Below are 142,975 nucleotides of genomic sequence, written 5' to 3' on the forward strand. Positions count from 1 at the left end.
ATTCATACAGATTCAAAATGATGGGCTGATCCTTCTTGACAGAGAAAGGATTGACTCAAAGTAGACACAATACTTTCAGAAATGACCTTTGTGGGAAATTTGTTTTGCTTGACTGCATATTTATGACAAGGGTTTTGGTCCCCCCCCCCTTTTTTTTTTCTTTTTTCAGTGGTAGGAATAAAGGCTATCAGTAGGATCAAAGACACAGAGAATATCATTCCTAGGCTACATTCCTAACTTTTTTTTTTGAGGGGGGAAGGCAAGGTTATTGGGAGTAAGTGATTTGCCCAAAATCACACAACTTGTGTGTCAAACGTCTAAGGCCCTCCTGACTCTATTCACTGAACCACCTAGCTGCCCCTCACATTCCTGACTCTTCACAAACTTCCCTGGACCATAGAAATGTCTTCCCCCTAGAAGTTCATTCCATCCTTGGGATTCAAGCATTGGGAATACCCTTGGCTCCTGCAGACTTTCCCTCTGATTGGCTCCCAGGACCTCTAGGTATATTTCTGCAAAATGTATTTTGTACTTGGATTTGTACAGTTTCTGGGTGTATCTTGGTAAATACATTACTATATATTTTATAGCTTCAGTAGTTATTTTAAACAGCAATTTTCCAGCTCTTCCTGTTGGGCTTTGTTGGTAACAGCCAGGGATGCAAATGATTTGTATAGCTTATGTCCCACATCTTTGCCAAAGTTATTATTTAAATTAACTTTTGTTCATTCTTTAGTGTTTTCTAGGTAAATCATCATATCATCTACAAAAGTGATGGTTTTTTTTGTTTGTTTTTTTTTGCTTTTTGGAGGGGGGAAAGCAGGGCAATTGGGATTAAGTGACTTGCCTGTGGTCACAGGGTTTATAAGTGTTAAGTGTCTGAGGTTGGATTTGAACTCAGGGCCTCCTGACTCCAGGGCCAGTGCTCTATTCACTGCACCACCTAGCCACCCCAAAACTGATGATTTTGTATACTCTTTGCATGTTTGCTTTTTCAATTTCTTTTCTTGTCTTATTGTTATAGTATTATGTTAAATAATAATGTTCATAACGGGCATCTTTGCTTTACCCTGTCCTTGTTGGAAAGCCTTTTAATTTCTCCATTACATACACATATTATTTGCTCTTAGTTTTAAACAGATATCATTTAGCATATTAATGAAAACTACACTTATTCCTATGATTTCTAGAATTTTTAGGAGAAATGGTGTTGGATTTTGTCAAAAGACTTCAGTACCTATTAACATAATGTTATGCCAGCCATGTAACCTTGAGCAAGTTACTTAGCGCCAATTGCCCTCCAAAAGGCAAAAACAAAACAAAACAAAAAACATGTTATGGTTTCATAATATACCTTATTATTGTGGCTTATTATATTTCTTATATTCCTTATGTTGAACCAAACTTTCACTCATGGTATAAACACAATCTGATAATGGTGTTTAATATTTTTAATATGTTGTTGTAGCATTTTAGCTATTTTTTTTTGCCTCAATACTTAACAGGCATATTGGTGAATAGTTATCTTCTTCGTTGTCTCTCCCAGATTCAGATATTTAAAAAATATTTGTATCATAGAAAAACATTGGAGTTTTTTTATTATTGAAAAAAAACATTATGAAGTATGGGAATAATTATTCTATTACCATTCAATAATTGCCAGGGATTTAACAAATCTAATTTTTCTAAAGTTCCCAACAATATTTGTCAAATAATGAGTTTTTGCCCCAATAGATGGGATGTTTGGATTTATCAAATATTGTTATTGTGCTAAATTATTTCTGCATATTGTATACCTAATCTATTCCCTTGATCAACCTCTTTCTTCTCTATCCAATATCAAATTATTTTCATAATTACAGCTTTGTAGTATAGTTTGAGATCAAGTAATGCTAGTATTTTCCTTACTATTTTTTTTTTACATAGATTCCCTTGATATTTTTTACCTTTGCTCTAGATGAACTTATTTTTTCTAGCTTTTATTTAGGGGGGAGATCACAAGGAACTGGGAGATATTTTTAAAATTCATCAGTAAAACCTTTTTTTCTACTAACATAGCTAAACTTTATTTCCATGTTTATTACAGGTTTATCTTTGATGCAGAGTACATATTAAGATTGCTTTAATAAGAACCTCACCTTTTTTGTCCCTCAGGACATAGATATGGCATAGGAAAAGAAGAAAAACAGATTTTTTTGGCTTTAAGGTTTTTCCAAGTCTCCCTTTAAACATTATCAGCATTGAACTTCGGGTCTTTTATTGGGTTGCCAAAAACCATAAAGTCCTTTAAAAGACTTAAGGAAAGGGGTGACTAGGTATTGCAGTGAATAGAGCATGGCCCTGGAGTCAGGAGCCAAATCTGGCCTCAGACACTTAACACTTACTAGCCATGTGATCTTGGGCAAGTCACTTAACCCCAATTGCCCTGCTCTCCAAAAAAAGCAAAAAAAAAAAAAAAGATTTAAGGCAGTCAGTTATTAATTGAAAAAATTAGGAAACAAAAGTTTCCCCACATGTACTATAAAGTTTTGGATTTACTAATCTCTAAGGTCCCCTTCCAGCCCTGAGTTCTATGGTCTATGCTTAATACAATCTTCAAAAATGAAACAGAACCAAAGCTCTGTAAATGAAAATTATTTTATTGGTTTCCATCACTACATTACTGTTTTTGAGTACACAGTGTGATTCCTGATGATTTGAAATTCTGTTCTGGAAAAAAAGGATCTTTTCCCTATGGTTTCCAGTAAGTTGTCAAAGTGAATTTTTCATGACTAATCTTGGCTTCCCTGGACCACCTCAAAACAATGACAAATATGCCAAATTAAATAAGGGGAAAAATTATCAAAAAGAGGCATATGGAATGAGAAATAGAAAGAAATCTAAGAAGTAGTAGGTCATAGAAACATAAATATAGAGGTAAAATAATTCACCTAGTCCAGTTCTCATTTTTCGGATGAGAAAATTTATGAAGTGATGCAGATGCACTTTCCTACAAAAACAGAGATTGCATGAGAATAGAGTACATGTTGCCAAAGTAATTCACATCTGGAATTTCAGGACTAAGAGTTCAGTTCAGAGCATGGTGTCAGTGATCGATGAATTAACTTTGCTACTCCAAATTGGGATGCCTTTTTTTCAGAGACATAGACATAAAACTAAAAGGCACCTCAGAGGCAATTTAGTTAAATCTTTTTTTTTACAGGTGGGAAAACTGAAGACAATGGAGAGTAAGAGACATTCATTGTTTCTATTGTTCCATTGACAGATCATAATCTCTACAGCTTTCAAAGTTGTTTGTTTTTTAGAGTGTTGCTGTTATTGTATAAATTGTTCCTCTGATTCTGCTAGAGATTTCTAATAAGTTTACTAAAATCTGCAAATTTGTTCATCTTATAATATTGATGTTATGGCATAAATTAGGATTTTTTTGGTTCTGTTTATTTCACTATGCATTTGTTCACATATGCCTTTCCAAGTGTTTTTAAAAATCAGTTTCTTTATTTGTACATCAAAATATGACTCCATCACATAGTTTATTAAGTCATTAGTGAACTATCAATATATTTTATGCTGATCTCCACCTATCCTGCAATACATTGTCTGAATATTTCAAAATTAGACAAATTTCTCCCTGTTCCCAAAGTAAGGTAAAACATAATCATAATATAAAAAGGATCTTACATTGGGGTCAGGGACTGGGTTACCTTCTGAAGGATATCTCCAAGCAAATGTCATGGTCATGGTTATGCATATTCTGGAGTTTCTGCAGCCTCATCCGATACTGGATCAATAGTTAAAATATTTTTTTTCTTGGAGGAAAGGCCAATGGAAAATATAGGCCAGAGAGGCTCTGAAAAGGAGCTGGTGAATGTATAAATGTGGCATTTTCTGTCTACATCATAAAACACTATGTCTCCTGTCTCATAATCCAAAAAGATCCCTACTTTGTGGAGCTTCCTTGTTAAGGGAATGTTCACCCTAGGCATGGTGCAGACAACATACTTCTTTTTTCTTAGGCTCAAAAGCCAATATCCATTAGAAGAAGATGGTGAGACCTCTCCAGTTCTTTTTACAGAGTTCTTACAAAGACCAACATCCCAAGCAGAACTATTTCCCACTGTCACCTCCCAATAATGTCTCCCAGATGTGAAACTCTGAGCTGCTAGAACAGCACCACATAGATCAGGTCTCTCCACAGTACGGTATAACTTGTCCCGTGTATCTCTTCCTCTCATTGTTTTCATATTTTTGGACAAGATGATTCCAGAATAGGCAGTTTCTGGATCCAGGCTGATTTCCTCTAGAGAAACAGAAATATCAACAGTTATAAGGAGTTAGTATTATAAAAGTTCCCAACCAGAGGTCAATAAAAAGAGAATGGCTAAGGTCTTGATGGATACTGAAAAGGCACTGAGTAGAAATAACCCAACCCCTCATGTAACTTTAAGGACTCAGGATCATTGTCCATGCACAGCACTTTTTAGGAAGGTCACTGTAAACCTAAAGTGTCCCTGAAGGCTCAGAGGCCCATCAAGTAGCTGGAGATAGGTTCATATTCTTCCCCAAGATATTAATTAGATTCCATGGACTTTGGAGTTTTATTCATCTCCATAAAGGATTCTTTCTGTTAGCTAAAGATAGACTCACTAAGATTAGTCATCACAATAATGTTTTAGGATGCGAATTTCATGTGTTTTATTACTGCCAATATTCTCCAATTCTAGACAACCATTGCCTTCACTTTTGATAGCACTGTCTCGATGCTAGAAACGGGAGAATTGGAGTTGGGGTGGGGGAGTCTGGGACTACATTAAAAGACACCCCTCCCCCCACTAGAGAGAGAGAAAAATGAAGTTCAATTCTCTAAATTTCAGCCTCCTCGTCACGTGTCACTTGAGCAATCTGAAAGACTCAGCCACCTTCCTCATCTGGCATTTTGGCCAGATGCTTTCATTTTGGCACTCAAGATCCACTAGATTATTCCAACCCAAGATAACATACTTTAATCAGGACTATATCTAGTCTTATCTTTACCCTCCCCTATAACAACCTTTACATGCACATTCCCCTCTCTGACAAGGGAATCTGGGTTTTCAGTATAAAGAAAACTCCATTCCCTCATAAGAAAAAAAGGTCCATTTCATCCCATCTCCTTCAGATCCTCCCTCCTTCCCCTATCATTACATATTTTCTTACTAATTTTCAATTTTTTTTCTCTAATGACTGGTTACCTTATTCCTACAAACATATGTCCATGCTTCCTCCATTCTCAAAAAATCCTTATCTTCTTTCTCTGCTAGATTACATTCTGGATTTCTCTCCCCTTTTAGGGCTAAACTTCTTGTGAAGTCTGGCTACAATCACTTCACAATGCCTTTGCTTCCTTTATTCTTACTCTCTTCTTAGCTCTGAGGATCCAACTTCTAATCTCATCATTCAACTGATGCTACTCTTTCCAAAATTACCAACTGTTTCTTAACTTTGAAGAAGTATCCAAAGAATACTTCTACTCTCCTCATTTCTGACCTGTCTTTATCATTTGACACTGTGGATTACTCTCTTTTGTAAAATCCCTAATATCTAGTTTTTTTGTTACATTTCCCTTGTTCTCCTATTTGTCTGTCTACTCTTTATTCTCCTTTACTTGATCTTCATCCAGGTTGGTGTCTTCTACCCCTATGCACTCAAGATGTCTAGTGATACCGGCCTTCTTGAAGCACCTTATGCAGGGCACTCTATCTTCCAGCTCCAACCATTTTCATGGACTGTCTCCCATGCCTGAAATTCTCTCCATCCTCATCTCATTTCTTCCTCTTGGCTTCTCCAACTTCCCTTGAGTCTTACCTTTAATAATTTTTTTCTAATCTCCCTAGTGCCTTCACTTGGTTGATTATCTCCCATTTATCTTCTATGTATCTTTGTTCTTTGCACGGTGTCTCCTTTACTAAAATATAAGCTCCTTGAGAATAAGGACTATTTTTGCCTTTCTTTGTATCTGTAGTACTTAGCACAGTGCCCGACTATAAGGTGTTTAATAAATGGTGGTTTACTTGACTTATTAGCAAAGCTCAGAACTTCATAAAGAGGATATCTCTTGTCTATAGGGAGTTTCAATAAAAAAAGCAGAATAATATTCTGGGAGGGGTCTAGAGGATATATTACAAAATAGCATTTCATTCTTTGGAATAGCCTGGGAAGTTAAATGGGTTGGTATTTTAGATAACCAAGTAATCAGTGTCACACAGGCCACCACACTTACCACGGAATTTTCTCTTGATCACATCTCTCAGTTTCCAGTTCCTCATCACGTGAGGGGTGAGCAGTCTGAAGGATTGTACTACTGTCTCCAGTTGTTGAGTAGGCCGGAGAATCTTCAGACACTTCTTCTTGCACTTAGGACATCGAAATTTGGACTTTGAAGTCTTTATAATAAATTCATGGATACATCTTGCACAGAAATGATGACCACATTCTATAGATGTTGCACATGTTAAGATATTTAGGCATATGGGGCACTTCAGTTCTTCCCAAAGATTTGAAATGAGATATGAGGCCATAACTTTAAAAGAAAAAAAAACCAAAAGAAACATTGGTCATTTCATAATACTAACTTAATACAATATCATAGTCTCTAGTGAAATCCATTCCACTGGTATAGGTAAGACAAATATTTTTCTTAGTAAATCTGAATATAATCTTCACAGGAAAAAAATGATATTTAATGAAATAGAAGGCTTCTAGGTATTCCTGATGAAAAGACTAGAGTTGAATAGAAAATTTGGCATTCAAACACAAGACTCAAGAGAGACATAAAGGTCCTGAATTCAGTTTGTTCTTTAGTACTCTAGCAAAGGATTGCTGGAAGGTGTTAACCATGACAAACTTTAACATTCTTTTTTTTTTTTTAATTGGAGTTCCAAATCTCTTCTTTCTTCTCCTACCAGTTGTATAGGCAAGCAATATGATGCCCATTATACTTGTGAAGCTATGTAGAACATATTTCCATATTAGCCATGTTGCCAAAAAAAAGGCAAGAAAAAAGAAAATTTTAAAAAATGTTTTGATTTGCACTCAGAGTTCATCACTTTTCCTTTGGAGGAGGATAGTATTTTTCACATTGAGTCCTTTGTAATTGTCTTGCATCACTGTAATTATTAGAATAGCTAAATCTTTCAAAGTTGATCATTGTTACTATATTACTGTTACTGTGTACAATGTTCTCTTGGTTCTGCTCACTTTTTCATGTGAGTCCTCCCGGGTTTTTGTGAAATCATCCCCCTTGTCATTTCTTTTTTTTTTTTTTTAAGCAATTGGGGTTAAGTAACTTGCTCAAGGTTACACGGCCAGGTGTTTCTGGGTGGGTGCTAAGTGTCTGAGCCCGGGATTCGATCTCCAGGTGTTCTCAACACCGGAGCCGGTGCTCTTACTCCTGTGCTACCTGGCTGCGCCCCCCCCCCCCCTTGTCATTTCTTATAGCTCAGTAGTATTCCATCACAATTATATACCATAACTTGTTTAAGTCATTCCTCAATTGATAGGTATCCCTTCAATGTCCAATTCTTTGCCGCTACAGAAAGAGAAACTATAAATATTTTTGTACATATAAGTCTTTTCCCTTTTTCTCTGATTTCTTTGGGATAGAAAGCTAGTAGTGGTATTGCTGGGACAACTGCAAACTTACAGGTTCCTAGAAGTATCTCTGAAAACAGCTGCACAAAACCTCTAAAGCTTGGACAGCTCCAACCTGGGAGCAGAGCCCAACTGTAATATAAAATTAAAGGTCCAGAAATTAGAAGAGAAAAACAACAAAAAAAACCTGACCATAGAAAGTTAGTAAGGGGCGGCCACGTAGCGCAGCGAGTAAGAGCACCAGCTCCAGTGTCAGAATGACCTGGAGATCGAATCCCGGGCTCAGACACTTAGCACCCACCCAGAAACACCTGGCCGTGTAACCTTGACCAAGTTACTTAACCCTGATTGCTTTAAAAAAGAAAAAAAAAATAAAGTTAGTAGGGTGATAAACCTCAAAACCTCAAAAGAAAAATGTGAATTAGATAATCCCTGGCAGAGCTCGAAAAGGAGTTTAAGGTGGAAGGAGAAAACAGTGAGAAAAGGAGTGATGCAAAAAAAATCATGAAAAAAATTCAACAGCTTGCTAAAAGTAGGCACAACAAAAATATTGAAGAAAATAACACCTTTAAAAATAGATGAGGGGCAGCTAGGTGGTACAGTGAATAGAACAGCAGCCCTGGAGTCAGGAGGACCTGAGTCCAAATCAGGTCCTCAGGCATTTAGAACCCAACTGTGTGACCTTGGGCAAGTCACCTAACTCCAATTACCCTGCCTTTCCCCCCTCCAAAAAGACAACAAACAAACAACACACCATAATATTGGTGAAATTGAAAAAAGAGAGGCACAATAAAACAAGGTATTCCTGTATAGTGAAGTGGAGACAGTGCAGGAAGCCATGGGAAAGTCACTTATCCTTGATTTAAACCTCAGTTTTCCTTTCTTATGAAATGAGGGGATTGGAAATGATGACCTCTAGAGCCCTTTCCAGCTGTAAATCTAGGATCCTATGAGCTAGTCTGGTGACTTTGAAGGCAAAGTGTGGGGCTTGAGCAGAAGCCCTTTTGTTCTTAATTAAAAGGAATCTTTTCTCATTATTGAGATGCCCTTAAAATCTTTTTTTACCCCCCCCCCCCCCCCATACTGTCACAGAGCATCTCCTTGGATTCCCAAGTAAAAAGCCACTTACCTTCTAGTGTTCCCGGTTTGGACCTTCCCCAGTTCGGAGTTCCAGGTCAGTTTCCAAGAAAAGAAATGCTGCCCTGGTTTTTATCCAAGACCTTGAGTGGCCCCACCCTACTAAATTAACACCTTCTTAACTATCTGCTAATACACTCTCAAAAGAATGATTTCTCCTTTCATCTTTTTTAATCACATCTCTAAGCTGTGGGAGGTGTCTTTTCACTGCTTCTGGCAAACCTGTGAAGTCAAGCTAGGTAGCTTTCTCTGAATTTTTGAGTCAATGAAACCTATTTCAATTAAGAATGGTACTTGGAATTTAGCTTACAGAAGGGAAAAACCTAAATCTCTGTCCTCAGGGGAGCTTACTTCCCAATGGGGATTTATAAAATGGACACCTTTGTTTTTGTTGACACTTCTAGTTTAAGAATTCCCAGGCCTTAAAGCCTTTTCCTGGTCACCACTACACTAGACATTCCTCTATGAGTGTTTAAGGTCAAGTTTAAGGTCCCTGAGGGCAAGGATGAGTTTACTTTGTTTTCCCCTGCACTTAGCACAATCCTTACCAATCAGTAAGCACTTAATGTTTTTAATCATTCAATAATAAGGTCTTAGGTTCACACCTGAATTGTGATTTGAAGGAAGCTGTTGTTATTCTTCCTTCATTTAAAAAAAAATTTAATTAATTTTTAGGTTTCAACATTCACTTTTATAAGATTCTGAGTTCTAAATTCCACCCTTTCTCTACTTTCTGTTCCCCAAGACTGGAATGAAATCTGATACAGGCTCTACATGTATGATAACATTAAACATATTTCCACATTAGTCATATTGTGAAAGAAGAATCAGAACAAAAAGGGAAAACCACGAGAAAGAAACAAACAAAAGAAAACAGTCTGCTTCAATCTGTATTCAGACTCCATAGTTCTTCCTCTGGACATGGATAGCATTTTCCATTATGAGTCTTTTGGAGTTGTTTTAGATTATTGTATTGCTGAGAAAAACTGAGTCTGACAAAGTCGGTCATGGGACAGTTTTGCTGTTACTGTATACAGCGTTCTCTTGGTTCTGCTCTCTTCACTCAGCATTAGTTCATGCAAGTCTTTCTAGGCTTTTTGAATTTGGCCTGCTCACCATTTCTTATGGAACAATAATATTTCATTATGATCACATACCACAACTTGTTCAGTTATCTCCACAGACAAAGAAACTGAACAAGTTAACAACATGATGAATTAATAACAAACAAAACTAATTCCAAATCCCTAATTATTTTGCTTAGAACACCATCTTCTACCATCTTCCATGTTCCAGCAGGTTGAAAAACTAGATCTGGCCTTAGTACCCTGAGAGCATTTGAGAGACCACACACACACACACACACACACACACACACACACACACACAAACACATATTTACTTGAGGGGGGGAGGGGTGGTTGTAGGATTGATTTAATCCATGTCTTTTCAGGCCTGTTCCTCTACTCACTTTTCTTAATTAATTTCCACCTTCGTTATGCCTTAGGCAAATTAAGACCAAAATTATCATGTAAACACTTCCTAACATTTTGTGACATGAATTAGAAAGAAATGTTGCATTTTCTGGTTGTAGGAAATATTCATTCTAGAGTGTTGTAAAACTGTGTTCTTTTTGCTTATTCTTTTGTAGGAAGGTTCCTGTTCAAGTTGGACTAGTGTATGTCCAGAAGACAAAATTGTCCTGGATGTATCGGTGTTACTAGATCCATAAGAATTGTGCTTTGGGATCAGCTCAGAAATTTCTGTGCTGTTGCTGCAATCTCTGACAGATTCTCAGTTCCTGAGAATTGCGAAAGCAGAATTCACAGCTTGAGCAGCAGAAAAAATAGTTACAGTAGAAAAACTTGAATGTATGCTGCTCAGTCTCTTGATCTCAAAGATATGATGCATAGAAACAATTTATATAAAAGGGGAGAGAGGAGGCAGAAGATAGAGAGAAAAGTGTGAAGTACCTTAATCAAATCAATGGTAAAGAATAATGGGAAAATAACTCTTGTAATCTCTTAGGAAGTAGACAAGAGAATGGGTGAGGTTGGCAAAGGGAGGAACTGAAATCGAGAAAGAATTGGAGAAATCTCAATTCAGTGGTAGGGGTGGGTTCCACTGAAGAGCATTCCCTTGGGAGTAGTAATATAGGGGAGATTCAGACCTAACCAAGGGAATTGTAGGGATATGGTACATAGAGACAGTGGTGTATTTACTTCTGCGAGAGTAATATGCTTCCATGGATAATATCCTGCTTCAGGAAAAGGACAATCAGAGTTGCTGGGGACAGCTGATATCCAGCAGGGTGCTGGAGGGGTCATTTCATAGCAAAGACGGAAAGCAAATGGGAAAAGCAGATGGGAAGCAAAATGCTTGTGGGTGGGTAAGTAGAATTGGAGCACAGAATCAGAGACATAATAAAATTTCTCCTATGGGGCAAAGCTTCTATTCTCTCCCAAAGGAATTGATACTTTTTGAATGAGGGGCTAAAATGGAGTCATCTGGACTTGTTGGACTAGTTTGGATTGTTAGAAGGACGGGAAGAGTGATTCAGCAGTAAGGTATTCAAAAGATTCAAGGGCAATCTAGAAACACAGTCCTAGGTCAGGCTAGAATTCAAATGAACCATGTGTCCAAAAGGCCTGAGCTTGAACACTGAGTTCATAAGTCACTTATAAGATAAGCACAGTGAACAGATTTGAATCTTTTTTTTTTTTTGCCTTTTTGGGAGGGCAATTGGGGTTAAGTGACTTGCCCAAGGTCACATGGCTAGTTTTTGTGTTAAGTGTCTGAGGGTAGTTTTTGTGTTAAGTGTCTGAGTTGGGATCTGAACCCAGGTCCTCCTGATTCCAGGGCTGGTGCTCTATTCATTGTGCCACCTAGCTGCCCAGAATCTTTTTTTTTTTAATATTTAAGTTCTAGGGGCAGCTAGGTGTCGCAGTGAATAGAGTAGCAGCCCTGGAGTCAGGAGGACATGAGTTCAAATTTTATCTCAGACACTTGACACACTAGTTGTGTGACCTTGGGCAAGTCACTTAACCCCAATTGCCCTCCAAAAAAAAAGGCAAAATAAAACCAAATAGTTTTTGTGTTAAGTGTCTGAGGCCAGAATTGAACTCAGGTCCTCCTGACTCCTGGGCAGGTGTTCTATTCACTGCACCACCTAGCCACCCCTAACATTTGTTTTTTAAAATTCTGATTTCCAAATTTTCTCTTTTCTTTCTTCCTCTTTCCCCTCCTTGATAAGGAAAGCAATTTGATATAAATTGTGCAAGTGCAGTCATGCAAAACATATTTCCAGAATGACCATGTTGAAGGAGAAAAAAAAAACAGAGATTAAAAAAAAACAAAAGAAAAACAGTTTTTAAAAAGTATGCTTTGATCTGCTTTCAGATGGATGGGAAAACTATAGATCATTAGAACAGGAAGGACATTGGAGATTTTGAAACCCAACCCCCCACTTTTCTTCCTTGGATTCTGAACTCAAGAGGTTTAAGAGAACTGATTCTCTGTGCGATGTCTGGCAAGTATTGGTATACCCTGGAGATTTTGTGTTTGGAGCTCCAGGTCAGTTCCTTCTTTTCTCTTTTCTTTTTTAAATGATGCGATGCAAATTAAAATCAACTTGGCAGGAGAGAGGGACAAGTTGTTGGAGGAGGAGCAATGTTTGCAGGTCCTTCTGAGGGAAGAGGGGGCTGCAACATTGGGGGGGTATAAGAATTGGGAAATATACTCCTGGGTTTTGGCGGTATATACCTGGGGCTTGGGGGTGAACTCCTAGCACCTGAGGATGAACCCCACTTGCGGGGAGGTATACCTTGGGAGCTGGGAGGGTACCCCCTGGAAAAGTAGGGGTATAACCCAGGAATTGAGGAGTGTGCCCCAGGAACTACAGGGTGAATCCCAGGAGCAGGGTGACAAACTAGGCGTAGGAGGGAATATTTGATGAGGCCAAGCAAAGCTGGGGGAAGCAGGCCATTGGGAGGCATGAGTGGTAGAGGCATGCCACTTGGAGGTGAGAAGCAGGAGGCTTCTCCATCTTCAGATGGAACTGGAGAAAAAAACTACTTGGTTTCTCTCTTCCAGTGGGTCTAACACTTCTCCTCTGCCTGGTCAATCTCTCTCCTTGGTACCTTGAAAACAATGGTTTCATAGGACTCAGCTGCTGTCAAAAGATGCTGCCAGCATCTGTGTGGGGGGTTCAATCTTTTGCTCATGTGCAGACATGAACAGGTGGCATAGAATGATGCTTTCAGTGATTTTCGGATAGTCAGTCTGGAAGAGGAGGATCTGCTGGCCCATCTCTGTGTCCAGCCGCTTGGTCACTTTGCAGCCTGGACAACCAATTTTCACAAGCTTTCTCACTTCCACTTGGACTTTCTCTGGTGTGACTGGGCTGGAGCCTTCTTGGCCTCTTTAGCTACTCTCCAGCCAAATTTTATTTTGAGTATGCACTAAGTAGCTTCCCTCTCATTGTGAAGTTTTAAGCAGAGTTTGCATTCATAACAACCAAATGATTCTTCATAAAGTATGGATCTTTGCTGATGTCATAGTTTCAAGAACCATTTGTCAGAGGCATTCCTGTCTATCCCCACTGCTCCTGAGGATGAAGCCACCCCAACACTCCCAGTCTTGCCCTCAGGCCGATGTTGAAAATCCATGCTGATGGCCTTTGTACTTCAGTCACTGAGGAAAGATCCTCACAGAAAACACTGAAGTGGTCAGAGTCAGTGCCAGGACCCCTTCCACCAAGCCAGGAGTGCCACCACTGTTGTCTCCCCAGGTCTGGTTCCTAAAAAGATTCTGCCTGGGGTTCTTATTCAACACTTTGTGTAGGGGCAGCTAGGTGAATAGAGCACAGGCCCTTGGAATCAGGAGGACCTAAATTGAAATCCCACCTCAGGCACTTAACATGTATTAGTTGTGTGACCTTGGGCAAGTCACTTAATCCCAATTGCCCTGCCTTTCCCCCCCCAAAAAAAGAAAAAAAAACACTTTATGTAGCTCCACCCTGCTCAATTGATCCCATCTTAATTAGCTACTAGCTACTAACACTCCAAAAGAACACCTTGATACCATCTTTAAATGTGGGAGGTGATTCTGGTAAACCCATGAAGTCCCATAAGTCAGTTTTCTTTGAGACAATGAAGCCTGTCTTGCCCAACTGCCAGTCATCTCTCTGACCTACACATAGCCTGCTGTCACTCCACCCTCCAATCTAAATCTCCAGATACTCTGCCTAGGAGGATGTAAATCATTCATTGGAGCTCAGCATTCCTGGGGATCTAACAGCCCCCTCTTCACCCCACAACAAGTACCTCCTTCTCCTCTCCTCTCTTCTTTCTTCCCACTTCTAGATGAGGAAAGCGTAATTTCATCACACCGTTATTGTGGATGGACAGAGCAGGGCAACAGCCTGCACTGAAGGTCTCAAGGCCTAAGGCAAGCCCCTCAGTTCTAGTTTCCCTTTTTTTTTTAGGGTTTTTGTTTTTTTTCCCTTGGGGTTCTGAGAGCACAGAGAATACAGGATCATAATAATTTTCTTTTTTTTTTGAACTTTTGGATTTCTTTCAGAATTTTTTATGTAGAGCAGAATTTGCATAGTGCAAATTTGTATAATGCAAATTTATGTAATATGAGAACTGTCTATACTCAATTGGCAATCTGCCAGTGGTTTGTATGATGGTTTGACATAAAATTTAATTTAAAAAAACCACTTTTGTTAATGTGTGTTTCTATAATTATACATGTAATTTTAAGAACAAGGTAATTCCCCAATGTCAGTCATGATAACTGCCAGTCTTCTTGTTTATCTATTTGCAAAATTGAGATGGTTTAAAGAATTGTATTCATATTTCATTTTTATATTACATTTAGATTTTTCCAACTTTGTGAAAGATTTTTATAGCAAGAGCAAAACAGTGAAATAAAATTAATAAAACAGTGATGTTTTCTGAAATTACAATCAACACTTCTCAAATTCCCCCCATCACTTTTTTTTTTTAAATTAAGAGAAATCAATTTTCTCACTCTTATCCTCCACTGCATTGGATAAATTTTTATTGTAACAAATATGCATAATACAATTCTAATTCCCACAATGGTTGAATAAAAAAAGATGTATGTCTCATTCTATATCCTAAGTTTTCCATATCTTTATAATGAATAGTATCTCACCACCAGTCCTCTGGAATCACAGATAATCATTTTATTGATCATAGTACATTCAACTTTCAAAGTTGCTTTTTTCCTTCTTTACAGAATTTTAATTGTATAAATTCTTTCCCTGGTTCCATTCATTTCATTTAAAATCAGTTTATAAGAATCTAGAAAATTTTTCATTTTTATAATATTGATGTTAGGTAATAAACTATTTCTCTGATTCTGCTTACCACAGTCGGCATGGGTTCAAGCAAGTCTTTCCATTTCAAAAAAATTAATTTTTATTGATTTTTTCTGTTTCTTACGTGACCCATGTATAGTCCCACTCTCCCCTTACCTCTCCCCAACAGCCATCCCATTAAAAAATAGTGGTTTGTTTGGTTTTTAGGGAGAAAAAAAATCAGCATAATTAGTCAATAGATTGAGAAAGTCCCAAAACCTGTGTAGTACGTAATATCTGTGGACCTCCCCCTGCTGGTAAGTTATAGTTTCGGGATCTCTTTTCATATCTCTTCATTTGAGTCTCACTTAATCTTTATAATTTTATTATGTTTACTTTTGAGTCTTTGGTGGGTAATGCATTGTTCTTCCCATCCGTGCCTTTTGGAAACCAACTTCCTCATTCTTGAATTTTCTAAACTCATATAGTTTATTGAGCATATTCTGTGTCTCATCTGTGGATCATCAATATATTTTATGCTGACCTTCCCCTATTATGCAGTTCATTTCCTGAATATTACAAAATAAAACAAATTTCTCCCTGCTACAAAAATAAATAAAGTACATCATAATATAGTAGAAAAAAATTCATAAATAGAGGGCTGGGTCTGGGTTTCCCTTTTGGAGGAAGTATTAGGAAGTGTCATGAAGCAAGTATCATCATCATCATCATCATCATCATCATCCTCATCCTCATGCTCTGTGGTTTCTTCAGCCTCATCTGATATTGGGTCAATAGTTAGAATGTTTTCACTCTTGGAGTGGAGGCCAATGGAAAATACAGGCCAAAGAGGCTCTAAAAAGGAGCTGGTGAATGTATAGATGTGGCATCTATTGTCTACATCATAAAACACTATGTCTCCTGCCTCATAATCCAAAAAGATCCCTACTTTATAGAGTTTTCCTATTAAGGGAATTCTGGTCCTAGGTGTGGTACAGACTATATAGTTATTTTGTCTTTGACTCAAAAGCCAGTATCCAGTAGAAGAAGATGGTGTAACCTCTCCAATTCTTTTTACAGAGTTCTTACAAAGACCAATATCCCAAGCAGAACTGTTTTTCACCGTCACCTCCCAATAATGTCTTCCAGACACAAAGCTTCGAGTTGCTAGAACAGGACCACATAGATCAGATCTTTCCACAGCACAATGCAATTTCTTCCATGAATCTCTTTCTCTCATTGTTTTCATATCTGTGGATATGATGATTCCAGGATGGGCAGTTTCAGGATCCAGACTGATTTCCTCTAAAGAAACAGAGAAATATCAACAGTTTCAAGGAGTTAGTATATAAAAGTTCCCAACCAGAGGTCAATAAAAAGAGAATGGCTAAGGTCTTGAAGGATACTGAGAAGGCACTGAGTTCAAGAAACCCAACATCTCAGGTGACTTTAGGGACTCAGGGTCATTGTCCATGCACAGAACTACTTAGGGGGTCACTATAAGCCTAAAGTACCCCTGAAGGTTCAGAGGTTCAGCAAATAGTTGGAGGTGGTTCCATATTCTACCCCAAGAATTTAATTAGATTCCATGGAGTTTTAGCTGATGTTTTAGGGCATTCAGATTTCATCTCCATAAAGGGTTCTTTCTGTTGGTTAAAGATGGCATTACTGAAACTAGACGTCATAATAACAAGATATCTTAAGATGCAAATGGCACGAGTTTCACTACTGTCAATGTTCTGCAAGTCCAAACCAGTGCCTTCACTTTTGATAGCACTGTCTGTATTCTAAAAACCAGAGAACTGGAAGGGCATGGGAGGAAGGGTCTGGAACTACACTGAAAGAGATATTCCTCTCCCCACTGGAGAGAGAGGTGAAGAAATGAAATTCACTTCTCTAAATTTCAATTTATTTATCACATGTCACTTGAGCAATCTGAAAGACTCATCCACCTTCTTCTGGCATTTAGGCCAGATGATTTTGTTCTTAGACCCTCTAGCACTCAAGATCCATTGGACTATTCCAACCCAAGATAACTTTAATCAATACCATATCTAATCTTATCTTCACCCTTGTGGAATTGCATATTGACATCCCTCTTTGTTCTGTGTTATTTTCAATTTATTATGTAATAATGATCAATCTACTGTGTATTGTTTGGCCCCCTCATTATTTGAGTTTGAGCTCCCATTGCCCTGTAACTTCAGTTGCCTATTGTGAAATTTGAAAATTGATATTTCATGGTTAATTATTAATTGAGAATCATACCTAATCAGAATCAACATTTGTGAATCGAATTCAGACTTGACTGTATAGGCCCCGTTAGTAAAATTTGTAAATTTAATTTCCATATTCTTATAGGCTAAAGTCCAACCACAAAAATTCTAACCTGTGAGCTTTTGCTGATCATGAGGAGATGAGTCAATCTGGTGATAGATAGGATGTTTGTCCACCACAGGGCTTTTGAAAGGATGTTAATTAGGGGATGTAGGTCTACCTGGTGAGGATTTGATAAGCAGCACCAACCAATCAGGAGTTAAATACATCTGTACAGTCACTGTGTAAATACTATAAAAAACCTTGCTCTGTCATATTTATCCTTGACTACTGAGGAGTCTTGGATCCAATTTATTAGTACTTGGTAGCCATCCAACAAATTAATCATGCTTGGAACTTTGTGCTGCAGTTTCTCTTTGTCTCAATACTCTTCCCTATAAGAACCTCCACATGCATGTTCCTTTCCCCATCAAGGGAGTCTGATCTTGCAGTATAAATGCAATCTTATTTCTTTATAAGAGAAAAGATCCCATTCCATTCTATTTCCTCCAGCAGATTTCCTCCTCTAACATCTCCACTCTCACAGGAATATTCAATTTCTTTCAGTCTACTGACTGATTCCCTGATTCTTACAACATGTCCCTGTCTTCCCCATCCTCAAAAATTTCTCACTTGATCTTCCTTCCCTATTAGATGGCATTCTATATTTCTTTCCCCTTTTATGGCTAAACTCCTTCTGAAGTTTGGCTACAAATCAGTGCCTTCACTTCCTTTCCTCTCATTCTCTTCTTCATTCTCTGCAGTATGACTTCTGTCCTCATTGGTCAACTGGAACTGCTGTCTTCAAACGCAAACATTTCCCCTCTATTTTTATCTTTCCTGATCTCTGTGCGTCCTTTGACACTGTTGATTACCCTCTTCTCCTGGAGGATCTCTAACCTCCAGGAATTTGTTACATGATGCACTCTCCTTCTCCTACCTGTCCAACCACTCTTCCCATCTGTCCTGGGGCTCCCTCTATCCCTTCTCATAGCTATTTGCATATTTTCCCTGCTGGTGGTGAGTTCCTTGAGAGTAAGGACTGGTTTTTGCCTTTCTTTTCATTCCCAGCGCTTTACACTGCGCAAGACCTATAAAAGGTGCTTTGCAAATTGTTTTCTACTTGACTTGGAAAGGAAAGTCTTTTGTGGAGTCTTAATATGTAGTTTCCTCAGTAATGTGGATTCCTCAATAATGTGGACTCTTGAGGAGTCTCAATAAAGAAGCAGAAAAAAATTGCTGGCAGGGGTCTTGAAGTAGTACCTAAAAATACCACTTCCATCTCTGGGATAGCTTGAGATATCTTAGGGCAGGGGCAAGGGGGAGAGGAAGCTATTAATAGGTTATATTTTCAGATAACCAAACATAAAACCAACTTATTCACCAAGTTATCACTGTCACACAGGTCACTACTTACCACAGAATTTTGTTTTGATCACTTTTCTCTGATTCAGGCTCCTTTTCAAGTGAGACTGGAGCAATTTGAAGGACTGTGCTACTGTGGAGAGTTGATGATTGGGCCAGAGATTCTTGGTCATACAATCATGCCGGCACTCTGGACATGTAAAACTGTCCCCATGAGTTGAGTAAATATACTGGAGGATGCAATCTTTGCAGAAATTGTGGCCACATTCTATAGACACGGCAGATGTGAAGAAATCCAGGCAGATAGAGCATATCAACTCTTCTGAAATATTTGAAGTAAGATTTGAGGCCATGATTCTTAAAAAAAAAAAAAAGAGAGAGAAGAAAGAGGATTGGTTATTTCATAATATTAAGTGAATATAGTATCACAGTCTTTATTGAGCAAGACAAATCCATTCCATGGATACAGGTGAGAAAGACAAACCCTTTCTCAGAGGAACTGAAAATTTAGGGAAAGAAATTACTCCCTGAATGTGTATCACAAACAGGATCAGAATCAGGCAAAGTGGTTTATTTAATATAGTACTGGACATGGAGTCAAGAAGATCTGGTTCAACTAATGCATTATTGGTGGAGCTGTGAGCTGATTCAACCATTCTGGAGAACAATTTGGAATTGTGCTATAAAACTGTGCATAGCCTTTGACCCAGCAACACCACTTCTAGGGCTGTATCCCAAAGAGATCATTCAAGTGGGAGGAGGACCCATATGTACCAAAATATTTATAGTAGCTCCTTTTGTGGTGGCAAAGAATTGGAAATCAAGGGGATGCCCTTCAATTGGGGAATGGCCAAACAAGTTGCTGTATATAAATATAATGGAATACTCTTGTGCTATAAGAAATGAGGAGCAGACGGACTTCATAATAAACTAGAGAGACTTATATAAGCTGATGCTGAGTGAAGAGAGCAGAACCAGGAGAACTCTGTACACAATTACAGACACATCACATCTGTGATGACTGACTTTAATAAACTGGGCTCCTCTCAGCAACGCAAGGCTGTAAGACAACTCCAAAAGACTCATGATGGAAAGGGCTCTCCACATCCAGAGAAAGAACTACAGAGTCTGAATGCAGATGGAAGCAAACTACTTGCTCTCTCTTTCTCATTCATTCCATTGATTATAATCCTTCTTTACAACTTGTTTAATGTTTAATGTAGATATAGAACCTATACTGGATTGCATACCACCATGAGGGGGAGGGGGGAAGGAGGTGGAGAAAATTTGGAACACAAAAGCTTATGGAACTGAATTGTTGTAAACTAAAAGTAAGGAAGTAAATAAATAATAATTTTAAAAAGAAGATCTGGTTCAAATCCTGCCTCAGATACTTACCAGTCGTGTGTTCCTGGAAAAGTCAGTTAACCTTTCTAAGACTAAACTTCCCTCATCTGTAAAAGAGGGCTTGTATTTCATATTACGGGATACTTATTTCACATGGTTGTTGTGAAGATAAAATTAGATAATGTATGTAAAAGTATTTCCTCTACAGTACTTTTATTCTTGGCACAGAATGAATTAAAAATATACAATAATAATAAAAATAATACAAATAAATTATCTACTACTTAGCTGTACTGCCCTCTCTCAAAGTCTCTCCCATTCACCAGATATCCCCAGATAGTACACATTCGGCCTAGAGTCAGGAAGACTCTTCTTCCTGAATTCAAATCTGGCCTCAGATACTATTTTTCCCCACTGTTGGTTTTTTTTTTCTATTATATGCAAAGACAAATTTTGATATTCATTAAAAAAATGTTTTTGAGGGGGCGGCTAGGTCGTGCAGTGAATAGAGCACTGGCCCTGAAGTCAGGAGGACCTGAGTTCAAATCAGGTCTCAGACACTTAACACACACAAAAAACTAGCCATGTGACCTTGGGCAAGTCACTTGACCCCAATTGCCCTCCAAAAAGCAAAAAAAAAAATTTTTTTTGAGTTCCAAATTTTCCCCATTCCTCCCTTAACTACCCCTTCTGCAAGACAGCAAGCAGTTTCATATGAGTTATGTGTACAATCATGTAAAACATATTTCCATATTCACCATATTGTGAAAGAAAACACAAAAATGAGCTGGAGAAGAAGACAGCAAACTATTCCAGTATCTTTACCAAGAAAACCCCAAATGGGATTACAAAGAGTGGGACGGGACTGAAAGACTCAACAACAACCCCCAGGATATTCCAAGGCATCTCTCTGAATCCCTGTCCTTACCTGACAAAAGTGACATGACAATAATAACACTTTCCTAGAGCACATTAAGCTTTGCAAAACACATGAAATAGTACATGTATTTTGATCCACTAGAAACCTGAACACTTCCAGAAGTAACACTCACCTTTCTGATCCCTCTGCTTTGAGTCTTTCCCTGTGTTTGGAGCTCCCCTCTGTTTCCAAGAAGAAAGATTCTTCCCTGGTTCTTACCCAAGACCTTATATAGCTCCCCCTATTCAAACAGCCCCATCTTAATTACCTGTTAACCCACTCTCAAAAGAATATCTTGATTACATCTCTAAGCAGTGGGCGTTTCTCTTCACTGATTTTTGGCAAACCTGTACAATCCACTTAGGCAGTTTTCTTTGAGACTTTGAGACAATGAAACCTATTTCATAAAAGAATGGTGATTGGCACTGAGTATGCTGAAGAAAAAAACCAAAGTCCCTGCCCTCAGGGGAGCTTACATTCCCCTGGGGACATATAATATGGACACATACAAGTGAACACAAAATATATATACAAAGTTCTGCAAAGTAATGGAGGGAGGGGGGAAAGAGGGCGCTACCAACACAATGAATGCTAAACCTCTTCTTTACCTGGCCATTTTTTCTACCCCCTTGCCCAACTGCCAGTCCATCCCTCTGACCTACAGACTTCTGTCACTTCACTCTCCAATCCAAATCTCCAGATACCATGCCTAGGAAGATCTGAGCTCAACATTCCTGGAGACCAAGCAGCCTCCTCTTCACTTTGCAGTAAGTACCCTCTTTTCCTCTCCTCCACTTTTTTCCATCTCTAGATGAAAGAAGTGTGATTTAATCAACATCTCTATTGCCTCTGGAACTGTGCCACTCTGATAGTCTAAGCCAGCTCCCTGAGGGCTACTTATTGATTAAAAAAAAACCACAAACCGACATTGTCAACATTTTATTGTATTGTTATTTTATTCAATATTTTCCAATTACATCTTAATCTAGTTCCAGCACAGGAGTGTCATGGGTAGTGTGTTTGTCTCCTCTAGCCTAAGAGAATTCCTAGACCTTAAAGCCCTTTCCTGGCCACCACTATGCTAGGCTATTCCCCTATGAGTAAGTATGGGTCTCAAGTTTGAGGTCTCAGAGGGAAGGGACTAGCTCACTTTTGACTTGTTACCACCCTGCACTTAACAAGGTACTTAGCATTTAGGAAGTACTTAATCAAAGTTTTTCAGTCATTCAATAATGAGCATCTATTATGGACAATTTAAATGAATGGACAAATAAGGTAAAGAGAAGCTTTATGTGAGGATCAGTTGTAGAATTCAGGGTACCATTTCAACATCCAAGATCTTCTAAGAGATATCAACTAGCCTCTTCCTTTTTCTGACTTCCTTCAAGAATCAGGTCAAACTCTACCTTCTGCAGAATTTTCAGGACTCCATCTTTCCCTTCCTCCCTTCCCTCTGAAATGACCTTTGATCTGTACTGTATATATCTTAGTTATTTCTACAATGTCTCCTCCATTAGAATGTGACCTCTGTAAAATATTGTGAGGATGGTGTTTTTGTCCTTCTTTGTACCCCCAGCATTTAACACAGTAACTGGTATGTTTTTGTTGTTGCTGAGTCATTGCTGACTAGTTTTTTTTTTTTTTTCCGCTTTTTGGAAGGCAATTTCAGTTAAATGACTTGCCCAAAGTCACATGGCATCTGAGGCTGGATTTGAACTCAGGACCTCCTGACTCCAGGACCGGTGCTCTCTATTCACTGCATGTCTGACTCTTCATGACCCCCTCTGGGGTTTTCTTGGCAAAAACACTTGGTTTGCTGTTTCCTTCTCCAGCTCATTTTACAGATGAGGAACTGAGACAAATAGGGTTAAGTGACTTCTCTGGGGTCACACAGCTAGTAAGTGTCTCAGGCCAAATTTGAACTCATGATGGTGAGTCTTCCTTGACTCCAGACCTAGCATTCTATTCACTGTACAACCTAGCTGTTCTTCCCCACCTCCCAACCCCAATAAAATTGATATAATAGTCTCTTAATATTGGCTTGTTTACTGACTGATTGACAGAAGCAGAAATATCCAGGAAATCAAGAATACCTCCAGTCATTCTGATAAGTAATTTGGAACTTATTCCCAAATTTTAGTCCTAAAGTTACTAAATTCATTGACCCACTTATAATGAGGCCTATACCCCTAAGAAATTAAAGATAAAGGGAAAGAATCCATTATACCAAAATATTTATAACAGTTCTTTTCATGGTAGGAAAAAAACAAACCCTGGAAACTAAGAGGATTCCTACCTGTTGCAGAATGATTAGCCACCTTGGGGTATATGAATGTAATGGAGTATTATTATAAATTTAAAAAGACAAAGTGGGCAATTTCAGAGTAAAATGTCAAGGCCTTTATGATCTGATGCAGAGTGAGGTGAACAGAATTTGGAGAACAATTTACATGTGACAGTAACATTATAAAGGAAAAACAAGTTTGCAAGATTTAGAACCTAAGGACTGAAGGTGAATCATACCGCCCTCTCAAGCCAGAGAAGTTACTGACTTAAAAAAAAAACAACACATGGACATGACCAATAGAAGTATTTGTTTTATTACATTATGCATATTTAGGTTTAAAAAATTGTTCGGGGGGGGGCAATGGGAGAGACACAATAAAAACTTGTAAAAATAAATTTTTTTTAATTTTAAAAAAGAAAAAAATTATATAGTTCCTTTGAGGTAACTAGTATGGAAATTTCAAGCAAAATCTCAATTTTTCTTTACAAAACAGGCAATCAAGGACACACTTTGTGCATCTGTTACTTCATTTCAATTCAGTTAATTAAAAAAAAAACATATGTATTAAATATTAACCATGTATGAAGTACTGGAAACACAAAAACAAAAAGTATATAGTCCCTGGCTTCAAGGGTCTTACATTTTATTGGGATAAACAGTTTTCTTGAGAAGACATTAGGGAGAAGAGGAGGATTTTACTAGAGAGTTTTGGTTTTCAAACTTGGTCATCTCAAAAGTTTTAGAAAGAAATAGCAGTCCTATTCAGACTGGAAACACCCATCCTCCCTTAATATCCTCACTCCAAACCTACACCTTTCTATTGTGTGTTTGCATGAGCCTTAGATTTTTGAAGGGGGAAGGCTGGGCAACTGGAGTTAAGTGACTTGGCCAAGGTCACACAACTTAAAAGTGTTAAGTGTCTTGAAGTCTGGGTGTGAACTCAGGTCCTCCTGACGCTAGGGCTGGTGCTCTATTCACTGCACCACCTAGCTGCCCCACCAACTTGTACTTTCTAAAGAAAAATCTCTACTTCCAGAGTTAACTTTACAGAACTCCAAGAGTCTTTTTTTTAAACTCTCACTAGGCCATCTCAGCCCAAGTCCATTGTCTATGTCAATCATCAAACTCTCCTGACCCCTCTATATGCCAATAGATTATCAAAGTCTGAAAGGGGTAGACTTTATAAGGTATTCCACTCCCTATTAACTTCCACTTATATCCTATAAATTCAGTCACTCAGAGTTTCAAAAGGAGCATGCCTTTGATCGTTTCTGTTACTTGTCCCTTCCATCTTGTATTTTCATCAAGATAATGCCCTTTGACTTGGAATGATAGAATAAAAGTGAATCACAGGACATCAAAACCCAAATCAGAAAATGGAAAGAGAGCCACAAGCTGCTTTTGTTGTACCTAAGTGTGATAGTAATGGAATGTGGAGATTCCCCTGTATTGGGCTTGGTTTTCAAATTGATTGTATTAAATTGATTGTATTAAAACCCAGAGCTTGTTAATCCCACCTGTGGGATGGACTTTTTGATGTGAAAAGAAAGTCCTGAACTGGGAGGAGCTGGTGACGTAGATTTGGAGAGACACTAGAGAGAGGCGGAAGATCTTTTTGGAAGCAGCACCTCGTGGAGAGAGAGAGACTAAGAGAATTGCTGGTGGCCGCTTTGAATTGCCCTGGACTTTTGAGACCTGACCCCTGAGCTGCCAAGGACTGAGGAGACATGGCTGTTTTGCTGGTACTTTGTCTGTCTGTTTTGATGTTATTTTGCCAGATTTGTCCACTGGTGAAAGACTGTCCTTTTGTTGAAGAAGTCCTGGAACCTGGCTGTTCGCTAAGAAGCCCTGAGACTGTCCTGCAGACAGAGAGTGAATACTGTCCACTGGTGAGGGACAGTACTGTTGTTGCAGGGGTCTGGAGACTGTCCTGCAGACAGAGTGAATACTGTCCACTGGTGAGGGACAATGCTGTTGTTGCAGGGGTCTGGGAGCCTTTCTGTTGGTTCAGAAGCCCTGAAGAAGGATTTTCTTGTTGTATGTTTACAGAAATCCTGGGAGAGGGCTTTGCTAATGTGTTCAGGGGTTCTAGGACTGTTCTACAGACAGAGGACGAATTCATGAAGGGACTGGCAATGTATCTTATGGCCTTGCTAAGCCTTGTCTCCCCAGGAACTAAGATTGCTGAGAACTTGCCTCATGTCAATATGAAGAAAAGACCTCCATTTGGGTATTAAGTGCTGTGTTTAAACTTGATGTAACTCTGGGGTAGATTCAATTGTGATCCAGGGGTGGGGAACTTTTGACCTTATGTTTGGAAACTAATCTACATTTGAGAAGAGGGGCTTTGTGGTGGACTTAATTAAGGTATAGCCTAGGGGTGGAGAAGTATTTAGAACAGAGACTTTGTAATTGATTGAATGATTGGAAGATCCTGGGGTGGGGTAGTACTTGGAGATTATTTAATCACACTTAGTAAATGCTGTATTTGGAATGATGTCATGTTTTGATCTTCTCTGTTCTTGGTTTGTCACTAAATAAAATAGAGAGCACCTATGCTGGTATTTTGAACCTGGGAAGTTGCCTTCTTTTGGCATTACATTACACTAAGTCACCAGGCCTGGATGAAGAGTATCCCAGGCTACTGAAAGGAGATGGGATGGGGGCTGTAGGATTGAAAGAAGACAAATATCCCAAATCCCTCCCCAAGAAAAGAGGGCAAAGTGTGCAATCTAGAGCGGTGAGCTTAGCTTTGATTCTTCCAATTATTAAAGGGATGATTTGTGAGTATTTAGAAAGTGAGGTGGTGATCACTAAGGGCCAGAATACCTTCAACAAATAATCAACTAATAAACATTATTAAGCATTATGTTCCAGGCACTGCTCTATATTCTTTATCAGGAAATGGTTACCAGACTGTAGATGAGTGCTGCGGACTTAGGGTACCTTAATTTCAACAAAACACCTGAACAACTCTCATTTTATTCTTCAAGACAATATGTATTGATATAATCTAGATGGTAGCAAGATTAGGTGGATTTAAAATTGGTTTAAGGACCATACTTAAAGGGTACTAATCTAAATTAACATCAACTTTGAAAAAGTTCTTTAGTGTTGAGGTTCAAGGATCTATCTGTGATCTGGTGCTAGTTACAATTTTTGTTAATAGCTTGGATAAAGATGGCATGTGGCCAACATTCTTTTCATCTCCCATACTTCCACTATCCTTGGTAACCAAAGTCCAAAAATAGGATGCTTCCTCCCCACTCCCTCCAATTCCCTAGGCTGAATAATCAAAGACTGATGACTAACTATGCCTCACTGCATAGATTCTCCACCAGGAATACAAGGTGTGGGGGGGGGGGAGGAAAAGGGCAGGGAGGGAGGAGGAAAATAATAAGCCTTTATCAAGGACCCACTAAATTCTAAACACTTTACAAATACAATCTTGTTTGCTCCTCACATCAGCACCTGAGAATCTAGGAACCTGAATTTAAAAGTAATTTACCAGTGTCTGAGGTCAAATTTGAACTCAGGTGAGGAAAACCCCAAATGGGGTCAGAAAGGGTCTGAGAGGACTGAAAAAAGGCCGAATAGCTGTTCCTGACTTCAGGTCTAGTACTCTACCCATTCACCACGTAGATGTCTCTGGCTCAAGAGGCCAGAAGCAGAAAGATACAAAGGAACGATCTGGACTGAATTCCCCTGATACCATTCCCATGATCCCTACGAAGAGAAATGTGACCTTTCTTTCAACTACGCAGTTAGTTGCCGACTCATACATACATTGGTGCTTTGCTTAACCACGAGAATCAATTGTTTCATACTCTCCAGATTTCAAGTAGTTTTTTGTATCAGAGGCAAAATGGGTACTTATTATTCACTTACAGAGAGCCCCATTTACCCAGTGATCCCATCCACAAGGTGGAGCCCTTGGCCCTGAAGTAGCTTGTTACTAAAAAAGCCTATGTGTAACTGTCCACTGTCGGATGGACTGCCCTCAGCGATCCAGATTCAGAGAAATGTCTATCTTTGGAGACAACTTCCCAAGAAACTGATTCCTAGCGGAGGAGATTGTTCTATGGAGCAGGGCTCCTTTCCTACAGATCCTGTAGGGATTCTTCCCCTTGGAGGTGCCCAGTTCCTTTTACCAATCTCCCTGTGGTTATACCTACCTTCGCTCTGCTTTGCTAGCCCGATTCTTTCCCTTCCCCTAACTCTATTACTTAATAATTCTTAGTTCTTCCCTCTTGTTGAGATCTCCATTAAAATGTAAAATTCACCAGGAAAAACAATTCCAGCTTTACGTAATAGTGTTTTAACAGGAACAAGAAGCAGCCCCCTTTATGTGAATGGGGGATTAGCTCAAATGGTAGAGCGCTCGCTTAGCATGCGAGAGGTAACGGGATCGATGCCCGTATCCTCCACGAGGATTTTGTACACAGGAGTTTCAGGGAGGTATTTGCCCTAAATGTGTCTGGAAAGGAAATAATACAGGACTTTTATCACCTTCCAACACCAAAAGATGAAAAAATTGGCCTACAACTAACTGTGAATCAAGCCACGACTTTCCTGATCGCTTTACCCGGCGGCGTCTGCTGAAGATATATCTTATTCACCCTAGGGCCGAGTCCGTCCGGAATTTAGGAGGAACTAGACAAAGCCGGGAGACAAGACACACTAAGACTATCTAATTCTCCAACTTGAGTTTTTTTTTTCTACTGTTCTAGGGAGACACTAAGACTGTGTATCTAATTCTCGAACTTGAGCTTTTTTCTACTGTTCTAGGGATCCGGGGTCAGCACTTTCACTTTCAATCCCAGTCAAAGAAATTGGACTTCTCTGAACACGCTCCGCTCTTTTCTGCCTCTGGAGTGGCTGTGGGAGTTCCTTTGGTAGCTGACTCCTTGTCCGCAAGTCCGAAGGGAGGGGAGTAAGACAGACTTACTCTACTCCGCCCGCCCCGCCCCCCCCCCCCCTCCCCCCCAGTTTCTTCACTTGGAAAAAGACAAGTTCTCTCCTCAGCAAAATAGCTCAAGGTACGAAATGGTGGAAACCCCTATTTGCCTCAGTTCCTCATCTGTTAAAAAAAAAGTGTGTGTGTGAGACACACACACACACACATTGGAGAAAGAAATGACAAACCATTTCAGTATCTTTGTCTCCCCCCCCAAAAAAATACCCCCCCCCCAACCCATAAATTTGTCCATGGAGTCACGAACAATCGGACAGGACTCAACAACAATAGGGGATGGAGTGAAGTGGGGTGGGGTGAGAAAAGGACCAGCGCGTAGTCCAGAGACGTTTGTCTCAATCGAATTCCAGTCTCCCACGTCACGGAGAAAGTCCCAAGCCCAGCTCAGACTTCTTAGTTTGGAGAAGAATAAAGCGCACAAGAGAGTCTTTTTCACTTCCCCCGGAGTATCCCAAGGCATAGACTGACACTGTTTGTAATTCACCGGGAGTCTGAGACCAAGAATGCCCTGCAGGGTTCTTCAGCTTCGCTATTAGTCTCTAAAATAATTTTGGCTCTAAATCGCTAATCCTGTGATCCCAACCATTCCTCAGGACCCTCCAGTTTATGGTGGGGACCATGTAGCTTTCTCTTACCTCGATCAGGGAAACTTAAAAAAACACACACACACACACACAACTAAAAGCTTTGTCTTGAGGGCTTCTTAGGCTGTTTTTATTTGGACATATAGTTAGATTGTTTAAACCCACCCACTGACATTTTATCTCTAGGGAAATTCACCTAATGCTCCACGACCTTGGGTGACACACAGAAGGTTCCCAATCCCTTTTCTTTTGGACATTTTCTTTACAATTTACAATCCAATTTCTATTCAACAGTATGTTCAAACATCCTCAACAAATGCGAATCTTCCCAGATAATCTGGAACAGGAGCCACATTCGTAGAAAGTTGTGAGTGGGAAGAGAGAGGCTTCTCACCTAAACTATCTCTTTGGCTGAGGTGAGAGTGGAGGAGGGAATGCGTTGGGTGGGTAGATGGGTGGCTGCCAACTTTTGTTCTTCAGCTATAACCTGCTTTCTCCTAAGACTTTCTCCAGCACAGAGGAGGACTGGGAGGTAGTCTGAAAAAAGTTATAAAAAATTCTGGTCTCCATATCTAGGTTGATTCCATTTTTTGTCTCCGTAGAAGATCCTGGATGCATATCACCCCAGGAAAATTTCTGCCCCTCTTCTACTACAAGATCCTCTAATAGTAAAAGCCAATCAAAAGTCTCTTCTCTCTAGTCTTGAGTCTAGTCTCTATTCAATTGGCTACAGGACTAATCCTCCTGGCCCCAGGTTATATGTAAGAATTATTGGGAGAGGGGGGTGGTCAGGTGGCTCAGCAAGTAAGAGCACTGACTCCAGTGTTGGGATGACCTGGAGATCGAATCCCGGGCTCAGACACCACACCCAGAAATAACTGGCTGTGTAACCTTGAACAAGTTACTTAACTTTGCATGGAAAAAAAAAAAGAATTATTGCGAGAATTGATTGGAATGGGGTGGAAAAATTGTTTTTATTCTTCTGAAGATTAGAGGTGACAGAGCATCTGTTAAGTAGCAGGCAGAGAGCATGGGATAAATGTATTCAAACCCTAAATTGGCTTCTTTACCATATTATACCCAATACAATCCCATTTTCTTATTGCTCCAATAGTTCTTCCATAACAGAACATGAAAATGGGGAAGGGGAGAAGGGATCACCCAAACACATTCTGCAGAATTAGAATTGGACTCTGCCGAAGCCAGAGGCCAAAATTCTATCTCAAAAAGAAGTGAGCTCTTGAGGGGAAGGGCTGTCTTTGGCCTTTCATTGTCTCCAGCCCTTAGCACAGTATCCAACACATTATAAGCTCTTCATTAAATGTTCCGTGACTCGAGGACAAAAAGAAAAATATTGACTCTACTACTTCTTGTTTGATCTTGAACAGGTCCCTTTAATTCTCTGGGCCTCAGTTTCCTCATCCATAAAATGAGGGAATCTCCTACCTTTAAATATAATCCTAATTGATGGGTTACATATTATTCTATTGACTACAGGTTAACTATAAGATATATTTCGTGATAAATACTTGGTGGGGGAAGGCAAAACAAAGTGAAGTTTCAGCAGACAAGGGGGCAGAGAGAGTGGCAATTTTAGAGTTTTGTTGTAAAAAAAAAATCTTTTGTCCTAAATATAGAAATCCAACTAGAGAAGAGTGAAATAGAAGATATCATAAGCATAGAGAAAAACATGTGAGAAGCCAACAACCTCACGTCTCCTATCTCTCCTCTTTTCCTTCCTGCTTCATTTCCCCTGCTGTTACCTCTTGGTCATTTATCTTTTTGTCCCATCCCTACTGAATAACCCTATACCAGCTTTCCAAACCTTCCCCAGAACCATTCTTCATGGAAGTTATATATCAGAAAAGTCCACTTTCTGTTTTTTATACAATAGCCCATTTTCTGTTTTTTATACAATATTTTCTTGGTGCTCTCTTTTTTCATGTTGTCACTTCTCAATGACTCTCACACACATAGAATTCTCCCTTGGAATAAAATAAGAGTCAAGCAGAACAAATAAATCAATTCATACCATGTCTGAAAGTGTCTGTTTCATGACATACATTTTCTCTGCTGAAAGATGCAGAAGGTTTACTTCACCTTCAGGCCATTCAGTGTTAATTTTGTTTACTGCATTAGAGTTTAGAATTCTTTCAATGTTGTCCTTTTTTGTTACTTTGTCATAGTGACAGGTCAATTGTTCCCCTGAATTTCTTCCTTCTTTATTGGTTTATACACTCTTTCTCAATGCTTCTCTCAATTCTTCATGATCATGTTCTTGACGTTCATTGATAATCTATTATATTACATCACAACTTGTTTCCCATTCCCTAATCCCTAGACACAGACTTTTCTTTCCATTCTTTCCTCCTAGAAATACCCTATAAACTTCCTCTTTCTTTCTCATATGTTTTCTTTGGGACCCAATTTGGTCATTATAATTCCACAACATTCAATTTCAATTGTTTCATGGCTCTTCCTTATATTTACATTGTTGTAGTCATTATTTTCCTGTTGCCTCTATTTATGTCACTCTGCACCACCTCATTCATTCTGAACAACTTCCTCGGTGAAATATTTAGTGGATTGTCCTTCGCCTTATCTTGGTAAACATTTCTCCCCAATAAATTGAAAGAAATCAGAGATGACATTTTGGTAAAAATTACAATGAAAGGGTCTTGGGAAGGATGTTGAATGACAGTGATGGGATCTCCAAATATTTCCACCAGCTAAATAGTAGGTTGAAGACAAAATTCCATAGCGAGGAATTCAAACTCCTACATTAAGGTTTTAAAAAAAAAATCAATTGTACAGCTATAGAATAGGGTAGACATAACTAGAAGTAGTTTACGTGAAATATTGTCCAAGAAATCCATACTCTTTAGAATCCAGTCCTTCATCCTGTCCCGAAATCAGTTGTACTTCCGGCCGATCATTTGCTGCACCTTGCTCAGGATACCTGAAAGCTTTGGTCAGAGAGAGGAAGACCTATTTTATAACTCCACCACCAGCCGCTACAGCCACCCGGAGCTGAGAAAATGCCCTTTTCTCCTTAGTTTGCTGAAGTGTGGGACTAGTTGATCTGTTGGCTGGTTTTGCGGAATCTCTTCTCCTCACTTGCTATTTTCCCCTGTTACAAAAAGGAAGGCTCGCTGGACACGGTTAGGATACACTTCACGTGAAAATGAAACGAGTGAAAACAAAGCATAGCAATTTTCCTCAGAAAAGTGGCTGCCAGGTGCCTACATTTTCTGTTCATATGCAGTGGCTGGATTAAAGTCGTGCATTTCCCTGGATGACCATATTGTTTGGGTCTCCCCAGTGCACTGACATTTTTCACTCATTCACAGGACAACTTGAGTCGAATTACAGTATTCGGAGTTCCGAGCTCCAGATTTACCGCAAGACACAACACTCACATTTTCACTTGGAAATTCTTTCAAGTTAGAATAGAGTTTGCATAGCCCTTGGAGGACAAATGCTTGAAAAGGTGTAAGAGAGGGGCCGAAATAGCTCAGTTGGGAGAGCGTTAGACTGAAGATCTAAAGGTCCCTGGTTCGATCCCGGGTTTCGGCAACTTTAGTAGAGTTCTTTTTCCATTTTGATGTCGATTCATCCTCTTACACACTGTTGTGAGTTCCCGCACTACTCGAAGTATTTCAGAGAGGCTGGAGAGCTTCTACTCTGTTCCCGAGGACTTAACGTGTAGAAGGTCGTTGTAGGAAAGTGTGTGAAATTGTTCGTGGGCAGGATCTCTAGTGAAAATCTAAGTGCCACCCCTCCACCCGAGACTCTTAGAACAGTAACTCTGGGCCTGGTCCTTTTAAGTCCACGAGGTTATATTTGATCCCAAGAATCCTTGTCTCCTGTGTTTCACCCAGCACCTAACCTTCCCTCCCCTGATCACCAGTACACCTGCCGACACCATCTTACTCCTTTCTCCAGGAACCCTTGAAGTTGTTGGAAGATTGGGAACTGTCATCTGCCTCCCCCTCAGCTTTCCAATCAATCAGTCAACATTTATTAAACGCCTACTAAGTACCAAGCTCTGTGCTAAGTGCTGGGGATATAGAAAGAGGCAAAAGACAGTCCCTTCCCTCAAGGAACTTACAATCTAGTGGGGGAGACAACATGAAAACAAATATATACAAAGCAAGTTGTATGCAGGAGAAACAGAAATAATTGATAGTGGGGAGCCATTGGAATTAAGAGGGGTTGGAGAAGACTTCCTGTAGGGTTTTAATTGGGATTTAGAGGAAAACTGGGGAGATCAGTAGTCTGAGTCTAAGGGAGAGGGAACCATTTAGCATCTTAGACATTCAGAAAAATTGCCTGGAGTAGAGAGTGCCTTGTTCATGGAACAGCCAGGAGGTCATCGTCACTGGATGGAAGTTCAGTTGAGGAGTAAGGCTTAAGAAGACTGGAAAGGTAAGACCAGGCTAAGTAACAAAGGGCTTTGAATGCCATCCTATTTTATAAGCAATAGGAAACCACTGGAATTTATAGAGTAACATTATCCGGGACTTGAGCTTCAAGAAAAATTTGGAAAATGGATTGGAGTGGGGAAATATGAGGCAGGCAGACCCTTTAGAAGGTTACTGCAATAATCCAGGTATGAGGTGATGAGGGCCTGGTCTACAATGGCAGCTATGTCAGAGGAGAGAAGGGGGAATAAAAAAGAGGTGTTGCAGAGGTGAAACCCGCAGGTCTTGGCAACTGAGTGGACATATTAACAAAAGGTAAGTGAGGAGTCCGGGATGGCTCATAGGTTCCCATCAAGAGGTAGAGTGCCTGTCACCTGTGCAAGTAGAGAAGGGTTTATATTTGAAAGATGTTGTGAAGGTTAAAAACAAGATTTAGCAAATAAGTGATTATTCGGGATGAGTGAGAAGTTAAGGAGGACAGCCAAGTTGCAAACTTGAGTGACTGGAAGGATGATGGTGCCTTTTGAAGCCTCTAGCCAAAGAAAGCATGAGATTCTGGGATTGATTCAGATAACTTTCCTCCCGATTTCCCTTGGACTGTGAAGGTAGAGAGATCAGCTTTCTTTCTCCTGGCCTCTAGCCCAGCCCTAACTTATTACCAGTTCCATGGTCAAGAAATTTCCGTGCCCAACCTTATGTGATAGTAATGGCATTTAAAGATTCCCCTGTATTGGCTTGGTTTTCAAATTGATTGTGTTAAAACCCAGAGCTTGTTAATCCCACCTGTGGGATGGACTTGTTGATGTGAAAAGAAAGTCCTGAACTGGGAGGAGCTGGTGACGTAGACTTGGAGAGACAAGAGAGAGGCAGAAGAACTTTTTTTTTTCCACCCCTCCAGGATCCTTGGCCTTACAATCTCAATCTAAATGGCCAGAAATCCTGGAACAAATAGAGGCACTATGCTTTGTACTCCTTTTCGACTATGCCATAATGTACTGTAATGCCAAGGAAAGGCAACTTCCCAAGGTTCAAAATACCAGCATAGGTGCTCTCCATTTTATTCAGTGACCAACCAAGAACAGAGAAGATCAAAACATGACATCATTCAAAATACAGCATTTACTAAGTGTGATTAAATAATCTCCAAGTACTACCCCATCCCAGGACCTTCCAATCATTCAATCAATTACAAAGTCCCTGTTCTAAATACTTCTCCACCCCCAGGCTATACCTTTATTTGTCAATCACAGAGCACAAAAAGGTCAAAAGTTCCCCACCCCTGGATCTCAATTGAATCTACCCCAGAGTTACATCAAGTTTAAACACAGCACTTAATACCCAAATGGAGGTCTTTTCTTCATCTTGACATGAGGCAAGTTCTCAGCAATCTTAGTTCCTGGGGAGACAAGGCTTAGCAAGGCCACAAGATACGTTGCCAGTCCCTTCATTAATTCATCCTCTGTCTGTAGAACAGTCCTAGAACCCCTGAAAACATTAGCAAAGCCCTCTCCCAGGATTTCTGTAAACATACAACAAGAAAATCCTTCTTCAGGGCTTCTGAACCAACAGAAAGGTTCCCAGACCCCTGCGACAACAGCACTGTCCTTCACCAGTGGACAGCATTCATTCTGTCTGCAGGACAGTCTCCAGACACCTGCAACAACAGCACTGTCCTTCACCAGTGGACAGTATTCACTCTCTGTCTGCAGGACAGTCTCAGGGCTTCTTAGCGAACAGCCAGGTTCCAGGACTTCTTCAACAAAAGGACAGTCTTTCACCAGTGGACAAATCTGGCAAAACAACATCAAAATAGACAGACAAAGTACCAGCAAAACAGCCATGTCTCCTCAGTCCTTGGCAGTTCAGGGGTCAGGTCTCAAAAGTCCAGGGCAATTCAAAGCGGCCACCAGCAATTCTCTTAGTCTCTCTCTCTCCACGAGGTGCTGCTTCCAAAAAAAAGTTCTTCTGCCTCTCTCTTGTCTCTCCAAATCTATGTCACCAGCTCCTCCCAGTTCAGGACTTTCTTTTCACATCAACAAGTCCATCCCACAGGTGGGATTAACAAGCTCTGGGTTTTAACACAATCAATTTGAAAACCAAGCCAATACAGGGGAATCTTTAAATGCCATTACTATCACACCTTATCTTTCCATGGTTCCTTTGGAGCACTAGGGACTATTGTGGCTGGTAATTACCCCATTCATAAGCTACTGACACTTCTTTCCCAGCTAGGGGGAGGCTCTTGCTTATTTAGTCATTTCTCTATCCCTTCTCCCATATCCCACCCCAGTTTAATGCTAGGAAGCCAGAGGATTCCAGGGAGTCTAGACCCCAGAAAGTCAGTATTCCCAAGGACTGAGCCTATATTTCTAGCCTCCAGCCTGGAAGTCCCTCCTCTTATTGCAGCTTCCCTGCCCAGATAAAAAGAAAAATCTGAGACCTTTAAGTTAGACTGATGAGTAATAATTTAGAGAAATGTAATGAAAGCCACTCTGAACATACACTCCACACTCATTAGACTGGTTGGCAAAGATTATAAACTCAAAAAATGACAGTTGTTAGAGGGCTTCAAGGAAACAGGCACACTAATATACAGTTAATGAAGTTGTGAATTGGTCTATCCATTCTGGAAATCAATTTGGAACCATGCCTGACTCCCCCCCCCCCCCAAATTATAAAACTATACCTACCCATTTTTGGCCCAGCTGCTAGGCTATACTTTCAAAGAGATAAAAGAAAGAAGAAAATTACCCTTATGTACTGAAATTAAGAGCAGCTCTTTTTTTTTATTAGTGGCAAAGAACCAGAGACTTAAAAGGTGCCTCTCTACTATGGAATTACTAAGCAAATAATTATATGTGGATGTTACTGCAATTTCCTTTACTGGCTCATTTTACACTTGAGGAAACTGAGGCAAACAGGGTTAAGTGACTTGCCTAGGGTCTTATAGCTAGTAAGTGTCTGAGGTCAAATTTGAACTCAGACCCTTCTGATTCCAGGGCTGGTGCTCTATCTATTGAAGCACCTAGCTGCTCTATAAATGCTTACATGGAAAATTTAACAACCAGCTGGTTCTCTAGGTCATTTGAGCTGATCTGGCACATAAGAAATCACAAAAGGAATGGTTTCAGAGAAACCTAGGAAGACTCCTAAGTACTGAATCAAAGTAAATTGAGTAGAACCAGGAGAACAATTTATACAATGACAACACTGTAAAAAATATTTAAAATATTTTAAAATAAAAAATTCTGATCAATATATTAACCAACTACTGATTCTAGGACCAGTGAGGAAGCTATCCACATCGTGATAAAGAGATGATGGCTCAAGATGTAGAATGAGACATACATTTTTTGGACATAGACAATGTTGGAATTAACTTTGCTTGATTATGCATATTTGGTACAAAAGTTTGCTTGTTTTTTTTTCTTTTTCAACTGGGAAGAGAAAAAATAAATGTTCATAGTAACAGAAAATACAAGTTAAAATGAAACTAAAAGTTTAAAAAAAATCCCACAGCTAGCATGGAAATTTATTCTGCTTAACTATGTATATTTGTCACAAGGACTCTTTTTATTTGGGGAGGGAGTGGGAGGACAAGGGAAGAAAGGGATATGTGGCAAGGAAAAGAAAAGAAAGAAGAGAAAAAAGGAAAGAAAATGGGTCATTAAAGCATCATTTTTTAGTAAAAAAAAAAAAAAGAACAAAAGGAAGGGGGAGGGAAAGCCCAGACAATCAGGACTGCTTTGAAAGCTAATGGTCAATTATAGACTTTAAAAGGAAAGTAAGGTGTATGTAATAATTTTTTATATACAATATTCTGTGCTCTAATATATATATATATATATACACATATGAAAATGCTCATTCTATGAGGTTTCAAGTTCAGAATAAAAATTTATTTTAAAAAACAAGTAAAGAAATCATTTGGTCAGAGTTGGTGAAAAGGACACTAAGATATTTAGATTAATCATTCATAGAGAGTCAACATTTGGATAGCAGAAACAAGGCCATCATTAAAGTCAGAATAGACCAGGGTTAAAGTCCCAACTCTGATAAAGCTGGCTGTGATTATCAGACTAAATTCTGAGGTTAAGCACATTATTGAAGCTCAGAGGTTTGTGAGCTATGATTTTGGAAGTGCAAACTCACAATGTACCTAATTTAGGGTCTTCTGGGAACCCAAACCATGAGTTCAATTTTGGATACCCTAGAGGAAGTGTTTTCTATAGAAAAAAAAATGTAGCATAGCCTATCAGATGTGGTTTGGGAAGGTGTGAGTTCAAATTCTGTCTCCAACATTTTCTAGCTGTGACACTGAACATGTCACTGAACCTCTTTGTGCCTGGGTTTCTTCAAATGTAACATTAGAAGGTTAGATTCTATGCCTTCTAAAGCCCCTCCCACTTATAAATCTATGATTCTAGAATATGGAGGAAAAAAAATGAAAAATCCGACCTCAGTTTGGTTCAGTTCCCTTTAGATTCTGTGGTGGTAGAACAGTAGTGGAGAAGGTGGAGGATGTTAAGAAACAGAGCTTTTAAAAACATCTACAAACATGAACATAAATTGTGCTCTGAGTGAGATCCTTGTCTGCTAGCATAGTACGACATACTATTAGTAGAACTGGTATTAGTATGCAATTAAAACAATGCATGCCCAAATTTACCAACTGCTTACCTCCAAGATGCAGAAGATGACTATTTTTTAGAACAGAAGCTTAGTCTGGTTCTATTGTTAAAGGTTAGGTGGTTCTGCTCAGCCTTCTTCTCTGGCATAGGTCAGAGGGCCCTGAGGGCCCAAAGAGGATTCTGACATCTTCCATTTATGGTGAGGAACTAAAAATTCCACCTTGAAGATGCCATAGTGCGATCAGCCAACACAATGAAGGATACATCATTTAGCTGGAATCTTATTTTGCCTAATTCTTACATAAAGTCCCAGATACCAAGTCCACTTCGAGCCCCTTCTCTAGACTAGTGGGAGAGCTACAGAAGAGGAGATGGGAAAGGGGAAATTCTCTCTGCCATTGTTTATTGGTGCCTTCTCTCCAACTTATTGTCTTATAGTTTCCCAAAACAAGGGTTCAGGAACTTACCCAGGGCCACAAACACTATGTATCAGAGGTAAGATTTGAATCCAGGTCTCTGTAAGAGAAGCTTTCTATCCACTTTTCTATGTTACTTGAATATTCTTATAGCAATCGTTAAACAAAAGGCAAAAATTCCTGCAGCATGGGGTGGCTAGGTGGCACAGTGAATAGAGCATCAGCCCTTGAGTCAGGAAGACCTGAGTTCAAATGTGACCTTAGACACTTAACACAAAAACTAACCATGTGACCTTGGGCAAGTCACTTAATCCCAATTGCCCTCAAAAAAGCAAAATATATATATATATATATATATATATATTCCTACAGCAAAATAAATATAAGTACAAAGTTTAAGTTAATATTTTTTTTTATTTGCTCACACAGAATCATAGCAATGCCAGTATCTGCATATCCTTAAAGAAGTATCTTCCCTAGGCCAATTACTCCTTTGACCCTTCTAAGGAATTCCCCTTTTCAACTGGGTCAAAGGTGAACTCAAGAGATGCCTTTTTACTCATGGATTAGTCAAAAGCATTCTTTTACTAGTTTGATCACCACAAACAAGACAAATTCTCTTAGTTTTAGGAAATCAAGGCCACTTTCTGACCTAGACTCAAAATTGATCTGATCTTTCATTCAAGTGAGACCAAGGATTTTAGACCAAGACACTGACATGTCATAATTTATTTTTAAAACATGTCTTCAAATTTCCTAAGTGAAAAAATGGGCCTTAGTAGATGTATTCCCACATTTTTCTCCCCTCATAATCTTTGACTTTCTCTGTAGCAGTTTGCCATCCCCTATTTTTCCAAATACCCAAAGACAGTCCTTGGAATAGGAAATTCCCATGTAAATTAGAGCCAAAGCTTTAGAATAAAATGTACCATGTTTCCCCAATAATAAGACACTGTCTTATTAATTTTTTGGACAGAAAAACACCAGAGGGCTTATTTTCAGGGGAGGGCTTATTTTAATGAACATTGACAGCAATTTTAATAAATAGGTAAATGTGAACCAAAAAAAATGTACCTTTATTCAATAAGCAAATCACTGGGGAAGAACAGGATGACTCGGTCACTGCTGCAACTCTGATTGGATGCAGCTCAGGAGCGAGTTTCATGGGGGGGGGGGGGAGAACGGTGCATACAGAGGGTACCGTAATGTAGCGCAGGGGATCACCTTCACTACAATAGCAATCTCAATAGGGCTTATTTTCGTGGGAGGGCTTATTTTAGAGGAATCTTACACAGTAAGGGGAGGGCTTATTTTCGGGATAGGTCTTATTATCGGGGAAACACGGTGAGTAGTGAAATGAGTAAAACCCAGAAAAAAATATATGCAGTAACAAGAATATTGTAAAGAAAAACAGCTTTCAAAGACAAGAATTTTGATCAATTGAGTGGTCAAAGGATATGAATAGGCAGTTTTCAGAAGAAATCACAACTATCAATAATTTTATGAAAAAGTACTCTATCAAAATCATTAGAGAAACTTAAATTAAAACAACTGAAGTACCACTTCTTACTCATCAGATTGGCTACCATGATAGAAAAGGAAAATGACAAATGCTAGAGGGCATGTAGAAAAATAGATACCCCAATGAAGTTTTGGTAGAGGTGTGAACTGGTCCAACCATTCTGGACAACATTTTGGAACTATGCCCAAAAAGCTATAAAACTGTGTATGCCTTTGACTCAGCAGTACTTCTACCAGGTCTACCCCAAAGACATTTAAAAAAGCAGGTGTAGGGAGGGGGAGGGGGGAATGGACCTATATAGGTACAAAAGTATTTTTATTTAGCTCTTTTTGTTGTGGCAAAGAATTGGAAACTGAGGGCAAGCCTATTGATTGAGAATGGCTGAAAAAGTTGTATGGTATGATCATGATGGGATACTATTTTGCTGTAACAAATGATAAGCAAGATGGTTTCAGAAAAGCCTGGGAAGAGCTTATGTGAAGTGAGCAGAACTAGGGGAACATTGTACACAGTAATAGCACTATGATAAGGATAATCCACTGTGAAAGGTCCACCTACTGCGCTTAATATAATGATTCACAGTTCCAAAGAACTTATGATGAAAAAATGCTATCCACATCCAGAATGAGAACTGATGGACTCTGAGTGCAGACTGAAGCATATTTTTCTTTTCTTTATTTTTCTTGCTATATTTATTTGCAATGAGGGTAATGTGGAAATGTTTTTCATGAACTTAAAATGGGCGTCATATTTCTTGCCTTTTTAATGGGTAGTGGAGGTGGTGGAGGGAGGGAGAAAATTGGGAACTGAAAATTTAAAAAATGTTTTTTAAAGAATTCTGATCAGTGCAATGACCTTAGTTGAAACACTGTGCTGAAACATGCTAACCACCTCCTGACAGCGAGGTGATGAACTTAAAAATTCAGAATGTGGTACTTTAATATGTGGTTAATAGGGGGTGGGGAGGGGGATTTGTCTTGCTTCATTATGTATATTTAATATAAAGGTTTTCTTTTTTTCAGTCAGCACAAGATGTGTATGGGGGGGGCGGGGAGAGGGGAAAGGAGAGAAGCGGGGAAGAGAGAAAAGACACTTGTTGAAAACAATGCAAATTGCCCAGGTGTCACTTTCCAATCTTCCCGCTACTTCCAGTTAGGTTGAGGAAAATGAGATGACACTTTCTTTTTTGAAGGGGAATCGGGGTTAAGTGGCTTGCTAAGTGTCTGAGTCCAAATTTGAACTCGTGTCCTCCTGCCTCCAGGGCTAGTGCTCTATTCACTGCGCCATCTAGCCGGCCCGAAGACACTTTTTCTAGAGTGTGAAAGTGGGGAAAGTTGGAGCGGCTAGAAGTGCAATGGGACACTCAGTGGTCGATTTCTAAAACTCAGAGATTCTGTGTATATCCAAAACAACACGCGGAAACTCAATGCCGAAACCCGGGATCGAACCAGGGACCTTTAGATCTTCAGTCTAACGCTCTCCCAACTGAGCTATTTCGGCTCCATTAGAGATGATGAAAAACACTTAAAAGACTTACTTCTCAAATATGTCTAGATTACAATGGCATTTCACAGGTAAAGAATTCATAAAAGGAATTAATCCGAGGGCAGAGAAACCAGTAGCGAAGACTCTGATCTGGAGGAATGTTCCTCAGGAGCTGTCTTTGGTCCTATTCTGTTCAACATGTCGGACGTAGTTTGACAAGATGACGTGTTTGTACCGCACATGACTTTCAAAATTTCAAATAAGAGAAATCTAAGAGGGATAGTTAACGTGTCAGATGGCAAAGTTATTGTTTCCAAAGAGGAGTTGGAACCTTGATCTTCATCTAAAAATATGAACTTTATGTAAAGTTTTACTTTTAGGTTAAAAAAAAAATGGGACCGGAGAGTCAGGAATACCTGAGTCCAAATGTGAACTCAAAACACCAGCTGAGACTCTAGGTAAGTCACTTAAACTATTTCCTGCCTCAGTTTCGACATCTGTAAAATGAAGGTAACAATATCTACATCCCAGAATTGTTGTGAGGAGAAAATGAGATGTTCTGTGTTAACCTTAAAGCACAGTATACATTTTGCCTATTAGGAAGGGAATAAGCATTTATTAAGTGTTTACTATATGCCAGTTTTCAAAGGTCTATTTTTTTATCACATACTTTTAAAAGTCCAATTTGCCATTTTAAAACCACTTTAGAGTTATCAGGTATAGGACAATTGCATTCAGTTAGAGAAATAATAATGTAGTGCTTAGCATATGCAAGTCACTGTGTTAAGCACGTTGCAATCATTATATCATTTTGATCTCACAACTCTGGGAGGTAGGTACCATAATTATTTTCCTATTTGCGAATCAGGACACTGGCAAACAGAGATAAGACAACTTGCCTAAGGTTACACAGCTAATAATGTTTTGCCACTGGAACATAGAAGTGTGGGCTCACCAAGGGTAGAGGCTAGCTGGCTCCCCCACCTTATACTGACTCACTAGGTGCTGCCAGAAGCATCCAGAGCCTTCCAGACAGCAGTTAGGCAGGGCCTGCTGAGGGCTGGAATGGATCTGGACACTGGGCTTTGAGGGAGTGGGAAGGGAGTGCAGCAGAGAGCACTGCCTAGGGGCTGAGGTGACTGGTGCCAGGACTCTCCCATTGGTGGTAGTTCCTGGTGGCAGGGCAAAGGAAAAGCTGATTGTGGGGTCTAACATCCCCCCCCCCAACTCCAGGTGCTTCTGGGGCTGGGGCCACTTGCAGCTGCTGGGGCAGGGTGGGCATGATGTCCTAGAGGGATGGGCTGCAGGATGCCCAGGGGCACAGAACTATTGGGGCCACTGCCAGTGGGGGACTCCCACTGCAGCTACCACCCCCTCCCTCCACCAGGTGAAGCAGAACATAATTAAAGTTTTCCCACAATTTTGCAGCTTTCTCTTTCCTAAATCTGATCTGAGATTAGAGGGGTTAGCAGAAAGACATGGGATGTAATTGTTTTATTAGCAATCCCCACAACTGAAATACACTCCAGGGGAAGGAAGTGAGGAAGGCAGAAGGGTTTATTGAATATCCCACTCTTTGTGCCACCCCTATCCTCACTTGCCCTCCCCAGAGCTGGGCCACATTGAGTAATTGGGGTTGTTGGGAGGGTACCTCAATACTTTCTGGGGTGCTTTCCCTTTTAACAGTATCTACTCTAGCCTTCATTCTACATTGTCTTCCAGTGATCAGGTTTCTTACAGTAAAAAAAAAAAGACTCCTAGGTTTCATCTCTTATTGATTAAAGAGACCATACTTACCTTCCCTAATGGTGCAGAAGGAACTTGGGGACTAGTTTCATCCTCTTCTATTAGCTACAATCTCAAGGGGGAACCTGATGTCAGAATGTTGCCAATCAGAAATAGCTTATTTTGTTAAGAGACAGGCAGGTGAAGATTTTTAACAAAATAACATAAAAACTGAAAAGTAAAGGAAGGGTTAACAAGAGGTTGCTATAAAGTGCAAACCATTTATCTATTTTTTTCTTTCACTCTCAGCTCTGGGATTACTTCCAACTAGCTTTCCTTCATTGCCCTAGAGCAATGAAGCTGTCAATCTTTCCAACTATTTTTTTTAAACCTTTATAAGATTTAGTCTCTATTTTTCCTTAAAACAAATTATACAGAGTGGTATCCCATATGTTTCAGAAGGGAATGAGTTCCTAGAATTAATCCGAAGTCTCAGGAGTTCTCTCTTGTGATCTTAAAATGACTAATTTACAAACTTCTCAATGATTAATCTCCAAACCTCCAGAATCTACTAAGATGTTTTTAGTGGTTCTACAACTTTGATTATCTAGCTTTACTTCTGTAATTTCAACTTGGCCAAATGTTTCAATGATGGGGTGGGGGGGAGAAGTATTTTACAGATTTTTGTCTCTTTTCTTTTTGGAGGGGAGAAAGCAGGGCAATTGGGGTTAAGTGACTTGCCCAAGGTCACACAGTTAGTGAGTGTTAAGTGTCTGAGGCTGGATTTAACTCTATTCACTGCACCACTTAGCCAACTCCCCTTTCTCTTTTCTTATAGCCTAATCTCCCACAGAAAACCTAAAGTGGGAGTTAGTTCTTCTTACTGGTACAACTGCTTCAGCTATGAAAGCTCATTAATCTTTCCCAGTGTTCTTTTTTCTGGCTACAGCCTTTAGAATATTTGTGCCTGGATTAATTTTAAATCTTTTAAGGTAACAGAATCTAGCTGACAGTACAAACATGACACAGACATTTTACAAACACACAGACCCAGGCAAAATGACAAGATAGAAACAGAACTGGTTAGGCAGAGGCACACAAGTTTTCAAAGTGTTCAGTTAGTCATGCAGTTGAAATTTTACAGAGACTCACAGAGATATCAAGTAACAGACACATGAAGTTTAGAGAGGATATTCTTACCAGAGGGACCAGAGATAAACTGGGTGGGGGTGGGGGGAACCTTGGAGCTTTCCTCACAAAGAAAGGGGAGCTCAATCAAGGGTGAGCCCAGGGTTGGAGCCAGGAAAAAAGAGCAGAGGACTCACCAGATGAGGTGGAGTTGGACTCCAGAGAAATAAATCTCCAATGGTACCTGGTCCTCTTTTATTGGTACCAGAAAGTCCACTTGGCCCAGTTTTGTCCAATCCCACTTCTGACACCAGTTAATGTCAACTAGAGAGGAACCAACCTCTAATTTTTTTTAAGCAATTGGGGTTAAGTAACTTGCTCAAGGTTACACAGACAGTTATTTTTTTGTGTGGGTGCCCAGTATCTGAGGCTGGAACCAGAACCAATCCCAGGTCTCCCAATTCTGGAGCCAGTGCTCTTACTCACTGCACCACCTGGCTGCCCCCAGAAGTTTAATTTCAAAGTGAGGGAATTCTTGCAAGCAGAAGTCCTCCTCAGGAGGAGGGCTTCATATGCTAGGGCAATACTTTATATACATAAATGGACTGAACCAAAACTTAATCATTCTTGACCTTTCCTGTGACAGGCTCATTCATGAACAATGCAGATGTTCCTGGGTCTTGAGGGAACAGTATCCCACTTGATTATTTCACAGACACAAACAGAACCAGAGTTATTATGGAGTGTAGTACCTGGCTCAGTTCACTTAGCTGTTACAAGAAGCAGGGATTGTGAGCATGTCCAAAAGTGTGATGGATAACTTTCACATCCCTGGAAAACAGAGAGAGTTCCAAATAAGCAGTTATTGATTAATACAAAACATAAATCCCTCAGCCAACACCTGGTGCTGGTCAAAACTGGTTACTTTGCCAGAGGGTGAGAACATCCACAGTGCAAAGGATTGTTGTTATGCCAAGCTCAGGGCACCTTTAATAAATACAAGATAATTCTAATAAATATTATTTAGAAGTGAGAAAGTAGATTTATGGGTTGTATGAATTGGTCACTGATGAAGTTTTTTCACATCTGTTTCTTTTTCCCCTTTCTTTTGGAATGTCTCCAATTTTGAAATGTCTTGGAAAAATCTATTCCTGAGAGTCCTTAAAATTTTGTTTCTAGGATACCTATTTGTACTTAGTCAGATAAGGAGCCTCTTCCTAAATTTAAATTCCTGATGCCCTCCTTCCATTTTTGTTTACATATGCTCTCTGGAGATTTACGGTAGTTACTTAGGTCATTTGCCAATGTCTTTTAAAAATTTGCTTTTCTCTTTTCTGGTCTCCATCTTCACTGCAGTAGAAGCAGGACTAGCATGTCCAAATTGCTATCATGCAACTGTTTGTCCCACGGGCAGGTTCTGCACACCCTTAAGGTTATGAGGAAGGAGACCATTGCCCAGATCAAGGCCCATGTAGCATCCCTGGAGGGCATCACACACCCCCCCCCCCCAGGACCAGGTCCTGCTTCTAGGGCACTCCCTGCTGGAGGATGAAGCCATCTTGGTGGAGCCCCTGTCCATCCTGGAAGTGGCTGGCTGGATGCTAGGAGGTAAAGTCCATGGCTTTCTGGCCTGAGCTGGAAAAGTGAGGGGTCACACTCCCAAGGTGGACAAGCAGGAGAAGAAGAAGAAGCCTGGGTGGGCTAAGAAGAAGATGCAGTACAACTGACTCTTTGTCAATGTAGTTGACAAAGTTGACCTTTGGCCCCAATGCCAACTCCTAATCCCCTGGTACTTTCTGTCTGTCCCCAAATAAAACCTCTACAACTCTAAAAAAATGCTTTTCTATGTTTTGTGAGGTAATGCTGCTCAAAGGCACCCATCATCCACCACTGTGTTTTGCAAATGGGCTTACACATTATCTGTAAGCAACCTTCACCATATTACCAACAATGAACTGCATTGTAGAAGTAGTATAGAAGAAACACTAAGGACATGAATGACTGGAGGGGTGGGGGGGGGCAGTGGGCCATTCACTTAGGGAGAGAATAACAGAAAAACAGTCCTGCTATAGTCACCAAAGGGCTGCAGTGGTCGAAGGGATGGGTGAAGGTCAAGAAACAGCTCTGATGGAAAGATTTAAAACCTGAAAATGCACTTGTTGCTTAAACAAAGCTATGGGGACTGTTTTTCAGTTTCTTCTACTTTCCATTCTTTCTACACATCTCACTGGAGTTGATTATTGGTTATCTGGCACTAAGGATGACTTCTAGTGGGTGTGTGGGTGGGTGGAGTTTGCAATAAGCTCAGGGGGAAATAGCCACATACAAAAAGAAAGATAAACAAAAAGAATTTTCGCTACTTCCGAGAGATAGGGAACTAGTTTCTGAATCAGGAAGACTGGGTCTCAAGACCCACCATTGACAAATACTGGCAGTTTGGTCTTGGGCAAGTCATTAAACCTCTGAATCCTCCCAGGAACCTCTTCAAGACTGAAAGTTACAGAACAGATACCAGCATGAATTGTCAGAAGAATTTTCTTCCCTAGGAGCTTCCTTTAATTAATGAAATTACAAGTGTGACCAAAGAAATAAAAACTAATCAACAAAATGAACTTTTCTCCTAATAAAAGAAATTTTACTCTAAGTATTAACAGGATTTTTACTGAGCCAGTCTCTAAAGTGAGAATGTTCAGTGCAGCACAAAGCAGGCCTTGAGATGGGCATGCTATTTAAATGTAAAATTTAATTTAACTAATTAAATCAAGTAATTTAATTAATCAATTTCAGAAAAAGAAATATTCTCTTAGATGAAGTGAAAGTACAGGTTATATACTTAAATCACAGCTGGGGAAGGTGGATTACAAACAATCATTCAGTGGTTTCCCCAGAAAACCTGAAGTCTCTGGAGTCAAGTCTTTGGGAGTTGTGACCACCTCCCCCCCTAAAAGTACAGAACCAGAGTTCTGTGACAGGAACAGGTTCTACAGTCTTTGATTCGATTCACTCCAGGTATTTGTGTATAAAGATGCCAGTGATTGTGAACCTTGTTAAGGTTTGATTGATCAGTTCAAGCTTCATTGTGAGTCTGACTCACAAGCTGGAAAAGGTAATTCTGCAAAATCTAATCTATTAGTATATTCATTATTATTCTAAAAATCAGAATTCCCTCCACATAAGAAAGTACACTCCAATTCAACCCTTTTCTTAAAAAGACAGTTCTGGGAAGGGGTTTCAGACCTAAAGTCTTAGTAGAGTTATGTTAGTTGGTATGGCAGTGGCAAAAGAACTATAGGAGGGGGCAGGGGAAGCTGTGTGTGTGTGTGTGTGTGTGTGTGTGTGTGTGAGGGGAGGAGGAATTGCAGCAAGAAGGAAAAATAGATATTCTGGGACTTGACTTTACTCATCTTGTTTGTTATGCTAGGAATTTCCTTTAACTATTCTACAGTTGAATGCCTGCCAGTTTCTTATAGATCACCTCAAAACCATGTTCTCCATGAAGCTTTCTTTAATCATTCCTCATTATCTGACCTTTCCACTTCAGATCTCAAGTAACAGTGTTTTGCACACACACACACACACACACACACACACACACGCCCTTATTCACTTATCATGTAATAGTGTGTATTGTAGATAACATTGCATGTCCTACTCCAATAAAATGTCCAATTGTATTAAGAAAGATGTCAGAACTGCACATGTATAATCAGTGTCAGATTGTTTGTCTTCTCAAGGTGGGGGGAGGCAGAATTTGCAACTCAATTAAAAAAATGTTAAAGATTGTTTTTATATGTAATTTGAGATGCACACACATGCATATATTTTTTTTTCCAAAAAGGAAGGAAGGAAAGATGTCAGTAATAAATAAAAGGCCATGTGATGAATATAAATAGCAGTATCAATTTGGAAAAGAAAAGGCCAACTTGGGGCTGAAACTCATGCCTCTTGTCTATTGTCTTGGAGGTATACCAGTTGAACTATCAAAGTTTTTGGCTCTCTGAGGCTTCAACTGCTGCTTATCTCAACAATCCAGGCTACTATAGAACTATGCTCCCACTCCTAACATATCTAAAGTCATAGCCATTTCCAATCCATTCTCACTGAGGCATTTTGTCAATAACAAAGGAGCCTGAGTGATAACAGTGCCCTAGCCTCTTGTGCGCAGGATCAGTTTCTTTAATGATACACACATGTTTGAAAACTATGTGTATAAATTAATACAAAATGATGGGGTATCAGCAGCTGTGGCAGTTCAGGAAAGGCTTTATCAAGAAGGTGAGCTTTCTCTTGAAGGAAAACAAGGATTCCAAGAAACAGTGAAGGGGGAGAGTATTATTGGCATGAATGATGAGCAGCGAAAAGTATCCACAAAGTTGCTGGTTCTGGTGTCACCTGGATTGCTTTTCTTTTAGTTTCTTTTAAATTAAAAATAATTGCTGCCATTTTTTGTCTTTTATCTTAGCATCCCAGTCATTTGACCCCAAATGACTGCCTCCAAAATGCCTCCTTCCTCCTGACAAAGAACAATCAAGAAAAAATATAATGTATAGAATATTCTGTTCTATTAGTACCCCACTTCTCTGCCATAAATAAGACAACTCGTTATCTCTTTGTCAAGATCTTCATTTCACTCCCTCTGACTCTGACTTAGGGTACATATCGATAAGATTGTGTTTTGGATTTGACCTTAGCGAAAGCACTTTTCTTGTGTTAGAATTAATTTTGCAAACAATTGTGGGTTTTTGGGTTTTTTTTTGCTTTGTTTTTCCCAGGAAAGACTCTTGGAGTCGGGGTGGGTTTAGCAAACCTGGTTCAGGCCTTTTGAGCTTCGATCTCTTCCCTACGTCCCTTCCCCCTTCCCCCTTCCCCCTTCTTTCCTCCTCAGAACTGAGACTGTAGGACAGCTGTAGGTGGAGGGTCCCTTAGCATTTTATACACAGGTCTGGATAATTCCGATTTCTTCACATTAAGAACGAACAAGAGAATCGCGGCTGTGTTCAGGAAAAGATGCCGACTCCAGTTAGTCAGACTGGAAATAGTTTCGATTATGGGAGCTAAGTGTTAATTCACCTTGTACTGGAGTATCTCTCCCCACCCAGGGCTTTATATTGGTGGACCTACACTGGTCCCCATGATCATCGATCTTTTCTTCTTTTCTTTACCTTACCCAATAAACAAACGGTTTCTGGAAGGGGTGAAGGGGTCCCTGGGAGGCCTGTGGATTCCTCCCTTCGGCTCTCAAGCTTCCAGGGAACCGGAACCCCTCAAAAATGTCGATAGATTTCTAGGATGACTACAGGATTGCCTCTTCAGCTTGGACTCCTAGGGGGGGGTCAAACTACCCAAAGACCAGGTTTTCTCTATAATGAGAAATATTCTGGATCCGGGTCTCAAAAAGAAATAATTATTAGAAAGCTCTTTAAAAAAAACCTTAAAAGCACTATGTGAATGTCAGCGGTTATTCTTGCTCACTCTTCTCTGGACGTGGAAGAGTGGAGTAAGGGTCTGTTTCATTCTATTCCAGACACATTACGAAGCTTTCCAACCCCATCCTCTCCACCACGTCCACTCCTGAGACTGGAACATTAGGAGGCGGAAACAGTTAGCAAAACGAAACTGGAGGATGCGGGCATCGATCCCGCTACCTCTCGCATGCTAAGCGAGCGCTCTACCATTTGAGCTAATCCCCCACGCTGCTTTTACTTTTATTTTGGCTCCTTCGAAGGTGTTGATGGGCTGTAATACAGTCGATTCTATTTAATTTTAACTTTCAAGGAAGAACACGCTAAGTAAAAGAGGAAAAAATAAAAGACAGCCAAGTAGGGGAGTTGAGAAAGTCAGAGAACAGATTGCAGGCTATTAGAAGAGCTCTGGGGAAAGGGCTAACGGACAAAGGGGGCAGCCAGGGGCAGGCTTGGAAAGGATTTCTCTAGAGGGTGGCGCGGCCGGTCTCCTCCACTGAGAATCCGCTACCCTGGTTTTGCTCTCCAAAGATCAGATTCCTTATAGTGTCCGGATCCGGGAGGCCAGGCCTCACTCTCCAATCTGAGGAACATGTGTGCGTGGAAGATACAGGGTGGGTATTTGCAGAGAAAATTATCCAAGCCCATTCATTGATACAGAGTGACTGAAGAAGCCTAGGACACGCTATCAACTCACATATTCTAGGGGTAGGTGAGGGAGAGGCAGATAACAAAGATTCCCTTTAAATCCTTAGTACCACACCCTTCTCTAAATGGGACTCCCAGTACCAGCGATCATGGAGTCAGGAAACTGAACAATAGCATGAAATTAGATACCCATAATTCTGCCTCAGTGTTCTACTTAAAGAAGCCATAGTATGTAGTTGGTGGCATAATGGAAGAATATGATTGCACACACTAAGATCCCAGTTTCTACAAGTGGTTAGCCAGTTGAAGTATATTGGAAATGTTCTTTCTCTCCTCTTAAAGAAGTCACTTGGATGATTACTTCTGGATTTCCAAATAGCTAACTGTACAGTACTTGTTCCCAGCTTTGCCTTCACCTTTACTTTGATATTTGACCCTGAATTCCCTGTTCGGAGGATTTAGTAAGAATGAGCAGGAGGAACTTTAAAATAAGGTTGAGGGAGGGAAGCTCTCACAGTCTGTCAGAACACCGTTTGGTGTTGGACTTCAGTCCTTTCTATAGTGTATTGGTTACCTTCGAAAAGAATCAGGCGAAAAAGAGAGACCAGAAGATCAGGGTAAGGCAGATCAGGCAAGGGCAGGGCAGTCAGAAAAACTCCAAAGTGCATAGATGTAGTTTTTCCCCCTTTGAGATTCTCTGTTTAAAGAAGAAAAGTAGGAACTTTCTGACTCTTACTTCCTTTTCTTCAGTATTGACCTTAGTGTTACTCAATTCAATAATGTAAGATCCTTTGAGAATCTTGTTTTATTGTCTTGGTTTTCAAGAACTGGTGATCCTCCATCACTCCCAACATTTGCGTCTTCTTCAACACCAGCGCCACTCACTGAATGATGGTAGAGTGAGGCAGGAAATCATAAGGACTTAGTCCACTCCAAATTCATTGTTATTTAGCCTTATCTGGGTTCTCATGGATGTATGCCCATTCATCCTAAGTTCCCTCACCTTCTCTCTTGCACCCCTGTCTCCACACTCAATCATCCTGTCCTTTTCTCCATTGTCAGAGGATAAGATAGACAATCATTTTTCTTGCATGGCTAATCCTATGTCCTTGATCTTCCTTCATGACTCTTTTTCTGATCCTACCATCCCTCTCCTCAAATTTCCTTCTAGCTGTTAGTCTGGACACATTTACTCACATCACTTTCTACCTTTAATAATATTGATCAACATAAGAAAATAAACCTAGAGGTGGACCTCCAGCACAAGTAGGCCACTCCTTTCAGATGAATGTATTATGGGAAGCCATGGACAAGAGAGTTCTACAGGATACAAAAGTATGGGGGATTTTTGATCTGCCCATTTGGTAGGTGGATCTACAAGGATGAGTTCCCATATCCACTGAAGTCTAATAATAAGCATGTATGTTGTATACCTCCTAGAAGACCAAACTTCTTTGCAAGTACTATGTCATTTTTTAATAAATGTTTTCTCCACATATAATCACAGTACCTTGCACATAGTAGCTACTAAGAAAGTATTTTTTGAATGAAAGAAAGGAGGGAAAGAGCAAATGCCATATGAGCTTAAGATCCTCTTGTCCAGGAAGTTCTTGTTCAGAACCTACCACAAAAGCAATTTATCTAATTCCCCTTAGTGGCTCAATGGTTTCCTCAGTCCTATCAACCTCAGTTTTTCTTTTTCCTCTTCCCAGGCCTGATCTGAAATAGGACTTGGTCCTCTGGGAAAGAGAGAGACACTGCAGGCATCCCATCCACCATCTCAAGTTTTCATGGGATTGTTTGAGGCATGCAGTTCTGGAGCAGGCCTTTTATCACAGCCTAAAGTGTTGAAAGGAAACCACTGTGGTGCTCAAATTGAAAAACCAATGGAAGTTACACTCAAGAGGACTCAAGCTTCCTCTTCCAGGTACAGACTCCAAGGAGGTCGAGAATAAAAGGATAGGAAAATATTTATAGCAGCACTTTTTGTTGTAGCAAATAATTGAAAGTAAATTAGATGCCCATTGATTAGGGAATGGCCGAATAAATCATGGCATGCGAATTTAATGAAATATTACTATGCTATAAGAAAACAATGACTATGATAAATACAGGGAGAGAGGAGAACATATATAGACTGGTACAAAGTGAAATAAACAGAACTAGCAAAATAATATACAAAATGACTTCAACAATGTAAATGAAAAAATAGCAACAACAAAACAATTACAACTTAATGCTGTGAAATCAGTTACTTTTTTCTCTTTTTTATTATTGTTTATAAGGGATGGTTGAGAAGCAAAGAGGTATATATTGTGAAATGTAGGTGATATAAAAGCAGAAGACATTAATTTTAGGAAGAAGAAATGTTCTTAGAAAGAAATGAAAAGTCAGTGAAGGTTCATAAGACCAAATAATGAAACATATCTCTTCCCTTATAGCAGAAAGAATAGGACTAATAAGGCTTAAGACTGCATATACATCATCAATACTATCACATTATTGGATTTCCTTTTCTTGCTTATTTGTTTTCTTTACCAATAGCAAGGTTAAGTATAGATAAGGGGGGTGGTGAAGACCATGATATAAAGACAACAGGCATAATAAAGCATTTTTAGGAAAAAGAAAAAAGAAACCTGCAAAACTGGGACAAGTGAGCAAACTAGGGTTACTGTCCACAAGACCTGGGCTCCTAAGACATCACTGGGATAAGAATGAGGGAAGTTCTGCTGAATGGTGAAGTTCAACTCATTTTTTTTTAATCAATTAGAAATAGGAAAGTGATGTCAGACAAGGTCAGGATGAGGGAAATCTAGGATTTCTAGTTGAGTGATGAGCTGGAGTTCCTAGAAAGGGGATAAGAATGAGAAAGAAGTGGAAAGGAAGTTGTCTTTATGTCCCTAGCCTAAAGCACCAGAACTGAAGTGGTTTGAGGAGGTTCAGGGACCCCTCAAGAACCGGAGAGTAGGAAAGGGTTGTCTGGAATGAATTCATTCACTACTGGAAACCAAGGGAAGGGGGTTTTATTGTTTGTTTGGGTTTTTTTTTTAGCTTTTTGGAGGAGGGAGGGCAGGGCAATTGAGGTTAAGTGACTTGCCCAAGGTCACTAAGTGGGAATCAATACATGATAATTCTGTGGTTATAAGACAATCCTGTTTTTACAAGGGAAATTCTACAGAGGTCAGCTTGTTCTTGTAACAAGGAAAGATAATTTGTTTTACTGGGACCCACTAATGAGTAATTGCTAGGCATAGTGTCCTTGGGTTGAGGAGAAAACTGTCAGGGATAGTGTTTTGAAGCTAGGAAAAAATATGATCTTGAGATTGGGGTCCAAGCACAAACACCCCAAATACCCCATCAGAACCAGTCATATCTCACAGTTTCTGATCTCTGTCCAAGGTTCTATGTTTGAATAAAATTGAGAAAGGAAGAATACTTGACGTGGTCACAAGAGGCAAGAGACAGGATTTGGGAATGCCAGGAGACACATTTTTCTACTGTAACTTCTCTGATTTTCTAGGACTTAAGTTATGGCACTGTCCCTACAACTTCCCAAAGACTGTTGAAGTAGAGCACCATCTTCTTGAAGTTTTACTATGCTATTCATGTTCCTGGGATCAGTGAAACTATGAGGCCTGGAGAAAGCAGTGTACTTTACTAGAAGCTTCTATCACTCTGTTCTGCACCCAGGGAGAAATAGAGCTTGACTACTTCTAAACAAGACTCTAAAAGAATTAAATGGAGTTGCACATGAAGCCTCTCAACCTTCCCCAATCTTATTTCAACCATTGGGGCATTCAAGAATTTCAGCCAGTTCTTCCCCTGTCTTAACTCCCCCCTCCCTCCCCTGAAGATCCAGGTTCTGAGATCAGAAGTAAAAATGAATGGGGGGGGGGAAAGGGGGGAAGGTCCAGAGTTGACATACTTGACTGCAACAGGAGATCCTTTAAAGTTCTTTGAAGATTGTCTGTTAAACAGCTGCTCTGGGTCAGACCCTTCTTTCTCTCTTTTATTTAAGAATGTCTTTATTTTATTTTTTCTCAATTACATTTAAGAACAAATTTTAACATTCATTTAAAAAAATAATTTTTGAGTTCCTATTTCTCTCTCTTCTTTCCTCTTCTCCCCTCCCCCTTCCTTGAGAAGGCAAGCGTTTTGATTTAGATTAAATATGTGCAGTCAAGCAAAACATATTTCCTTATTAGTCACATTGCAAAAAAAGAACACTGACCAAAAAAAAGTATGCTTCAATCTTCATTCAGACTCTGCTAGTTCTTCTCTGGAGTGGGTACCATTTTTCATCACAGGTCTTTCAGAATTGTCTTGAATCTTTGCATTGCTAAGATTAGCTAAATTATTCACATCTTATTGTTGTTCCCGTGTACAATGTTCTCTTGACTCTGCTCACTTCACTTTGCATCAGTCCATATGTGTCTTCCTAGTTTTTTTTAAATCGTCCTGCTTGTTATTTCTTATAGTATAATAGCATTCCATCACAATCATATACCACAACTTATTCTCCAATTGATGGGCATCCCTTCAATTTCCAATTCTTAGCAACTACAAAAAGAGCTGCTGTAAAAGTGTATATAGGATCTTTTCTTTCTTCTTTGATCTCTTTAGTAAACAGACTTATTGGTGGTATTGCTAGATCAAAGGATATGCAGTTTTATTCCCCCTTTGGGAATAGTTTCAAATTGCTCTCCAGAATGGTTGGATCAGTTCATAACTCCACCAAGAGTGCATTACTGTCACAGTTTTTCCACATTCCCACCAATTTTGTTGTTTTCTTTTTCTGTGGTATTAGCTAATTCAATAGGTGTGGGGTGGTTAGACCAGGCCTTTCGGTACTCAACAGTACCCCACTTCTTCCCACACGAGAGAGAAAAAGGGTGGGGGGGGGCAACCGAGTCTGGAAGGAATCTTCCTTGTAATTTCCTCTCCTGGAACACAAACAATATCATGCACCTTTCCAGTCCTAGCCCTGTTGGGTCTTTGGAGTTAAACGAAATGTGGCCCTTAAGACCTAAGCAGGAAACCTTAAGAAAAAGCTGGGAAAGAAATTGTCCCTACTGGACCAACTTCTTATGAGAGAGAATCACAAATTTTTCCTCTCCATTCGGACTGGGCCTTCTCTCACCTACTATCCATGGGAGATCAATATGTAGAGAAAGCGACTGATGTCACTACTTAGCTGACCATCCTTTCTACCTAAAGTACCAAGGTCAGCTGGGAGCTCATTGAATTTCAAGAAGCTAGTTTGTGTAACGGAAAGGACTTCAGTTTGGATGGGATCACTTTTTTGTAAAGTAAACTTGAATTGAGATATAAACTGGGAATAGTTTTTATACGATCTAAGGAAAAACGTCCCTGGGTGGGCTCGAACCACCAACCTTTCGGTTAACAGCCGAACGCGCTAACCGATTGCGCCACAGAGACGGCTGCTTTGCAGGTTTTGGAGAATCCTCTATATCCTACATAAAGCGTGGCTCGCTTCCTGGTTATGTAATGTTTATTATATATTACAGAATGTAGGCGTTTGCAGAAGTGCAGGAGGGTAATTTAGTTATATATAAACAGCACTGTATAAATTCAAGGCCCCAAGCAAAGGCGAAACGGACTGGGATTCTCTGCTTCACTCTTCTCCCACAAAAGAAGAAGGTCGTCCTCATTCACACTCCCCGACATGCCCTCACTTGGGTTTTAGCACATGCTAACTCTGGGTGCGGAAGGCTTTACCTCTCAGTTCTACTGGAAACTCTAAAACTATAAATTATAGCAATAAAACTGCACGTAAGTTGCAGATGTACATTGGTTTACAACATCTACTTACACTGAAGAAATCACAGGTCTAGACCAAAAACGTTAAACTCTGTTAGAAAGAGGGGTAGTCGGGGCAGGATGGGGGAGGGCATACTTGTAGATACCAGGAAAATTGCTATCCAGAGTAATCATAATGGGGGCGGGGCGGCGGGGGTCATGTAAGGCTTCGGGAGGTGGCACTTGGAGCAAACCTTGGAGTCAGGGAAGAGAGGAGGGGAGCGGATCAGAGGCGCTGGGATGGGAGTGGGGAAGAAATAGACAGCTTGAGCAGCTAAAACACCGAGGCGGGAGACGGAATGTCGAATTCAGAGAGCAGCTGAATGTTCCCCCGGCAGGAACGTAGGAGCTATGAGGAGTGATATGAAAGAAAGCTGGAAAAATAGAGAACATTGTGGAGGAACTCAATGTCCGTTTTCGTCTTCTAGGCACTGACGAGGCAACTCTTCCATTTTATAGGGGGACAAACTGAGGCCCAGAGAAGGGCTTGATTCCCTTCGATACCCATTCATTGAATTCGTGCTAGGAGCTCTCCGTGCTAGACGAACCCCTGTGCTAAAGGAGGGATGACCCGTGCATGATTTAGAGGTCAGTCCCAGGCCCTCCCGGAATTCCAAAGGGTATTTGGCATTTTCCCAGATTTTTTTTTTTCTTTTGCGGGAGAGGCTCGAAGACTTTGGGAGAAGTAATGGATCTTGACCCACTTGAAACAGAGCTAGCTCCAGGGTAGGGAATTTACGGGGTCTTCGTGGGTGGGCATCTCAAGGACGTAAAAAAATGAGATAGCTTAGGCTCGGGTCTAAGCGTTGAAGGGAAAGAACAGGCGGAGGGTTGGATCGCGTCTGGTGGGGAGGGAACAAAGAGGATTTTAACTTATGCTTCAACGAATGTTCCTTCAGCGGCCTTTTGAGGTTGTGGTCTCTACATAAATGGCGAACATTCGCTCTTCACGCCCTTAGACTCGCAGTGTGATTTCCAGCCCAGCTGAGAGGGGTGACGAAGTGCTTCATTATGCGTTTCGTTTATTTTTCCTCATTGGAAATACCTTCCCGCGTCCATCTCTTCACTGATAAGCACCCCAAGAATTGCGTGATCTCGAAAATACTTCCTAAGGATTGAAGTATTTTGTTTAATTCTTTTCTCTTTACTTCCACCATCTATAGAGGAATACAGAGTTAAAGGGGTTGCGACCACAACCTGAGCAAAGAAGAGAAATGCGGAGAAAGACAAAAACAGTAACGACCACGAAGGGACTCGAACCCTCAATCTTCTGATCCGGAATCAGACGCCTTATCCATTAGGCCACGCGGCCTCTTACGTAGGCTGTCTTCTGCTTTCCCTATAGAAAAGAAGAAGGGCGGAGCATTGCTCCCACTCTTAATTCTACCAGTAGTTTTCTGTATCTACGGATGTCACCCATAACATCGGAGCCCAAGCTCGGGAAAAAACCCTTTTGGAAAACTGGAAGGAGTAAGACTCAGGCTGGGAGCTAGGAATCTAGGTCTGTACCTGGATTCCTTCGTCTTGAAAGGGCCAAGAGCGAAGTGGCCAGTACTCGGTCGCAGCCAACCGCCGTCACCGAGTCAAGAAGCCCGAGGCCATGAGACGCTCAACTGCTGGGATCTGCAGCCCCACCACCCGGCTCTCCCACAGAATGGAACCAAATTTCTCAGTGGGAAGGTGGAAAAGACCCCACAATATAGGGCCAGGCTCGGGAGCGGCATCTCAGCGGAAGGACACAGTTTGTGAGGGGACCGAGATGCTGATCGGCAGCTATTCTATGTCCTAGGTTCCACCAAATGGCTCGTAACGCTAACTACATATAGCTAGAGGGAGATTCTAGCATGCTAGGGTGAAGGTGTTTACACTCCATCTTTTGACTCCGAGTCTTTTCTCTGGCTGTGCGGCATGCCTGGGATTCCCTCCCTACTCGTCTCAGTCTCCTGGCTTTTCTGGCTTCCTTCAAAACCTAGGTAAAATCCTAGTGCCTTCCCTCTACTGATTATCTCCTATTTATCCTTCATAAGCTTATTTGTACAGTTGTTTGCTTGTGGTCTCCCTTTCCTTCAAGGGAGCGACTGTTTGTGCTTTCTTTGGACAGTGCCAGGCAAATAGTAGCCGTTTAATAAATGGTTGCTAATTGACTTGTTGAACAGCTTCACTATAGATATGGCTGGAGTGGGAGGATGCTGGTTTATTAGGATGAAAGTGGTCAGAGTTCTAGTTTATACCAGTTAGATGACAGAGATGGGGAAACTGTGGCTTCAAGGCCACATGCGGCCCTTCTAGGCCCTTGGGTGCGGCCTTTTGACTGAGTCCAAGTTTTATGGAACAAATCCTTTTGTTGAACGGATTTGTTTTTCCGAAGTTTGAATACAGTCGAAGGGCCGCATTTGAGGATCTAGAGGGCCATGTGTGGCCTCCAGGCTGCAGGTTTCCTACCCTTGATAGCATTTTCCTAATGTGGACCTAAGGTGGATTCCCACCTCATCTGTAGGAATGGTGCTTTACCGGTATGGACTCTGAAATGCAGTTACCAAGTTTCCAGCTTTTTGGTTTAGCTTCTACCACTTCTGGGGTAATTCGCTTCAGTCTCTTGCTCGGAACCGAAAGGAGCAAAGGGGACTAGGCCGGGCCCATATGCCAAAAAGCAGCAGCGTCCTACATCCAGATGTCAGCTCCCCGAGAAAACTTGGTTCTATGCAGGCTGGGAATTCAGTCGAGGAGACTCAAACCTGCCCAGCTCTCTTTTCTCCAAACCCTGGGCCTTAGGGCCACGTGCAGATAGCACAGATTCTGAATCTACTACTTTGTTTTCCAGTTGGGAAATTGAGGTGTGGAAAAGGTGAAAAACCAACAGATTTCTGGTTCAATGGAAACCTATCAACAGATCAGAACCAGCTTATTTACTCTTATAAACTTCAGTTAAAACATTGCTTTTTAACCCTTTTTGTGTCATGAATCCCTTGGCAATCTAGTGAAGCCTATGGCCCCCTTCTCAGAAAAAAAAAAGTTCTTAAATGCATAAAAGAAAACAATAGTATTACAAAGTAAACCAATTATATTAAAATATGATCAAATGCATATTTTAAAAAACAATTTCACAGCCCCCCCCCTCCCATTAAGAACTCCTTAGTTAAAAAGGAAGGCAGCCCAAAATCTACCTACTTGACCCTGAATGAGATCTGAGACCAAATCTAGGGTGGATCAGACTATCTTGAAAAGTGGAAATATTCAAGTATAAACTGGATTACGGAAGATGTATATAGGATTCCTGTTCAAGATGTGGGTTGGGACAATTTCTGAGGTCCCTTCCACTCAAATTCTATGATGCTAATTCCAACCTTGGTTATTCAGTAGGGCTGTATTCTTGGGTAAGTCTCTTGCCCTCTTATCACAGAGGAGCAGAGGTGGTCATGGGTTCTTGAAGGCTATTCATCCTGCATACAAACCTTTCCAAGTCCAAGCTAGAAAGGCTTCCAGGGCCTTCTTGGCAAAGGGTTTTGCCTTCAGAGGAGCCTCAGTTAAGTTTGGAGAAACTAGAGACAGAAAGTTCCCCAAGTGATTTTTTTTTTTGAGCCACAGTAATTCCTAAAGACTAAGGCATGAAGGTATTTACCCACAATGATGGATCAAAGATCCTTGAAATAGGGATGAGGCATTCATTTCTGTTGTGCTATATGCCTCCCGAAGTTGTTCTAAGAATTAATGAAATAATTGAAATACTGTATTCAAAAGAGGACTTGGGAATCAGATAGACTTGTGTCCAAATTATGCCATTTAACTTCCAAGTTCCTTTATTTTCCTCATTTGTAAAATGGGAATGATTATAGCATCTATGTCACAGGGTTGTTTTAAGGCTTAAAGGAGATGATATATGTGTTATCTCACCACCGGAGCTGGTTTGGTGGTTTCCAGAAGGGACAATAGGCAGTGATGAAAAATGATTCCTGTCTGATGGAGATAAATCTGAGAGAGAAGCTGAGAGTGAAGTAGAAAAAGCAAGAATTTTGAAGGGCAGATCACACACACACATACACACACACACACACACACACACTGGTCCTTCATTTTCAGCACTTGCACACCAAGGGACTAAGAGTGCAATACTCAAGTAAGATTGTTCTGATCCAGATTGAGCTAAGATTTCATCCCTCTCCTAGATAACAGAGAACCCTTTACTCTTGTGTATTCTGTCACTTGAACTAATCTGTGTGGTTTCCCGTTTTACTATTTGCTTTCATAAGTATGTTTACTTTCTATCCTCACTGTCTAAGCTGACTGTTATTCCCCAGACCTCAGTGGGAGGAGAACTATCTCCTCTTCTCCCTCCAGCAACTAGCAAAGTAAGCCCCTTGAAACTAAGAATTGTCTATTTCATTTCTTTATATCCCTGTTTATTAGCACTGGGCCTGGCACATAAGGTGCTTAATAAATGTTTATTATGTCATGACTGAAATTAAGATAAAATGAGAGACAAAAGTCCAAGTATGATCAATTTATTAGTTAGGCTCAATGGATAGAGCATCAGGTCTGGAGTCAGGAAGACCTGAGTTCAAATATGGCCTCAGATATTTACCAGCTGTATGACCTGGGCAAGTCATTTAATCTCTGTTTGCCTTAATCTGCTGGAGAAGGAAATGGCAAACCGCTCCAGTATCTTTGCCAAGAAAACCCCAGGGCCAGTATTGTTTATCTTGAAGAACTTTGAGAGGGAATGCCTTGTCACCCATAAAAGTCCATGAGATAGCACAGAAAGGAAGTTAGGAGGGCAGGGAAGAGGGGAAGACATACAGGCATACCTTCTTTTATTGTGCTTAACTTTATTGCACGTCATAGATACTGTGTTTTTTTCCAGATTGAAGGTTTGTGGCAACCCTGTTTCAAGTCTATTGGTGAGGGCACCATTCTTCCAACAACAAACACATGCTGACAATTGTGTCTCTGTGTCACATTTTAGTAATTTTTTCAATATTTCACACTTTTTCATTGTTATATCTATTATGATGATTCATAATCAGAAATGTTTGATGTTACTATTGTAATTGTTGGGGGGCACCACAAACCATGCCCATTTAAGACTGAGGACTTAAGCACAATGTTGTGTGTGTTCTGACTGCCCCACTAACCAGCCATTTGCCCATCTCTCTCACTCTCCTCAGGCCTCCCTATTCCCTGAGACACAACAATATCGAAATTAGGCCAATTAATAACTCTACAATGGCTTCTAAGTATTCAAGTGAAAGGAAAAGCCAACCAGCTTTGGAAATTCCATTGTTGCCTTATTTTAAGAAAGTGCCACAGCCAGCCCAACATTTAGCAACCACCACCTTGTTCAATCAGCAGTTATCAACATCGAGGCAAGACCTTCCACCAGGAAAAAAAAAAAATCATGACACTGAAGGCTCGGATAATGGTTAGCATTTTTCAAAGTTATAAATAGTTTTGAATTAAGATATGTACTTTTTTAAAAAGGCAATGCTATTGCATGCTTAATAGACTCCAGCATAGTGTAAAAATAACTTTTCTATGCACTGGAAAAGCAAAAGATTCGTGTGACTAACTTTATTGGGATATTTGCCTTCTTGCAGTGATCTGGAACTGAACCCACAATATCACCAAGGTTTGGTTGTATTTAAAAGCTCTCCCAGCTCTTGGTGATATTAAGCAGGGACTTATTCTCACTGACTTTTTTAAATTATGTTTTTAGTGGGAGATAAAGAGGAAAACTTCAAGATTCTTTCTTTCTCTCTGCCTTTATATCCCTGGTCAGGTTGGAAATTGCAAAGATAAAGACAGGCCCACACAGCAAAACTCTACATAGAGATGAAGGTTAAGGAGAGCTTCTGCGGTAGCTCCCATGTTGAGCAAGTGCAGATTTTTGCTTCCAAAATGAGGGGGTTAGGTTAGATGAGGGAAGCTCGGTTGCACAATGGATAGAGTACCAGACCTGAAGTCAGGAAGACCTGAGTTCAAATGTGAACTCAGACTAGCTATGTGACCCTGGGCAAGTCACTTAACCCTGTTTGCCTCAGTTTCCTCATCTGTAAAATTAGCTGGAGAAGGAAATCGCAAACCACTCCAATATCTCTGCCAAGATAACTCCAAATGGGGTCACAAAGAGACAGACATGATTGAAATGGCTCAACAAGGTTCTAATTCTAGAACATCTTAGGAAAAAAAATAAAAGCTATATTTAGGGGGCTTGATTCTTACCATATCCTAGGCAACCCATATTGTCAATGCTAAGACTATAGGAGCAGTGTAGCACACACCAGAGAATTCATACCACAGAGATTGATGGACAGCTGGAGGGAATACGGAAAATGTTTTGGTTACTGTTTAGATCCAGTTACACAACAAATAAAACACAGGAGATTCTTATTAGGTCCCAGAGTATACTATATGCTTTAATCCAATGGTGTGAAACTATACAAACTACTCTAGGAGGATGCCCAGGACCCAAATATTGATCTAGTTTTCAAATGCATTACCAATGTTTTGTTGTACTTTTGTTAAGTATTTCTCAAGTATATTTTAATCTAATTCATAGGCCACATTCTTGACATCTCCGCTTTCACTGACCTACTATTACAGGTCTTACTATCCATCAGAAAACCCACATTGGCTTTATTTACATTAAGGCGAGAGGGAGAGAAGAACTTCCAACAGTTAGACTAGGAAGTGGAACAGACTGTCTCAGGAGGCCATGGGCTCCCCAGGCAAAGGCTGAATGGCCATTTATTCAGCATATTATAGAGGGTATTCTTCAAGTACCGGTTGGCACCAGACGGCCTCCAGCTCAGGGAGTCTCTGACATCAGTAGCTTGAGTGTTAGAAGTTTCAGTCAGAATATGAAAGAATTTAGGTGGGTTAGAGGCTGTCTCAGAGGCTCAAAACAGAATTGGAGCTGTGGTAGGAAAACTGTATTTTGACTCTGAGCAGAGGGGAATAAAATTATTACAGATAACGTCTGTTTTGTGAATGTTTGCCAAAATACGTTAATCCAACCTAATGAGCATTTATTAAACACCCACTGTGTGCAAGGCACATGTCTCAGGTACATATTTTGTCTTTAGATTATAATGTTCTTTGTAACATAGAGGGGGCCTTTCTTGCTTTATGTCTAGTAATTAATATACTGTAACCAGTTTGCAAATAAGCAATATTTTATCAGTAGTAGTAAGAACTTTATTTCTATAGCATTTTAGGGCTCACATCTACTATCTCAGGTAATGTTTCACAACAACCTGCTCAGATAGGTAAGGTTAATATTAATTATGCCCATTTTACAGCTGCAAAAACCAGGGCTTTAAAATGTGAAGCATTTGCCTAAGTTGGCAAAGCCTAGAGCAGAACTCAGGTATTCATGATTTTAAGTTCAGCACTCTTTAGCATTATATCCATATTGTCTAGAAATTTTCCCAGTGCAAAAAAAAAAAAAAAAGTCTTTCTCTTCCACCTTACAAAAATAGTCCCTTTGCCCTAGGCATGGGTTCATTGACAATTGAAAAATTGACTCCATAGAGGAAAAGGGTAAAATCAACCCAAAGATAGAGACAGGATCAGGATCTGTATCACAGCTTCTACTTCCTAATATCTTCTAAGATGTGTTAATATTGATTTCCATCCCTGAGGGAATTCACAGTGGAACCGGTAGAAATTGCAGTGTATTCCCTAATGTCTAGAGTCAGCACTATAAAGGAGGTCGAGGTTGGGAGTAAATTCCTTGAGCCTCTACCAGTTTGAAACAAAACTGAAAGTTTGAAAAGTTCGCTACCCACCTCCTGCCAGAGAGGTAATGCTCTTAAAAATGTAAAATGAGACAAACATTTTTGGACATGCCAGTGTGAGAATGTGTTTGTTATATATTTATTAAAATATACTTATAACATATCTTATAAGGGTTTTCTTTTTTAATTGTTCAATGAAGGTGGAAAGGAGAGATAAATGTTTGTAAAGGGGTGGCTAGGTAGCAGAGTGAATAGACACCAACCCTGGAGTCAGGAGGACATGAGTTCAAATCCAGCCTCAGACACTTAACACTTACTAGCCATGTGACCTTGGGCAAGTCACTTAACCACAATTGCCCTGCCCCCCCCCCCCCAAATGCTTGTAAAAGCAAATATAAGAGGCAGCTAGGTGGCATAGTGAATTGAGCACTGGCCCTGGAGTCAGGAGGACCTGAGTTCAAATCCAGCCTCAGACACTTGACACACTTACTAGCTGTGTGACTGTGGACAAATCACTTAACTCCAATTGCCTTGCCCTTCCCCCTCCAAAACAACAACAACAAATATATTAAAAAGATTGAAGGGGAAAAAAGTATTTATTAAGCACCTACTATGTGCTAGGCATTGGGGATAAAAAAAAAACAGACAAAAAAGTTGTGAAAATTGAGGGATGGGACCTTAGAAGGTTCAGATACACTGTCTCACTTTCAAACTCTCAGACCTTTAGACATAATCTTTTTCTCAGAGAGCTCCTGATCTCCAAGTTCATCTTTCGTATTTCATCACAGTCTGGACCAAGCACATCCATCTCACACAGCTGCCTGTTTACCTGCAAAAATTCGATTAGATGTAGGGTTCTCTGCAGGGCTTGGAGTCTGTTGGAGTTAAGCTCCCCAAGTTGGGGCTCTCTGAGACAATGAGATTATCATGTTTAAATGGGAGGGCGTGCATGTAAGACATTGGACAAATGAGAAAAGGGGTTCAGCTGCCCTTTGGTCACTCACTTCAGTCAGAAGCTCCAAAAGGTCCTGGTGAGGGTCAGCTGTGATAACTTGCACAAGAGTCTGGATAAAGTCTGAGCCATTCTCATCTCGGTACGCCACATAGCCTAAAGGGCAATAGACACCAATCGATTTTCCTTCTCATTTAGTGGGAGGGTAGAAAGAGAGAGTTCAGGAGAACAGGGGACTTGGGATCCAGTAGAGGAGTGAGGCATAGCACAGAGAATAAGGATTTCTTATAGGACCATAATTTTTAAAATGTAGCCAAATCAGCAGGTCTTGATTCTTTGATCAACCTGAAGACTGGTTGGTTTCAGAGTAGGCACAGTACCTAATTCCAAGAAAATGTGTCTTTACTTATTCTGAAGTAGGAGTTTTTGGTTCTCCTTGGGGCAGACCAGAAAGCTCTGGTATTGAAGCTTTTTTTTTTTTAAAGGAATGTAATTATTAATAACTTGCTTGTCAATAATTGACTCCTGGGAGAGGAATCTAAATTCTCTTCCTATTGCCCATAGGTTTTTTGTCTATTTTTTTCAGTTGTGATTTCCCTCATACCTTCTGCAGCTGAATAGACTCTCAGGATATCCACTTGGTCTGGGTTCTTAGGAAAGTCCTCCCTGGAGGAGACGTCTAGGGCAAATCAGAAAATATTAGTCACTGTAGAAAAAAATAATTACTACTACCCCCATCCTCTACCTCAAAGCAATCCCATAAAGGAACTCACAAATTATCAAGAAAGCAAAAGACATTTCAGTCCTAGTTTTCACAGAGCTTATTAACTCTACCATTCTTCCCAAATCTCCATGGCAATGGTTAGCTTTCTTATGCACATCAAAGACTTTTCTCCTGATTTTCTGCTACCCCCATCTCTAGCCCCTTTCTCTTAGTCTTTTCTCCTGTCTCCCCATTCCCTGCCCAGTTTCCTAAATGAAGGGCAAACTCTACCCTTCCATTGCAATGTAGACATTGCATGGTCCTTTTTCATTCCAGAGCCTGTCTCTTCAAAGATAAAGTAGTAGGAAGGTGAGGAATCCACCCAGTTCCTCTTGAATTTCTAAGATCATGGGATTTACAGCTAGAAGGGACCTTAAACATTATCTAGTCCAGTCTCCTCATTTTGCAGATGAGGAAAGTGAAGCCCAGAGAGGAAGTGATTTGCCCAAAATCATAGAAGTAATACCGTGTTTCCCCGATAATAAGACACTGTCTTATTAATTTTTTTGGACAGAAAAACACCAGAGGGCTTATTTTCAGGGGAGGGCTTATTTTAATGAACATTGACAGCAATTTTAATAAACAGGTAAATGTGAACAAAAAAATGTACCTTTATTCAATAAGCAAATCACTGAGGAAGAACAGGATGATGCGCTCACTGCTGCAGCTCTGATTGGATGCAGCTCGGAGCGCGGCGTGCGTTTCACGGGGGGGGGGGTGCATACAGAGGGTACCGTAATGTAGCGTGTAGCGCAGGGGATCACCTTCACTACAGTAGCAATCTCAATAGGGCTTATTTTCGGGGGAGGGCTTATTTTAGAGGAATCTTACACAGTAAGGGGAGGGCTTATTTTTGGGATAGGTCTTATTATTGGGGAAACACGGTAAGTAGCAAAGTTTGAATTTAAACCCAGGTCTACTGACTCCAAATCTACTCTACTACCCTACCTTACCCAAGTTCTATTCTTCCATACTACCACCAGGTTGATTTTTTTGGGGTATCTCTTAGCATTTTCAGTCTTCAGGGTTGAGGACTTTGACTCTAATTGGAGACATTGGTTCTGTCCTTGTCAGATGGAACAGATAGAGGATTCAGAGGAACCTAGAGAAAATTAAGGAAAAGAACTGGAAACTATGATTTGTGTGAAATCTAAAAGGAGGACTGGTGAAAAGCAAATATTATCCTGATTTTCTAAAAAGGGAAGAAAATAATCAGCAAACTATAGGTTAGTCTCTGTACTCTGCCCTGATCAGACAACATCTGCATTATTATGTTTAGTTCTGATGGGGTGCTTGGGATCTATGTTTGTAAAATCTATTTGTAAACTCAATTTGTAACATTAGTAATGATGGGGTGCTTGGGATCTGTATTTGTAACATCAGTCTGCAAAACTTTGTAACATCAGTGTGTAAAACCAGTCTGTAAAATCACATTTCCCTTTCCTAGCCTCAAACTCTGCCCCTCCCCGCTATCTGCACTCTGCCTAGGCAACAACTTGTGACTCCTTTGTCCTTGCTTAATCTAGCCCTATTGCAGTTGCCTCATGTCTCCTCCTGATGCTTTTCACCATCATCTCCAAGTTAAACTCCTCAAACTTTTATCTATGCACTGAAGTCACAAGTTAGCCTTGGTTTCCTTACATCCATCCTGTCGACCCTGACAATGACAGCCCTACCCTTTAAAAGTAAAAGCCTGTGCCCCCTTTCACTTTCAAAAGTCCCCTAAGGACTCTTGCTTCTGTAAAAGCTAAAAATAAACTTCTACAACTCTCACTCCAATTAAGCCTGAGACTATTGAATTCTTTTTTTTTTTTTTAAAGCAATTGGGGTTAAGTAACTTGCTCAAGGTTACACAGCCAGTTATTTCTGGGTGTGGTGCTAAGTATCTGAGCTCGAATTCAATCCCCCAGGTCATCCTGACACTGGGGCCAGAGCTCTTACTTGCTGAGCCACCTGGCCACCCAGACTATTAAATTCTTTCCAGACTGAATCGCAGGTTTTGGTCTTAGATAAGATCAGAGTTACTGCTGAACCTAATAGCCCACCCTCATCAGTTCTAGGTAACACAACTTAAGGACAGAGGATGGCAACTAGGATGGTGAAGAGCCTTGTATACATGTCATGGGATTAGTTGGAGGAACTTCAAAGATTTAATATGGAAAAGAGAAAACTCATGGGGAACATGGTAGCTTTCTTGAAGTATTTGAAGCACTATCATATGAAAGGGTTTTCTTTGCCCCAACGAGGAGAATCAGGGGTGCAATGGGAAGGAGTTTTTTTTTTGTTTTAAAGAGCAAATTTAGGCTTGATGACAGCAAAGACTTCTTAACAATTAGAGCTGTGGAATGGTCTGCCTCAGGAGTTGGTGGATTCCCCCTCACTTAAAGCAGAGGTTGGATAAGCATTTGTCAAGTAGATTGCAATGGGAATTCCTCAGAGATTTGTCAGTTTTGTTATAATGGGAAGTAAGTTAGATGGCCACTGAGGTCTTTTCCCACTCTAAAATTTTCCAATTCTATGAATTCTGATATATTAGAAGAGGCAGCAAAGGACAGCAGATAAAGACCTTGGACTTGGAGTCTCCAAATCTGAATTCACGTCCTATCTCTCTCTACCAAGTCTCTGCATTTTAGCTGCTCTGATACCTTGGGCAAATCCCTTCACCTCTCTGATCCTCAGCTTCCTCATCTGTAAAATATAGATAGTAAGACTTTGTAAGACACATGAAGTTACTGTGAGGATAAAATAAAAAATATTATGTAAAGCTTTTCTTAAACATGATAATTATATTTTATTCAAATAACACTATGTCTACTATATGCAGGACTCTGTTCTAAGGAAGAAGGGATAAAAAGGAGGCAAAAATGGAAAGCAGACCATAGATTTAGAGGTAGAAGAGACCCTGCCTTCAATGACCTAGTGGGCTAGCCTCAGCCTTACCCTCAGGCTCTTAGAGAGTGGGGGAGGGGTGAGATTTACACACACATTTGAATACATTGGGAATGGAAGAGGTTCCCAAGACAGACAGTGAGTGTAGTGATAGGTGAGGACTGAGGACAGCTCACCCTTAGGAGATGGGAGGAAGAAGGACAACTAATGAAGCAGACCAAGACTGGATGACCTCAGAGACCCCTTAAAGATCTAAAAACCCTTCAAAGATGAAGGAATCACCTACCTGGCATGTTAGCATAAACCTGAAGGATGTCTGCATGAGAGGGGATGGTTGAAGGGCTCTGTAGCAAATGCTGTAGCCAGCGTCCCAGCCAGGGCAATGTTCTAGGTCTCACGCCTGGGTCTCTGTTACCTGACAACCCATAGAAAGAGGGTAGATATGAGTATCATCATTTTGTGAGTGAGGGAGTTTGGGCTCAAGGTAATAGAGTGACCTGCCCCAGGCCATTCAGGTAATAAATATCAGGACTAGAATTGTTCCCTGGCCATGCAAGAAAGCATTTGCAAAGAATAAATAACCCATGGTCTTTGGCTTCAAATCCTGCGTTCTTTTCTCTACCTCCACAGGAAAACACATGAGGTAAGTTGTATCTACCAAGAGATAACATAAAAATACAAGACTATCTTTGCTTTTAAGGAACATATGGTTTCGAGAGGGAGTAAAAACTTGCACATATACAGTTATTAGAAAACAATAGAGTGTGTGCCCATGGATGATGCCAGAGGGGTACACAATAGAGAGTTCACTTTGGACTAGAGTGATCTGGGGAGGCCTGATAGACCAGCTGGGCTGAGAATCACCATCAGACAAAAGAGAGGACATGAAGCCAAGAGCTAGGCTGGGAGAGGAGAACCGAGGGTTGGAAGATGAATGACTACCTGAGTTCCAAAGTTACAAGAGAGCTGAGTCTCCTACTCACCCCCACGGCATCCCTGCAGCAGAAAAATTTTGGCCTTGCCCTGCAGGACCTGACAAGTGCTCAGCTCCCTCACCATCTCTTCTACTTCCACCATCTGTCCATCGGCTCCCAGAAGCCGCCCCTGAGGTTCTCCATGGGCCATAAGGGCTATGAGAGCACAGCTCACAGTGGTCCTACAAGCATCCAGATGCTCCCGGAAATGAACCAATGCCTTTCGAAAATCCTGAGGGTAAGGAGAAGAGTTCCAATGTACCCCAAAAGCAGGGGATCTTTTTCATGAGGAGAATCCATATTTTCCTTGGACCTCTGTCATATTTCTCACACACACACACACACACACACATACCAGTGCTGACCTTCACCTCTCTGACCCTAGCTGAAGCCTGATGGTAGGTTCCCCACCCCTGATAGACTAATCAGCCCCAGAAGTCTCTTCCAATTTTGAATTCTCTGCTTCTTTTGTTTAACCATTATCCATCCTGCTGCACACTCATTGAAAACTGAAAAGTGACTATTCATCAAGAAATACCCTTCCATAGACCCAGTGACTTCTTCTGTAATATTCCATCCACTAGTTCTTGGCATCCAGCTCAAGTCAAAAAACATCTACTAAGTACCTACTACCATGTTTCCCCGATAATAAGACCTATCCCAAAAATAAGCCTTCCCCTTACTGTGTAAGATTCCTCTAAAATAAGCCCTCCCCCGAAAATAAGCCCTATTGAGATTGCTACTGTAGTGAAGGTGATCTCCTGCGCTACACGCTACATTACGGTACCCTCTGTATGCACCGTTCCCCCCTTCTCCACCCCCCCGTGAAATGCACACCGCGCTCCAAGCTGCATCCAATCAGAGCTGCAGCAGTGAGCGCGTCATCCTGTTCTTCCCCAGTGATTTGCTTGCTGGCGCCATTGAGAGCAGTGCCGCGGAGGAGAGCTGAGGCAGGACAACATAAAAACCTGGTATGTAAGCGGAAGTGAGGGGGCATGATGGAGGATAAAAAGGGCATGATGGAGGAAAAAAGAAGAACTCAGGGGGCATGATGGAGTGAAAAGAAGGACTGATGGTCATAATTTTATTATTCTGTCTGTTTTGACCCCCAGACATGAGTACAAAAAGGAAGAGCTATACTGTTGAGTATAAGAAAGCAATTGTAGAGGAGTCACATGGCAAGAATCTTGCAGTTTTCTGTAAAGAAAAACTTTTGGATCTTTGAATGGTCAGAAAATGGAGAGCAGATTATAATAACCTCAATCAACAGGTGGATGAGGGAAAAGGGAAAAAGCGCAGGTCTGGATCAGGGCGGCAGCCCTTATATCCTGACTTGGAGATCCTCATTGGTGAATGGATTGCTGACAGGAGAGCAAAGGCCTTGGTTGTGCGCAGGGCTGATATTCAAGCATTTGCCCTTTCAATGGCACCAGAGTTTGAAATGGTCTCAGAAGGATTCAAAGCATCACAACACTGGTTGGACGGTTTCCTTCAACGGTATGAACTGTCCCTAAGAAGATCAACAACACTGTTTAAGCTGGAAGATGCTGAAGTTATTAAACGTGCACTTGCATTCAAGTCCTTTATTGATAGGATCGACATTTCCAAGTACCAAACCTGCAATATGATTGCTATGGATGAAACTGCAGTGTTTATGGGACAAGGATCTCAAACAACAATTCCTCACAGGGGTGCCACGTCAATCTACATTCCCACCACTGGCTATGAAAGTGCACGGGTCACCTGTGTTTTGGCAATTCGTTTGGATGGAAAGAAAGCCACACCTCTAATCATCAGTAAGGGCAAGAAAGATAAGATTGAACGTGTATCTGGCATTTACGTTCTTGAAACCGAAAAAGCCTGGTGTACACAAGCCGTTATAAGAAAGTGGGTTGATTTAATGCTGCCAGTTGTTATGCGAGGTAACCAAAGAGGTCTGATAGTCTGGGATTCAGCCAGCACTCACCGCGCTAAAGAAATGAAGAACTTCCTTGCAGAGAGAAGAATAAATCAAGTAATGATTCCTCTGCAGGAATGACTGCCTATCTCCAGACCCTTGATATTGCAATAAACAAGCCATTCAGGGACCATTTGCGCATGGAAGTCAATGACTACATTGAAAATAGAATGGAAAGAAATCAGCGTGGAAACTTTGTGAAGCCCTGTCTGCAAGAAGTCGTGACTTGGGTGAAGAAGTCATGGGATAAAATTACTGACAGCTGTGTCACCAAGGCACTACGAGCAGGTTACCTGGACAAGACATATTCATTTAAAGAGAGCTATATTGCTGGACATGACAGATTGGGTCCACTTCTTCTGAAGGAAATGGAGGCACAAGACATCCAGGACGGAATTCAGGGTATGGACACTTATGACGATGTTGTTGAAGAAGATGACATGATCATTATTGAATAAAGGTACATTTTTTTGTTCACATTTACCTGTTTATTAAAATTGCTGTCAATGTTCATTAAAATAAGCCCTCCCCTGAAAATAAGCCCTCTGGTGTTTTTCTGTCCAAAAAAATTAATAAGACAGTGTCTTATTATCGGGGAAACACGGTATGTGCCAGATACTGTGCTACAGGCTGGAGAAAGTTAAAAAAAAAAACCCAACAACAGGGCAGGACAGTCACTTCAATGAAGGATCTCACTACCTAATGGGAGAGCCAATACGCAAATAACTATGTACAAGATAGATCAGAGATAATCAACAGAGGGAAAGTACTAGCACCAAGGGGTGTGGGGATATGGAAAGGCTTCTTGCAGAATGTGGGATTTTAATTGGTACTTGAGGGGAGGCAAGAGGCAGAGATGAGGAGGGAAAACATTCCAGGCATGGAAGACACTCAGTGAAAATAGCTCCCTAATTGCCTTGGAAGTGGAAGGGAATCTGGATTCCAAAACTAGAAGTTTTGGAAGAAGAATAAGGAGAAAAGACTTGGCAAAGAAAACACTTTCATATGACAGTCCTTCAAATACTTCAAGAAAGCCATCGCGTTCCCCAGGAGTTTGCTCATTTCTAATCTCATGACATGAACACAAAGCTCTTCACCATCCTAGCTGCCATCCTCTGTCACTTTTTACTTTATCATTGTTCCTAGAACTGAACTTAATAACCCAGATGCTGTCTGAGCAGGACAGAGTACAGAGACTAACCTGTAGCTTGCTAATTGTTTTCCTCCCTTTTTAAAAAGTCAGGACAATATCTGCTTCCTTTTTTTTTTAATTACTATTTCCTTCCTGCTTTCTTAGAGGGGATGGGTGTTTTGTGAATCATGTTTTCTGGGAAAAACTGGACACCAGGAAATTTGGATGGCCAGTGAGGGGAAGAGCAAATAGGAGAGCAGCTTAGAAATGAAAATGTGGAAGATCTGGCCATTAACGAAAGGGGAAAGGGTTAGCTGCTATTGCAGCAGGAGGAATAGAGAAGGACCTTAGACCTTAGATACAAAGAGTACAGGATCATAAGATCATTAATTTAGATCTGGAAAGGACTTTAAATATCATCAGGTTTAAACCTTTTATTTTACGAATGAGAAAAATTAGACCAAAAATAGTGATTTTTCTGAGAGCACATAGATCATAAGCTACACAGCTAAGATGTGAACAGTGGAGTCAGCCAACAAGGGATGTCAGAATTTCCCATATACCTGGGCCTTCATGAAGCACTGGGTCAGTCTAGCCCACTCTGTGCCTACCTCTATCCCTCTCCTCTCTTCATTCCCCCCACCCCCTTTGCACCCCTTCCAGTACCTCACCTGGGCAGTGGGGTTCCTCTTCAGAATGCTTTTAAAACCCAGGGTCTGGAACAGCCTCTTCAGGGCTTTAAGGTCCTGTCCAGCCCCAGGGCGGTCCCGTGTGACACATAAGACGAGGGCCACCTTTTCCCCAGACATGTCATATACCTCTTGAGGGGTGGGGTTGAGCTGGGGGAGCAAAAAGGGGAGAGAAGAAACTTGATTTGGTGGGGGTGAGTGGTTGGAGCGGAAGGAGATGTCTAAGCTCAGACTCAACCCTAAGTTCTTGTTTCCCTGTTCTCCTAACTCTTTTCTCCCCCTTCTCTCTCTGGACTCTTTCCTCTTCATTTTCTCTAGGTCCCTGCTCACTTTGACCTGGGCTTTTCTCCATACAGACCCCCAGCAGCACCTTCTCTTCCTTCCCCCTCAGGTCTCTCTTCTCTTCCTGCCCCTATTGACAACATATCTGATCCCCTCTTACCTCCAGTTCCTGTGACCTTGTTCTTCCAAGGTACAGTGCACCCCGAAGGGAGCTGTGGAAGACGGGGCACCTGTACCCTATGGTAGGCATCTCTTGAGTTACCTTGCCAATGACCTGATAGGAGGAGGAAGGGCAATCAGCCAAAAGGAACCTGAAGGAGCTAGGGATTTAGCCTGGAGAAGAGATGTCTTAGGGGAAACGTGAAGAGCAGACTAGTTCTGCCTCGCCTGAGAGGGCAGAAATAGGGCTGCTGAGTTGGAAATACTGGAAGGTATATTTGAACTCTGTGAGAACTTTGTAACAATCAGAGCTGCCAGAAATGGCATGAGCTACCTTGGTAAGTGGGGAGCTTGAAGGCAATGAAAATCTTCAGACAGAAGATTATAAAAGTACCTGCTTAAGACAGCAGCTGGACAGATGACCTCTGACATACTATGGAACTTGCTCGTGATGGGGTGGGGGGGAACTGTAGCAGGTTTCAGGGGCTGGCTCCCAGACCCCCTCAAAACTTAAAGAATGGCCTAAAGATGCAGGCAATGATAGGGCTGAGGGCTGTGGGGCAGCATACTTTGGGCTCAAGGACCCTGGGAAGAAGAGCAGGGTTCTTTCATCAATCTTACTTTTAATTACAAATACAGTAACTATAAAAATGGGGAAAGTGGGGGGAAATCTGAGGAGGAGGTGACTCAGCAAACATACCACTAGAAAGAATCTCAAGATCTGAGTTCCAGTACAAACCTCATCACTAACAACGCCTTTTATGATCTGATGTCTCTACCTTTCCCATCTTTTCTCCTAAGTGGCACTGTGGATAGTGCACCAGGCCTGGAGTAAGGAAGAGCCAAGTTCAAATCCAGCTTCAGATACTTACTAGCTGTGTGACCCTAGGCAAGTCTCTTAACCTCAGTTTTCTCAAATGTAAGATGGGTATAATAATAGCACCTGCCCCCAACCCCCAGAGCTGTTGTGAGGATCAAATGAGATATTTGTAAAGCACCTGGAACACTGTAGGTGTTTAATGCTTGCTTAGGGCAGGTAGATGGTACAGTGGATAGAGAGCTGGGCCATGGAGTCAGGAAGACCTGAGTTCAAATCTGGCCTCAGATATTTACCAGCTGTGTGACCCTGGGCAAGTCACTTAACCCTGTTTGCCTCAGTTTCCTCATCTATAAAATGAGCTGAAGGAAATGGCAAACCACTCCAGTCACTCTGCCAAGAAAACACCAAATGGGGTCACAAAGAGTTCTGTTTCCTTCCTTTCCATTACTCCCCATCATGTACTCTGTTTCAGCCAAACTGAAAATTTACTTTTCTAAATCCTAATCGCGCACCTGTACCAAGTTGTTCCCTCCATCTGCAATGCTTTCCTTTTTTTTCTTTCCTATCAGATCCCTCTCATGCCCCGCCCTGCCCCAATCTCATGGGCCTGTGTGGCTCTCATTTCCTAGTTGTGTGATAGAGATATTGAGTCTCTGGTCCTCAGTTTCTTCACCTGTAAAATGAGGATAACTCATGCACCGCATAACTCACATTGCAAGGTAATCAGTAAGCCTTGGAGGACTATTCATGATTTACATGCCTTTTATGGCCAATACCTCATTAAGTCAGCTATTGCTCAGTATCATAGAGCTGGAAGGGACCTTTGAGACCATCTAGCTCAACTCTCTTATTCATACAGAGGAAGATTAAACCACTTCCCCAAGATAGTGGCAGAGCCAGGATCTGGACTTAAGCACCAGGCTGCCTGAGCTACTCCTATTGCCTCCATCTTCTTGCATGTCTCTCAGCTTTGGCTGCCATGGCTGTGTCTGAAGTAAGTCCCTTCCCTGTCTAGACTCGCTTGTTTCCTTTAGATGGAATAGTTGACCTTTAAGCTCCTTCCTAATCGATGCTGAATAAGCAGTGCTGGATAAAGTATCATCAAAGAATTCAGAGCTGGGACTTAAGAGATTGGCTCGAATTTATTTACAAACTGTTTTTACCACAATTCGTTTATACCAATCACAGATGAAGAAACTGAGGTTCAGGAAAAGTCAAGTCACACAGCTGGGAGTTAAAATTCCAAGCCAGGCCTCTTCACTGACTCCAAGCCTCTTTCCACTAAACTATCTTTCACATACGAACTCTGTGTGTATACATGTATGTATATGTGTATATGTTATATACACATCTATGTGTAAAATCTGCTGAGGGAATATATATCTGAGAAATGGGACAGATAAGGTGACCTGAGCTGTGGGCCCCAGAGGTCATGGTAGGACCCTCCCACCCATTAAGATGAAGGGGTAGGACAGAGGGGCCTCCCACTGCTAAGCCAGTCCAGACCTGGGTGAGCACCTCCAGCAGGTGCCAGTGGGGAGAATGCCTGGAGAGGTCTGTCAGGATGGGAAGAAAAGCATCGGATTCCAAGTCAGCTGAAGACAAGAAGGGAAAGGCAGGGTCAATTCAGAGAGAGACACTGGGACACAAGTGCATCCGGGAAGATAGTGAGTGCAGATGTCTCCAGCACCCCTGTTGCTGTCCTCCCCAAACCCAGGTGCCCATGCTGGCTCTCACTCACCGTTAGGGCTGCCCAGCAACAGAAACACCTTGGCTTTGCCCCACAGGGCTTGGCAGAGGTTCAGCTCTCCAATCAGCTCCTTCTCTTGTACCTCCCTCCCATCTGGCCCCAGCAGCCACCCTCCACATCCGCTGTGAGCTATGAGGATGACCAATGCGCAGCTGATGGGGCTCCTGTGGGCATCCAGAAGCTCTCGGAAACGAGCCAGTTCTTTCTGGAAAGACTGGAAGAGCAACAGGCCAGATTGCTTGAGCTTTGGGGGCGGACTTGGGATCTCAGAGGGATGCAGAAGCCATTGAGAAAATCACTCACCTGGGCGTTGGCCACTCTTCTAAGGTAGTTCTTAAAACCGAGTGCTCGGGACATAGCCCCCAGAGCAGCAATTGCCCTATCCTCTCCAGTTTGCCCTCCCAAGGCACAAAGGGTCAGGGCCATTCGGGCCCCAGATATGTCATACTCCCCCTGGGAAGACAAATGCAGAGATGGGGAGGGAGTGAGGGGAAAGGAGTCTCTCCTCCTAGAGTCAGGAGCCCAGAAGGGAAATGGGGTCAAGGCTCAGCTATTGAGTGGGGGAAAGAGCCTAACATCAGGGTGAAGTCATTATGTTTGCCTCACCTACCTTCCTATTCAGGCAGTCCCTAGTCTCTGCCTTTTCCACTGCTATCTGCAAAGAGCTTGCCACCAGGAAGGCCATGAGCAGGATTACTGTCCCTCTGCCTCTTGGACTCTTCTCTGGCTCTCCCCCACTGGGCTCTCACTTCCAAGTTCTGTCATCACTGGGTCTTGCACCTTGTAACTGAATTTATGACTACCCAAGAGCTGGACTCTGCCCTCATCTTTGAGATTTGAATGGGGAGCTAATTTCCTGATTCCCCAATAATTCAACTCACTGCCCTGGTCCTCATCTTTAGACACCGCTCCCTTTACAGGAATGAGACAGGCTGTCTGCCAGGACCTGGCTCTTCTCCTGGACCTTCAATGACTTTGCCTAAGGCCAATCCTGTCCTTGGGTTATACTTAGCCCCTGCCTTCCTCTTCCCTGATCTGGTTACACTTTAAAGTCACATTTCTGTTGAACTTCACACTCCTAGCAAGAGGAGGGGGCATTATACTGTTATATTGCCCTATAGGTAAATGTAAGATGTGCCTTTCCATCTGATTGGCAGTTGAGACTTCCTATACCTTAAGAATGTGGTTAAAAGCATTTCTTAACATTTCTAGACATTTCTTAACTGTCTTTCCAACACTTAACACAGTAAATACTTAATAAATGCTTTCTCATTCATTCCTTTATTATCCTTGTTTCACCTATAACCATTCTGAGAATCCCTGGGCTCAGTGACCCAAATACTAGACTCAGCTCTGCTACTAATCTTGACCTTGGGCAAGCTTTCTTTTTTTTTTGCAGGGAAATTGGGGTCAAGTGACTTGCCCAAGATCACATGTGTCTGAGCCCAGATTTGAATTTAGGAACTCCTGACTCCAGGGCCGGTGCTCTATTCAATGCACCACCCAGCTGCCCCCAAGCTTTCTCTTCTCTGGACTTAACTCAGTGATGGGGCTAAGGGATTGATAGTACCTGATGACTCTTTATAGTGTTTAAGGTTTGCAAACCATTTTCTATATTTTATGCACATCTGATCCTCATAAACTACCCTCAAAGGTAGGTATTACACAGATACCATAGCTGAGAAAACCTCAGCAGTTAAATGAGTTGGCAGTGATTATAAAGCTAGAACTTGTTGGTAGTGGGATTCAAATCCAGATCATAGGTCCTGGTTCCAAGTTGAGTAGGATTTATAGTATATCACACAGCCTTCTGTAAGGCTCCATCTACACCTAACACGAATGTTCTCTGGTCTCTACCAATGGTGACATTATGAACTCTCAAGAAGGAAGGGCCTCAGAGGACAATCTAGTTCATTTGATGCCTCTAGAGAACATACCTTCCAGGGAGTTATCTAGCAGACTTTACTAGAAGCCCTCAAGTGAGAAGGAATGTACCACCTCTAGAACCAGCCCTTTATACTTCTGATAGCACCGACTGTGGTAGGAAGTTTTCCTATTCTGCCTTCTGGGATAAAGCAGTACAAGCTGGGGCCCTTTTCTATATGACAACTCTTCAAATATTTGTAGACAGTTATTTCCTTGCTAAGTCTTTTATTTTCACAACAACCATCCTAGTTTGATGTTTTTGTTTTTTTCAACCAACCTCATGGTCCTTTAACATCCTGGTTGCTCTCCCAGGTTATCAATGCCCCCCCCCATACAATGTGGTGGCCAAAATTGTACCAACACTCTACATGTGGTCTGACAGAAGCAGTGGGACTATTACCTTCTTAGTTCTAGCCACAATGTTCATATTGAATCTGCAAAATAGGTTAACACATCCAGATTGCAAACAAAGAGTTATCTAAATGCTTGCCCCATCTTGTTCTTGGTGAAATTGCTATTTAAAAATCAATGGAAGATTTTACATAGATAATCATCAAATGCATGTAATTAGGTTTGGTCCAACGTTTTAGCCCTTCAATAGCTTTTAAAATACTGTCCCCCAAAATGTCAGCTATCCCTTGCCTCAGCTTTCTGTTGCCTGAAAATTTGACAAGCACGTCACCTATGTCTTTATCTAAGTCACTGGTAAAAATGTTAAAAAGTCCAGGGCCAACCACAGATCCCTGGGGCACTGTCCTAGAAACTAGTGTCCAAGTTGGCATTAAGCCCCTACTGAAGTCTAGAGAGATATTTCCTACCCCAGGTCACAGGGGATAATTGGCAGAGATCACCTATGTAAAGTGACTCCTAGTTGGTTTTCACAAGGGTTGGGATTACAGTAGGCTCCCCAGGGGTCAGCCTTCAGCTTCTGCCATTAACAAAGATAGGGATCTTGGGGCCTATCCAAGTCATTTCATTTCTTTCCCTTTCCTTATATTCAAGAAGTATACCCCTCTCCCAGTACAGGTAGATGGGCATTTGCAGTGTCCAAAATTTTTATGAGCCACAACCCTTATCCCAGTCCTCCCATTCCCCTGCCTCCCCACCCCTCCTGCCCTTTACGCCTCACTTCTCTAATAACAGGATAGCTAATCATTGAATGTCAGACCTGGAAGGACTCTTATAAAAATAAAATCTCATCTAACCCTCTCATTTTACAGATGGAAAAATGCCAGAGAGGGGACAGGAATTATTTCAGATCATGTAGCTAGTAAGCAACAGGAAGGATTTGAAAAATGAATCTAATATTCCTACAATCTCAGGCTAGTGAGATTTTGGGATTATCAACTGGAGTGTACTTTCTTTCCCCTCTATAGATCATGGGTTACTCTGCTAGAGTCCTGATAGACTCTCAATCACTTGGCAAGGATGTGAGGAACTTAGGGAGGATACAAAGAAATAAGGGCAGAAAGGACAGGGAGGCAGAAGTTCTCTGGATATGTGAAAGAGAAGAGAAGGTTAAAAGTTCCAGCTGTCTTCTAGGCTGGGGCAGGATTTAAGTAAGATAAGAAGTTGAAGACAATGGTCATTGGGAGCTCAGGCACAGGTAGGAGAGATAGAGAACATGTACAAGATATTCTTTGTAGCCTCCAAAAGAGAATGTGTAAGAACTGCCTTCTTCAACCTCTTTCAAAGATCAAGAGGCCTAAAATCCCCACTGGAGTCCTTCTTAAACCCCAGATGAGGCTCCACCTAGAGCCTACTTCAGTACTCAAGACTCTAGAGATGCAGGGACATTCAATACGCTGCTGCTGTATGAAGAAAAAAAGTTCTAAAAGAAGCAAGTGAGACTGGGGCAGAATCAGGGAGTAAAAGGGGAGGAGGCAGGGGCGGCTAGGTGGCACAGTGAATAGAGCATTGGCCCTGGAGTCAGGAGGACCTGAGTTCAAATTTGGCCTCAGACACTTGACACACTTACTAGCCGTGTGACTTTGGGCAAATCACTTAACCCCAACTGCCCTCCAAAAAAGGGAAAGAGTCTGAGAAAGAACACCCACTCCATCACCCCATACTCAAATACTTTCCATAGATTATTTCACCCACCATTCCCTTCCCTTCTTCCCATTTCCAGAAGTTACAGATCAACAAGGACAGGAGGATTAGTACTAAAGGGAGTGATGGTAGCTTCAACAGTGTTGTCATCACCCAAGAGAGGCACAGCTGCACCCTGCTGGAGAGTGGCCGGTTCCTTTGTCTGTGGAGTTATCAGGGTGGAAGAAGATAAAAGCATTGTTATGGCCAGAAACCTTTAGTTTAATAGGTCCATTGGTGTAATGTGCAAGTGTGCAAAGTATGGGTGGGTAAGGGATTTGTCTCAACTTCCCTGCATTTCACTGCATGCCCTTATCCCTTCAAACTAGGAAACATTCCCAAACTCCAGAAACATTAAGTGAAAATGAGAGAGGAAGATGGGAAGGAACACAGAACAAAGAAAAGAGAAGGGAAAAATAAATTTTAAAAGTAGTAAAATTATTTTCTTGGTTTTGAGGAATATGGATGGATGCATATGTTCTGCAAGTTTCTGAAGATGAAGAAATAGAAGTGCCTCTAGTTTCTTGTGACAGTTAAGTTCTTTGTTTGGCTGATGTTAATATTCGCTGTAGGTGGGAAGAACATAACTATTAGAGAAATGAAGGATGAGGAGATCTTCATGGTATCTTGAGGGGCAAGAAAGACCTTCAGTTAGAAAGGGGAATTTCCAGATATTCTGTAGGGTGCTCAGGTGGGCCATCATCAATGCTGGGTGGTCAAAGTAATCTTTTGTGGCTTTCCTTCAGAATCTCCTCTCCACCTGGAGGGTCCCCCTCCATGGAGAGAGCCGTGATCATCCCACCGACTGTGCCATCTTTACATGAAGGCTCTGGTGGGCGATGAGGTGTGCCCGCTGCTTGAAGCTCTTGTCACATTCGCTGCAGCCAAAGGGACGTTCACCAGTGTGCACTCGGCGGTGGTCTAGAAGGTAGGAGCGGAGAGAGAAGCTCTTGCCACATTCTGTGCACTCATAAGGCTTCTCACCTGTGTGGATACGCTGGTGGTCAGTGAGGTATGCACTTCGGCTGAAGCTTTTGCCACACTCGGTACAGGTGAAAGGTTTCTCACCTGTGTGGACACCCTGGTGGCGAACAAGGTCTGAGGAGCTGCGGAAACTCTTCTCACATTCCTGGCACTTGTGGGGCTTCTCACCTGTGTGTGTACGCTGGTGCCGTGACAGGTCTGAGCCCCAGCGGAAGCGTTTTCCACACTGCTGGCAGCTGTGGGGTTTCTCAGCTGCCAAGTCTCGGAACTGTCTCCGGCGTGTGGGAGGGCGTCCTCTCTTCACCCCTGCCGGGCGCTCTTGCCCCAGCTCTGGGTCAGGCTGATTCTCATTTTCCCAGACTTCCCCTTCCTCAGTGCTCCAGGGCACATCACCTCCAGATCTGCCAGGCAGTGGCTCTACTTCTTTCAAACCAGCCTGGTAGGAAGCTTTCTCATTCTGGCTCTTGATCCCCAAACCTGGGTGGAAAAATATATCATCAGGCATCTCATCTGACATTTTTAAAATACCTAACTTTAAGAAGAAGTGAGAGACTAAGCCTACCTATCAAACCATGCCAGGGCAAGTGACTGCAGAAGAGACCATCTTGACTGCTCCTATCTGCTTTATGACCAGTGTGAAGTTTCCTCCACAACAAGGAAGCACTCACCCTCTTGCATCATACCTACCCACCCTGCTAATGAAATCTGGAAAACCATCTGGAAAACTACATGGGCAAAAGGAAGCAGATGAAGACCCTATGGGAATTTATCTGTCTAAAAGGTCAGCCACAGTCATACTTCCTTTGCCACAGGCTAAACTGGGAAGAATCACCACCTTAAGTGACACAGGGATCAACAGCCTATAGAGCTCAGAGAACTGAACATATGAGAGACTCAACCATGGATGAAAACTCGTTCTTACCCAGAGAGACATTGCGGAAGTTCTCCCGTTTTATGTCCCAGAAGAGGTCCCTTTGAGCAGGATCCAGACACCCCCATTCTTCCCGAGAGAGATAAAAGGGCACATCTCCAAATGACACTGGTCCCTGAAACAGTGGGACAGTCTGGCTCAGTGCAAACTGACCTCACGGAAATCTCACCCCTCAGGTCTGAATCTACAGGGCTGGGATGTGACAAGGTCAAAAGACCAAGAACAACTGAATTTTAGATACTGCTCTGAGCCACGCAAAGAGTTTTACAAACACATCTAATTTGATTCTCATGACAACCTGTGAGAAATACTCTCCACATTTTAGAGATGAAGAAAATGAAGCTCAGAAAAGAAGAATCTTGTCCATGACCACTTAACTCATATGCACCTGAGGGTCTCTCCTGACTCCACACCCAGTGCTTATACTACTACACTATGCTGTGAAGGGAGGGGAACAAATCTGAATACAATGAAGTGGTATCCCAACCTATGAGGACAAACTCTGGATTATGAAGAGAAGAACAGCCTCTGTCTCTGGGCCCTTTCTTACTCTGCTCCTTTCCTTAACTTGCCCTTTTCTCAACTTCTTTGCCTGCTGAATTCCTACTCATCCTTTAACTTTTTGTGTGTCATAGAATCTTTGGGCAGTCTGGAAAAGTCTATGGAGCCCTAATCAGAATGTTTTTAAATGCACAAAATAAAATAGAGAGGAAATCATTAAATTAAAATAGTCATCAAAATATTTTTTAAAGAAACTCAAGCTAATGGACCCCGGTGAAGAACCCTCACTATAGTCTTCCCCTCTTCATTGATGACTCCAAAATCTGTCTATTCCTGTTCTCTCTCTAAGTCCAACCTATCTCCATCTGCCCATACAAGATCTCTGCCTGATTTCAAACATGTTCAAAATTCAACCTATTGTTTTCCTCATAAAATGTATTCTTCCTTCTGACTTCACTACTTCTGTCAATAATAACATGATTCACCCAGTCTTCTATATTGGAAATCTTAGTTTTTGAAGTCTCCCATTTCCTTAGCTATTATTTATAGTCAATTACTGATAAAGATTTACTGATTCTACCTCTGAAATACGTCTCACCTCTGCCTCCTTTCTATTCCCATTTCCATGACGCTAGAACTAATAAAGTAACTTCCTAACAGGTCTTCCTATCTCTAGGTTCTTTTTGTGCTAACTGATCCTTCTTACCAATGCCAGAGTTATTTCCCTTAGGCAAAGATCTGCTCAAAACCCCTTCAATGGTTCTTAACTGCCACCCAATAATTAAAAAAAAAAAGCTTCAATCAGGCATTTAGAGATCTTTGAAATCTTCTACCACCGTATATTTACACTTTATATTTCATGTTATTCTCCCCCAGTCATGCTCCAGTCAAACTAAACTCTTTGTTGGAAGCTCTTTATCTGCTAAATTTCCTATCTATTCTTTATTTTTAGAAAATATTTTATTTTTTCCCCGATTACATGTAAAAATAATTTTAAACATTCATTGTTAGGTTTTGAGTTCCAAATTTTATCCCTTCCTCCCTCCCTGAGATGGAAAGCAATCTGATATAGATTACACATGTGTAATCATGTAGAACATTTCCATATTAGTCATTTAGTGGGGGGAAAAAAAACAAGAAAAAAAGAGAGAGAGAAAGAAAGACACAGAGAGAAAGTATACTTCAGTCTGTATTCAGACACCATCAGTTCTCTGGAGATGGATAGCATTTTTTATCATGAGTCCTTTGGAATTGTCTTGGATCATTATATTGCCAAGAATAGCTAAGTCATTCACAGTTGTTCATCATACAATATAGCTGTCATTGTGTCCTATGTTCTGGTTCTGCTCACTTTACTCTGTGTAAATTCATGTAAATCTTTCAATTTTTCTGAAGTTATCCTGCTTGTCATTTCTTATGATATAATAATATTCCATTACAATTGTATATCACAACTGGTTCAGTCATTCCCCAATTGATGGGCATGCCCTCAATTTCCAATTATTAGTCAATACAAAAAGAGCTGCTGTAAATATGTTGTACAAATAGGTTCTTTTCCCTTTTTTAAAAAAAAAGTATCTTCTGGATATAGACCTAGTAGTGGTATTGCTGGGTCAAAGGGTATGCAGTTTTATAGCCCTTTGGGCATAGTTCCAAATTGCTCTCTAGAATGGCTGGACCAATTCACAACACCACTGTCAGTGCACTGGTGTCTCTGTTTTCCCATATCCCCTCCAACATTTACTAATTTCCTATTTTGTCATATTAGCCAATCTGATAGGTGTGAGGTGGTACCTCAGCGTTGTTTTACCTTGCATTTCTCTAATCCATAGGGATTTAGAACATTTTTTTCCATAGATAAATAGAAGTAGATGGCTTTGATAACTTTATAGCTATATATAACTTTGATATACTATACCTATCTATCTTTGTATACTATATTTGATATATTATACACTATAGATAGTTTTGATTTCTTTGTCTGAAAACTGCCTGTTCATATTCTTTGACCACTTATCAATTGGGGAATGACTTGATTCTTATAAATTTGACTCACTTCTCTATATAGTTGAAAAATGAGACCTTTATCAGAGATACTTGCTGTGAAATTTTCCCCCCAGTTTTCTTTTTCCTTTCTAATTTTGGTTGCATTGATTTTGTTTGTGAAAAAAATCTTAGTGTAATCAAAATTATCTATTTCACTTTTTGCAATATTCTCTATATCTTGTTTGGTCCTAAATTCTTCCCTTATCCATAGAACTGACAGGTAAACTATTCCATGCTCCAATTTGCTTATGGTATCACCTTTTATGTCTAAATCATGTACCTATTTTCACCTTATCTTGGTAAATGGTGTAAGATGTTGGTCTATACCTAGTTTCTGCCACACTGTTTTCTAGTTTTTGCCCCAAAAGTTTGGATCTTTGGGTTTATCAAATACTAAATTACTATGATCATTTACTACAATGTATTGTGTACCTAATCTATTCAACTGATCCACCACTCTTATTTCTTAGCCACTACTAGATTGTTTTAATGATTACTGCTTCGTAACACAGTTTGAGATCTGGTATAGCTAGGCCACCTTCCTTCACATTTTTTCCCACTGATTCTTGGTTCTTCCAGATGATTTTTTTTAACTTTTTCTATCTCTATAAAATAATTTTTTGGTAGTCTGACTTGGTATGGCACTGAATAAATAGATTAATTTAGGTAGAATTGTTGTTTTTATTATAATGGCCCAGCCTACCCATGAACAATTAACATTTTTCCCATTCTTTAGATCTGACTTTATTTGTATTAGTTTTGTAATTGTGTTCATATAGTTCCTGGGTTTATCTTGGCAGGTAGACTCCCAAGTACTTTATACTGTCTATAGTTCTATGAAAGGGAATTTCTCTTTCTATCTCTTGCTGCTTGACTTTGCTAGTAATATACAAAAATGTTGATTATTTATGTAGGTTTATTTTATATCCTGCAACTTTACTAAAGTTGTTAATTATTTCAAGTAGCTCAGTTGATTCTCTAGGATTCTCTAAGTATACCATCATATCTTCTGCAAAGAATGATGGTTTTGTTTTCTCATTGTCTATTCTAATTCCTTCAATTTCTTTTTTTCCCCCTCTTAACTCTATAGCTAGCATTTCTAGTAAAATATTGAATAATAATGGTGATAAGAGGCATCCTTGCTTCACCCCCCATCTTACTGGGAAGCCTTCTAACTTATCCCCATTATAGATAATGCTTGCTGGTGGTCTTAGATAAATATTATTTATCATTTTAAGGAAAGTTCCATTTATTCCTATGTTCTCTAGTGTTTTCAGTAGGAATAGGTATGGCTTTTTAACAAAGGTTTTTTCTGTATCTATTGAGATAATCATGATTTCTGTTGGTTTTATTGTTGATATGGTCAATTATGCTGATAGTTTTCTTAATACTGAACGAGCCCTGAATTCCTGGCATACATCCCACCTGGCCATAGGGTAATTGCTGTAATCTCCTTGCTACTATTTTACTTAAATTTTTAGCATCAATATTCATTAGGAAAATTGGCCTATAGTTTTCTTTCTCTGTTTTCACTCTTCTTGGTTTAGGTATCAACACCATATTTGTGGCATGAAAGGAATTTGGTAGGACTTCTTCACATATTTTCCCAAATAGATTACGTAGTATTGGGATACTTTAAATGTTTGGTAGGATTCACTTGTGAATCCATCTGGCCCTGAGGATTTTTTCTTAGGGAGTTCATTGATGGCTTGTTCAATTTCTTTCCCTAAGATGGGCTTCTTTAGGTATTCTATTTCTTCTTCTGTTAATTTTGGCAATTTACATTTATGTAACTATTCATCCATTTTACTTAGGTTGTCAGATTTATTGGCATATAATTGGGCAAAATAGCTCCTAATAATTGTTTTAATTTCTTCTTCACTGGTGGTGAATTTACCCCTTTCATTTTTTATACTAGTAATTTGGTTTTCTTCTTTCTTTTCTTTAAATCAAATTAACCAATGGTTTATCTATTTTAGTGGGCTTTTTTTTAACACAAAACCAGATTCTAGTTTTACTTAATTTGTTTTTTACTTTTAATTTTATTAATCTTTCCTTTGATTTTCAGGACTTTCAATTTGGTGATTTTAAATTTATTCTTTTGCTAGTTTTTTTTAGTGACATGCCCAATTCATTGATTTGCTCATTCTCTATTTTCCTGATGTAAATATTTAGGGATATAAAATTTCCCCTAAATACTGCTTTGGATGCATCTCATAGATTTTGCTATGTTGTCTCCTTGCTATCATTGTCTTTAATGATCCTACCTATTTTTTTTTTTTTTGTGCTTTTTTGGATGGCAATTGGGGTGACTTGCCCAAAGTCACATGGCTAGTAAGTGGTCAAGTGTCTGAGGCCGGGTTTGAACTCAGGTCCTTCTGACTCTAGGGCTGGTGCTCTATTCACTGCGCCACCTACCTGCCCCGATCCTACCTATTTTTTAAAGCTAAATTCAAGAGCTGGAGCTAAAGAGGAAGTTAGATGTGAATTTCTCACCTTATGACCCATCCTCATTGCAATCATGAAACACCTATGTTTGATACCTGTCTATTGAAAGAGGTGAATTTGAGCCAGAATACTGCAGTAGAGCTAAACAGAGGGTTTTTTTAAGGTTCTCCATCAGCTAACAGAAACTAGAGCGGTCAGCCCCAAGCAATTTATGAGGTCATTTGAGCACATAATCAGGGAATTATTATGTTACAGTGTAGAAGATGTCACTACAGGGCAGATTGTTGCTACAACTACCCTGGTAACAGAACATAAACCCACTCATTCATGTGCAGAGACAAAAGAGTAGAAGATGTCATTCTAAATAATGAATGTAGAAGAAAGCAACTGGGAAAACTGTTACCAACTCTTAATTTGCTAAGTAAAAAAATTGAACTGTTACAAAATTACCCTGAGTGTTTTCCACAAAAAAATGTTTGTTTCTATAAAAAGTCTAGATATACTGTATATGAAGACAACTGCATGTATCCCATGTTTCGAAAGTAACAATAACCAGAATTATTTTAAGAATGTAAACAAAGAAGCTTATTGCTACTAGATTATTCTTTTGGAAAATTAAAGTATTTTATTCCTACAAAAACAGTGACACTGCCCCTTTCCCTCCCTGACAAAAATACTGGACAAATATTTTAGTCCATACATTTAGCATATTATTAGATGACTGATTTGGATTGGTGAAGCATGCTGTGATATTAGACTACAGATGCATGTTATGAAGGGGATGACTTTTAATTAAAGGAGTTTTTTTTGTATTATATTTTTCTGAAGCTATGTTTTACTTCTTTGTAGTCAAAGTACAAAATATATTTTTACTATCTGTACTTCTTATTCAAAAGAACTAGAGTGTGTAAGAGAATACGCTGCAGTATACAAAACTTCTTTGACAATTAGTTTCTTTAGTTATAATCAAATACACTGACAAGGAGTTAATTGCAGACTGACTTCTTAATATTAAATAAACTAGCCATTGTAACTTACTAAATACAAAGATATTTTGGGGAACCAATAATAATATTGGCAAATATAAGATTATGGCTTTATAAAAGCCTTCCACTTGAAGTTTAAAATAAAAAAAAAAACTAAACTCAAACGCCACCTCCTCCATGAAATGTACCCTCATTACCTAATTCGGCAATCACCTCTCTCCCCCTTGTACTTCTTTGACTGCTGTTGCTGTTGTTATTATTAGTAGTTTTTATCATATCCTATTCTTACTAAATTATAATCTTCATGATAGTGGGTGCAATGTCTTAAACTTTGTATCTCTCTGAATACCTAGAAAAATGCTCTGTACTCAACCGGCATTTCAAAGTCAAGGGCTATTCTCAGAACATAAGACTAATGTCATATCATATCAGCCTGCCAAAGTCCATAACTCACATGGATTCCCGAGGAAAAGAAAGCATCCACCATCTCTCTGGTGCTCCCCTCCTTTAGAAGGGCAGGAAGCCGGGAAGCAGGTTGAGCTGCAGACAAAAAATGAAACCATTAGGGAAAACTAGATCAAGTCTGGAACTACAGTCCTCTCCAGGGCTCACACCCTTCCTCTCTAGCACTTGGAGCTCAGTGGAGTCCATGAATGGCCCCCACACCCACATCATCAGTAATATGGCACAGAGAATTAATAGAATACTGACTCTATATTTAGAAGCATTAAAATAACTACATTCAGTCCTTTTTTGACCCTAAAGGACTGATTGATCATGTTGCCTTCATCCAGAGGCCAGGAAAAAAAGTCTCTCCCTCATTCAATCTGTCCTAAAAGCCCTTCTCCCCTGCTCAAATTTTCTCAATTCATCTCTACAGCTCCTTTCCTACAAGGATGGAGACTGACTTACAGACATGGCTCCTCTGTTCCTGGGATTCTGTTCCTGGGTTTCGGCTCCATGCCCCTTCCTCTTGAGATATCCCTTTGGCCTGGGTCTCCCCCTGCACCAGTGAGAGCCCTGAGGACCCCCGCACTCCTCCCTGAGTCTCCGTCTCCTCTGAGGGCTCTTCCTGTCCATGTACAACATATATGCCCATCAGTGCAAGGTCCAGGGTCAGGGAGTCTAAGTTAAAATCCCCAAAATAAAACACAGGGTACACCCATCAGGGATACAAGAAAAGGGAGAAGAAACAAATCATCTGCTTCCTGGCAGCATAAAACAATGTGAAATGACATGTTATACTCCCAGTGAACCCCACAGTTAGAAACCAAGCAAAAAAGCACCAGGTAGAACTAGAGTCAGCCCCAGCATCTTAGAGCCAAAAGGAACCTTAAAGGCTAAAACTAGTCTAACCATTTGGCCTCTGCAAACAGCTTCTCTGCAGTTTCCCCAACAGGTACTCAAACCAAGCTCTGCTTGAAGTTCTACAGTAACAGAATTGCCCAAGGGAATGTATTTCATTCCTGGACATCTCTAATGATTGCAAAGCTCTTCCTTTTACTGAGGTCAGGTCTGCCTCTTTTAAGCTCTGCTCTTGGTTCAAGTTCTGCCTAATAGGGGCAAACAAAACAATGCTAATCCTTCTTCCACATGAGAGCTCTTCAGATATTTGAAAACATCAATGTCTTCTCTTATTGTCAAGAGGTGTTATGACATTTTTGTCAATGATCCTTACTAAGTAACAACATATTGTAAGGAAAGAGCATTAGAAAAGAGTTACAGCACCACTATTTTTTTAGCTGTATGCACTTGGGTTCATGTAGCTGTCCCTCTCTGGGCCTCAGTTTACTATTCTATAAAATGGGGATAAGACTATTTCTACTACATAGTTCTTAAGGTGTTTAAGAAGAAAGCACTTTGTAAACTGTAAAGTGGTATAGAAATAGGAGCTATTAGTATTTTGTTTTGCAGCCCTATCATATACTCTTCTGAATAGAGATACTTAAGACCAGATACAAAGACCAGAGTCCAAGGTGGGAGAATGCCTAGATGTAAGCCAAGGGCAAAGAAAAGTCTTTCCCTCTCCAAGTCTTTCAGCTCCTCCACTTTCCTTTGCTCAGGTAGCACCCACCAGCTCACCTGCTGCAGTGGGTTCCTGGGTTGTTTCTGCAGGTTCTCTACCATGGCTACAGCTTCCTCCCCACTCGATGGGCATCGATTCCTCACCCAACCCTGTATGCTCCCAGGCAGGACAGTCAGGAACTGCTCCAGCACCAGCAGCTCCAGAATCTGCTCTTTTGTTCGGGTCTCTGGCTTCAGCCACCGACAACAGAGCTCCCACAGCTGACTGAAAGCTTCATGAGGCCCATCTGTCTCTCTGTAATGGAATTGTCTAAAGCGCTGACGGAAGATCTCCGAGTCAGTGTCCTCCTTAGGTCGAGGAGCTTCCTGCTCCCAGGAGGAATCCTCCTCCACCTTCACTATCAGGAGTCCCTCTGGTTCCATTGAGGCCTGCACCTGCATACCCGGAGTTGTAGCCATCACTACACTCTGAGTCATAATATCAATTTAATTCTGACTTGTGCTCTGGACACTGATACATGTGTTTCCAGGCACTGGACACTTGTGTTTCCCAAGACAACAATGTCTTGCCTCTGGGCAGCTGTAAGAGAACTTCTCCTGAGGAAAGAAAAAGAATTAAGAGTAGTAGCTGGTATGTGTCACACAAAAATTCAGTCTCATTCATTTGGTCCCAAGTCAGGGCCTTAGGAATAAAGAAATACTTCCAGGGCAGCTAGGTGGGACAGTGAATAGAGCACTGGCCCTGGAGTCCGGAGGACCTGAGTTCAAATCCAGCCTCAGACACTTAACACTTACTAGCCATGTGACCTTGGGCAAGTCACTTAACCCCAATTGCCTCTCCAAAAAAAATGAAAAAAAAAGGAAGAAATACTTCCATCAAGGCCCAACTCAGGTATTCCCTTTCCTGATGCCTCCAGTGGAAAATTATATATTCCTCTTCAAATTTTTCCTACATTGCCTTGTGTTACAGTTATCTGTACACATGACTCATCCCACCTCTTATGTTATAAAATACTAGTGAACCTGACTTCATCTTTGTATCCTCAGTGCTGAGCAAAAGGCTTCATAATACAATATAGATGTTTAGTAAATGTTTGTTGAATTGAATTGAAACTTTGTAACCTCAAGTGTCTTTGGCCATCACTGCAGTTAAGTTTAGAAGAATGGGATAGGGAGAATGTTATTTTCAAACCTCTGATGGATTATGTGAAAAAGGAAGCTGGGGCTCACAGATTTAGAATCAGAAAGCTGCTCTGTGGTCTTCGAGTTCAACTACCTCGTTTTACCAATGAAGAAAGTGAACCCTGGAGAAATTGTGACTTGCCCAAGGTCACATAGGTAGAAAGGAGAAGAACCAGAATTCAAATCCAATTTGGGTGGGATCAGGATCAATGAAAAGAATGGTAACAATAATTCACATTTACACAGTACTTTAAGATTCACAAAGTCCTTTCCTCAAAACAATCATGATAGCGATGGTATGTTGGGGCCAGCTCATACTAGCTCTCAAGCCAACCGTTAAAATTTCAGTGTGAGTAACACCTTGGGAGTTAACAAATGCTATATACACTAAGGCTTGAATTGTTCTGCTTATTGTCTGGACTTAAGAAAGCTATAGAGAAAATGTTAAGAATGCAAATTAAACTTAAAATGTGCCATATGTACTTTCCCCCCCAAAGAGCCAGTTGTTTGTTAGTCAGATTTAAGTTCCACACATACAAGAAATCTTCTAACAAATGGAGCTATCCAACAAAGGAATGGGTAGTCTTTAAGGTCCAAATTAACCGGTCTAGATGACTATTCCTACTCTTAGGAAATGTTAAAGAGTGGATTATTGCATCAAGTGGAAAGTTAACCTGAAATAGTCTTCCAAATCTAAGATTCCATGGCCCTCAGCTACAAAAAATTTAGTATCAGTGTTCTGCCTCAAACATAATAAAAAAGGAAAAGGAGCTAGGATCCCACCTGCATAGAGAAGAACGGTCCCACAAAGCAGGCACAAGACTGTTTCTATCAGAATCTTCTTCTTGATCCAACACTGGATAAGGTTGTCTTATCTGGATAAGGGGTCCCAACCAACCTACCTCCTTTCCAAGTGGGAAAGGAAATTTCCTGAAGGCCCCAGAAAACAGGCCCAAATATACCTGTCGTCATATTCAATGACTCTGCATGCCTATCTGGAGAGGAAGCCTGTTACGGTGGAAAAAGCACAAGACTTGGGGTCAGGAGAACCAGATCTGAATGCCATCTCTAAGAGCTGCACAGCTCTCTCTGGGCAAATCATCGCGCCTCTCCAAATCTTAATTCAATTCAACAAATATTCAGTCTTTACTGCTTGTAAGGCCCTGTGGATACAGAGAAGTAAAACAACATAGTCGATGTTTTCAAGGAGTTTACAATTCATTTGGGAGATATAAGACTAAGACAGACGGCTGTAAATTACAGGGAGATAAATATAGGTTCAATTCAATTCAAGGAAGAACTTTCTAAGTGTCCAATATGAGCAAAGCATAGTAGTAAGCACTAGAGATACAAAGAAAAAACAAAAACTGTCCTTGTCCACAAGGAGCTTTTGTGTGTGTGTGTATGTATGCATATATATTAATTATATATTCATATATGCATATGTTCTAATTATATATGTGTATATTCTATTAGGGGAGGGAATTCAACATATACACAGAGAAATAAATAAACACAATTAATTTTAGAAAGCAGAGGTAATGAAGGGGAGTATCAGCAAAGGCTTGCTTGCCTTAAGAGGTGGCATATAAGCCAAACCTTGAACAAAGATGGGGGTTTCTAAGAAGTAGAGGTGAGGGGGAGTACATTTCAGACATGAGAGACAAAGGCACAAAGGCAGAGATAGAATGTTGACTTGGAGAAACAAGGGAGGGAAAAGAATAAGCATTTATTAAGCACCTATGTGCCAGGCAATGTGCTAAGCCAGAGTTAGGGGAACAGAAAGTAACCTACAGTAGCACCTCACTATAACACCACCAGGAAGAACCTGTTAAGCACAAAGAGGCAGACAGGGTGTAAAGAGGGATTCGCAGAACGAAGGTTCACTTCCAAACGGTCACCCTCAGTCTCCATACTTGTGTAATAGCAATGATACTTGCACTGGGCATGACTCCACTTTGTTACCCGACTGTAGCCTGCAGGAGGGCAGGGACTGCGTACAAAGCTAAAAGCATTCTATCTGCTCACCGCCTACAGCAATATCAGTGTTTGACGAAATAAATGAAGCACGGACAAGGATAAAATGGGTACGATATCAAATGCCTGCCCTACCTTACTCAGAGACGTGGGAAGCGGTCTCTGAATTGTAAAGCGCTGCAGGCGGGTGCGCGGCCCTCATTACTCCAATCATTAGACCAGTTGTGGCTTGGGACCCCTCCGTCCGCCCGCCGGCTAAGGGGCGGCGCCTGGGCATCCGGCCTCGCCCGGGCGCCGTCGGCCGGGGTCCCCATTGCCTCCCCTCGGGCTCTGCCCAGCGGCTCAGGGATCGGAAACCAACAGACATCAACCGCTCACCGGGACCCTGCCAGTCCCCGGGGCTCCGCGGGTGGCAGGGACCGGCACTGGCCTGCTCGAGACACTGCGGAGGGCTCTAGGAGGCGGGCACGGGGGGACGCCGAGCCGCCCCGGCCCCGTGTGGATGCCGCGCCTCCAGGCACACTCACTGCCAGCTGCAGGAGAAGCGGCGGCTTCTGGCTCCGCTTCCAGCACCCCAACCCTGACTTTCCCGCAGAGCATTCTGGGAAACGAAAGCACGGTTGCAATACAGCCTGGAGTAGAGAAGGCAACAGTCCCGAGTAGGGACTGCAACACCCAGGATGCACGGCGGCTACATCCGGAAGTTGAGCCTACCTCTTCTTAGCCAATGGGTAAAGAGGATAATTTATCCGAGCCAACCAGTTGGCTTGATGATTAACTTCCGGTGGGGCGGAAACCCGGGCACCATAAATTCCAGGATCCCCCTTTTTTTGAAATTACTTTAGAAAACTTTACCAAGTCCAAAAGTAGAGTAAGTGGCACTGAAGGCAGTAGATTCCCTATCACTGAAAATCTGGTTGTTGTGCATGTTGTGGAAAGCATGAGTCCCCAAATAAACTATAAGTATATTCATTGTGGTGACCTTGGGTAGGTCACTTAACCTCTCAGTTTCCTCATCTATAAGATAAGGGGGTTGGACTAGATTGTTTTAAAGTTCTTTCCATTTCCAAATCTGTGATCTTATGAACATCAGAAAAATGGGAGAAGGGGTATAGGTGCAATCCTGATTTCACTAATGGAAGAATGTGTGGAAACTGATTTTCAAAGCTTTGGGAAAACTTAAAGCTCCAGAAGTCTTTATTCTGAACACCCCTTGAAGCCAGCCAATAGCTATACTTAGCATGGTTTTTGTGAATAGAGAAATCCAAAATCATGTGCCCCACAGGGTCATAAGGACCCAAAGGAGGGACTGCTGGACAGCCTGCTTTAGATATTCAAGGAATGTAGCCTTTTGGGGACCCCACTTGAAAGAGTGACTTGGAAAATAGAGTCCATCAGGATATCCAGAGGGAAAATGTGAGTCCAATGTCTTTTTTTTTTCTTTTTGGAGGGAAATTGGGGTTAAATGACTTGCCCAAGGTCACACAGCTAGTAAGTGTATCAAGTGTCTGAGGCTAGATTTGAACTCAGGTCCTCCTGACTCCAGGGTGGGTGCTCTATTCACTGCGACATCTAGCTACCCCAAGATCGTACTTTCTTCTTAGATTGTGGGGAAGTGAGTGTTAGTAGCTTATTCTGAGTATATTCTGAGAATATTCTATACCCACTGTCTTCCCCAAAACTAGACCAAGCAGTTTGAACCTAGAATTTCTTTAAAATCGATTTCTTATTCTGTCTTTCTTCTGGGCCATCATTTGGGCTTAGTCAATGTGGCTTCATATGGCCCAATCCATACTGTCATCAGTGTAGTGGGGCACATCAATGCCCTCACGAAGAGAAGCCTCTCTCAGGTCTCTCTTCATCAGAATGTGGCGATATAAGAAAGGGTTTTGGTAACTGTGGAGGACAATGAATGTATATTGGATTCCTTCTCAGGTGAAAGAAAACTGTTTCTGACTAGTCTCATTCATAGGAACTGAGAAAGCATTAGTGAGATTAATCACTTCATACTGGGCCTGGGCTGCCTAGTCTATGACATTGACCAGTTCAGGAACAATTGTGATGATGGAAATGACAACTTTATTCAGCTGCCTATAGTATAGCATAAGCTGCTAGGTGCCATACACCTTCTTAGGCCACACAGGATTGTTCTAAGAATGGGTATAACAATGTACTGCTATTTCACTCCTTCCCCAGTGACCTGATATTATTTGGTATTAACTTTACAGGATGGTTTCTACAACTCCAATTGTTTCTATTTGTCCCTATATCTACTCCCACCTCCTTCCCCCCCCCCCCCCCCCCCCCCCCCCCCCATTCTTCTGCTATTCATAGATCATGAATTTGGAGCTGGAAGGAACCTTAGAGGCAATTAGAGACAGAGTTCTTGCTATTTTTTACTGTATAGATGAGGACCTGATCTCATGACATTTGCAAAGAGAGTGAAACTTTGTTATCTGTTTAGTCCCAGAGCACAGGGTTACAAACAGCAACAAAGTAAAGAATAAATATGCAATTAAGTTTATCTCTAACCTGAATTTCTGATTTCTCTTTTAACTCTTCTAACCAGGTCAAAATTTGCTTCTTTGTAACTTCCAGCAGCTGCTTGTGATCTCTGAGCACAAGTAAAACAACTCTGATCCCTTTCCCCTATGACAATCCTTGAAATGCAGGACAACTACCGTGTTTCCCCAATAATAAGACCTATCCCAAAAATAAGCCCTCCCCTTACTGTGTAAGATTCCTCTAAAATAAGCCCTCCCCTGAAAATAAGCCCTATTGAGATTGCTACTGTAGTGAAGGTGATCCCCTGCGCTACACGCTACATTACGGTACCCTCTGTATGCACCCTCCCCCCCTTCCCCCCCCCACCCCCGTGAAATGCACACCGAGCTCCGAGCTGCATCCAATCAAAGCTGCAGCAGTGAGCGCATCATCCTGTTCTTCCCCAGTGATTTGCTTGCTGGCGCCATTGAGAGCAGTGCTGCGGAGGAGAGCTGAGGCAGGACAACATAAGCCCTCCCCTGAAAATAAGCCCTCTGGTGTTTTTCTTTCCAAAAAAATTAATAAGACAGTGTCTTATTATCGGGGAAACATGGTAGCATGTTCCTAAGCCTGCTATTTTCCAGGCTACCCACCCCGTACTCCATCAATCAATTCCATATGCCTTGCTCTCAATTTCTATTTCATCTTTGTCACTCACCCCTAGATGAACATCAACTTGTCAATATCATTCCTAAAACATAGTGACCTTAAATGAACACAATTCCCCAGACCTGGTCTAACCAGGACAGATTTGCACTATTTCACCATAGTAAAGGAAAGTTCTTTGTAACTTGTAAAGTTATATATTATAAATAAAATATATATAAAATTATAAATATGGGCTTTTATCATAAACACCTAGAACTTTATGAAAATTCTCCCGCTGTTCTGACATGTAAGGCTCTTATCAGTTCTGTATTCTATTTCCAGAGGAAAATAGTACGAGGAGAGAATCTAGCACAAATATCTACAGTAGAAGGAAGAAAAAAAAGTTATTGGAGTATTTGATCTGGATAAGAAAAAGTGATTTAAAACAACTACACACAGTGTAAGTACTCACACCAGAGACAACTTCTGCCCTCTCATCTCGAGCAATTCTTTTCCACATTTACTGTGTAGAGGGTTCATTCAATGCCTTCCTTTTGATTTTTAAAATTTTATCTGGGGATACCAATGTAACACAGAGGCTCTCCACTTATTGCCCCACATTTTGGCCATCTGATCAGTTTATTTCCTATGTCCTGATAGTATCTTTTATACTATTTCTTGTACATAGCATCATTGCTTAATTTCACCATGTGTCCATCCATTGCCCTTTGGCAATAGAGATTGCAGTGACACAGTTCACAGCTGTCTAGTTTTAATGGAAGAATAGGGTTAAGAATATATTCAGAAGCAAGCTGAATAGACTGAAATTCAGTGATATTCTCCTATTCTAGTCTGGGTCAGCTCATTGTTCATTATTCCCTACATTCTTTAATACTAAAAATTTAACAAATACACAATTGACTATTGACAATGAAAAATTGCTACAAATTGTCCTCCATTGAATATAGAGATAGGTTTACAATGCAGTTGTATGTAGCTTAAATACAGCTTCCTAATAACAAAGTCTATCAGGCTTCAGGAATCACAAATTGTTAGAGATGGAAGGGACTTTAGAGACAGTCTAAACCCCTTTATTCTAGACAAGGAAATAGGCCCCAGGGGTTAAATGACTTGCCAAAGAAAGCAAAACTTAGATCCAGGTATCCTGAATCCAAATCTTGTGCATTTTCCATTTTATTGTATTGACCTCCCTAAAAACCATCAGTGCACCCCTGCACCTTTTAACTTCATGACTGTAAAGATGTGGCCTGCTACAGACTTGGGAGTATCCTGCCAGACCTCAAGAAAGCCTGCCTTTTTATTCAGATATCTTCATCAGTAATCTCAATGCATGTACAGATCATTCTCATAAAAAATTTATTTTTATGAGCAGAGTAAGTAGAGAAGCAGATTGGTATTGATGTTCTCTTTAACACTTTTGGAGGGCATTAATATTTGTTATTTTTTCCATGCCCCTCTCTAAGACTGTAAAGTAATCCTTAAATGTTCAAAGCTATACTGCATGTGGCATGAATTTCCTTGGTGTGTCCTTGATCTGGTCCAGTCATACTTCCTGACTTCATCTTCTAAAATGCTATTTCATATTCCTCATATAGCACATAAATGTGGTGATCCTTCTCAGGTGAAAGAAAACTGTTTCTGACTAGTCTTAGTTGTAGTAATTGAGAAAGCATTTTTGCTTTCTAGGTGCTAGGGATAGGAAGACAAAAATGAAAAAAAAAAGTCTTTGCCCTCAAGGAGCATATATTCTACTATCACTGATGATGAAATTAGGTTAACATGTAATTTCTGAAAAAAAAAATGTCTTCCATTTTCTTTTTGTTGTCCTCCTGATACTTTCATTTATGAATGGTCTTGGAATGATGTAACTCTGCTGGGTCACATTCCAAGTTTTCACTTCTACCATTTTAAAATATTCTATGAGGCAATACCAATTGTAACCCTAAGGCATCCTCCTTTGTAATGTTTCCAAATAAGTTTGTACTCTAAATCAAGTTACTTCTGGCTTCCATCTCTTCCTGACTGGCAAGGAGATTGCTGGATAAGGTAGTTTCTGGGCTCTTTTGGCCTCCACATTTCGATAACTATTTTACATTACTTAAGCTCTTGCAGGAATTAGTGACATTCAAGGTCAATATCTTTGCTGTTTCCCATTTCTGATTTTTATTCACAGCTCATCTGAAGTGATCACAGTTCTTTGCAATGTCTTATCTTCTTCCTTCTAATGTAATGCTGATTTTTACTTTAACTAGTTGATGGTCTAATTCAGATATTACTCCCACATAAATAACCAATAATTTCCTCTTTGTTCACACAGTCTATTTAATTTTTTGTGAAATGTAGTGCTCATCATTTCCAGAGCCTTCTGACTCTTCTGGAAGAGAGAACTTATGATATACAACAATATGGCCATTTGAAGTCTAAAAGCCTTTGGCCGCTTTCATTTCTCAAATTGGAGTCATATTTGCCATCATCTTTCTATATTTCTTTCCATTAAAATCACCAAACATCAAAGTAAATGTTGAGTTGTTCTGTAGAATCATGTCCACTCCTCGGCAGAATTTCTCCACCTCTGCATGCTCTGCAATCTTTGATTGTACATGATCTATAGCTATCTTTGTGGTGACCTTTCTGTGTCTGCTAACAATGAGCACCGCAAGATGACAAAACCATGTGCTCTATGAAATACTTCTTGTTGTCTTAGGGTACAAAGAAATCAACTTCATCACTTTCTTTGTTTGCCTCCCCAAAGCAAAACATGGGAGCCATTCTTCCATTTAACTGAGACTTCCTTTTGTTTGCTGTTTTATTAACTGCAAGAATATAAATATTAATGGTTTTTTCCAACAGTTTTTCCAAAATTATGTCAATTTGCTGGTCATCAAAGACATTAAATTTAAAGTTCCCAAAATTAATATTTCTAAGTGATCTGAAAATTATGATTCTTAATATCCTATGTTTCTTAGCATCTTAGTTGTCTGAATCACCAAAGGGTTGTGACTTACCCATTGTCAAAGTCGTTATCTTTCAGATTAGGTGTAAGAATCCAGGTTATTACCATGTCCAAGGTCAGCTTTCCATCCATTATGCCATGTTACCCATCTTATATATGAATATCTGCATGAGGATCTGAGCTTTCATAAGTTTTTAAAAAGCATTTCACAATTTAGGTTGTCTAATTAAGAAGTTAAAATTAGGTAAGCTGGTTTCCTACAAAGGCAAGAGAAATTCTAGAAGTTCTGATATGATTGAAAAGCACTGAAATAACAGTGTGGGGTCCTTTAAGTGAAGGTTTGGATACTTAAGAAACCTCATCAAAAACTAAATTCCTCCTCTGGCCCTGAATAACTTGCTAACCCAAAAGTTTTTGTGAAAAACAGATTGGACAGTGAGGAGAGGGAGATCTCCTTAGCTAGAAAAGACTGGAGAATTCTATGCCCTTGAAGCTTTACCTACATGAGGACACCAGATATTCGACATGATTTTGGTCTGGGAGTTCTAGATATGCTTATATAATGGGACACAGTGTTGCGCTATGACTTTCTTGGAATGTTTTAGCCAAGAGTAGAAGACACTTGCTTTAGAATTCTTTTTTTTTTTTTTTTGCCTTTTGGAGGGCAATTGGGGTTAAGTAACTTGCCCAAGGTTACATGGCTGGATCTGAACTCAGGTCCTCCTGACTCCAGGCCAGCACTTTACTCAATGAGCCACCTAGCCACTCTGCTTTAGAATTCTACAATTCTATATATTTCCACCCCCAAAGAATATTCAATTTCTTGTCAAGGTTCCCAGAATTTTCCTTCCCTTGCTGCTTCCCAAGTACATTCTATTTTCCCCAGTCTCACTCTACCACTTTTTCCTGTCTGGCAGGTGAGGCAATAGGAAAATCAGGACCAGAAGTGTCAAAGTTGAGACTAGCACAGAGTGACTGAGCCATATGAATTCTCTATGCTGAATGAGGTTTGAGCTCCTACTAAAGCTTTTCCCACAATAGTTACATTCATAGGGTTTCTCCCCTGCATGGGTTCTCTGATGCATGATAAGGCTTGAACTTCAGGTGAATCATTTTCCATATTTACTGCATTCATGAGTTTTCTCTGAAGTATAGATTTTCCAGTGTTTCCTCAAGTGAGAGCTCTGACTGAAGCTTTCCCCACAATCACTACTTTGTGGGTTTTCTCACTGTATGGTTTCTCTAATGTTGGATAAGGTTGGAGCTCCAGCTAAATGTTTTCTCACACTCATTACATTCATAGGGTTTTTCACCAGCATGTATTCTTAGGTGTTGAATCAGATGTGAACTCCAACTGAATGCTTTTCCAAACTCATTACATTCATAGAGTCCCCCAACTGGATTCTCTGATGTTGAGGGAGCTCTATATTTTCATGAAAACTCTTTCCACATTCATTGTATTTATAGGATTTATCTCCTGTATGAGTGCAATGATGCTTTTGAAGGTCAAAGTTCTGACTGAAACCCTTCCCGCATTCATTATGTTTGTGGGGTTTCTCACCTGTAAGCTTCCTCTGGTGTTGAATAAGATTGGAACTCCAACTGAAAGTTTTCCCCGAACTCACTGTACTCATAAGGTTTTTCTCCTGTGTAAATTCTCCAGTGTTGAATCAAGTGTGAGCTCCAAGTGAACGTTTGCTCGCAGTCATGACATTTATGTAATTGTTTCTTCCCTTTCTGTGTTAACCTATGCTGTGTAAGCTCAGAACTCTGGTTGAAGCTTTTCCCATATTTAGCACATGTAAAATTGCTCTCTTCTGCTAAAATTTTTTGGTGGAAAATCATGTCTGCAAAATCCCTGAAGCCTCTTTTCTGGAGATTTAGTTTTCCCTTTTTCTCTGGTAGAGAAGTTTCTAGTATGTTCTTGTTCTTACAGGTTCCTCCTCCTTTCAAATTCTGAACATCTTCTTTAGGCTTCTGAGATATGTATACACATGTTTCCACTTCCCAGAAATTTTCTCCTTTGAATTCTCTTCATTCTGGCTCATGATCTCAAAACCTGCAAAAATAAAATGAAATTGTATGCATAAAGTTAACTCATTTCCTGTGCTATGAAGAAGCCATGGAAGAAAGAATAGATTCCAGGCATATCCCATCTGAAATTATTCACAGAATCATGATATCATAAGTAAAATACGATATAATATGTGAAACATGATATAACATGTGAACTGAAAGTGTTACCAACAACCATTTAGTTGTTTAGGAACAATATTATAAATGGGCCATAAAGAAGAATGATATTCAGGACACTGTTACGTATTGGGGTAAATGTAGTTGTATCTCAAGTTCTAGCTCAGAGAGTAATGATCTGATTTGCATCTCAGGAAAATATCATATTCTAAAGAAAGTAATTAATAACCAGGAGAGATAGAGTGAAAAAATGAGAGAATGTAGTGATGGGGGGTTTTGGGGTCAGAAAGTAAAGGGCAGAGTTGTATGTGAGATTAATCTGTCTAGGCTAGAAAAGTTGAGAATCAAGAAACTAGTGGGTGCTATAAATATGCCTGTTTTCACCTCAATGAAGGGTGGCATCTCAGATTGTCTTACAGTCCTTTACTTGCTCCTTAACTCTGTGGGTATCCTCAGAACCCAGAGACCCAGGCATCCAAAGATCTTCCCCTTGCAATTGCTGGTATATCACATCAACTTTATAGATAGAGTATCCTGTTGACAAAGAACAATCCACAAGATGTCAAAGTTAGTGTTGGCTACAGACCGTTTCCTATGTCAGGCTATTTCCTGCTTAAGAGGTAAAGGGACAAATGAGAGACTGTCTAGAGAGACTTTGTGAAACAATACAGTTAAAAGAGAGACATTATGGTTCTTTTATAAAGCAATGCCTTAATAACTTTGTTGGATAAAGTTCACTAATACAGATCAATGAAGAGGGACTTCTAATCCACTTTATCCTGGGGTAGCAATATTGCCTAGCAAGAGCTCAAAAATGACCAGGCCTCCTAATAAGGTCAAGAGGAAAGCTTTCTGGACATGAAGACAATTAGGTAAAATTACTGCTCTATGCTAAGCGCTTTCATAGGAAAGATAACAGAAATGAATTTAAAGTTATCTCCTTGTCATCAGGGTTAGCTGGCCCAGCAATACTTATTCTAAGAGCCAATAGCTTATTAAAGAATCTAATAAGAGTACATGTATAAATATGCACAACAAAGTTGCTTTTAAGTATCATTTGCATATTGCCTCTCATATTTTCAGCATAAGTTAAAGTGAATAAGGATCCCTAGGTATGGCCCAAATATTCTATCCTTAAATTTTTTATTTTGCAGCATATAAATATAATGGGATATGATAGAAAATAGGCTAAAATATTTGTGAGAGGAGGCTTTTGGCTTCCTATAAGAGAAAAAGCCTAAAAAAGAGGAAGGTGGAAGAGACTGTTCCATGCACATGGCACAGCAGGGAAGAAGGCAGAGAATCTGCAATGTGAGGAGATGAAGAAAGGAAAAAGAAAATGGGTTTGATTTTATGAAATAGGAGAGTTGAAGGTTGTACACGTATATTGGATGAAAATATTTTAAACTTAAAAAGAGGGTGATTCTTATGGGGGCCAACAGAGTATTTGGAATGATAGCATGAAAATTTCACAAAGGTTCAATCCAAAAAGCATTTATGCTAAAGGGTTTCAGGGTTTAATTTCTTCACTTATCTGAACATCTCAAAGATATAAATATTTCATAAGTTTAAAAAAAATCCTTTTCTATGGAGATAATGAGTTCTTAGTTAATGTGATAACATTACCATAGTGTTCCTGCATGACATTCCTGTAGAGTTCTCTCTGAGCAGGGTCCAACCCTCACTCTTCCTGAGATAGACATACATCCTCAAATGCCAATGGCATCTGGAACACCAGGAGCCCCTACTCAGCACCTGCTGCTCTGAGGACAGTATAACTGTTTACAGGAGTGATGGCAGTCATGCAAATAATTTTTAAATACCTTACTGTGCCAGGCAACAAAAGATGTTTTTTCACTTCCAAGTACTTTTTAAGAAATGTGGAAATAATGTAATATCCCATCACTCCCAGCAAATCAAGCTCCCATAAATCCCTCCTATGATTCTTTTTATTTTATTTTATTTTTTTAATTTAAATGCTTTATTAACTGCTGATTTACATCATTCATTTCCACCAGATTTTGAGTTACAAATTTTCTCCCCATTTTTCCCCCACCCATCCCCCCAAAACAGCAGTCCCACAGGATATCCCCACCTCCAATCTGCTCTCTCCCATATTTTCTCCCATTTCAACTTTTCCAGTGGATCTCTATGCCTCAGTGCCTGTATATCTTTTTTCTTAATTACATGTAAGATGGTATTAATAATAGTGTATATATATATACATATACATACACACACACACATATATATATATATATATTTGAATATTTGATTTTAAAACTTTCAATTCCAGATTCATTCCCTCCCCCCCCCCCGCCACCCACCCCCACTGGGGGGACAAGCAGTTCAGTATAGGTTGTACATGTGTGGCTAATGCAAAACAACAACATAGTAGATGTATTGTAAAAGACTGACTATTTTTCCCTCCCTCCTATCCCATCTCCCACTTGTTCTATTCTCTACTTTGATCCTGTCCCTTTTCAAAAGTGGGTGCTTCCAACTTCCCTCCCCCCCAGCCTGCCCTCCCTTCCATCATCCCCCCTCACATCCCCTTCCCCCCCTATTCTCCTGGAGGGTGAGATCCCCTATTTAGTGTGTATTTCCCTCCCTTCTCAAGCCAGATTCAATAGGAATAAGGTTGACCCATTCCCTTTTGCCTTCCTATTCTTCCCCTCCATTGTAACCATTTTCCCTTGCCTCTTCTGTATGAGATAGTTTGCCCCACTCTGTCTCTCCCCATCTCCTCTCATTATATGCCTCTCACCTCTTAATTTCACCTTTTAAGTATCATCCCTTCCTGTTAAATTGGTACTGTGCCCTCTATCTATGTATACCTGTAAACGTATATACACACATTCACATATGTATTCATATGCCCGCATACCCTCATATAAAGACATATATATATATATATATATATATATATATATATTTCTAACCCCTTCAACTACTGAGAAAAGTTTCATAGGTTACAATTATTGTTTTTCCATGTAGGAATGTTAATAGTTCAACTTAGGCCAGGTGGCTCAGCGAGCAAGAGCACCGGCTCCAGTGCTGGAATGACCCGGATCAAATCCGGGCCCAGACACTCAGCACCACACCCAGAAACAACAACTGGCCATGCAACCCCGATTGCTTAAAAAAAAAAATAGTTCAACTTTGATAAGTTCCTTATGATTTCTTTTCCCTGTTTACCTTCTCATACTTCTCTTGCTTCTTGTATCTGAATGTCAAATTTTCTATTCAACTCTGGTTTTTTCAGCAAGAATACTTGAAAGTCCTGTATTCCACTGAATGACCATATTTTCCCCTGAAACATGATACTCAGTTTTGCTGGGTAGGTGACTCTTGGTTTTAATCCCAGCTCCCTTGACCTCCAGAATATCACATTCCAGGCCCTTCGATCCCTCAGTGTAGAAGCTGCCAGATCCTGGGTTATCCTGATTGTGTTTCCACAATATTCAAATTGTTTCTTCCTGGCTGCTTGTAATATTCTCTCCTTAATCTGGGAATTCCGGAACCTGGCTATAATATTCCTAGGAGTTTTCTTTTTGGGATCTTTTTCAGGAGGTGATCGGTGGATTCTTTCAACCTCTATTTTGCCCTCTGGTTCTAAAACATCAGGGCAGTTTTCTTTGAGAACTTCCTGGAGGATGCTTTCCAGGCTCTTACTTTGGTCATGGCTCTCAGGCAGTCCAATAATTTTTAAATTATCTCTCCTGGATCTATTTTCCAGGTCAGTGGTTTTTCCCATGAGATATTTCACATTGCCTTCTATTCTTTCATTTGTTTGGATCTGTTTAACAGCATCTTGGTTTCTCATAAAGTCATTAGCTTCCATTTGCTCCAATCTAATTTTGAAGCAATGATTCTCCTCAGTGAGCTTTTGAGATTCTTTTTCCATCTGGCAAATTTGGCTTTTTAAGGCATTCTTCTCCTCATTGCCTTTTTGAGCCTCCTTTGCCATTTGAGTCAGTCTGTTTTTTAAGGTATTATTTTCTTCAGTCAGGCTGTTGACTCTCATTTCATAATTTTCTTGCATTGTTCTCATTTCTCTTCCCAATTTTTCCTCCACTTCTCTTATCTGCTTCTTAAGGTCCTCTATGGCCTGTAACCAGCTTGTATTTTCCTTTGAAGCTTTTGGTGCAGGAGTTCTGACTTCACTGTTTTCCTCCTGTTCCATGCCTTGCTCCTTCTTATCCCCAAAATAGGAGTGTAATGTTGGAATCTTCTGTCTGCTTTGTTTCCTTTGCCTGCTCATTTTGCCACTCAATGATTTGACTTTTGGGCTTTTTGCCACAGTAGGACTCTGCCACCAGACAGGGGAGTTTTCCTTCCAAACGCTGGGGTTTTCTCAGCTGCCGGAGGTATTAGATGGGTGCCCTCTCTGAAGTCTCCACACGCTCTGGCAAGCTGGACACACACCCCAGGACCTCCACCCTAGACTGCAATCCAGATCCAAGCAGATTAAAGCAAGAGCGATGACCCCTCAGACTGGTGCTTGGTCCCCCTACACTCTGCAGGCCAGGAGCTGAAGCCACCATGTGGCTCTGGCAGGCTGTGCTGGTGTCTCAGCGGTTTCTCGCTCCGGGGGTAACTTCCTGGGTCCCAAAGTCCAGACTGCACTGGCCTCTCACCTTGTCCTTCGAATCTATGTATTGATAAATCTGGGAACGGCCACAGCTGCTGCTGATCTGGAGTCCCTCTGGCTGGCGGCTGGTCAGGCCCGCCCTGGGGCTAAAGCCTCAGCGTGGTGTTGGGCTTGGCTCCCAGAGCACTGTGCTGGCCCATTCCTGCCGGCCTGCCGGGCTGTCCTCAGCGGGAGGTTAGCCTCTCTGTGTCATTTTGTGGGTTCTGCAGCCCCTCCTATGATTCTTGGCTTCCTTCCTCAACCTTACTGAACACAACCTGAATTTTTAAAATTTTAACAAAAGAATTTTGTTGAATCACATGATAATAACTGACATTTATAAAGCACTTCATAGTTTGCAAAGTGCTTTACATACATTATCTCATTTGATCCACACAAAAATAGGTAGATACTATCACCAATGCAAGGTGGTTTTAAAAAAAAAAATCTTCATTTTAAAGAAAAGGAAACTGCAGTTCAGAGAGCCTAAGTAAATTGTCCACTATCCTATACCTACTAAGTAACTGAGCTGTTTCTCAAACTCAGCACTCTTTCTACTATACCTTGCTACCTTCTCACATACACATGATCTTCCCATAGTTATTCCCACTCTGTGAGGGGAAGAAGTGCCAAAAATCCATGCTGTTTTAGAACGAGAGACTGAAGGCCATGAGACGTTAAGAGCTGGAGCCATTGCTTCTGTCCCCTGGACTATTGTGACCTCTTGCTACTGACTCTAAAAGCTGTCCCCATCCCTCACACACAAAATTTAGGAAAACCCTCTTTTCCTGACTTCCCTCACAAAGCTGAACTACTAAGGTTCTAATTCCTAAAAAGTGGAAGACAACCCACACTAATGAAATCATAGGTCTTATGAAGTTCTAAAGTACAGTGATTAAGCATAAATGGTAAACTAGTCCCATAGATAAGATTCATTCTTTAACCCCAAGTCAACCCTAACCTTGACATCTTCTGGATTCCTCTGTCAACAGGACTTTCTATACCTAAATCTGACATGATATTTTGACATTCTCACTGGAAAGAGATTCGGGACCCAACATCCCAAACCAACCAAACCAGGGATTTCTGTGGTCAACTATGTGGCACTAGCTACTGATTTTGCAGCTCATGTTGTATGTCTTTGTTCCCTTGGTATCTGTGTTTAAATCCACGATTGGTTCCTGTGCTACACTGAAACTGGGAAAGAGAATACAACAAAAAAAAAGGGATTTTAGGATGATGACTTGTGTTAGTGATTTAGCCTAGAACTTCATATCTAATAATCAGTAACTGCATGCAATCCCCAAGCCATAGAGAAGCAGTGCCTGGTAGTGAGTCCTTTGATGACAATGGCTAACTTACAGTGTTTTGTGAATTACTTAAGACAACCAATAATTTTTATATGATTTCATCTTGTGAGAGAAGTGATAACTAAAACAACAATGATAACAATAAAAGTAAAAATAGCTAATGTTTCTATAGTGCTACATGCCAAGAATTATGCTAAGCACTTTACAGATAACCTCATTTGATCTTCATACCAATCCTGAGAGATAGCTGCTATTATTATCCCCATTGTGAAGATGAGAAAACCAAGGCAAATAGAGGGTAAGTGGTTAGCCCAGATTCATATAGCTGATAAGTGTCTGAGGCCAGATTTGAATTCATATATTTCTGCCTCCAGGTTCAGCACTCTATACACAGTGCCACCTAGCTACTTACTTACCATATCCAGTAGTCATGGGCATGTGCTTCTATTAATACTAGCCTCGGGGCAGCCAGGTAGCACAGCGAGTAAGAGCACCAGCTCCAGTGTTGAGAAGACCTGGAGATCGAATCCCGAGCTCAGACACTTAGCACCCACCCAGAAACACCTGGCCATGTAACCTTGAGCAAGTTACTTAACCCCAATTGCTTAGGGGCGGCCAGGTGGCTCAGCGAGTAAGAGCACTGGCTCCAATGTTGGGATGACCTGGATCAAATCCGGGCTCAGATACTCAGCACCACACCCAGAAATAACTGGCTGTGTAACCTTGAGCAAGTTACTTAACCCCGATTGCTTTAAAAAAAAATACTAGCCTGACTTAGAAAGTCTGACTTTAACAGACCAAGGTGGTTTTTCCACCTGTCATTAATTTTCTGTCAGTTGAATGCTTCATTTCATGCTATACACAGAAGTTACATTGTATTATTGTATTTTTAATTCTATAATTTTTAAGAATGGATATGATCCCAGGGAAAAATGCAAGAATTCACTGCTGTTAGAGATTGTGCAGGAGCTAATGGTGTGGTGAAGTCGAGTATTTTCAAAGATAATTTCCATCTACAGAATCATTTGTACCAAAATGCAAATGCAGATGAGGCAAAAATGAGAAATGCAAAGGAGTGACAAATTATTGCTGCAGAATAGCTAATTAGTGTTCAGAAAACAAACAATGACCTTCAGAGAGATTTAGAAGCTGAATGGGTTGTTATTAATTCCTCTACAATGCTGCATAGGTTTCTTGAAATTGGAAGAACAGTGAAATCAATTGTTGTTTTTTCCAAGTTGTTTAACTATTGCTATGAATAAAAAGCATTTGCCATGACACAGTACAAAGTCTGGAACACAGAAGATTTGGGGGGCAAATTTGCTAATGAAACTCACTCTTTCACTCAAGGCTGTACCAAAACTATTGCAAGGAGAAATCCAGGTAAGCTTGCAAGATCTGAGTTTCTTCTTCAGACTATAAAACATCCACCAAAAAACTGGTTTGGGTTTATTTTTTTTTTAACTTCCAGTGGGCCTGGAAGTCTTGCCCTCATTGAGGAAATGATGAACTCTCATAAATAAATTGATATACTAAGAAGCAGACTTATTCTGGAATTACAGAAATTCCCAAATGGAATATTGCAACACTTTTCACCATGCCACAAGTTACAAAAGGTTATGAAATTTATACAAGAGATTTAGATAAACATGCTTCATTGGACTGGGAACTTGTGTGATTTAGTCAAGGCTAGACTTGGACAGACTGTCAAAGATATGTTTAATATCCAATGTAAAAAAATGTGCTTTCATGATGAAGCATGAAAGAACACATGGCAAAATCTGATGAACTCATGCCAAGTCATATAAATCACACACCTAGAACAAAAGGAGGATATAATGCATCATAAAAGATGTTTAAAGCTGTGAAAAGTTATCAGACTTTCTGCGAAAGCCAATAAATGTTATTATTTTCCTCTATTAATTTCCACACCATTGCAGGACTCATGTCCTCTTCTGATCACCATGGGGCTTAAAATAAAGCAAGCCAAGTCTACTATAGGTTGGCTGTCTAGATAGATACCAAGGTAAAGTCTGAGTCACATTAGGAATTCTTTCTGTACCCTCATCTTCCTTCTTGTAAGTCCCCTTCTTTACAAAATCCTGCCTTTCTCCTTTCCTTTTTCTATTAAAACCTGAAGAAGTGGAATCTGAAGAAATTCTGACTTTATGACATGTTCTCAGAGTGAGAGACAGAGACAAAGTGTGTGTGTGTGTGTATATTAGTAGATATGCATAGAGCCTCAGAAGCATAAGAGAAAATGGCAAGGGGGAGGGGGAGAAAAAGGAAGGTGATAACCCTGCATCACTTAATGTTCTTCTGGTAACCTGACTTTCTCAGAAGCTACTAAGATACTCACAAAGAAACACAGAGACAAAGGGGTCCCCCCCAAAGGGATTCATGAAATACCTGGATGCTAACAAAGAACTATATAGACTCACAGCACAAGAATAGAAATGGAAAATCTACCAAGGGAGGGGTGTGGTAAGTTATGTGGTTCTGTTGCACTCTCAATTATACAAATATTCAGAGCCATTGCTCAAAAGAAATTGCCCCAGGCCAGGAGAGTGACTAATATAAACTTAACCAAGAGGATTTGGGTTCTTTTTACTGATTCTTTACAGAAAGCCTATGCCCAGTGATGTTACTGGAAGGGGGGCTACATTTACTACTAACTATTCTTGAGATTAATTATGTGCATATAGTATCCTGAGATCTGTGGATGTTGAGAGCCCATCCTAAGCTTTTAGCACTCAAACAGTGGGATGACAAAGGGGTTCAGAGAATGTTGAAAGTAACAGGGATCATAAAGGCCATTTACCCTGATCCTCACATTTTAGAGAAGAAATGCAGACCTCATAAACCCCATCTTCCAAGTCTAATGTCTATTACTGTCTTCTAAATGTAATTTCTCCTTTTCAAAAACTGTATACCCCAAACTATATACAATACGCCAATATGAATGGATATCAAGTACCTCAAGGTAAGGTAATAGGTTTTGTGAATCACATCCTTGTTAATAAACACCAATATTATGTTGAGTTTTGTTGGGGGGGGTTGTTTGTTTTTTAAACAACTGTCCAAATTGGCTAATTTCAAGATCATAGAGAGCTTGTGATATGGTACAATCAAAATATGGTTCTAAAAAATAACAACTAGGTGGTGCAATGGATAGAGTACCAGGGCTGGAGGCAGGAAGACTCATCTTCCTCAGTTCATATCTGGCCCAAATACGTATTAGCTGTGTGACCCTGGACAAGTCACTTATCCCTATTTGCCTCAGTTCTTCATCTTTAAAATGAACTGGAGAAGGAAATGGCAAGCCACTACAGTATCTTTGCCAAGAAAACCTCATTGGGGTCATGAAGAGTCAGATACAACTGAAAAACAACTGAATGACAATCAACAAACAGCCTACTTAGCTTTTCTGCTCTATGTGTTGCCACTGGAAGACTTTGTTTAATAAAAAAAAAGTTACATAAATTGTCAGAAATCTAGTGGTCTAGGGAAGTAAAACAGAATGGGCCTAAAAGAAATTGTGCTAAGGGCAATTATTGATTTTAATGAAAACTCAGAATAGAAGGTCTCTTCCAATTCTATACATATGCTATGACTTACATCACTGATATTGTCTTTTTTGAAGCTACTGATATTTGGAATCATCAAATGCATCACAGCTGCAACACAGGGAAAACTGATAGACTGATAGAACTGGAATGAAAGAAAACCTGGTTTATACCCACAGGCACAGGCATACTTAGGGAAACTCCTCAAGGAATAACAAGGCCTATGGTCTACTTCTCGAAAAATCCTATCCCTCCCACCCATTCTGGTCTCCTCTCTCAGCATGCAAATCTACATATACTCTTTTCACCTGCTGCCTCAGTTTCCCAAGTTGTCTCTGCAGATCTTCTACCATCACCACTGCTTTCTCCCTGCTCTCTGGGTGTTGTTCCTTCACTCCATCCTGAAGTTCTCCAGGAAGACAGTTAGAAACTGCTCCAGCACCAGAAGCTCCAGGATCTGCTCTTTTGTGTGCATCTCTGGCTTCAGCCACCAGCGGTAAAGATCCCTAAGCTGGCTGTGGGCAGAACCGGACCCATCTGTCTCCTGATAGCAGAAACCCCTGAAGCATTGGTGGGAAGTTTCTGGCCTACTACTCTCTATGATTAGGATGGACTTTTGTCTGTAGGAAGAATCTTCAGGCAACTTAACTGTTAAAGTATCATTTTGTTCCTGTGAACCCAAAATTTGAGAGCAAACTCAAAATGTCAGTAGGACTCTTAAAAGCCCTTCAACTTCATTCCCCAGACCCACCTAAAGCTAAGAACAATTTTAAAATCATATGCTTATTACACCAGTTATACATTTTGTTCACATTTCACAGTCTAGTAGAAAAGCTTTAAAAGATCATTTTTGGCAGAAATTTCCTTCTCATAAAAATGAAATTCTCAAGGGAATCCAATGAGGAAAGGGCCCAAGACAGGAAGGTTGGAGTTTAAAAAAACAACAACAGATGTTCACTTTTGTAAAGAGTAGGAAAAATGGAAAAGAAAACTCTAGAAGGTACCAAAGGGCAAGATTCCCTGGGACCCTTTGAAGGATCATAAGAATAAAATGTTTGAGGTGAGAAAAGCCTTAGAAAAACAGAACATAAGATATTTGAGCTTGAAGAGGCCTTAGACCTAAAACGTTCCCATATTAGAGATGAAGAAACTAAATAAGAAGTCACTTGCAGGTTAGCCACAGGGCTAGGACCAGTCGGGGACCTTTCCTGGAAGCCTCTATGGCTAGTTTCTCCTCTCCCCACCCAGTATACTAATCCTGTTTAATAATGACAACAGCGGGTCACATTTTAAGGATCACAAGACGCTTTCTTGCAACCTGATAAGATAGGCTGGGCAAGTATAACTCTCCCCATATTGCAGATAAGCAAACTAAAATCCAGAGAGGCCAGGGCCCGAACCACGTTATGGACAGTGCTGGTAATCGAACCCACGTATCTAGGCGCTGCAGTCTAGGGCTCTTCACAGCACCAGCCTCGCCTATCTCTTCAGAACCACGGGCTTCCGGGGGCAGCCTCCTCCAAGTCCCCACCGCGGTCAGTTCCCGGTCTCTATTAGAAGAGGCCTCCTGTCCCCATCCCTGTCCCTGTTCCCCTCCACCTGGGCCAGGTCTGGGAGCCTTCTGGCTCTCAGACTCACTCAGACTCGGAAGCCAGGGGCCCCAGGATTCTGCAGACAGGTGTCACCAGCAGCCAGATGACCAGTCCCAACCCCGAGACAAAGTCGCAAAGGAGCAAGTGGAGAAGGGGACCGGAAGTACCCCCTTCAGGGCCTCTGCCCAAGGCCCAGGACCTCTCTAGGCTAACGGGAGGGCCTCTCATCTCAGTGGTTTGACCGGGAACCACCTGGTCCTAGAGGTAGAAGGAAAGAATTGTCAAACTAGAGATACCAAAATCAGACTCCTGGAGCTGGAAAGGGACCTCAGAGGCAGTCTCGTTCAACCTGTAACTGAACAAAAATGCCCTTCTACAACATTCCCCACAAGTGATCTCCTTGCCGTTGTTTGAAGAGCTCCAGCGACGACTGTTAAGGCAACTCACCCCTCTTTGGGATAGCCCAGATTTGTAAATTTTTCCTTTACTTCAAACCAAAAGTCTACCTTTCTGCAATGCGCATTTTTGGGGTCAAGATCTATTAAAAATGTGTTGGTTTAAAGAGATTAAATTAAGAGGAAAAGGACCCATATGTACAAAAAAATTTATAGATATTTTTGTGATGGTTATAGCAATGGAAAACAGTAGTACCCATCAGCTGGGCAAATGGCTGAATGAGTTATGGTATATGAATATGATGAATTATGAAAGGTTTGTTTCAGAAAAATCTGGGATTTGTATGCATTGATGAAGGGAGCAGACCCAGAAGGGAAATTTATATGATAACTACAATTTTATAAAGCCAAATGACTTTTAAAGGTTTAAGAATACTGCTTAATCCAGTGACCAACCACAGTCACAAAAACTCATGATGAAGCATGCTACCCATCTCCTGATACAGAGATGATGGACTCAGTGCACATTGAGACTATTTTTTTCATCTGACCAATTGGAGAATTTGTTTTGCTTAACTATGCATGTTTGTAAGATGGATATTGGTTTTGGTTGTTTTTTTTTTCCCCTCATGCTATAAGGGGTTTTGTTTTCATTGCATTCTCAACAAGGGGAGAAAGAGAGAAGGCATATTTTCATTTTTAAACATTTAATTTTTTTAAATGTTTTTTCTTTATATCAGACCTGTTCTTGAAAATCCAGGACATGTGGTTGTCATATATATGTCTGTAGGCCACAGAATTCATATAAACCTTTATATACCAAAGGACTCATATGGGTGCTCTTTTGTAGCTACTTCAAAAAAAAAGTTTCTTCTCAAACATCGTTTTGCATTTGGGTTGTCGCAGTTGACTTTTTTACTTCTTAAAGACAAAAAATGGCAAGGCTTCCAGAATCAACACAGAGCTTCAGATACATCAAGTTCCAAGAAATAGGAGTCAGATTTGTTTGGCCTGGCAGGGCAAATCCAGGAGGAAATTATAGGAAGAGAGAAGATAAAAAAAAATACTCTCTAAATTTTATTTTCTTAATTATTATGTTAGAATATTATTTATTATAAATAAAGAAGATTCTAAGAATCAGAGCTCCTGAGATATAAAGTTGACAACAAAGAGTAAGGAGCTAGGAAGTGGAGATCAGTAGGTTGAGGAAAAACTCTTTTCTGGAGCCAGGAAACCTGTTAAGTCCTCTCAAGAACAAACAATAGGATTCTTACCAACATTTCCTAGCAATTCCAGAGGGAAACCCCATACTTCCCATCGCAAGTACGCTTTTCCCCCTCCCATGTCCACTTAACAAAAGTCTACTCCACTTTCTAAGAACTAGGTCAAATACTATCTCCTCCCAATAATCTTTTCTGATTCTGCCGGCTAGAAATAATTTGTCCTTCATCTGAACTCCCATAGCACTTAGTGTGAACATTCATCTCTCTTCTTTGTTTTCGTACATCTGCCCGAGGACAGGTCCCCGGCCTGGTCTTTCTCTGCTTTCCCAGATCGAGCTCTCCGAGGGCAGGCACCAGGTCCAATCCTCCTGTTTCTGAGCCAAGCACAAAGGAATTCCTACAGCAATCGATCTGGGAAAGAGTGGTCCAGCTGAAGACACTGCCTCTCCCCCCCCCCCCCCCCCCCCCCCCCCCCCCCATTACGAAAGACGCTGACGTTCACAGCAGCAAGTTGTAGCGGGTAGAAGAGAAGGGACAGACAGGGATGGGAAAGGCGAGTCAGGGTTTCACAAAACCTCACAACGTACATCCTTTTCCCATTAGCAGTTTCCCAAGAATAATAACCAGCATTCATATAGCTCTCTAGGGCTTGCAAAGCGCTTCACATGTGACCCTGTGAGTTACATGCCATTATATTAAACCCATATTACTGATCAATGTATCTTGAGACCTCCCTCTTACTAGGTCTCTAGCCCCAACCATGCAGTTGTCATGGTAACAAGTGAAAATAAGATCTATTGCAGCCGGGGTAGGGTTGGTTGGCTAGGCTAGATCAGCCGTAGGAAAGCGATCTCCATGATTGGTCTACTCCAGACCTGAGAAATAGGATCAGGTCGCTTATAGGACAGTGCAGACCTCTCCTCCCTACGATTGGCTGAGAATAGTTTTGACAAGACCTTTAACTGAGCTCTCTCACCTAACTCAATTGCCCTTGACAATCATCCCTTCCTTCCTCTTTGGTATCACACACACACACACACACACACACACACACACACACACACACACACACACACACACACACACACCCTGGGAAAGGCACAGGGTGAATAAGCGTGGAGTCAGAAAGAGTCACCACACTACACATAGTCGACCTTCTCCTGCAAGTGTGCCCCAGACGGACCCAGAAGTACACAAAACAGTCCTCTCACACACTAACGTAGTGGAAAGGCTAACTTGGTTCAAGGGTCAGCTTTTCCTGATATATCTAGCTGCAAGTGCCCAGGATCACTTTTCAAGTCACTGGTAGCCAAACCCTTCAGCCTGTGATGTAACAGGTATCTCCTAGCAACTGCTCCGACCGCTGCCTACCTGTTGACAGAGATCCCAGCAGCCCTGTTACCCAGCTCTGAGTCCCATACCTACTGAAGGCCACCAGGGATCTCCTCAGAGCACCTCACAGTTCTGCTTTTACCTCGGCTTACATGGACCCCTCCCCATTCTGAGCAACACCCTATCCACTAAGACACGCGACCCGTCCCCCTTGAAACCACAGAGAGCACTGCCTAGCTCTGATACAGACCTAGAACCCCACACGAGTCCCTCGGAGCCCAGTCTCCTGTCACCACCTTCTCAGACCCTGGACGCCTCAGGGATCCAGAATCCCTCCCACTGGAGACTAGACAGCAGTCAGCCCAGCTGTGTGCTGGTAAATGTTTAACAACCAGGCAATCGGCTCTCCAGGAAAAAATACGTGCCCACGACACACTTTTAAATTTAATTTGCATTATTATTTTCTCCACCACTTTCTTAAAACTAGATAATCAACAAAACAATAAACCAATCCCTGGTTTGTAGAGTTTGCACAGGTGTAAATGCTCACACTGAAAATTTAACAATTAGAAGTTTCCAATAAGATCAGGAGGGAAATAAGTATGCCCATTATCACCAATAGTATTCAATGTTGTATTAGAAATGGTAGTAATAGCAATAATAAAAAGAATTTTTTTTTGCTTTTTGGAGGGGGGAAGGCAGGGCAATTGGGGTTAAGCGACTTGCCCAAGGTCACACTGCTAGTAAGAAAGAGAAATTGAAGGAATCAGAATGGGGAATGAGGTAATATGACTATCTCTCTTTGTGGATGATATGATAATATATTTGGGAGAACCCTAGAAATTCAACTAAAACATAAGTTGAAACAATACTTTTAGCAAAGTAGCAAGATATAAAATAAACCCACATAAATTATTAGCATTTCTATGTATCATCAACAAAACCATACAAGAAGAAATAGTAATGGATACCCCATTTAAAATAATTGTAGACTGTATAAAATGCCTAGGAGTAAACCTGCCAAGACAAACCCAGGAACTACATAAACATAACTACAAAACATTTTTATACAAATAAAGTCAGATGTAAATAATTGGAGAAATATTAATTGTTCATGGATGAACAGAGACAATATAATAAAACCTGAGATGTAGAGAAGGAAAATTACTTGTCCACAATTACATAGCTAATAAATGGACTTCAGATTTGAGCCCAGGTCTTCTGACTTCAAGCTCAGCACTCCTTCCCATTACATCCCACTACCTCTCTGGTCACCTTGTAAGTGAGCTATGTCTCAGAGCAGAAACCTGGTTTCTCTGCTTGTTCACTGCTGGCCCAAGTTGGTCTCAGTCTCATATCATCACAATCTTGTCCACCTGCAGGAAGCAGGAAAGGGTGGATGACCATAGTTCCATAAAAGGTGCTGTAGAGGGGCAGCCAGGTAGCACAGCGAGTAAGAGCACCGGCCCCAGTGTTGGGATGACCTGGGATCGAATCCGGGCTCAGATACTTAGCACCACACCCAGAAATAACTGGCTGTGTAACCTTGAGCAAGTTACTTAATCCCAATTGCTTTAAAAAAAAGGTGCTATAGAAGTGTGAGTTATTATTAAAGGCTTGGGGTTATAGGCAGATGAATTATGGAAATTCCACTTCCTTCTTAAGCTCTACAAATTTTCTGGAATTAATAATAACTAACATGCATATAGTGCTTACTATGTGCCAAGCATTGTGCTAAGAACTTAACAATTATTATTTCATTTGATATTCACAACAAGCCTGACAAGTAGATGCTATTTTTATCCCTACTTTACAGGTGAGGAAACTGAAGGAAGAAGAGGAACTGACTCACCCAGGGTCACACAGATAATTCTATCCACCTAGGTATCCCAACCATCTTTTCCCAGTCCCACAAATCTGAACTGTACCTTCTGTACCCCTCAGGTCTGCCCAAAGCTATAATGGCTGGGTAGAAACAGTGCTGGAGAAGCTACATGATTTAGTAAAACTGGCTTTGGAGGCAAAACACTTGGTTTCAATCTTGACTGCTTCTTACCATCTGTGGTAAAATAGTAAGAGGAAATTGTTTAACCCCTCTGGGCCTCAATTTCTTCATCTGTAAAATGAAGTTGTTGGATGAAATGGTTTCTAAGATTCCTTACAGCTCTAGATTCTGTGTTCTATCACCTGACTCCAAGTCCAAGTGCTTTATCCTTTAGACTATACTAGGTCTTCTAAAGGCAGCTAAGTTTGAAATCTGACTACATCATGCTACCTTGGACAACTAGGCTGGAGGCTAGAAAGACTGAATCTGAGGAAGAGGAGGAGTTGAAAGGAGAAAGTTGAAACATTTAGATATTTCTCTATTTCTTATTATTGCAAGTCCCAAGGGAGAAAAGAGATTCAGTGGGGAGCTTACCAGAGTGAGTATTATAATGATTCTTATTATAGTTAGAACTTATATAGCTTGTTTCTGGGCCATCTCCAGTTGTCCTGATCTATATCTGGTCCTGGACCCAGATGGTTTCAGAGGAGAAAGTAAGGCTGTTGACTTTGCACAGCCCTCCCTCACTTAAAACCAATTTATTTGCATGGCATGGCATCGTCTTCCTAATGTCATGATCTCTTAGAGAACAAAGGACAACACACACACACACACAGCATGTTGAAGTTTGCAAAATGCTTTATACACATTTTGTTTTTCCTTTGAGCTTTATAATTACCTTGCAGAAAGAGAGCCCAGCATGATTGGATAAGAAAGCCTGCCTTATTCATAGGACCATATAGATCCAGTACTGGCATTGACTTCAAAGGCCTTCTAGTTCAGCTCTCATTTTTTTTTTTTTTGTTTTTTTTGGAGGGTGTAATGAGAGTGTAAATGATACTTTTTGATTGGCCAGTGGGTCCAAAAGGTTGTTACATTCTCTGAGCCAGGAGAAGGCTATATAAGCCCTGATGTGTAGCTTTGTTTTGGGATTCACTTTGAGAAGTGTTCTGTGATTTGATCTGAATTCTGGGAAGCCGTTGTTGAGAGTCCTCCGGCTTTGAAAAACCCAGAATGTGGAAACCCAGATGTTGACTGGGTATGGATGTAATGGTTGGACAGTTTGGAAATCTGTCTACTTGATGTTTCTGTCTTGATAATTATGCCTGTATACTTTGAGGTTCAGGGTGCTGACCTTTTCTCCTGAACAAGGTAAATGATATATGTCTGACTGATTAAAGTAAGCTTGTTAACCCATTTTGAGTTGCTTTCCTTTAACAAAGCAGATCCAAGAACCTGTGGTAGCTGCAAACCCTGAGGACGCTTGGGGTGCTTGCTGCTACAGAGGGGGAAGGCAGGGCAATTGGGGTTAAGTGATTTGCCCAAGGTCACATGGCTAGTAAGTGTGTCAAATGTCTAAGGTCAGATTTGAATTCAGGTCCTCCTGACTCCAGAGCCAGTGCTCTATTCACTTAGCCACTTAGCCGAGGGCCTCCACTCTCTCATTTTATACATATTATCTCATTTGATCCTCATTATAACCTTATGAGATAGGTACTATCATTATCCCCAAGGAAACTGAGGCAGACAGAAGTTAAATGACTTACCCAAAATCAGACAACTATTAAGTATATGAGATCAGATTTGAACTTGGGTCATCTTGATTCTATCCATTCCAACACCTAGCTGCCTCAGAGATAAGAAGAGAATAGAAAGGATGTATCTGGTATAAAAAAAAAAAACAGTTGGGGGGTATGAGAAGAAGAGCAGGTGGAGTGGAGGAACTGTCTCACGAGGTAAAGAAGATAGGGTGAGAATGATTTTTGCCCTGCCCAATAATGCTAACACCCTATCAAAACCTTGTAATGGAAATGCAAATTTGAAGATCTTCCCTGCCCCTAGGCCCTTTGATTGGCTTAAGAGACTCTGAGAACCTTCCTTGATTTGAAAATATACTCTGCCTCCTAATAGGCTGAATGTGGTCACATGGAGCCTGTGGCAGGAGGCTTCGTTTTCAGGAATGCCCACACCTTGATGCTGTGTGATTGGGCAGTGGGTCAAGAGGGTGGTTACATTCTCTGACCCAGGAGAAGGCTATATAATCCCTGATGTGAGGCTTTGCTTTGGGGCTCACTTTGAGAAGTGTTCGGTGATTTGATCAGATGAGACTCTGGGAAGCCTTTGTTGTGAGAGCCCCCGGGCTTTGAAAAACCCAGATGTTGATGGTAACTGTGATTTGGTATGGATGTAATGGTTGGACAGTTTGGAAACCTGTCTACTTGATCTGTTTCTCTGTCTTGTAACTTCTGTCTGTATACTCTAAGGTTTGGGGTGCTGACCTTTTTCCCCTGAATTAGGTAAATGATACATATTTGACTGATTAAAGTAAGCTTGTTAACCCATTTTGAGTTGCTTTCCTTTAACAAAGCAGATCTAAGAACCTGTGTTGGCAGCCACCCTGGGGATGCTGGGGTGCTTGCTGCTACAAACCTGTAGTCCTACTTTTTTCAAGAAAGATGATTCCCCTTCCCTTATTGGTGTTCCAGATGACAAGATATCCTGCATTAATTGGTAAGACATATCTTTACTTGCTCCATTCTGAGATTCAGGGATTCACTCTTAAAATGCACACTAGATGGCAATGACATCTTTTAGGCAGCTATGTACATGACCAGTGGGGCAATCTCCTATTCATGGAGTTTTGGAGCAGGATTACCTCCCTTAAGGCTGCCACCACTCTAATAGATATATAGAGCTATATGTGAAGTTGGAGATGGAAGAGATCACAGAGAAAGCGATATTAAAACTTAAAATGTCAGCTTTGTAAGGGACCTTGAATACAGGATGTTAGGACACCTTCCTTTTTCAACAGATAGGCAGGGGCACTACAGAGACAAATTTTGGAATCGGGCACTACTGCATTGCTGTTTGGATTTACTTAACTTTTTTCTTTGCAACAAAGGATAGCCTATCTGTCCTGAGTCCTCTTCTCCCAGGTAAAGTCCTACCTTCTACAGGAAACCTTTCTCATCCCCCTCAATGCTAGTGCCTTCCCTCTATTGACTATTTCCAATTTATTTTGTGTGTATCTTGTTTGTACATAGTTGTTTGCATGTTGTCTCCCCCATTATACCATGAATGACTTGAGAGCAGGAACTTTATTTTTTTACTTTCTTTTCATTTCCAGTGCTTAACACAGTGCCTGGCTCATAGGAGCTTAATAAATGCTTGTTGACTTTGCAGGAGGAGAGAAATACCAAGAAATGAATGCCAAAAGACATAAATGTTGTATACACATACAATGTTAGGGCTGAAAAGGACCTCAGAGATCACAGTCCACATTCATCATCTTTTTCAGAAAAGTGAGCTGAAGTCCAGAGATAAGAAGTGTCTTACCCAAGGCTGCATAGCTGGCAATGCTTTGACCCCCCTCAGAACTATCAGCACTGCACGCTTTGAACCAAGACCTCAAGGGGCGTAATTCAGGTCATCTAAATCTATCTGCAGGGCATAGTTACAGTTAGCATAGCAACACCAGCACAGAAAAGTGGGAACTGCCCAGCCTGGACCCACTCTTTTCCAATGGCCCCTAAGTTATTAGCACAGTGTCCAGCACATAGTAGGCACTATATGAATGTTAGCTATTTCTATTATTGCTATTATTTTAAAATTTCCTCTTCCATTTTTGTGGCTCATCTTTTCTCTCTCTCCCTGGCAAATTCTAACATGTATTCAAGTCATTTTGCATGGTGATCTGATTAAGATCTTATAAAATAAAAATGGTCAGGAATCTGAGTTGCCAAATAACTCAGTGTAACTCAATTTCACTTAAGACTATAAAGGAGGAAAGGGTTTAAGTTTAATTTTTACCTCTGAAATGGTGAGTGGCTATGTGTCCCTGAGTAAGTACTTAACCTCTCAGTGCTTTTGACAATTCCCTAAGACTGTAAATTACAGAATAGTTGTCTATCTGCTTTAGTAAAGGAAGTTTCCTCTATGAGTACCCTATACTGATGAGATAATACATAGACAAAGGTATACATATCTATGCACACATATGTATATCTGTATATGTGACACATACATGTGCATAGATATATACACATACATGTACCTATTACTTTCCTAATAGCATATCTACATGCTAGGTAGTGTAGATGTTATTATCTCCATTTTATATGTAGAAATACAAGTTAAAAGTATGAAGTATCTTACCCAAGGTCCTGCTGCTAGTAAAGGAGACAGGAGTCAAAGCATGATTTGAGTACCAAGTTCCATGCTCTTTCCCCTACACTATATTATCACTCCAACTAAAAAGGTTGGGTTTTTTCCACGTTTGAGAGGGAGGGGTTCTCCCAAAGTAGGGAAAGCCAAATGGAAATGGGAAGCAAAAGGGGAAGTAGAAGAAATCCTATATCCTGAGGATGACTAGCTTTTCTGGTCTTAGATCCTGTGAAGTAGATGCTGCTGTCCAAGGTACAGTGCAATTCTATGTCTGGACACCAGAGGGCAGACACACGGTTGGGGGGGGAGGGGCAGGGAGCAACAGCAAGGAAGTTAGAGAAAGGATAGCTACCGTATGTGAGATCTCTGCATGAGGCATTCTAGTGCAGTGGACAGTACAGAGGGGGTAGTCAGAAGATTTCCCCTGAAGTCCTGAATGCAATACTGACTATTTGACTGGGGTTAAATAAGTCCTGAATTTTCTTCATTTATAAATCAAGGATAATAGTGCCTGTATTACCTAGCTGTAAGAAAAGTAACATGTAAACCTTAAAGTCATATAGAAATGTGAGCTATTATCTCCTTGTCTCTGGGTTTTACTGTAGTCTTTTGGGGGAATGGGATGGATGACCACTGAGGCACAGAGAATGGTGCTTCCAGAGATCCAGAAATGTTGATGCTCATGCTGTTTGGGAAAGGAAGGAAACACCCATGTAGGTGATAGGGTGGGAGGATTTAGGGGGGGAAGGGGAAAGATTTCTTCCTGATAAATGTATTTTAGGGGAATAGCTACAGTATTTGGTATCTCTCATCCCAAAGACTATGCTTCTCTATCTTTGCAGGACTGTCTTGTCTGGTTTAATGATAGAGGCATGATGACATGACTAGGTCTTACTGAGATGTGCCTTTGGCTAAAAAGGAGAGTCCAGGTCTGAACAGAGGAGAAGAAAGTGCCTGTGGCTTTGAGAAAGGATGGTTGCAGAGGACATGATTTCAGGTTAGCCCAGTACAAGCTCAGTCCCAAAGTGAGTCCTTTTACCTTCCAGGATCAACAGTGGGTTGGGGCCATACTGGTCGGAGTTATAAACTGGTTTCAAAGGCCTTTAATTAGAAAAAGTGCCTGCTCTCTGTAGTCCCTAGCTCCTCTTACAGGCCTGCTCCCAACCCCACTTCTGTCCACTCCCACCCTTATCCCTATAATAATCCACCCCTCTCCTTTTCTGACTCCATATCCCTGTCCTCTTTTTAGCCTCCCTCACCCCTCTCTCACTGCCTCTGGTCTTTGATTAAGCCTATCTTGCGGCTAGGCTCATCAGCACTTGCCCTGGATTCCCTATCCTTACACTATTCCTCCCCTGGCTTTTTAAGGAGGAGCAGGGTGAGGGCTGGTGAGAGTCCCTGCTGCCCCCAGCATCAGCACAGCCAGGGCCTTGGGGCCAGTGTGAATCTTCTGATGTCGAAGAAGGTTAGAGCGGCGGCTGAAGCTTTTGCCACACAGGGGACAGGTGTAGGGCCGGACACCACGATGAGTTCGCTGGTGGGCAGTGAGGTGGGAGCTGTGGCTGAAGCTCTTGCCACAGTCACTACAAGAGTAGGGCTTCTCCCCTGTGTGGGTACGCTGGTGGGCAGTGAGGTTGGAGCGCTGGCTGAAGTGCTTGCCGCACTCAGGACAGGGGTAGGGCTTGACACCTGTGTGGGTCCGCTGATGGGTGACCAGGGCTGAACTCTGGGTGAAGCATTTGCTGCATTCTGGGCATCGATGAGGCTTGGCACCTGTGTGGGTCCCCTGGTGGGTCACCAAGTCGGAACGCCGGGTGAAGCGCTTGGCACACCAGTCACACACATAAGGCTTCTCCCCAGTGTGGATGCGCTGGTGTTGTATCAATGTGGAGTGATGACTGAAGCTTTTCCAGCAGACAGGGCAGGTGTAAGGCTTCTCCCCGGTATGGATGATCTGGTGCTGAATGAGGTGGGAGCTTCGGCTGAAGCACTTGCCACAGTCTGTACATGTGTAGGGCTTCTCCCCTGTGTGTATACGCTGGTGGGTCACCAGGTGAGAGTGCCAGCTGAAACCCTTGCCGCACTCCTCACATGTGTAAGATTTTTTGGTGGGAAGGGTAAGCTGGGGGGCCAGGAGCTCTGCTTCTGGTCTCAGTTTATCCTCTCCTGGGGCTGGGCCTTCTGCACCGTGGTCTTGGCAGTGTTTCTCAGGGATGCAGGGTTTCTTCAGAACAAGAATGTCCAGGTTTTTTTGAAGGTCTTTTTCAGGTAGGACTAGTTTCTTCTGGTTCTTCTCCAGGAGGCTAAGCTGCTCACTTTCCCCAGAGTTCTTCCTGCTGTCTTCTTGCTCCATGGCTTGTAGGACATTCCCATGGGTTCTTCCCAATCCAGTCCCAAACATCTTTGCATCGCCAGCAGCTCCCAATGAAGGAATAAGCCCCACTCTTCCAATCTTTAAAGCTTCTGAATAAAGAGATAATCAGATAAAGATTTTAGAAAGTAAACTGGGAGAATATACTAAGTTCTAAAGGGCAGATGGTTCTGTTCCAAGAAGGTAAGGAAGAATCTGAAAGGGAGAAAAGAACTTTGAAAGGTATCCATTTGATAAAGAAACAGAAGCCCAGACAGGAAAAGTGAGCTGTCTGGAGTCATACAGAGGAAAGAGAAAAATATAAGAGATACTCCAGAGAATTAAGAACCGAACTCTGCAGAACAGAAGGGCTCCAACACAGCTAAACCCTCAGGGAATGGGGTAGGAAATGAAAATGAAAAAAGACCTGCACAAAACAAATGAAATTTGGGAGTATTGGATCCATTATCCTTCATCTCTCTTTATAATGAATAGGAGGAGCTATGTTGACTTAAAGAATAAAGCATGGGTGGGGAACCTGCAGCCCAGAAGCCACATGTGGCCCTCTAGGTCCTCAAGAGTGGCCCTTTGACGGAATCCAAACTTCACAGCCAAAGCACTTGAGGACCTAGAGGGCCACTTATGGCCCCGAGGCTGCAGGTTCCCCACCCGTGGATAAGCGTTTACTCAGCACCTACTAGGTAGGAGACACTGTGCTAAGCACTTTAAAAATATAATCTCATGTGATCCTCCCAACAACTCTTGGAGGTAAGCGCTATTATTATCCCCATTTTGCAACAGAGATAACTGAGGCAGACAGAAGTTAAATAACTTGTCCAGGGTCATATAGCTAAGAAGGTCCAGCTGAAGCTGGATTTCAACTCAGGTATTCCTGATTCCAGATCCAGAACTCTACCTACAGCCTAGCTACTGATTCTAGGCTTATAAAATTATCTGACCTCAGACCCTTGCCACTTACTAGTTGTGTGACCCTGGGCAAGTCACTTAACCCTGATTGCCTCAAAAAAGGAAAAAAAAGAAGTTAACTAGTTCAAACTGTGAGAATGACTTGCCTGTGGCTATACAAACAACAAGTGACAGAGTTGAGACCTGAACTCGGTTCTCTTGTCCTATCCTTTACTCCTTGGTGGCAACTGTTGGGTTACTCCCCCTTCCCCTCTAAGTGATAGGCCAGGGAAGCTCTGCTGAAGGGAAACCACAGAAAGAGACAATAGCTTGGTCATCATTGTAAATTGATGTTGAATATACCCAACACCAAACATCACCACAGCAAAGGGAACATTTTAGAGCTCATGGACCATTTTAGGAATTGTAGCTACAATTAGGCAGGACTTTAGAAATCCCTAATCCAGTCCACCTTTAATGCCCTCAATGGATCTCTACCTGAAAGCCTCCAATGATGGGGATTTTGCCCTACCTTAGGCAGCCCATCTGACTTGTGCACAGCTTTAATAGGCTGTTTTTCTCATACTGAGCAGAAATCAACCTCACAGTAGCTTTTACTCCTAGTAATGTCTTCTGGACTAACCCCTCTTTCATGTGTTTACCCTTCATATTTTTGAAAACAGCTATCATATCTTCTCATTTTCTTCTTCAGGTTCCCCAAGCTCCTTCAACTAATTTTCTGGTTATATGGTATCAAGTCCCCTTATCATCCCAGTTGTCTTCTGGACACACTCCAATTTGTCAGTGTACTTTCCAAAAATGTGGTACTCAGAACCAATGGGCCACATATTCTGCCTGGAGGATGTCAGGATATATGAAGAGCCAAGGAAACTGGGAATTCAAAATTACTGTCACTGGAAATCATTTCAAAACCACCATCCCTATTTGCTGACAGCTACCTTTCTGAGCCTGAGAATTGAGACTGTAGACAGTAGGCTCTTAATAATTACTCCTCAAAGTACATTGTCTTCTTTGGTTTGAACAAATAAAAAAACATGCCAACAGTGGCGTGTGCCCCAGGTTGGCGTCCTAGCACTCATAGGACAGAGGCTCTCTCTCTAACCCCCAAACAACTACTGGGAACATTCAACATCAACATCTACCCTGAAGGTCCTCTTGCTCATGTGGGTTAGAGTCAAAACACACAGATACACTTACTCCTGCATATGAGGCAGTTGACCAAAAGATATTTCTGCAGGCACGTGGGGGGAGTCGGATGGTGAGAGAAAGTCCAGATGGGTTAATTATACTATTCCCTCTGCCTATAATCCTCTTCTGTCTGAACTGTTCCTTGTAACTTTTCCAGCTAAATTCCTCCCCATCTAAAGTCTAACTCAAATGTCAGATCCTCCAGAAATACTTTCCCTGATCATCCCTTTGGAAAGGACCTTTGTTCCCTCAGACTAACAACAACACTTTAGTTATTCCTCTAATTTTTACAGAAAACTCACACAAGGCAAGTGCTTACATGGAAGTCAGAAGAAGTGATATAAGGACACTCTCAAGGTCTCTCTGAAGAACTGTGGAATCTATTGTGAGACATGGAGCACACTGGCACAGGACTAGCATGGCATACCCACATCAAAGAAGGCACTGTGTTCTATGAGTAAAGCAGAATTGCAGTAGCTCAAGAGAAATGTGAGATGCACAAATTTAGAGACATTTCCACTCCAAATGTTCACATAGACTACATGTACCCAACCGTGATAGAGCCGTCCAAGCTCCTGTTGGTCTGATCAGCCACAGACAGCACACCGTACTTGATCCCAACATCCCAATGACGTCCTTTGAGCACAAAGGACAACCACCAACCAGCTGTTCCTCTGTTCGCACTTAGCAGATAGTATTTTGTATTACGATTATTTATGTGTCATTTTCCAGGCCAGAATATAGGTCCACAACACTGCAGTAAGGGTAGGAACCAACCATTTACCTAAACTATGCATCTCCTTCATCACTTAACACAATGTTGTGTAGCCAGCTGGCACTTCAAAATCATACAATGAATTGAATCTCTGCCTACTTATACAGGCCCTGATCAGATGCTGACTCTTTCATTACACCCTCACTGATTCTCCCAACTAGAAGTGATCACTCCATGAAGTTGTCAATATAGTCTCGTATTCACTTAATTATGTTCTAAATGTTGTCATAGCTATCTGTACATAAACTCTGGGGTTTATATACAACAGCTATAAAAAAAATTTGGAGGGGGCAGCTAGGTGGTGCAGTGAATAGAGCACCAGCCCTGGAGTCAGGAGAACCTGAGTTTAAATACGGCCTCAGACATTAAACACAAAAACTAGCCATATGATCTTGGGCAAGTCACTTAGTCCCAACTGTTCCCCCTCAAAAAAAAATTTTTTTTTCATCACAGGATGATGACCCTATATGTTATAAGCTCTCTAAAAATGGTCATTTTCTCCTGACTTCCCAGGTCCCAGAACAATACATTGTATATAGAAGGTACTTAATGAACATATGTCTGATGGAATCAAATTGGCTAGATAAAAAGAGGGGGAGAATTCAAGGTACAGAAGCAGAAGGTAGCAAAGATATATTGATTTAAATCTCATAAATAGAAGTCCTCTTAGGATAGACTGGTCAGGGATTCCTTGGAGTTTATTTTGTGTTTTTCACCATTTTGGGCCACCAATCCTTGCATTCTGACTAGGTGTCTAGTTCCTTCAAGCATGATAAGTTGAAAGAGTGCTAAGACTAAAGCCAGAAGGCCTGGGTTCAAGTCTTGTCTCTGCTACTTGTCAGGCTATATGACTCTGAACAATTTACTCAATCTCTTTTGGCCTGTCACCTGTAAAACAGGGATGTAATTTGTATTCCCCACTTCACAGGGTTGTTGTGAGGAAAAAATTTCACAAATTGTCAAGTGCTAAGAAAACGTGACCTGTAATTATTAAAAGGCAGAACTAGGAGTTAAAGGTGGAAGGTATAAAGGGGCAGATGTAGCTTTGATGTAAGGAAAAACATCCTAGAAATTATAACTGTCTCAAAGTGACTGCCTTGGAAGATACTAGGCTTCTGGTTCTTTCTTTGACATTTGTAAGAAGAATTCAGGGACAGAATAAGCATGAAGGAAAAACCCAAGGAATACAGACCTCCCAAACGGGCATCAGTATATGATTTCAGACTCAGGGTATAAAATATGTTTCAGTAGAAGTAATGTCACTTGGAGGAGAGGGATGGAGTGGCAAAGTCATGAGTTATATGGATCAGAGTTTAAACTCCCCAATCTTCAGAGACACAGGGCTCTCAGCACAGAAACCACAAGCAATTAATTCCTCACCTAAGGCCAGGTCACTTTTCTCCTGCATAATATCTCTGTAGAGGTCCCTCTGAGCAGGGTCCAGCTGCCTCCATTCCTCCCTTGAAAGGTATATGGCCACATCCTCAAAAGTCACTGGTATCTGGAAAAATATGACAATACAGCTTTCAGTCTCCACAAGCAAAAGTCAGGGATCCACAAGACATGCAGCTTCTAATTCTACAGCAAAAGTGATTGGATAAGATATACAGGCAATGAGGTATAGAAATCTATCTTGCCCTATAAGAAAATAAGGGGGAAGGGGATGAGAGGGGAGGTGAGATAAAAGGGAGGGCAGACTGAGGGAAGGGGTAATCAGAATGCATGCCATTTGGAGGGGGGGAGGAGAGAAACAGGGAGAAAATTTGGAACTCAAAATCTTGTGGAAATGAGTGTTGAAAACTAAAAATAAATAATTTTTTTTTAAAGATGAAGAAAAAAAAAAGTGATTTGAAAGATCCAGAAAGCAGAGCTGGAGGACAAATGATGACTAGGTTAACCTAAGGAGGAGGAGGCTAAGGGATGATTTTAAAACAGTTTCAAGGTGTTGATATAGAAAGTAGTTACCAATTATATATCAAAAAGAAAGTAGCAACCAACTATGTTTCATCTCCAGTAAGGGCAAGTCAAGTACAAATAAGCTTTCCTGGTGTGGTTGTTTAAAAAACCCAAAACCCTTTGTTTTTTCAGGCCTTTAGATCTTCTAAAGGCCTCTTCAAACTAGGTGCCCCATACTTTTTCTTTTTTTGCTTTTTGGAGGGGGGAAGGCAGGTCAATTGGGTTTAAGTGACTTGCCCAAGGTCACATAGCTAATAAATGCATACTTTTTTTATGCCTGGAGTTTTCCACATTTACAACTTCCATACCCGCACAGCACCTTGATAAATTGGTCCTAACCGTGATATCAGAGTTGAAAATATCAGCTTTTCCTGATCAAGACTCCGTCCATCCCTATAAATCCTAATTCTAGCCTATCTCAAGACTGCTCCAATAGTTGGGCTCCCCTGGGTTTCCCTGCTCATTATGCTGTCTCAGTATGGGTGTCACATTAGTGCATTGTTTGAATCTTGAAGGTACAAGTTCCCAGCTCCTGTGTGGGCAGGCTATTATGCTGCTCTAACGGAGGATACAAAACCCCAACCTTCTCCCATATCGGTTAGAAGTGCCTGGAGAGCTCAAATTGGAAGTGCCAAGGTAGGCTAATACTGAACTCCCTTCCTCCTCCTCCTATGGTCCAAAGACCATCGTGCACAAGGCATAGCAACTGCTCTGGTTGTATCTGACCTTTGTTACCTCCATTTACCCACTCTACTTTGGGTTCCCACATTCACATCTCCTTGAACCTCAACACTTCCCTAACTTGGGTTCAACTAAGCCAGGGTTCCATGTTAAGCCATATATATGACTGAACCTGGACTCAGTAGGGTAGATTCCTACCTCAAGATGACATCTGAAGACCTTTCGTCCTGGGAGAATGTTCCAACTTAGAATTCATTACTACTATGCAAGCCCCAAGACTTGGTATTGTGTCTTAGATTGGAAATGACAATATCAATGACTGGACTTGTCAAGGGCAAAGGAGGCATATAGGGGAGAAAAGGAAAGGAAGGACTGTACTACTTTCTTTCAATCTGTCACTAAAAGATGGAGGTTCATGATACTCACACTCCTCTCAAGATCCTAACACTAGTGGTAGAATGTCCAGTTTCAGGTTCTCATACTGATAGGGAATTGTGAAAAAAGCCTTTTAATTCTCATTTCTTTTCAGGGGATCTTGTTGCAGACAAAGACCTCTCTGGCTCCAGAGCTTCACTGAACCTAGGGCTGAACAGAAGCTGACATCAAGAGCTCTCTCTTCAGGTCCTTTGGCTTCTGACCTAGTTAGAGCAATTACGTGAGTATGGACCCAGGGACCCTACAGAAGGAGTTCAGGAGGTGACTGTGCCAACATGTCCATATGTGCATCAGGAGTCAGAGTGGGCCACTGGCCTCTGTAATTGGAGAAGATGAAGGAAGAAGAATATAGGGAGGAAGACAAAGACAGAGAGATGACAAATATACTCACCTGGGACCAAGCAGTAAGAAGTGCAGCTGCCATTTCCTGATCTCTGGTGCTCCCCTCTCCGGGAAAAATAGGAATCTGTGGAATGGGAAGAGCTGAAGGAGAAGAGAGGAGTCTTTAGGGAGACCAGCCCTGTTTCACTACTTTCTTATTTGCCATAAGTAGGAGTGGGATCTACCAATTCTCATTCTAAACATAAGAGAATTGTCTATTGTTTATCTAAGTTTTAAAAATAATCATCAGGTATCTGACTCAACATAAGGACTTCCTATATGAAGCAGGTACGGAGTCACAGCTCTAAGTATCCCAGCTCATTTCTCCCCAGCCCACCCCATTCACCTCTCTTTTCTCTATCCATAATCTATCCCCAATTCCTTTCCCTTTGGTTCTGTGTTTTACCTCTGTCTGGCATGAACTGGGGTTGCTCCTTAAGCTGGCAATTCAGTATCTCTTGTCTCAGTAATGGGCTCTGCCCCCCTTCCAGCTGGCATGACAATTCAGCCTGGCATTCTTTTGGCTCCGACTTGAAGCCTGATAACTTTTGTGCTGCTCCCAAGGGTAACATCTTCCCCAAAAGTACTTCTTGTCTTTGCACAGTGCCTGGAACCTAGAAAAAAACCAGTCCCCACAAGACCAGGCAGTGGGAAAGATATTACCAAAGAAGCTCATATTAGCTCACATCAGGCTTATTGTAACAGCCTCCTAATGAATTTCTCATCACCTTAATACATCTTACACACTGACGCCAAAGTAATTTTCCTTAAGCATAAATGTGACCATTTGACTCCCATACTCAACCAACTCTAGTGACTTCCCATGGCTTCTCAGATAAATGAGAAATTCCTCTACATTTTAAAGCACTTGCCCCAATCTGTTTTTTCAATCTCATTAGAATGGGTTGGGTTGTTTAAACCTGGTCTTAGATACTTCCTAGCTGTGTAGTAACCTTGGGCAAGTCACACAACGCAGTTTGCCTCAGTTTCCTCATCTGTAAAATGAGCTGGAGAAGAAAATGGAAAACCACTCAAATATCTTTGCCAAGAAAACCCCAAATGGGGTCATAAAGAGTCAGATGTGACAAAAAACAAATGAACAACAATGGCAAATGTATGAATGGAGACAAAAAAAATCATTACCCCAGTGGTCAGTCTTTTAGAGATGAGACTTGGAAATTAGCTGAGCTGATTCTTGGATAAGAAATATACACAGATCATCACCATGTCCTTACTCAAATTTTTTTCTAATTTTATAGAAAATTTCTTACACTCAGAAAAATAATATAGCCTTCAAGGACATGGCATAGGATCAACTATGAGCTGTGATGGAAGCATCAGAATGGGATGTTAGCAAAGAACCATAGGGTCCATTGGATATTAAGGTTCATATCCATAATTTCTTTCTTCCTAATGACTCTCACTTATTTTTAATCATGTGTCAATTTGCCACAACATGAAGATCATAATACAGGCCTGGGATACAGAAAGAAAACACCGACATGGTCCCTCTTCTTAGAAGGGTCATACTCTAAGTTGGCGTATGGAGATGGAGAGAAAAAGGTGGGAGAGAAGAATGCTGCTTTCATCAGATTCTCTTGGCACTACATGGAAGAGAGAAAGCATCCTACTTTAAGGGAACCAAATATACCTGTCTGCTGTTTTTCTAGGTTTCCTCTCTCTGACTGGGAACTCATTGACCAAAAGCAAAAGCTTTTGTCGGAACTGATTGTTGATTTAACAAAATCTTTTCCTCACCCTGTCACTATCTATAGCTCTCCCCTACCCCCCAAAATATCCGTCATTGTAGGACAGTAAAAATAATATTAGATTATGGTCAAAGGCCTCTGCTACATACTACCTTTGTGGTCTTGCAGCAAGTCTTGCAGCATATCCCTAGCCTCCAGCTTCCTCCTCTATAATATGAGGGAATTGGATCAGATGCCTTTGAAGGTCCCTTCTAGCTCTAACAGTTTATAATTTTAGTAGTTCTAATGCTTCTATCAGTCCAAGAAACCTGAACTGGAAGTTCCAGTCCATTTGCCTTGGCCCTATCATTATTTCTTACCTGCTGGATTCTCTCCTTGACCCAGGGAACCAGGAATTCTCCAGGCTTTGCAGCCATCTTCTAAGTCTGATGGTAGCTTTATTCCAGTTGACTATTGTGTCTCTTTTCTGTCTTGTAGTCCCAGACGTTCCAGCTTCTGACCAGGATCCTTGGAGAGAAACAGGAAGCAGAAGGGATCAGCAGGAACATGCTTATTTGTCTAATTCCCTAGTTTACTGCAAGCAAAAGGAGTCCCTTTTAGATACTCAAACACATTCCTAGTTCAGAAAGGGATATTTCTAACTTCTTCCTGAGCCAACCACACTCAGTCTTTTGAATGTATCTTCCCTTCAAGAAACAATGTGGGATAGTAGCCAGAGCACCCTACTTAGAGCTAAAGGTTCAAGTCTCCTCTGGGACACTTAATAGCTCTGTGATTGTGGGTAAATAATTAAGCTCCTCGGGGCAGCTAGGTGGCACAGTGAATAGAGCACCGGCCCTGGAGTCAGGAGGACCTGAGTTCAAATCCAGCCTCAGACACTTAACACACACACACACACACACACACACACAAAACCTAGCTGTGTGACCTTGGGTAGGTCACTTAACCCCAATTGCCCTCCAAAAAGCAAAAAAAAATTTAAAAATAATTAAGTTTCTCTTCATCTGACTAACCTTAACTATAAAAAAGGGACAATGATACCTATATTACCCAAGGATATTAAGAGGAAAGGGCTTCATAAATTATAAAACATTATGGAAACATGCATCATTACTGATGATAATAAGAATATTATAGAATATTTTCCTGTTCCATCACTAAATTAAGAGATACAAATCCCAGACTAGTCTGAGTAGGTGGAGTTTAATTACAGAAGACTGAAGTTGAAATAAGAGCCCAAAATATTTCCTGTGACAGAGGGAGGTCCAAAGGAAGAAAAATGGAAAATTAAGATCATCAGAGTACACCAGCACTTGGACATTAATCATAGTATGCACTGAAGCGTTTGTAGATTTAAGCTGAATATGTTTGGACATATTCTTTCCTCCTTGTCCTTCCAAAAAAAAAAATGAAAAAAGAAAGAACTACAACCCCATTGATCCAGGTTTAACACCCTGTCCTCTCACTAGTAGCAATGGGGAGATCAGTGGCAATGTCAGAGGATTTAGGGTCAAGGACTCTGGGTTTAGATCCTGCCTTTTCTGCTTATTAAGTGTGTGACCATAGGCAAGTGACTTGGCCTCTCTGGATTTCAGTTTCCTAACCTGTAAAATGAGATTGTACTAGACATCCTGCAGGGATCCCCCTCCAGACCTAACATTCTATGACTACCCACCTTCAAGAACCCAGGTATAGTGCCTGCTTCACTTTAGAGCTTCTCAAAGCTGAGGCATCCAATTCATCCTTTCTCTCCTCCAGTCCTCCTCTTCCAAACCCAGGTGTTGGCCCCTCCCAGCTCCTGATCTTGACCTCACTCAGGTTGCCACAGTCTGGCATCCTATCTAGTCCAGCCCTCACCTGTCCCAGGTCTCAGGTGACCTTCCCCACCAGCCCCCTAGGACTCACCTATGTGAGGGTAGTGGGGGAGGGAAGACAGGGATAGAGGAGGGAGTGATTCCCTCTTGCCCTGGGGAAAGCAGGCAGGCTCTGCAGCTTGCGCTGGTTACTGGGAGCCGGCAATGGGGGCTGGGATCGTGGACACAACAGGAAGTTGCCTCCCAGATCCTGTGCCCGTGCGCAGCTGCAGCCTTGTAGGCTTCCATGGATTAGAGGGTTCTGAGATTTGTGAGAAGCACAGCTGAGTTTTAGAGGGTCCCCCTAACCCCACTCCCTTGACCTGACCCCAGAGCTAGAGGAAAGCCTGTGTTTCAGGATACGGAGTGTTAGCTTTTTACCCCTGAGCCATCTGCAACTCCCCCGGAATCCCAGGAGAGGATTTTGGACCCACATAGACACATACACACCCCTCCTGGCTGGGAGCCCCCAAGTTCTACTGATTGTTGGTGGGAAACAAAGCCCCAAAGCCCATGAGCACCTTCTGTTGGACTCTGCAGAAGATTTGGAAGAAACACATTTTCCTAGCCCTAAAATCTTCAGGTCCATTTGTCAGTCGCTGCCTCTCCTGCTCTCTAAGAGAGAAGAATATGTGTGTTACCAAGCTAATGACTGTATTATGGTAACATGGTAACCCCCCAAAGACTTATGGCGTCAGACACCAGCTCTTTGCTCTGACTTTGACACAGTCTTTAAGAACTGATATCAAGTCCAGTGAAAGAAAAACTCTATTCTTTTTGTAATCCTTCCCAACCTAAACTGGAGATGGGAGGAAAGGAAGGGTACAACACAGTAATCATAGTCCAGAAAGGCGTTTAGACTCTACTTGTGAACAGATGAGTAGCAATAGATATCAATCCCTCCCGTAAGAACCTCTGCCCCACTTTTAACCTCTTAGGGGCTTAACATGTTAAGAAGCTTCTAAGTGAAACTTGTTTGCTTTCCTTCCATTTCCTCCTTTGCTCCACTCCCCTCCGTCCCCTTCTTCCTTCCTTCATGCTTTTGGTAATTCTTTACACTAGGCCTGTTCATTGAGCTCAGCTGAGTTTTCCAAACTTTCTACCCTCCTTCACAGAAGGAATCCTTTCCAGGGAGAGTGCTAGGCTTTCTCATAGAGTTGTTTCTTCCTCCAAGGGTAGAAATATCATTGGCCCGAGAGGAATACTGATTTATTGAGGATTATTACTGCTATTGTTTTAAAATACTTAGGAGCAGGGAAACTGGAATTGTTTTAGCTGAGGTTACATGTGTCTAAGAAGAAGTCAACCAATAACTTTTTTTCATAGTTGATCAATTTAATTAGATTACATGAAAGTATAGCGAAACTACTGTTCTATAAGAAATGATGAACAGCAGCTTTCAGAAAAACCTGGAAAGACTTACATAAACTGATGCTGAGTGGAGTGAGCAGAACCAGAACATTGTACAAAGTATCAGCAGATCCATTCAATACTACTGGTATTCTTCAGTTTGTACTTCAGCTCTCTCCGGGTCTACACCAAAAAGAAAGAATTCTGCAACTATGCCTCTTTTTACTATTTTTTTCAGTTTAACAAACAATTTATTTGTTACATAGTAGTTACTTAATAACTTAATACATATAGTTGTTAAGCACAGTAGTTGCTTAATAAAGAGGCAGGTGTGTTTAGAGTATTGGACCTAAAGTCAGGGACACTCTCCACCTTTTTTTTCATAGTCCCAACCCAAAAGGTGGAGCTGAGCCAATGGATTCATCCCTAGTTGATCCACAACAACCTATGAATCAATATAGCCTCGGGTCCCATTACCTGAAGCTCTGCACTTACAGATGTAAGTTACAAACCTGCTGGGTGGCACAGTGGAGAGACCTGTCTCCAGGACTTGTCCTGGCATCAGGAAGGCGTGAGTTCTAATTTAACCTCATATACTATCTATGACTTTGGGCAAGTCTCTTAACTTTCATTTGCCTCACTTTTCTTATCTGTAAAATGGGGCTAATAATAGCACCTACCTCCCAGGATTGTTGTGAGGATCAAATAAGATAATATCTATAAAGTGTGTAGCACAGGGTATGGCACATAGTAAGTACTAGATAAATGATGATGATGATGATGATGATGATGATGATGATGATGGGAGTCTTCCAGAATACCTATAGACTGCAGGTCCATAGGAAGAGATTTGATTAATTCCCTAATAATCTTTAGTTCTTTCTCTTTGGGGAGGAAGTTTTCTCCTCTCCCCTTTTTTCTTTTTCTTTTTTGTTTCCTGTTCTGTTGACTCTTGTAAGTACCAAAACAGGCATGAGCCTAAAGGAACTTTATACAATTATGTGTTGAGGGTACATATTACCCCCAGGCTCATGCCACTACAGGAAGTCTGGACCCTTACAAAGCATTGACAAACTGGGGGCCATCCAAGAACTGTGATTCACAGACATGCTTGCAAGCTCTTTGGGGGAATTATAAGGCACTGGAGAAGGCATTAAGAAAAGAAGATAACTGATCTTTGATTCTCTAAAAACTCCAAACTTCTAGTATCTTTGGCATCCTGAGGGATCTCTGATGGGTATGAGCCAGCTTTGGTGCGGGCTCTCTACTGCCATGAGTTTCCCAAGGCTTAAAATCTCTTATGGTTCTGAGATGCCAGTGCCATCATATTATCACTATCGTGATTAGGTCCCTGGGGGATTGGACTGAACTCAGTTTCATCACCAGTTGACACATCCCAGCTTGGCAAGGGTTGAGGCAGATCCATAAAGCACCTTGGAAGTGGACCAACCACTTAATTTACACTTCCCAGTCTACAAATCTCCAGGAACTCAAACCCTCTGGTGTTTTTGTCAACCTGAGACTAAAGATCTCAGATGGAACTAGTTATGCAATCAGTCATCCAACAGCATTTAGTAAAGCATTGGGTTCACAAAGAAAGGCAAAAACCTGCCTTCAAGAAGTTCACATTCTCATGGGAGAAGCAACACACAAATCACTCAGTACACGCAAGATAAATAAAGAGAAGGCAATCTCAGAGAAGTCATTGGCAGCTGAAAGGGCCCATGAAGGCCTCTGAAGAGGAGGATGGTTTTATTTAAAATAAAATAAAAACACTAAAAAGCAAACTCCTTGGCCTAAGTAGAGAATAATTTGAATGGGTTAGATGTCTTCTGGCATGGATTTAGAAAATAATGACAGTTAATAGATCTTCCAGGTCCTCTGCCTGGATGCAGGATGATGTTACCCAAGAATGCAAGCCTTTTCTACACAAGCCAGAAAAGATGGGATTTGAACTGAGTCTTGAAGGAGGTCATGGAAACTAAGGGAATCAGCAAAGATACTAATTAAGACAATTATAACTTCAGCAAAGTTGCTGACTACAAAATAAATCCTTAAAAATCAATAACATTTCTATATAAAAAGAACAAAACACCAGAAGCAACAGAAAGGGGAATTCCATTCTAAATAATTACAAGGTGCATAAAATACCTGGGGACTAACCTCCCAAAGTACACAGAAGATTGGCATGGATCCGATTACAAAGCTTCCTTTATTTCTTTAAATATTTTAAATATTCTCTAAATATTTGGAGGAATATTCAATGCTCATGGCTAAGTTGTCAAAAATGTAATAAAAGAACAATACCAACAAAATTAATTTACACTTTTAATACTATAGCAATCAAATTGCCAAAATTATATTTAACAGAGCTTGATAAAATAACAATAAAATTCATTTGGAAAAACAAAACATCTAGAATAAAAAGGGAAATGAGGAAAGGAAGTAGGGACAGAAAAGGAATAGCATTTCCAGGCCTTAAATTATATTACATTACAGCAGTCATCAAACCCATCTGGTATTGGCTAAAGAATAGAGAGATAGATCAATGAAACTAGACTAGACCAAAAAACAGACTAGACAAAGAAGATTCAGAAACAATAGAATTAAACATTCCTGTTTTTGACAAAGTGGAAGACATCAGTTACCTAGGGAAAAATTCCTTATTTAGTTAAAAAAAACTGCTGGGAAAACTAGAAAGCAGTCTGGCAGAAATTAGACTTCGATCAACACTACATACCACAAAACATTCTAAATGGATAGATGACCTTAAGATTAAAGAAAATGCTATTTTTAAAAATTAGAAGAGAAACAGATCACATACCTTTGGAAAGCTACAAGTAAGAGATGTATTCTTAACCAAACAAGATATAGAGGCAACAGTAAAAGATAAAATAGATAATTTTCTTTACTTCAAAGTGAAAAGCTTCTGCACAGACAACATAAATTCATCTGGGGTAAGAAGGAAAGTGATGGAATGGGAAAGAATCTTTGTATTAAATTTCTCTAATTAAGGTTTGGTATGTAAAATATATAAACAAGAAGCACACACACATATACACACACACACACAACTAATAGCCATTCTCCAGCAGACAAGCAGTCAAAGGATATGGAAAAAACAGCACTCAAAAGTAGTCACAACCACATGAAAAAATTCTCTCAGTCACTAATAATAAGAGAAACACAAATCAAAACCCTGAGGTTTAACTTCACACCCTGGAAATTGGCAAAAATAAAAGAAAATGGCAACAGTGAATGGTGGAGAGGTTGTAGGAAGACAGGCATACTAATACATTGTTGGTGGAACTGTGAAGTGTTACAACCATTTTGGAAAACAATTCGGAATTATATAAATAAGATGACTAAAACACCCACACCGTTTGAACCAGAGATATATCCCATAGAAGTCATGAATAAGAAAAAGGTCCCCTCTACTCGAAATTATGTATAGCAGGACTTTTTGTGATAATTAAGAATTAGTAACAAAGTAGATGCCCATCAATTGGGTAATGGTTAAAAAAATTGTAGTATATTAATATAATGTAATATTCCTCTGCTATAAGAAATAATGATGAATACAGAGAAGCATGGAAAGCTCTATATGAATTGATGAAGAGTGAAGTAAACACAACAAAAATACATAGGAACTATAGCATATTGATACATTGCATATATTAATACATTTTAATGTATCAATCAGTTGTGCTTTTGTTTTCCCTCTAAAAAAACTATCTGTCATATGGGATGGCTCTCAGAGGAGGGGAGAAATAAATAGGATACTATGGTGGTATAAGAAACAGAAAATATCAATAAAAACTTATTTTAAAAAAGAATGCATTGGAGACATAAATGGTAGATGTGATGCAGCCTGTAACCAGTGTGAAACTTTATAGGAGTAAAAAGATGTTATCATGAAAGTTAATAATAGTAAGAAAACAATAATAAATAACATTTATAAAGTATTTTAAGATTTGTGAAGTGCTTTACATGTATGTATACATAATACATCCTATATATAAATATATACATATGTGTGTATATAGATAGAAAATTGGATCTTTATAACAACCCTGTAAAGTAGGTGCTATTATTATCCCGATTTTACTGATAAGGAAACTGAGGTTGGAAGAAGTTATGACTTTCCCAGGGCTACACAACTAACTACTAAGTATTTCGGGGAGGATTTAAACTTGGTCTTTCGGACTCTGCACTCTATCCACTATGACACCTAGCTACCCAAAGAAGATGGGCTGGTCACATGGCAAGGGATGACAGGTATATAATATGAATTTTCCATTGGCATCCTCTTGATGTCAAGGGACATTAAGGAAGTTGTCTAGCACATAGAATAGAATTCCTCTCTGTGGTGAATTTATGGGAAGACGTGGACAAGAGTCATATGGGATTGGCGATCATATATTAACACTATCTGCATTGTTGGAATGTCCTGAGTGATACAATCACAGAGCCATTTGAGAGATTTCTGATATCAAAATTAATAAGCAGATTCACCCTCAAATCCCTAAAGCAATGACACCTGATATATATGTGAATGTGTGTATCTTTATGTATATGTATACATATTTGTGTGTATATACATATATGCCAACTGCAGTTTCCCACATTTATAGAGTATGTGTGACAGTTTGTGATTAACTGCAGTAATAGCGACTGTCCAAAACAGTCGGCCATCCTTAAACTTGCAAAAAAAAAAAAAAAGCATTGTGTAATATTACCCAACAAAGGAGTGTAATATCTGAGCTATCCAGCAAGTGGCACTCTCCTTTAGCAACTAGCTAAAAGGGAAATCTCATTCTAAATAATTATAAAATGCCTAAAATACCTGAGGACTAACCCCCAAAGTACACAAAAGACTCGCATAGATGTTGTTTCTTTTGTTTTGTTCTTTTTATATAGAAACGTTATTGATTTGTGAAGATTTATGTAATACGGAATATGTATGGCACAGGCCCCTAAAAAGTGGAAATATTTCCATTTGCCGCCAGGGGGCACTGAAAATGCTTATAAAATCTCCCTCTTGCCGGGGGTCTGCTGCACTGATTTTATTTTGAATTTAAATCAGGGGATGATATGAATTACTGCTCAACAACGTTAAAAATAGGAAATCTACAGATCTAGCTCCTACCCTGAATATGGAATCTCATCTCTGGGTGGATTCATTGGAGGAGGGAGGGAGAAGGAGGGAGGAAAGGAAGGAAAAGGCTTGAGCTTGGGAGTTCTGAGCGAGCCTGGGAGTAAGGGGCCGCCGGGCTGGCCAAGGAGGGACGAAGAGGCCCAGGTGAGAAAGGGCAGATCAAAGCTTTTGAGCCCGTGAGTGGCCCCTGCACCTTCAGTGTGGGTGGCATGGATAGTCCGAATCTCTCTCCCCTCCAAAAAGATATGTTAAGTACTTTTATATGGATTTCTCTGCCTTCAACCAACTCCAGAACCTCCTCCCATCCAGATCTTTCACTAACAGCCCAGAACCATCCATTCCTGCATCTTCGCTTGTCATTAGAAAGGAAGAACACGAGGATGGAGGGGGGCCTAGGTGGCTCAGTGAATAGAGCACACCGGCCCTGGAGTTAGGAGGACCTGAATTCAAATGCGGACAAAGACACTTAACACTTACTAGTCGTGTGACATTGGACAAATTACTTAACCCCAACTGCCCTGCCTTAAAGGTTGAACAAGTCAGGATACCACAGAGCGAGGGCAACATCCATCACCCTAGAATGGCAGGAAATGCTTCTAAACGGGGGAATGATCATGCAGTAGGCTTCCGGTTAATTGTTCTGATCATTCCAGATAGCTCGCCCCTGACCTCAGCAATGAAACCTATTGCAAAAGAAGAAGGAAAATCTCCACATCGTGGAGGCTGAGGCCAGAGATTTTGGAAGGAACTCGCCCTCAGCAAATTCCAAAAACTAATTGCGGAGCCCGGGTAGGAACGCAGCGCTTGTAGTTCCGACAGGGTCTGATTGCCGTACGGTAAGTTTGTGTCAATGCACCGCCTGGGAGCGGGCGTGCGCATGCTCAGCCGGGAAAGGACTGACAGGCTTGACCGAGTTGACTGAGCCTGGAGCGGGACATTGTCATCACTCCTGCCCCGTGAGTAATACTGAGCACCTTTGTATGTCTGTAGCTGAGAATTAAAAGAAGAGCACCTTTCAAACGATCGCTCATATACCAGAGATCAGTCTCCAACCCCTTCTTTCTATTTAACCTTTGGGGAAACTGAGGCCCGGAGAGGTCCCGAGGCGATTTGCTGGCAGAGCTGGGATGTGAGCCCTTTCTCATGATAGTGAGGTGGAGGGGGCCCAGGATTGACCCTGGAGAGCCCTGGGCATGGGATTTTGCCTTCAACATTTAGCTTGTCCTAGCTGTGTGTCCACAGGAGCCACCTGCCCCTCAGTTTCCTTATCTGTAAATGGGGATAATAAAGTCCGTAGCATTTAGCTCCCCAACCTCTGGCGAGGATCAAACAAAATACTGTATGTAAAGCACTTCTAAACCTTCGATCTCTCATTAATAAGACTTGAACTACCTAACTCACAGAGTTGTTGTGAGGAAAGTACTATCAACACGTATAAGCTGTTAGTGTTGACATTGTTATAACTGCACTTCCACTACTGATACAGTGTAACAGAAAACGGATGGAAGCTTCTTCTCTGCAACAGAATGGGGGGCTGGGGTGGGGTGGAGGTACATCTCTGCTTGGTCATTCTCTAACTCATTCCCCTTCTAACTCATTCCCCTTCTCCACCACCACCACCTTCCAGAAACAAAACAAAAGAAACTCAAACCCTTCGATCATATATCCGGGAATAGAAGAAACAGAAGATTCAACTAACATGAAATGCTGAGCAGCCAACAACACCAAGATATAGTTCACAAGTTTACTCTTTATTAAGGAACTTTACAATCTGTTGAACCAAAAATTATCTCAGATTAGTTTATCCCCAAAAGAGAATTTCTCCTTATTCTATCTATGCCCACATGTAATCTGAGTTAATTTCCCTGGAGACAGTGAGTCTTGGAGAAGTGGAGGGAAGGACTTAGATCTTGTAAGAGGCAAGTTCTCCCTAAGTGTTACTTCTTTGTTTTCTGCTGATGTCATTTTGATGGACTGAAAGAAAAAGTAGAGTGCTGGCTATGGGCCCTCAGCAGATATGGGGACATGTTTTATGACTTCTTAATCTTTAATTATTCAAAGATGCCTCAAACCCTCCCTACCGAGAGCAGTCCAAGGCACTCAGGTACCTAGTCCTTTGTCCCTCTGCCTTCAAATCAATATAGGAGCAGTGAAAGAATATAAAGTACTATGTCACTCCCACTTTCTTTTTTGCCTTCCCCCTCCCCAACTTGTTTCTACTTTTACTATGAACAGTAGCAAGGAGAGAGATCTAGAAATTTAAGCATGCAAATGGACAAAGAGGAACTGCACTAGGCTGACAGAAGCAG

General features: G+C 41.0%; 5 protein-coding genes, 3 long non-coding RNA genes, 6 other non-coding genes and 2 pseudogenes across 24 annotated transcripts in view; 6 read left to right on the top strand and 10 right to left on the bottom strand.

Annotated features, from left to right (window-relative positions):
• Positions 1–10,519: 10,519 nt before the first annotated feature.
• On the bottom strand, positions 10,520–13,433 carry LOC138144143 (splicing factor 3A subunit 2-like; annotated as a pseudogene).
• A 2,286-nt stretch (positions 13,434–15,719) lies between these two features.
• On the bottom strand, positions 15,720–19,128 carry LOC138144155 (ret finger protein-like 4B). The gene is made up of 2 exons (XM_069065436.1): positions 18,828–19,128; positions 15,720–16,405 (listed from the first exon to the last, which is right to left on the bottom strand). The coding sequence occupies exons 1-2, from the start codon at positions 19,126–19,128 to the stop codon at positions 15,720–15,722; spliced, it is 987 nt and encodes a 328-aa protein (XP_068921537.1).
• An 8,554-nt stretch (positions 19,129–27,682) lies between these two features.
• Positions 27,683–27,755, top strand: TRNAA-AGC (transfer RNA alanine (anticodon AGC)). The gene has a single exon. It is a non-coding gene; the product is annotated as a tRNA-Ala (tRNA).
• A 4,635-nt stretch (positions 27,756–32,390) lies between these two features.
• TRNAF-GAA (transfer RNA phenylalanine (anticodon GAA)) lies at positions 32,391–32,463 on the top strand. The gene has a single exon. It is a non-coding gene; the product is annotated as a tRNA-Phe (tRNA).
• Positions 32,464–41,307: 8,844 nt separating this feature from the next.
• On the bottom strand, positions 41,308–41,380 carry TRNAF-GAA (transfer RNA phenylalanine (anticodon GAA)). The gene has a single exon. It is a non-coding gene; the product is annotated as a tRNA-Phe (tRNA).
• An 8,455-nt stretch (positions 41,381–49,835) lies between these two features.
• Positions 49,836–49,908, bottom strand: TRNAA-AGC (transfer RNA alanine (anticodon AGC)). Its single transcript has one exon. It is a non-coding gene; the product is annotated as a tRNA-Ala (tRNA).
• Positions 49,909–55,693: 5,785 nt separating this feature from the next.
• On the bottom strand, positions 55,694–55,767 carry TRNAN-GUU (transfer RNA asparagine (anticodon GUU)). Its single transcript has one exon. It is a non-coding gene; the product is annotated as a tRNA-Asn (tRNA).
• Positions 55,768–56,339: 572 nt separating this feature from the next.
• Positions 56,340–59,081, top strand: LOC138176248 (uncharacterized). The gene is made up of 2 exons (XR_011172197.1): positions 56,340–56,874; positions 57,312–59,081. It is a non-coding gene; the product is annotated as an uncharacterized lncRNA (long non-coding RNA).
• On the bottom strand, positions 57,388–57,460 carry TRNAR-CCG (transfer RNA arginine (anticodon CCG)). The gene has a single exon. It is a non-coding gene; the product is annotated as a tRNA-Arg (tRNA).
• A 5,245-nt stretch (positions 59,082–64,326) lies between the features above and the next one.
• Positions 64,327–73,769, bottom strand: LOC138144164 (putative caspase-16). The gene is made up of 7 exons (XM_069065447.1): positions 73,680–73,769; positions 73,220–73,387; positions 69,469–69,691; positions 68,772–68,900; positions 65,438–65,512; positions 64,886–64,989; positions 64,327–64,710 (listed from the first exon to the last, which is right to left on the bottom strand). The coding sequence occupies exons 1-7, from the start codon at positions 73,767–73,769 to the stop codon at positions 64,597–64,599; spliced, it is 903 nt and encodes a 300-aa protein (XP_068921548.1). The 3' UTR covers positions 64,327–64,596.
• A 6,694-nt stretch (positions 73,770–80,463) lies between these two features.
• On the bottom strand, positions 80,464–93,955 carry ZNF213 (zinc finger protein 213). Of its 2 annotated transcripts, XM_069106892.1 has the most exons (6): positions 93,481–93,955; positions 90,244–90,783; positions 89,074–89,233; positions 88,616–88,701; positions 82,172–82,295; positions 80,464–81,726 (listed from the first exon to the last, which is right to left on the bottom strand). In XM_069106892.1, exons 2-6 carry the CDS (start codon positions 90,661–90,663, stop codon positions 81,059–81,061), a joined length of 1,458 nt encoding a protein of 485 aa, XP_068962993.1. In that variant the 5' UTR covers positions 90,664–90,783; positions 93,481–93,955; the 3' UTR covers positions 80,464–81,058. The 2 variants fall into 2 exon arrangements, with proteins under 2 accessions (XP_068962993.1, XP_068963002.1); XM_069106901.1 differs by lacking the exon at positions 93,481–93,955 and having other exon boundaries at positions 89,074–89,286; positions 90,244–90,468.
• Positions 84,900–88,607, top strand: LOC138176227 (glucosamine 6-phosphate N-acetyltransferase pseudogene; annotated as a pseudogene).
• A 3,884-nt stretch (positions 93,956–97,839) lies between the features above and the next one.
• On the bottom strand, positions 97,840–112,939 carry LOC138176296 (uncharacterized). 2 transcript variants are annotated; one of them, XR_011172207.1, is made up of 3 exons: positions 112,792–112,939; positions 102,029–102,178; positions 97,840–101,510 (listed from the first exon to the last, which is right to left on the bottom strand). It is a non-coding gene; the product is annotated as an uncharacterized lncRNA (long non-coding RNA). The 2 variants fall into 2 exon arrangements; XR_011172206.1 differs by lacking the exon at positions 102,029–102,178.
• Positions 99,955–142,975, top strand: part of LOC138176303 (uncharacterized) — a 55,815-nt gene continuing 12,794 nt past the window's right edge. Inside the window, exon 1 of the long non-coding RNA XR_011172214.1 lies at positions 99,955–100,124. This is a non-coding gene — a long non-coding RNA (uncharacterized lncRNA). The remainder of the gene's footprint in view (positions 100,125–142,975) is intronic.
• The window catches only part of ZNF205 (zinc finger protein 205), a 57,031-nt gene continuing 34,897 nt past the window's right edge, over positions 120,842–142,975 (bottom strand). For 2 of the 6 annotated variants that reach the window (XM_069107010.1, XM_069107020.1), the window contains 6 exons: positions 135,582–135,691; positions 132,665–132,812; positions 131,003–131,210; positions 130,607–130,698; positions 128,524–128,644; positions 120,842–124,366 (listed from right to left, as the gene is read on the bottom strand). In XM_069107010.1, the coding sequence (XP_068963111.1) occupies positions 123,267–124,366; positions 128,524–128,644; positions 130,607–130,698; positions 131,003–131,210; positions 132,665–132,721 (1,578 nt within the window). In that variant the 5' untranslated portion in view covers positions 132,722–132,812; positions 135,582–135,691 and the 3' untranslated portion in view covers positions 120,842–123,266. The other 4 variants (XM_069107028.1, XM_069107035.1, XM_069107003.1 and 1 more) reach the window with 4 other exon arrangements.
• Positions 141,274–142,975, top strand: part of LOC138176281 (zinc finger and SCAN domain-containing protein 2-like) — a 4,747-nt gene continuing 3,045 nt past the window's right edge. The window contains exons 1-2 of one of the 4 annotated variants that reach the window (XR_011172205.1): positions 141,498–141,622; positions 142,294–142,854. The gene's annotated coding sequence lies outside the window, so the exon portion shown is untranslated. Of the gene's footprint in view, positions 141,623–142,293; positions 142,855–142,901 lie in introns of those variants that run through there. The other 3 variants (XM_069107066.1, XM_069107075.1, XM_069107057.1) reach the window with 3 other exon arrangements.

The sequence above is a fragment of the Petaurus breviceps genome, unplaced genomic scaffold (genome assembly GCF_028583685.1).
Source record: "Petaurus breviceps papuanus isolate PSGF00001 unplaced genomic scaffold, PetGlider_PUasm1.0 138, whole genome shotgun sequence".
Lineage (NCBI taxonomy): Eukaryota > Metazoa > Chordata > Mammalia > Diprotodontia > Petauridae > Petaurus > Petaurus breviceps.

Excerpts from the sequence above, each read along its gene's own strand:
- LOC138144155 (XM_069065436.1), bottom strand. The coding sequence starts at position 19,128 with ATGGCCTCAAATCTTACTTCAAATATTTCAGAAGAGTTGATATGCTCT. Across the intron at positions 16,406-18,827 it reads GATCAAAACAAAATTCTGTG|CTTTAGAGGAAATCAGTCTG; the intron begins GTAAGTAGTGAC and ends ATTTCTCTGTTT.
- LOC138144164 (XM_069065447.1), bottom strand. The coding sequence starts at position 73,769 with ATGCCTACCATAGGGTACAGGTGCCCCGTCTTCCACAGCTCCCTTCGG. Across the intron at positions 68,901-69,468 it reads GCTGCAGGGATGCCGTGGGG|GTAACAGAGACCCAGGCGTG; the intron begins GTGAGTAGGAGA and ends ATGGGTTGTCAG. Across the intron at positions 64,711-64,885 it reads TTTTGGAGCTTCTGACTGAA|GTAAACAGGCAGCTGTGTGA; the intron begins GTGAGTGACCAA and ends GAATTTTTGCAG.
- ZNF213 (XM_069106892.1), bottom strand. The coding sequence starts at position 90,663 with ATGACTCAGAGTGTAGTGATGGCTACAACTCCGGGTATGCAGGTGCAG. Across the intron at positions 89,234-90,243 it reads CCAGGAACCCACTGCAGCAG|GAAGAGCCCTCAGAGGAGAC; the intron begins GTGAGCTGGTGG and ends GTACATGGACAG. Across the intron at positions 88,702-89,073 it reads GGAACAGAGGAGCCATGTCT|CTCAACCTGCTTCCCGGCTT; the intron begins GTAAGTCAGTCT and ends TTTTGTCTGCAG.